We start from the raw sequence: 144,179 nt of genomic DNA, 5'->3' as shown, positions 1-144,179 counted from the left end.
AGGGGAACTGCACTTTGTGGAATTTTGCCCATCATTCCCAATCCTTATGTGAAACATGAACATATATTTCTTTCCCTTTTCTGTGCATTATAACACGAGAAAGCAAGTTAATATGAGCTAGCTAACAATGCTGTCATTGGGATACACCTATTTCTATTATGAAGCCCTATAAAAATAAACCTCTACCAAGGTTGCATGGTTTGATATCCATGCTGTGATCATGCATTAACACGTACATTGATGATAACATGGAATAGTTACAGTATCTTGCCCTGATGATGATTTAAAACACTACCCAGCTTCTTTCCGGAGTGCATTGATACTAGCTAACTAACGCGAGAACTCGCTAGCTGCTCATCTCAAAGACTCAACAAGATGCTGGTTTGACATCAGTGTTTTTTACCTGAGGACTGGAGCACACGTCTTGTGCTTTAAACACAGCCAACCCAAAGAGAGCGGACATCGGAAGTGTTGTCGCTGTTGTTGTGTAACCATGTGTATTGATCCGCTGAGGAAAGAAGTTTGGGTAGTGTTTTAAATCATGAAAATAGACCAAGGTATACAACTATTCCATGCTATTCCATGTCCAGCATTGATATCAAACCATGCAAGAGGTTTATTTTTAGAGGGCTTCATAATGGAAATAGGTGTGTCCCAATGACGGCATTGTTAGCTAGCTCATATTAACTCGTTTTCTAGTGCTAGAATGCACAGAAAAGAGAAATAAATGTGTGTTTATGTTTCACATAAGGATTGGGAATGATGGGCAAAATTCCACAAAAAATGCAGTTCCCCTTTTCATGCGTGGCCCGAAATACACAACATTGTCGACCTCTTTGATTACTTCGGCCGTCTAGCTGGATGGGATTACCCTCTTCTTATCCACTACTGCAATCCTAGTCTTGTCGACATTTAACAGGAGCCCCTTTGTTCCACTTTCCGTCTTAACTCTCTGTACCATGCTTTGCAGAGGGTCTCTTCTGCTGCAAATGAGAGTTGTGTCATCGTTGAAACACAAGTTCCTCAGCCACTTGTCTCTCTAATCTGCACCCCACTCTCAAAATCCTCAGTAAGAGCTCTCATGACAAATGTGGAAATTTGCAGCTTAGCCTGACATCCTGTGTCTCCTACTGATGTTCTCACTGATGATTGGTGTTACACCCGCAAATGTAATAACTGCCCACAAACGTAATAAACCACAAACGTAATACAAATCTGCAGCTTTGAATGTAATAATCCCGCAAATGTAATACATTTCCCAACGTAATAAAATAAAATAAAATAAAATTTTATATTAGTCATTACATTTGCAGAAAATTTTATTACGTTTGTGGGAAAGTGAAAACCTGTAAATGTAATAACTTCCCACAAATGTAATATGAGACAAAAAAATGATCTTTGTGGTCGTTATTGTTGTTGTTTGTTCTTTCTTCTTTTAATGAGGGAGAAGGTGTAGATGTCATTTTGGGGATTTGGGGATAATTCTTTTTTTTCTTTTTTTGTGGAAAAAATATTATTCAAAGAGTATCATTTGAATACATCAAATTATTAAATTATAATTTATTTTAAATTAAAAAGGATAACATAATTGTGATATTTGCAATTTTTTTATAAAATTATCATTATTATTATTATTATATTTTACTACTTCTTTTGATTATTTCTTGCCCATATACACACAAAATCACACATACAATAATATACTGTAACTAAAACGCACATGTACGCACACAAACAAAATGTAATAATTTGAATGTAATAGTTATTACATTTGCAGGAAATTCAGTATTACGTTTGCAGTGGGCAAATTTTATTACGTTCGTGGGAAATGTATTACATTTGCGGGATTATCACATTCAAAGCTGCAGATTTGTATTACATTTGTGGGCAGTTATTATGTTTGCGGGTGTAACAACTGGCATGGAAACTACTGATCGAGACGAAGTGATGCAGAGTTCTTCGTGGTGCTCCACATTCTGGGTGGTGCCAAGTGCTGAATGGTTTCTTCTTTCAAAGGTGGGTCAACAGCTTCATAGATGGAGGAACCAACAGTGTTCAAGGACCTGTCCCTGTGTGGAAAGCATAGTGCCAACCACAGCCTCATCCCAGCCGTTCACTTGAAGCACAGCATTTGGGTCTTGTTTGGGACACCTAGCAGGGATCAAACTTGGTAGCGACCGACTCTGGTACCAGGGTCATTGGGAGAAATTCCCCAAATGGGCGCTGAGACTTTCTAACAATATGCTCAAGTTACAGAATCTTTAAATAACGCCCTGCACCATGTTATTTCTTCAAACACACAAATATATTAAAAAAAAGGTTATTCTACTAATTTTTGTTCAAGAAATATAGCAACAAACTGGAGCCTGTGTCTTTTGGAACCCTCAAATTCTCATGGAGCAGCTGAGACATGCCAAAAAAAGGATTCATGTGCTTCTGTTCCGACACAAGACAATTCATTCAGACGTTGAGTCCAAGTTGGCACTAGGACGCCAAGAGGATCCAATAATCAGCAAACAACTTTCTATGTTTCTCATTCTACTTGAAGACTTTAGTTTCAGACCTTTTTGTATTGATTTTGTATTTTGTATTGATCAGAGATCAGGAGATGAGCCCACCTGGTCTTTGAAGTGCTTGGTTTCTACCATCAATTCCAGCGAAATGTAAGACGCACCAAACAAATTAAAAAAATAAAAAGATTTGTCCATACTGAATGTAGGGCACACCCGTTTATAAGATGCAGGTGTCCATGTTTAAGATAGGATTCATTCCTTCATTCATTTTCTACCGCTTATCCTCACAAGGGTCGCAAGGGTGCTGGAGCCTATCCCAGCTGTCTTAATGCGAGAGGCAGGCTACACCCTGGACTGGTGGCCAGCCAATCACAGGGCACATATAGACAAACAACCATTCACACTCACATTCATACCTATGGACAATTTGGAGTCACCAATTAACCTAGCATGTTTTGGGGTATTTAAGTATTTTTATTGGGGGGGTCAATGGATGAAAACATATTGGCTACACCGGCCACTTTTGTATCTCATAATGATTACTTTTTCTCTCATAAATATAACTTCGGTCTTATAATTATGATGTTTCATCTCATAAATTGGACTTTTTTATCTCATAATTGACTTTTGTATTTATAATTACGACCTTTTATCTCATAATTATGACTTTTATCTTGTTGTTGTGAATCTTTATTTCAAAATATGACTTTTCTTTCGCATAAGTATGAGTATAAGTATTTATGTATATGCATCAATTTTCTATGCTGGTTTTCCTCAACAGGGTTGCAGGGGTATGCTGGAGCCTATACCAGTTGTCTTAGGGGAGAGGCAGGGCACACCCTGTACTGGTGGCCAGCCAATCACAGGGCACATATAGACAAACAACCATTCCCACTCACATTCATACCTATGGACAATTTGGAGTCGCCAATTTAACCCAGCACGTTTTTGGAATGTGGGAAGAAACCGCAGTACCTGGAGAAAAACCCACACAGGCACGGGGAGAACATGCAAACACAGAGAGATGCACAATAGGAGATTCGAACCCACATCTTCCCGATTTCCTAATCTCCTAATGATGCCTTCCCATTGGGGTATGGCGTAATGACCCTTCGGAAGGCTTTCATCACTAAAGTCAGCTCCCTCTATATCATGTTTTAATGGACACCTCCTGGCTAGTGAGCGAAAACAGTTTGAATTAAATGTGATTTTACCAGCACAGTAAAATAATAGAATATAAGAATAGAAAATTACATATACTTCATAAGGAGTTGTATTTTTTTGTTAGCAGACCCCTTGGGTCACAGTGTTCCATTAGCACACAGTCACACAGTGCATAAAGCGAACAGCAGCGATGCCCCCTGCAGCATCTGAGGCCCAGTATGAGGTCTGCAGCAATTCCAACCTTACAGGGTTTGCATTCTGGTATTAAAAGATCTGCTAATATCTCTTGGAGGTTATTTTTCTGTCCAAATAGCATTATGTTTCAGCTAATTAGCGAAAGCGTGTGTAATCACATCAGCACATAAAATAAAGTTGGCCTCACGTCGACAAGTTGAGGAGCAGGAGCGTCAACTTTTATGAATTTGATGAAGTGTCAAAATAGCCATTAAAAGGAATTCATGAAAGCTGTCAGGTTATTTTTGCCAGAAAATGATGTCACGCTGTGCTGTGTACTACTCCTTTCAAAACAAAGTCAGCAGAAAGTGACAGCGACAACCAAATAGAAAAATATCGTGACGAGGACGGTGCCGGAAGTCAATATCCTTCAAGCTGAGAAAATGGAGAATCCTTTGATGACTGTGAAAAAAAATAATTGGATAAGAATTTACTTTCAACACCCAAACAAGGTATATACACAGATATGCAATGATTTATTATTTCATGGCTGGGGAGACCTTTCCTCCTGCACCATCTCTCCCGTCTTGCTGCAGGGACATTGTTGTCCTGCTGATAATGATCTGCACGCTTACGTTCCGTAGAAACAAAAAACACACACCAACTTTGTTAGAGAGCCCCGAAAGTTTGACAGGGAGGAAAGAGGAAGTGAGGGGGCAGTCGTGGGGGTGTTTTAGGACGACGTCTGAGCAGACGGAACAAAAGAGAGCAAGGGAAATGATAATGATGTGTGCGGATGGACAGCAGGAATCGAATCTTTTAATCTCTAAAAGTGGCAAAAAAGCAACCTGCGGCATTTTAGACCAGAAGTCCGCTCGTAGGTCAGTAATATATTTATAAAGGTATATAGTAGATTAGATAATATCGTGGCTCATTAGCAAGAATGGCAGTAAGGTGAGAAAAGTTTGGTGTGTCATTCATTTGTCCTTACTTCAGAGGAAGGAGTTTGAGCAGCTTACAGGAAGTTGCTGTGGCTTTGTTGATGGATATGTTGGAGCAGGTAGTGAATATACCGTGGTAGAAAAGCTCTGCAACAGAGCGCTGGGTAACAATGGTGTACCTCGCAGGGGTAGCCTTGTTAAGGCGAGTCGACATGATTGGGGTTCCGTCCGTCTCTCAGAACCTTGCATCGCCAGTGCAGCCATTTTGGCAGGAGACTCCTGCCGGCCCACGCAAAGCTCTCAACCTTTGAGACAAAGCAGACAAAGGTTGGTGCTGTGCTGCTTTATGTGACGGTGTAATGATGGTTTGTGCTGGTAATAATATCTCATCATAAATGGTCACAATTATTATTATAATTATAATATTATTATATATTATAAGATAATAAGTCATAAGTGTTATATTCATTCATTCATTTTCTACCGCTTTTCCTCACGAGGGTCGCGGGGGTGCTGGAGCCTATCCCAGCTGTCTTCGGGTGTAAGGCGGGGTATACCCTAGACTGGTCGCCAGCCAATCACAGGGCACATATAGACAAACAACCATTCACACTCACATTCATACCTATGGACAATTTGGAGTGGCCAATTAACCTAGCATGTTTTTGGAATGTGGGAGGAAACCGAAGTACCAGGAGAAAACCCACGCATGCACGGGGAGAACATGCAAACTCCACACAGAGATGCCCAAGGGTGGGATTGAACCCTGCTCTCCTAGCTGTGAGGTCTGCGCGCTAACCCCTAGATCACCGTGCCGCCCCAAGTGTTATATTATATAATATATTATATAACATATTATATTATATATTATTATATAATTATATTATATATTATATTAGGTCAAGTGGTTAGCACGCAGACCTCACAGCTAGGAGACCAAGGTTCAATTCCATCCTCGGTCATCTCTGTGTGGAGTTTGCGTGCATGCGTGGGTTTTCTCCGGGTACTCCAGTTTCCTCCCACATTCCAAAAACATGCTAGGTTAATTGGCGACTCCAAATTGTCCATAGGTATGAATGTGAGTGTGAATGGTTGTTTGTCTATATGTGCCCTGTGATTGGCTGGCCACCAGTCCAGGGTGTACCCCGCCTCCCGCCCAAAGACAGCTGGGATAGGCTCCAGTACCCCCGCGAGGAAAAGTGGTAGAAAATGAAGGAATTATTTATAATAATAATTAATAATTGTTATTATAATATCATATATTTTATTATTTAATTATTGTTATTATTATTATTTAATTGTATATTACTATTATTTAATTATTAAATTAAGTCAGAATTATGAATCTATATGTGCCCTGTGATTGGCTGGCCACTAGTCCAGCTGGGATAGGCTCCAGCATAGCCCCACCCTACTGAGGATATGCGACAAAAAGTTGACATTATGAGAGGTGTTTGTTTGTTTCTGCTCTTTCCTGATTATGGAGTCGCCACATCAGATAGTTTGACCACATATTATTTCAAACCGCATGATTTTGGCTTGAGCACTTTATATTCCGGATGCCCTTCCTGACCAATACCAATGATGGTTACTGGTGGAGGTTAGAACCACTACACCACGGCGGCTCTTGGCATTATGAGAGATTAAGTCCTAATGGTGCCATTAAAAGTAGAAATGATGAGATAAAAAGCCCTAAATATGAGATATGGCTGGGCTCGTTGCCTGCTTGTTGCTGGTTCGATCCTCATTTCAACATACCTTCAGAACTCATTCTATATTTCAGAATTCACGTGATTTCCACTGTAGTGCCTTCACCTACTGTAGTTGTCATACATACTTTGGGGTGCCTGGAAGGGATTCAGTGGCTTTGCATTATTTGCAATGGGAAATGCAAGTCAGTTTTCATCTGACCTTTTGAATGGAATAGTGAAAACCAAAAAGCTACCGCTGAGTGTCTGTTTTGGTGACCGCAAAGGAAAGTTGTATACAAAACAAGCACACATTTGCATGAATGAGCTGGTGCAGAAATATTCCTAAACATGTCTGCGTAATACACAGGAGAAGTTGCTGGCGGGGCAATTTCAGCTTCTGGACTGGAGACAGATGATGGATGGAAGAGAGTTGATGACTGTGTTGGGTGACTGCTCACCCTTTACCTTCTCATTTATCCCCGTCCTGCTCTCTTCCCATTCTTTCCCTTCATCCCTTTCCATGTTTGTGCAAATCTGGCTCCTTGTTTCAGCTGATGAATGATAGATGGAAGATCTGGCTCGACACATCTCTGTTCCTACCGCCTCCATTGTCGGCCTCGCTCTCATCTTTGTGGTTGTGGACTCGTACGTTTGTAGAGGAGCGCTGCGGGAAAGACGAGGATGAGGGAGCGGGTTATCATACTGTCAGAATCTATCATAGCTACTAATATTATTAATATATATAACATTCCGGAAGAACTATGCTAATGTTTTATGCCTAAAATGGCATATTTTCCCTTATTATGTCTTCTACGTCAGGTAATCCGTGTGACTGTAGGGGGGTTATTTCACAACCCCGGGGAGGTCTCACTTTAATACTGTAACTGGGACAACTGTAAACCAAAAAACACGCTAACCAACAGTGGTTCCACTGCACTGTAAAATCTAGTAAACTGCTGCTGGTTTTCTTGCAACAATATAAATATTTGTTAGGAACTTTATTTCCCATCAGTGGATTTATTACTCAATTTCATTTTATTAATATAAAGCGGTGTGAAAAAGTGTTTGACCCCTTCTGAGCGACACTCATCCAAGAGGTCACAAAAGGCCCCACACCAACATCCAAAGATCTGCAGACCTCACTTGCCTCAGTTCAGGTCAGTGACAGCATAAGAAAGACACTGGGCAAAAAAGTCCAAAACCACTATTGACCAAAAATAACACAAAGGCTAGTAAAGGCCAGAAAAAAAAAGGTTTTTACTGAACAATATGAAATAAATTATGGGGGGGAAAAAAGGCCAGAACATGAACAGACAAAAGTTGAACTTTTTGGAAGTTGTGTGTCATATTACATCTGGCAGTAAAAATAAGAACATCATAGCAACAGTAAAATATGGTGGTGGTAGTGTGACTGTGGTCTGGGACTGCTTCAGGACTGCTTCAGGAACCCGAAGACTTGCAGCCAAAAATCTGTTGGTGACCCCAAGCTGAAAGCCACTTGGCTTCCACAGCATGGACCATGATCCAAAACACGCCAGCAAGTCCACCAAAGCAAATGAAGACTTTGGAGTGGTCGAGTCAAAGTCCTGAGCCGAATCCTATTGAGGTGCTGTGGCACGACCTTCAATGACCTTGATGCTGCAAAACCAATGTGACTGAATGACAACAATTCCTCCACAGAGACTCATTGCAAGTTATCCCCAAGGTTTGATTGCAGTTGTTGCTGCTCAGCCACTTATTAGCTTAAGGCCAATCAACCACACAGGGACATGGAGCTTTGGACAGTTTTTTTTCTCCCTTCATAATAAAAGGTTTCATGTAAATGTAAATGATCTGAAATATCCCCCCACCACTGTATAAAAGTGCGAAAGCAATGAAAGAGAAAGACGAAGGCACTCCAAAGGGTCGGTGATATCCGGTAATGAGTAGCTGCAGTGATGAATGGCGGCCAACGTGTGACTATTTAACCAAACTACCATCCGTCCCCCGGGAGACACAGTAAAGTTGTGCTCCGACCAGAAAGTGACAAGCGATTAAACTGTGTGAGATAGCTATTAGGATTAGCAGAGAGCAATTAAATGCTAATGATATACTGAATAATGAGCCCCGGCTCACTCTCATTAGCAAACTGTTGTCATTGGTGTACGAGGCAGAGGCTGCAAGGAACAGGAAGGAAAGGAAGGATCAATCGGAGGACACAAAGGGGCGCGAGGGAGAGGAGAAGTTGTGAAACGTACATTTCCTAATGATCCTGTGCCGAGTGGTACAGTCAGATGGGCATGCCTTGGTATCCTCCTGTCCTGGAAGCGGCACAAAGTCTCTCATTTCCTGAAAGCAGATTTTCAGATTGCGCTGATGAGAAATGTATTCTTAAAAAAAGGATTTTAATAGCGTTAAGGCCTGTTTTGCAGATGTATGTACATTTCTTTATTTTTATGGATAACCTATTTCATGTCGCCAGCTTGCACGAAGCTTCCTTGGCTATGTCAAGAGCGCCTCCATGAGGCCGGGAGGCAAAAGGCCTCACTGTCCGAAGGGATGAGCATCACTTTGGAGACCTGCCGGTGCACCAGAGTAGATTAAGAGGAGAACATTATTTATACATTTCTCCTCAATTATTTATTCAGCAATCCCTTGCAGTGTTTACTCAGGGGTTCTTCATTTTATGCTGCTAAGCTCCTCAAAAGACACGGAGGGTATCCCTGGATACATTTCATTTCACATTCACACAGCTTCCAGCGGGATACAATTAATAAAATGCTGCTTCTGTCAATTTCCTGGATACTTTCATTCTTTGCATTTTTTGTCCGTCTCTATTTGAGGCTTATGGCTAATAGAATAAATGTGACTCAGCTAATCCTTCTTCTCTTTTTCCATCCCCAGCCTCCCTATCTTCTCTCTCTGTACATTGCAGGACGGCATCCTGTCTGCTCGCTCGGGGCCTGTCAGTAGTTTGTCCAGATAGGAATGGCAGGCTTAGCCTGGGAAAGGGAATGAAGCCGTGGATATGTTTTTTCCCCCTCCTTCTTAGCTTCCATGACAGCCACCTATAAGGGCTCCTGGACCTTTAATGGACAGAATATGAACATTACACGGCCACAGCCGCCTGGCCGCCTCTGATAACACACACACATGCATTTCTATTATTTATTAGTACTTGTCTAGCATGCATACACACCCAATGTTTACACCGGCAAACAAACAGAAACTAGGCAATCAAAGTGACTCAGCAAAATATATGTTGGTGTAAAGTCTACTTATAGGAGCCGAGGGTGTTGGGAAATAGGAAAAGGACTTGTTGCCCAAGGTGACTCATTTGGGGGGGGCACAAACCAGTGTGATCTTCCTATTCCAATCACAGGAATAATAAATAAATTATTATTATTATTATTATTATTATTATTATTATTATTATTATTATTATTATTATTATTATTATTATTATTATTATTATTAATAATAATAATAATAATAATAATAATAATAATAATAATAATAATAATAAACAGAAACAAGTGTGTCTTTGTGTCTTCAAAGTATGGTTAAATCATAAATATGAAAAAAATAACATGAAATAAATTATTACAATGTTTAAAATCTATAAGCAGATTGTAAAGACAAATTACCGTCTGTTAATTGGCTGCTGATTTCTGGGTGCTTATGGGTTTTGGATGTACTTTTGTGTACTTTGATTTGTGTGTGTTTACAATGTACGTTATGTTATAATGGCTCAATATGGTGCTGTTATTTCTGCGGTGCAACACTGACCCCTACTGAACGTTTCACTTATTGTTCTGAGTGAAAGTACATGTGTCCACATGTGATGTGTATTATGTGTATATTATGTGTATTATTAGAGTAGCATCCTTGACTGGTCTGCCATCATGAAGACAATAAAACTGATCAAATCAGTACCAAGATGTATGGCTGCTGCTGTTTTTAAAATTGATTAAAGAAAAGTTGTTGGTGTTCTATACTGTGATTGTAGGCAGTGTTATTGTAGACTGCAATTAGTGTTCTACAAGAAAGCGAGATGCATTCAGGGACACTCCAAACACCACAAAGCAGCTTTAAAATGTGTGTATGTGTGGTCATAACTAAAGAAAACCATGAAGTGCCTATTGTTCTCACTCACTTTTCATACAATGATGTAAAATATACTCAAAACATGTAAATGTACCTTAAATGAACATGTCAATTTAACAATCAACTTTTCTCTTCACATTATGACTTAACTCTGAATATTTTATGTTTACTGTTGGAAAATTTCCATTTTAACAGTTTTTTCTGAGGTGGGGGTTCTTCTTTATTTGTATTTTTACAATGTGGTGAGGGCCAGTAAAAGAAGACCCCCGGGTGTACTGTACATTATTGTGGAGTTACACAACATTACTTCTTGTCAAAGCATCTTCCTGCTGGAAAATATTGAGTGACTTGGCTTGTGCAACCACTTTCTATTTGACTTCCCATGTAAAAAATAATGACTTCCAATTTAAGACAGAGACAACAAATCCCAAGTGGGGTGGGTGCGTACATACCCGCAGCTAAATGACGGGAATGCCGAGGCGCCTTTCCATGTCCGAGGTCGTCACATCACTGCTGCTTTACCAGCTCAACATTTGCAATCCCATGCTTGGGTTAAAATGTCATGGTGCATTATGTGCAGCTTGTGTGTGGGACAATAAATGATCAGCACTGATCAACACTTTGAATTCATGGCCACTCAACCTGGCTTTGGCGATGATGGAGACAAGGTAGGCTTTCAGAGGAATGTAACCTTAAATGTTTATTTATCCCTTTCACTCATCATGTATGTATATGCATTTTGAATTTATTATGCATGTAGTGCAAAACTATAAAAACATGTTATTGACATTGATATTCCTATTGTTACGCCAAAGAACTATATTACTGGTGTAGTGACACCTCGCAGGACTCACGCTGTGTATTAATAACACTCCATATTGTACACTGACAAGAAAAAGTATGCAAATCAAGGCGAGTCAAAAAATGTGTCATAAATGTTTAACGTTATCCGGAAAACATGCAAACCGAAGATGTCCTGCATTCTGACTATGGCTGGATTGGACGTTCTATTCCAGGTTAAAGCATCCCTTAATGCCCATCTTGGGAAACAAGGAGGAATACAAATAGTGTTCACATTTAGCCAGACACTTGAGCCCGATATGGCATTGGCTTCTGGCTCAATGATTCATCACCGCCAGAGCGCCCGGATAGGAAGCAGTGGTGCTCAGACGATTTGCGTTTCACACTCGTTTCACACTGCACGAGAAAAGTGAGGGTGAGAGGGGGGTCATCTTCCCTGCTTGTCTGGACACATTGGCGTCGACCGTGATCAAAGGGTCACGTATGGTCCGTTTCTCCACCTGCTGGCCCCCGATGCTTCAACATGACATATTTCCAGGCTGGGAGTAGCTTCTCCTCAAAGTCCACCCCAGATGTCCCAGGCGGCGTGTGTGGCATGCATCTTCTCTGCACCAGTAAACATCTGTCTACCCTGACAGGAGATGCACCCGCAGGAGCCCCGTCACTCCTCACTCACCACTGGCTCATCTTTAGAGTTGCCTTGGAATATTTTAAAACCAGCTCTTGGTGTTTACTGTTGACTTTGGCCGAAATCTTTGACAGTCCACCAAATAGATCAGCCGTAAAATGTACCTTTGTCAAGTAATGCATGGGAGCAAGCGCCAGTGTTCGGCATATACAGTACTACGATTAATAAATCATAGCTTTATGGTTTATAATGGCCTGTTATTACTTAAATACTGTATGTATATTTCAACAAATATTAAAAAACAGCCAAAATACAGAAATAGAAGGCATCCAAAGACATGTGTTATGTAGTAGTCCACACTGGTCAGTAGGTGTCAGTCATGTTACAATAGCCAATCACGGGGCACACAGACAAACTTATGGACAATTTGGAGTCGCCAATTAACATAGCATGTTTTTGGAACGTGGGAGGAAACTGGAGACCCCACAAACCCGTGCATCCTCAAGTAAAAAAAAAAAAAAACAAGGGATGAGTCGATATGTCTTGCCTATATGCTTATAAAGGTGACTATAAGGGTGTCATTTCTAGTCGAGGGGACTCTGTTAAAAATCATTTACAAGGTTGGTATGCTCCAACTACATAAATATTCCATTTATAAGTAAGGAATCCAACTTTGTGGAAATAACTGGAACCAATTAACTACGATAAACAAGGGCTTGAGATTGGGTCCACAACGAGACAAGATGAGATTTTTCAGACAATGAAAAAATATCCAATATATATTGCCTTCTACTAATTACAGCTCTACTATATTACACTCTTCTGTACTCCGTGTGTATTCTACCGGCACCGCCTCCACCCACAGACAAAAAGACCATATGAATGACAAAAAAGGGCTCACTTCGTTCGTGCAGTTGTTCTATGGACCAAGGTGCTGAAATCAATGCAGAGTGAACCATATTCCTGTTTGTTTGGAAGCAGGAGACAAGGAAAACAGACATGCATGTACATAGCAGAATATATTGGGGTCTTTTCATATAGAGCTGTTTTTTAGTCAGGAACTGATATTTTCCGAAACGTACCTATAGCTACTGCTGATTACTAAAGAACAGAAAAAGGTAGAAACAAACTTTTTTCGTGTGAAAGCCGCAAGTCTAAACTTTATTTTGTTAGGTTCCATTTTTCTATAGCCGTAGAAGACAATATTCTGTGATCCGTGGAAGATCAACGTAAAATGGCCCAAACTGAAGGGGTTGTCTTTTGAAAAATGGCTGGGAGTGAATGAGTTAATGAATTCATTCATAATCGCCCCAGGCCATGTTCCCACGACATTTTCTTTTTTCAAAAGAGAAATCCTGTCACGTTTTAATCTTGCAAGATCCTGTGAAGCCCCAATTGCATACGCAGGGGCTACTAATACAACATGACGTACTTCATAGAAATGTGTACATAGAGTCAGTACTGGCTTGTGTTCAGTGACATGCCGCAGCTTTTATTCTTTCCATCTTGTCAGGCGTTTGAATCACACGGAAAGCTTTCCGGCTCTGAATTGAAAACGAGCAGCCAAAGCAAAGCCGAGAGAAGTCGTTTTAAACTTCACGGGCATTCTTCCAAAGACTGAGATGAAGGAGGTGGCGCTGAAGGACTTAATTAGAAATGTGCTTAGTGCTCCTACAACAAATGGGAATGAAAAAAGAACACATCAAAGTTCAAGTACTTCTGCCTGGGCTGCGTACAACAATACGAGTGGAGCATAAATAAAGCAGCGTGGCCTTCATCGCTTGGCCTGAATGTTTGGTGGTGCTTTTTGTTTCACTCCATTAAGTAAGGACTTTGTTTCTCAGGTCCTGTGATTGTCATGGTCATCTATTTGTTCCATAAAGCAACATCACATGTCTGAAAAGGAGAAGATGGGAAGGAGCACATCTCTCCATGTCTCAGCCCCACGTTACCGTCTCCTGCCGTCCCCTGTGCGGTACTGGTCCTGCCGGGGCAGAGCTACCTGTGCACACCTGAGAAAAAACTACTCAACTACTATAGCGTTTCATTTCCATTTGTGTGTTGAATTAAAAGGCACGCTTACAACGCAGAGTCACGCAGAACACGGGAATAGAGCAGCAGCGACATAATTTAACATTAATGAATCAGTGGTGCGGAAGTGGAGGAAACAAGAGGATGAGCTGCTCAAAGTAAAGAAGACTAAACAGAGTTTCCACGGGAACAAAGTGAGATGGCGACAGTTAAAGGACAAACTTGAACAGTGGTTTGTTGAACAGAGAGCAGCAAGTAGAAGTGTCAGTACAATCACTATTCGAATGAAGGCAACAGCGCTAGCACGTGAACTTAACATCAATGAATTTAGAGGCAGTCCTTCTTGGTGCTTTCGGTTTATGAAAAGACGTAATCACTCCTTCCGTACACAAACTACTATTTCACATTTCATTACGAGTGTTACTATATTGTGATTGTACAAACGTTTAATTTGCCGTAACAGCATCAGAATGTTTTTTACATGTTTACTGAATGGAGGAAAAGTTCCCCTTCACAATGTGATAAATGTTGCACTACATGTTATACCTTGCTGTTAAAAGATAAACTGTGTCACGAAAATACTAATACTTTAAATAAATAATAAAATAGTTGTCATTTTGGGACTATTCTATTAATAAATAAATAATCTATTAATAAAGTTTGACTGACCCGACTCTTTTGCTGACATTCCCTTTAGCACAGCACCATCTAATGGATGCATAACGTAACCCCAGCCTCTACTGCAGCGCCTTATAATGCAGTGTGTATTATATATAGAAAAGTAAAATATGTCATTCATTGAAGGTGCACCTTATAATGCCTTATATGCGGAAAATACAGAAATTAGTCATTTGGTATTATTCAATTGCGATCAATAAAAACTGTTGGAAAATACTGGACTACTAGGAACAGATTAGGTAAGAGAGAAGAAACAACCCAGATACACTGAGTTTTGCTAATGAGTGTATTCAATATTTACATAGATTCACAATGTTTTCCTTCAGCCGATAGCTAGTCCATCGAGTCCCGGTGATACGATGCCGTGATGACCTTGTGTGAGAGGTAGTGCCCAAAGGGGAAAACATGGACAACAATTCGGGTTGCTGTGCGGCAATCTCCTACCAGCCCTGAAGGAGCGATTGGGTAGTCCATTCACATGGAGTCCAAGCCAGTCCAGGATCTCTGCCTCCCTCGCTTAGCTCACCATCAATTTTTCTGTACCAAAAAAAATCCTGGCCTGTATAAACACAGGGCCACAATCAGTCCTTGCCAACTACAGGCAGTAGACGGTGTAAGTGTCAGTGTGCACACAATACTCAATATACTAATTGCATAAAGTATCTAGAGTATAACAATTAATATATTTCAATCTGTGACATAACATTGTTCGGTATTATTCATCCCATAATCCTACCTGAATGCTATACAATAGTAAAGTGCATTCATCCATAACTCATTCACAAGTAGTGATAAAGTACAACTGGGTAGCTAAGCTAAGTAAAGCCAGTATTAGCAACACTTACCAGTTCCGTTCGACATATACATGAAATGCTCCTAGGTAGTGCTCCCAGGTATTGCTCCCAGTCGCGACAGTGGTAGCGGGGGCCTACAATGTATTTAATACAGCAATGTTAAAACAAATTATTGCGCTGGAATAACTTTGCAAGCCTACCTGTGCAGCTAACGCTTCCCCATTTGTGTTTTGCTCAGCGTCTTCCGGTTATCTATTTATTGGTTCTTGGGCGTCATGTGATCGAGAGGTGACCCCTGATTGGGTGCAATGAATCACATGACTCAATCATATGACGCTGACTAACGCGCGTTATTCATTCATTCATTTTCTACCGCTTTTTCCTCACGAGGGTCGTAACGTGCGTTAGTTTAATAATAATAATAATAATAATAATAATAATAATAATAATAATAATAATAATAATAATAATAATAATAATAATAATAATAATAATAATAATAATAATAATAATAATAATAATAATAGTAGTCTTCCCCCCCCCACGCTCTGCTCTCCTCCCATGCCAAAGCCTTAAAAAAGCACGCACTTAAAACTGAGGGAGACACTGGAGGCTTGTATTCAAACACACAGCCTGTAAAAATATCAAATTTTTCAGTGTCTTTTATTTGTCACTGGAAAATGCCAGGGAACACATTTAGTCCAAAGTGGATTCCAAAGCGGACGTGCTAACCATGTCTGCTGAGGGGCTAAATAGATCTCCCTTAAGTTGTGATAGCATCTACAACAGAGGAGCCGCTTATAATCCACATTCCTCATCCTATCACTTTCACACACACCTTATTTCCACCTTTTGAAAATAAGATTAAAACCTTATCACCTCCAACACCCGCTAGCTCAAACTTTAACTACATTTTACCCACTTTAATCCTGCACAACCATGTAATGCACTTGTGATACACACTTAAACATACGCTGCTTTTTAACAATTTGTCTTTTGACATTTTAGTTTTTAAATGAGCATGTCCGCATCATAGTCTAGTTCGGGGGGGCCAAAACTCAAGGCCTACTTCAGGTTGTGGCTCGAACTGAAACTCGAACATGACCCCCCCTACCACGTTGACATCTTTTTACATTGGAGTGGGGGAAATGTGCATTTTTTGGTGTCCATTCGTGCTTGCTTGTAATGTAGTCAACACTAAAACATCATAACCTGTGAGATATTTAACCCGGACAAGTTAGCAGATGCATGATGTGCATTTCCCAGCAACCTTTGCTTTAGTTAAAATGATCACTCTTGTGCCTTTTTAACGTGTTATTTTGATTCATTTTTAATAAACTAAACAGAAGTTTTACCTCTCTTTTACGTATCAAAAGTTCATTCTTCTACCTTTTTTCTGCTACTCTTTTTTTGTGGATGTGGCTCCCCCAGCAGAAAGTACAGGGTGATGGTGAGATAGTGGTGGGAGTTGATGACCCTCTGTTGTTTTGTGCTGTGTGGGTGTTGGCTGACATGCCATTAGAAAATACAATCCTGAGTGAAAGTTGAAGTTTGCCTCCGATCATTTCTTGTACGACTCCAGCATACAGTAAGTTGTAATGTAATGCAATTATGTAAGATTATATTTTTGCTTTATTATCACATTTGTGTGTTTCTACTGACTTAGGATGAATGAGACGTGCTTTTTACAGAACCCCGAGTGCAGAGCTCGGCAACCATTTCCATCCAAAAGCCATTTTGCCTCCTCGGGAGGTGCAAAACATCACACAGCTTATAAAAGTTGTTTAAAATTTCTAATCTTTTCCAATTTTCCCTGTTGTAACAACATAATTTAACTCAGGCAGGGGTCGGCAACCCGCAGCTTCAAACTCCAATCCGTAGAACATTATAGATTAACCTGAGCATTGCTTTTATATATATATATATATATTTTTTTTTTATATTTTTACCATTCAGCTGTACTATTTATAATTAAGGGCATGTGTGTGTATAATTTTGTGTTTTGGCCACTGTGCAGCACTTTGGGCAGTTAACAGTTGGAAATGTGCTATATGAATATAGATTGGAACCCCCTTCTTAACTGTGGAGCCCAGGAATATGTATTGACCAAACATCTTCCACTGTATATACAGTGTAGACAAATTGCAGAATGGGTACATGAATGAAACCAATACTTGGCCTACATTTAATAAATGACAGCAAAAACAACACCCTCTATGTAAATGATATTTGAAGAATACAGTGGCACCTCGGTTAGCATACTTGCTAGCGTATTTTTCCGTTTCGGTTTGCATACATTTTCCGGTGAGCTTACAATATGGCAGGCGTGTGTTCTTAATGTACTTTTTATCATCCTTGACAGTAGCCTTGCTACTGCACAGGAAGCGGAAGTCAGCGATGTCATCAGCCATTAACTGTAGTTGTTTGCTACCAACACTGTCTCTGCTCTTCTTTTCATCACGACAGCAACATAAGATATGGATAGCTTACCACTGGGGTAGAACACCCCAAGCACATATTTGCGACAAAACGTATCCAAAGAAAGTTGCAAATGTCAGCATTTTGATAAAGAAGGTGACAAAGACTGTCACATTATTTTCAGAATTCCAGAAATGACTCAAGAGCAAAACATGAAGGTACCTTCCAGTCCGGCTCTTGCTGCCCGGTTGTCGTCTTTGGTAGCAATGATGCTAACAATGAAGGTGTGAGTGTTGGTTTATCCCTTTCATTCATCATCCATATGCATTTCAACAATAATTGTAAAAATATGAAAACATGTTTGGCTTTCTGGGACGGATTCACTGGGTTGACATGGATTCAGAGTACGTTTCGGTTAGAGTCGGACCTTCTGGAATGGGTGAATGATACTAACCAAGGTTCCACCGTACATGGAACAGACTTCAAGAGTCAAATACAAAGTATTACAGGGACCGCAAAACGTGACAAAAGACACAAACTCAGACATTTACACACACACACACACAAAAAGCTGCGGTCACGACCGCCGTCAGTCGTCCATATGTATCCTCTGATGGCGTTTCAGGTTGCATTTCTGTGTGAAGCGTTTTCCGCAGGCTAAGCAGCAGTATGGTCTCTCCCCAGTGTGGACTCTCCGGTGGGCTTTGAGGTTGCTCAACTTGGTGAAGCTGCGACCACACAGAGAGCAGCAGAAAGGCCTCTCGCCGGTGTGAGTCTGCAGGTGGGTCTTCAGGTTGCTGAGATGGGGGAAACATTTGTCACAATGGCCGCAGCGCAGGGGGTGCCTGAGGACGCCCTCTGAGTGGGACGAAGAGTGTGCGTGGTGGGAGGTGGCACATGGGGGGGCGGTTCGACTAAAGGTTAGTTTATTTGCAGGCTGATTCCGCGGAATGGCAGCAGGGGGCATGGCTTTAGATGTGGTGGGAATTCTGTTCAGGGGATCCAAGTTTAAGGCCTGAGAGTAAGATTGAGATGCTGCTGCCGTGTTGTTGGACAGTGCGGGCGTGGGCTTTTTCACGGACCGAATGAGATGCTTCATAGCAGCCTGCAGCCTGTCACATGTAGCGTCTTTAGAATTCACCTTGATCCCCTCCTGTGCCGTGGGTTTATGGGAATTTGTATTGCGCTTTGGTGCTAAAGAACTCAACCTGTTCCTCTTTATTGCACATGAGGCGGATGTAATCCCGGACTTTGTCGTCGCTTCCTTCTTCACATGCCGGATACCCTCAGCCTCATGTGAATCCACGATAATCTCCTGCTTGATTGGCACAGCGAGGCAGGCAAGGTTCTGTAGTCTTCCCCTGGAGGAGGAGCTACAAAGCTGATGTCGAGTAGCAGGACTCATATTCCCGTCTGGAAAACAGTCTTCCTGGTCTGCTCGCTGTGGAGATAATTGGGCTGTGTTTAGATCGCCCTCTCTGTCACCTCCAAGTCTCTGATGATGCAGTGTTTGGCCAGTCCAAGCAACGTCCATCTCCAGGGACAGATGCTTGGGAGATGTCCTCCCGTACTCTGGGCCTTCAGGAAAGTGGAATGTGTTAGACATCGCATGTATGTGTTTCCATCCTCATCATTACCCTGCGCTTCTTCATCAAGAGGATTTGACTACGGCCTAGTGTCAAAAATATGGGTACTGAAACAAATTGTAGATACTCTTGGCCTAAATGAAGCATGAGTGGATCAGACGCAAGCAAACAAGTCATGTATATTACTTTACACTGGGTTCAATGGTTTCACTAATGTTACATTGATAGACAATAGCCACTGCAGAAAAACAAAGGAACTCTCCAAATGCGGTCTGATTGGTCTTATTTCTTATAATGTCGACTATATCGGGTAATAGGAGTGACTATAGGGGTTATTTCATGTCTAGAGGGTTCTAATGTAAAAAAAAACATAGATAGAAGGTTGTAAACAGTATTAGTATGCTCTGCATATGAAAATATTCTATTTAGAAATGGAATGACTGATCGTGGTCGGGTCTGGAAGGGGTTAACCGCACCAAAAGAGGAATTACTGTATGTAATGCCCCTGGCGTCTCATCTATATAAAAGCATGTGGAATACTTAACCACCCTCATTTGCATTATTCTGTCATTCGGAGTCACGGCGACTGAGACGCCAATGATTAATTACAATACTTGCAGATGGCTCAGAAATATTTACCGTTAAGCTGACATGAACAAAATATTAGGAGTATTGTTGTTATTAACTAATTTTGTGGATGGACTATACATGCAAGTGCTGTTTTAATGTATCTTAGTCAGGCAATCAATCTTTTTGGAATCACCACTAAAACTGTATGTTGCCAAGCAAATACAATACAGTAGGTAGGCTTTTTGTCCATTAAGTCAATAATAGCATGTGGTTACACCTTTATTTATTCCATTCCATTCCAACATAGGATTTCACTTTACCACTTCCAATGTATGTTCACCTCTTTGCCATGTCTCCACAAGGTGGCGTACTGGCACTCAAGTCATGTTTTTTTTTTAAAGATCACATACTGTGCCTACAAAACTGCGTACGCCATCTTTATTTGTGAGACTGCAGGTCTGCCAGAGAATAAGAAGATGTTGCAAAATGACAACTTACCGACTTCTTTCTTCACCACTGGTATCACGTCATCTTCTGTTGTCTATTAAAAAAAAGAACATGGTCGCATTTTACTCGCTCACCTTCATACTTGCATCCACAAGGATCCTTAGCAGACCAAATGATTTGCTATTTGTTAACCGGCAGTGCACGCTAGTGATGGATCGTTCAAAACCATTCGGTTCTTTGAAGTGAACGAGCAGTCGTTTGTGTCTTGTCTATTTGTTCTGTCAAAGCCGCACGTGACTGGTGGTGACTTTGCTTTCGACATCGGGCTGGAGGAGCGAACACGAGTGGACACACTGCACAGCCTGAGCATGCCCAGAGGAGGAGGGAGATGAATTCAACGTTCATTTACGTACGTTTTGGTTTTAGTCTGACCTTTTGAAACAGACTAATGGTGAAAACCAAGGTTCCACATCGATTTAAGCAAGGAGATTCAGAAAAGCTTTTCGGAGCCGAAAGAAAAGGGCTCCAATTCCCATTACTGGTGCACTCTTATTATTGTTTTTATTAGGGGTGTCACGAGACAAGCCCAGACTAGAAGAAAAATAAAATTCAACTTCTACTACTTGCGAACTATGGAATGGATGAATGCCGTTAACCACTGTATTTATGATTATTATCATGGCATCTGCCTTTTTTTCCTGAATGAGACATCTTATCATGTCTTATGACACCCCGCCTCTTTATAGTTGTGAGATATTTACATGCGTGTCCTCCTCAGGGCTGAGGACTGATGGAGCCTCGTCCGATTGCATTTCACATCTTTGGGTCCCTAGTGACCTTTCAGCGCCGTCTCTCTCTCTTTTCACACTGCAGTCCATCAAAACATCTGAAAATGAATGCAGGTGGTTATTTCCAAATGATTACATGCCTTCATGCATGTTCTTACCATCTTGCAAGTCTTCAAGCCGATCTGCTGAAGCGTCGCCAGTGTCATTGCTAGCAATATCAACACACACGCCTCCTTCTTTCACACTTAATTTCCTCTCAGCAAACTGCAGCTTGATCCTCAGGGTTTCCACCTCCTGGTTCTTGCGCTTCACCTCCTCCAAGAAGCTGTCCTCCACCAACTGCGTGACCTTATACATGGCGGTCTTCACCACAGTCTCCATCACGTCCAGGAGCTGCGTGTGGAAGGTGACAACGAGGGTGTCCAGATCCGACATGATGGCGCCTCCGCTGCTACACCGATAATATATGTTTTAAAACAAACCAAAGGAAAGTTTTGTCTTGTCCGTGCCACCGCTGCTAGATTACGAGCTTAGCATCGTTATGCTAACTCCCGATAACACATTCCATGAAAGTCAACAAGAGCGCCATCCGTGCCAATTATGTCGTCCTGGTACCACCCGCTTTCATATTTGCCCCCAACAAGAGCGGCACGGCACAGCTGCAGCACGCACACCAACACGCCTGGTAAAGCCGTTAGACTGGGTTGTCACCAGGTCGGCGGCCGACATCTTGTTTGTGGTGGTGACGCCATAACACGCAGTACGGTGGCCGCAAGAAGGACAAAACGTGGACCCAAAACGCGTTTGATTAAAGTGAAACCCATATGCTGCACTACATTGTTGCTTGTGGATGAGGTTTTAACTTTATGGTTAAATTTCCACGACGTTATACGTACGCATTCGCCAAATCTGACACTCCGCGTTTATTTGAGCAAAAACAGCATAAAAAATGTGTCATTTTCGGCGCTGTAATGAAGACAGTGACACAATCTCCTACTTACAAAGTCTTAACGCGTGTTACACTCACAAGTTGTTGAAAAACATGTTCTGCCCCTTGGTATCGAAAAACAAAACACAATTTAACACAGTTTAAAAATGCAATTGAAATAAAAAAGGTAAGGTTCTTGATCGCAATTTTAAATATACATGTATTTTAATAAACTACTACTGGAACCTCAGTTTGTTCCAGAGGGTTCCTACTCTAAACGAAACTGACTTTAACCCAATTATTTTTTCCTATAAGAAATTACATAAATCCATATGAATCCGTGCCAGAAGACCCAAAATGTTAACACAAAACACATTTTCATAGTTTTACGTGAAAAATAATGTAACTGAATGAAATACATAGAAATGATGACAGAAATGGATGAATGAACAATGAAGATTACTTTCACCTTCATATAAAATGTCAAGTGTACTCTACTAAGTTAATTGGACTTAAATCGTTACAACATTGTTACAACATGCAAACTCCACACATTTCCCACATTCCAAAAACATGCTAGGTTAATTGGCCACTCCAAATATCCATAGGTATGAATGTGGGTGGGAATGGTTGTTTGTCTATATGTGCCCTGTGATTGGCTGGCCACCAGTCCAGGGTGTACCACGCCTTTTGCCCGAACACAGCTGGGATAGGCTCCAGCACCCTGTGCGACCCTTGTGAGGATAAGCGGTAGAAAATGAATGAATGAATGAATAATTATATTCAATGTTTGTCTGCGGATTTTCATTCTAACCATCAGGTGGTACCTTGTTAGTAAGTAGTTGGCGCGGCAGTGTTCTCACTTGTAAATCTGTTACTTTCTCGTCAGAATGCAACTGGCAATGAATCCTACAGTTTCCAGTGGTAAGTTCCAGCTGAACCCATCCAGAGTGGCTATCGTCTTGGAAGGGACTGTGGTGATGGACTACCCTGGACTACCCTGGAAGTTTAGAACATTGTGATTAGTAGTGGTAGTTTTGCCATGTACAGACAGCTGGGATAGGCTCCAGCACCCCGTGCGACCCTTGTGAGGATAAGCAGTAGAAAATGAATGAATGAATGAATGAAGGTATCAGGTGCATGTTTTTTCTGTCAGTGTCGAATAATACATGTTTGGTGTATTTGCATATTTTGCACTAGCCCATGGCATTTTACTTGTGGTGTAATGTCCTTGTGATGTGAACTTGGGATATGATGGTGAGATTTAGTTTTTTCTACAAGAACTTTAAAAAACTTTTAAAGTGGTTTTATGAATGTGTATTGCTTAAAATGTTTTAAATGTGTATTGCTTAAAATGAGAGTGGATTCATCCATCTCATTGTATGTGATTTGTTATAATGTAACTTACGTAAGTACATAAGTAACGGTGTTGCAAGACATTTTTTCACTTCTATATGAAATGTTTAGGAACCCGTTTCCTACATGTAAGAGCTAGCCATTATGCTGCCTGCCTGACGTGGGGAGAAGTAAAACAAAAAAAATTCCAACAAATTTTTGTCATTTGCTTTTCTTTTTTATTATAAAGTCACTACTAATTATGAGTTGAATGAACTTGAAATGTATTGAAATATTAAGTAAAATAATTATACAAACAATTGTAAGTTAAATCAACTTGATGTTGATTCTAATGAACTTAACATATTAAGTTTAATGGTGGTGAAAAGCAATTTATGTTTGTGAATTATTTTAAGTTAAATTAACTTAAGATATTAAGTTTAATGGTGGTGCAAAGCAATTTATGTTTGTGAATTATTTTAAGTTAAATGAACTTGGCTTTTAGTGCGTTGTACATAAAGTATCTTTAGAGTCTTTAATTTGAACTCACTCAAGTTTCATTCATCTCATTACTTACTCATTGCAACCGGTTTCCTCTAATCTTTTAAGTAAATTGAACTTATCCAGTTTTACAGTGTACACTAAGGAAGGAATCCAAGTAAAACAAAAACACAGTAGTGAAAAGGCTACTGGAAAAACAGTAAGACTCGGGAACAAAAAACACAGCTGACAGAAGGTCAGCACGCAGAAAACAGCGAAGCAACAAAAAACACAGAGGCGGAAACCAGCGGGCAGATACTAGAGATAAAAGCCAGAGAGTGAGGGAACAAAGGGTGCTGCACCTAGCCGAGAGCGGAGGACATGCAACAGGCACACAGGGAACATCAAGGTTGCCAGGGAGCTTATATAATCCCATCCCAAGCTAATTGGGTTCAGGTGTGCAGGAGACCGCCGAGCGACACAGATCATGACGCAATGTGGCTTTCCCGAGCCATTGCTAGCAAGTAAACAGGGAACCAGAGCTTGGGGGAGACCTTAACTGGCTTACAGAGACGCCCATATAAGGAATTCAGTTCCTCTGTGACATCACAAAGGGGTTGTTTTCCCACACCCTCAGAAACCTAGCATTTTGAACCATCCCAAAATTCTTTCAGGGCTCACTTTCGAATGCACAAACGTCATTATATGAAACTTTGGCATGGTTTAACACCAGAATACAACATTCTAACTACATTTATTGGTCAGAAAAGTAAAAAAAAACATCATAGGTCCCTTTAAATCATCTTTTGGAATGCAGCGAATACCAATTCACTGTACGGTATGCGTGCATCATAAACAGCCGGATACCACATTGGAATCACAGAGATAATGACAGTTTATTAAACCTTCTGTTATATTTTCAAACAAACATCATCATCGGAATGTCATGAAATAGAAATAGCAAAGAAATGAAGTGACCGGGCAACACCTTTTAGATTTTCACACATGAAAAAGCTGCTGAAGTATTTTGTTGTATTATCAGATCATTTCATTCTATGTGTATACCTCTACAGATGTGTCAAATGTTTGCGTTGGTGCGTTTTCAGATGATCCAGACGTTTAAAAGTGAGGCCACACGCGGTGCAGCAGTATGGTCTTTCTCCCGTGTGGGTGCGCTGGTGCACCTTTAATATGTCTGCTCGTGTGAAGCTCTTATAACATGTGGCGCACTGATGGGGTTTCTCCTGGGTGTGGATTCTCTGGTGCAGCTTCAGATTCCAAAGACGGCTGAATTTGTTTCCGCATGTGGTACAGCAGTAAGGCTTGTTGCCGGCCTGGCCGCATCGGTGAGTCTTCAGGTCGTAGAATGTGGGGAAGCCTTTGCCGCAACGGCTGCAGACATGAAGCCCCTGCCCTGAGTGGGTCTTCTGGTGGACGTTGAGTTGACCGACTTGAGTCGATGTTTGCCCCGTGGTTCCCCTGTTTGCTTGCTTTTGTGCCTTCAGAGGGGCAGAAGGAGGAAGGGGCTGGTTACAAATATGCCCCCTCGCTCCTCTCCCTACTCTCTGATGTGCATTATCACAAGCGTGGAACGCCTTTGGGTGTCCATACAGATCTCCTCCACCAGCCAAACCTGAGTGAATGTCAACATTTTGGTCCTGGTAGCTCAATCTCTCACTTGAAGCGTGTGCAGAGTGCAAGAGGCTCTGATTCTGAATGTATCCTTCCTCAGTGATCAGCAAACAAGAGAATTGTCTTGAATCAGCATTAGTCCTGAGCCCCGTCCCGCCTCTATATATAGCTTCCCCTGTTTGGAACGTTTGCCGCTCAGCCTCCTCCGGTGCGTCAACATCCCCTTCATAGTGACCAGTGTACGAAATGCTTGGTTGTGATGATCCTTGCACTTCCAAGTTGTCGATGTCTATCATGCTCTCGTCTCCATAGCCACTGTTTTTAATGTCGTCCATGACGTACCTGCCCTGGAGAGGTGTTTGCAACTGGCCGCCCGAATCAACTGTTGGAGACGATTCTAGCCTCTGGTTGAATGCTTCCCAGTTGATGTCCGACTTTCTCTGTAATCTGGAGTGTTTACTTGGCCCTGGCAGAGATGCTGTCTGCGTTTCTAATTAACACAAACAGGAGACAAGAAGCAACATCAATAATTCATTCACTTCCTGTGCCGCTCAAACCTCATTGGGGTTGCAGGGCAATATAAATGAGATAAAAATGAGGTATGCTATGATGAGAGTTTTATGCCGATTACGAGACACTGATGACATGGATTTATGATACATTTATGATACTACCCTAAGCCGCTACCATTGTCTCTCCAGACAAAGGATGCCTGCTGTATAAATATTCATTCATTCATTCATTTTCTCCCGCTTATTCTCACGAGGGTCGCGGAGGTTGCTGGAGCTTATCCCAGCTGTCTTCGGGCGAGAGGCGGGGTACACCCTGGACTGATGGCCAGCCAATCACAGGGCACATATAGACAAACAACCATTCACACTCACATTCATACCTATGGACAATTTGGAGTCGCCAATTAACCTAGCATGTTTTTGGAATGTGGGAGGAAACCGGAGTACCCAGAGAGAACCCACGCATGCACGGGGAGAACATGCAAACTCCACACAGAGATGACCTAGGGTGGGATTGAACTCGGGTCTTCTCGCTGTGAGGTTTGCGCGCTAACCACTCGACCGCCATGCAGCCCTGCTATATAAATATAAATAACATAAATCTAAAAATAGGTATCTTAATAAAACTTGTAATTAGCTATTAAAAATGGGTGGAGAGTGTGTGATTTTTTTTTTCATGTGGCCCAGATTTGAAAAAATTAACCAGAAAATCACATTAATGTCGACAAAAACATTTGATTTACTTTTACAAGGGAACATACAATATACCTAGGTCCCTGCTGCTTCGCCTTCTGACTGTGTTGTCCAGCCGTTTGACTGATGACCACACCGTGAGTCTCGCAAACTCCCCATCTCAGTCGAGTGTCTGTTCTTCAAATCCCGCATTCACTTAAAGATTCTTAACGAGCTACCCCGCAAGAAAGTTTTTGTGACATGTGTTGGTAGTTAAGTTCCACACGGCATACGATCAATCGGAGCATGCCGGATAAAGATAAGATACTCACCATCCAAATCCTCCGAATCATTTGCTTCGGGTGTGATGCGAAGGGCTTCCTCCTTGAGCAGCCGGTCCAAATTCTGAACATTTGAAGACTGCCGGCAAGAAAAACCAAACCAACTTTGTCATCCGACCATGTTTGTTCAATACAAAGAGTCATAGACAGCAAATACCTGTGATGCTTTCATGTCAGTGCTGGCCTCCTCCTCTGAACGACATGTTTGTCTATCAGCTCCCTCTTGGCTTTGCAGAGCTTCTTGCATCCCAAACTCTTGCTTAAGATTATGCTCTGCAGGGAGGAAAAGTGAAAATATTTGGGATTTGTGTTGTGCAAAACCCTTTTGTACAAACACATTGGACTATTACTGTAACAGTCTTCTTGCCGGACCCACTAAACCAGCTGTAAAACAGCTGCAATACATCCAGAATGCTGCTGCTCGAGTTTTGGCTAGAACCAGGAAATATGCCAATTTTAGTCCAGTGCTTAAATCACTGCAATGGCTTCCAGTCGGTCGGAGAATGGTCTTTAAAACAGCTTAGATTGTGTGCATGAGTTTTCATGGTGTAGAACCAAAATACATTTCTGACATCTTCAAGCCATATGAGCCACCACGGGCTCCAAGAAGCTCAGGGAGTGGTCTCCTGGAGGTGCCCAGACTAAACACGATGAGGCTGTGTTTCACATTCTTGCTGCCAAAATCTGGAACAGTCTTCCAGAAGATGTGCAACTACTCTTAACTTTGGCAAAGTTCAAATCCAGGCTAAAAGCGCTTCCATTCAACAGCGCATTTGACAACTGAAAGTATTGTATCTGCACATCATGAAATAACTTTATGATGTGACTGTCCCCTTCTTTCCTGTAAAGCACCTTGAATTACCTTGTGTAGAAATGGTCTCAAAAATAAACTTGCCGAAACTAAGCATATACAGTAATCACTAATATAATGTGATTAATTGGTACTAGGGCTGCAGCTATTGAATATTTTAGCCATCGAGTATTCTCCCAAAATCTTTGTCGATTAAGTTAAGTTTATGGCTATATATACTATATGTCTTAAATGGACATAGTACATAGTGTAAATGGTGCTTATGTATATATACTATATGTCTTAAATGGACATAGTACATAGTGTAAGTGGTGCTTATGTATATATACTATTTATGTTTAGGGCTATATATACTATATGTCTTAAATGGTAAAAGATCATTCATTAGTTGAGTTCAGGCTTAGCAACCATTAAAAATGCAACAAACAGAGACAACTATTTTTTTTTAAAAAACATAACCGAAACATAGCCCAAATGAAGGTAAGACAACAAACACCTAAGCCAATGACACCTCTAGTCAATTAGTCGGGCAATAATAAATCAACTAACTAGTTAACTACGTCCATGATCAAATGATCACAATGACGTTCACGGCATGAACGACGCAACCAACCAACGACCCTCGTGAGGATAAGCGGTATAGAAAATGCATGGATGGATGTCTGAAACATTTTAGTCACAGACTGGAGCTCTGCCTCGTGACCAGGGTAGAATGCTACAAACGTGTTTACTTGGTCCTGGAACGTCACACCTACTTCTTGATACAGAAGTCACTTTTTTTTCACCAAGTTGACTACTGGAGTTGATGAACAACTCTGCCATGTTGTAATTTCGTTTTCACGTTAGACTGAAGAGACACAAGGCAAGAAGATAAACCGCTTAACATGGGATATCACCTGGCTGGATCATTTCCGGCTTCTCTTCGTTAAGCATCTCCAATCCGCCGTAGTCAGCACATTTCGGGCCCCCATCGCCCAACTGCATCTCTTTGCGTCGGCTCTCCGACCACTTCAGCTTCCTCTTCAAGCGCTCCACCTGCTCCCTGCACCGTGCAACCTCCTCCATGAAACTGTCTTCCACAAGCCTGGTGATCTCGTACATGGCAGCTTTGAAGACAGTCTCCATCACACCAGACAGTTGCGACTGAAAGGCCACGAGTGGGTCGGCCATGACGGTGGCCGTTACAGTCCTGAAAATAGCTTAACAAGTATTTATCGAGCTAACTTTCAGTTGAATTAACTCCATGAATTGTCCCATTTGCGGGTGATGGTTTCGTTACAATCGCAATGGAGATGTAATGTGGCATCTGATGAATACCCCTGGCACTGACCCTCTATTTTAGTTGGCTAACGTGAGCCCAGCAGAGAGGCTTCCATTACCAAGATTAACTGTAATTTTCTTCTTACGATGCATATGGCATTAATATTCAAAGGTAGCCACGAAAAATAACCTATCAACTATCATGAAAAAGCAATTATACTTAATTTTGTGCGGCAAGTGAATTTCATCTTGGTTCCGTCAACAATCACCCGTCCGCCATTTCGACTACGGCGAGGAATTAGGGACAAAATACGAAAAAACAACCGCCATTAAATTAATATGACAATTAATATTGCACAAACAATTTAAAAATATAGCTTATTAAATATAGAACTTGTTCTTAATTATGTACAGACAATCAAATTATTTTCTGTTCCGTAAATATTTGCCCTGCCGACATTTTGACTACGGCGAGTACTTAGGGTCAAAACTTATCAACTCGATAAAACTATTGTTTGCGTTTATCGTTTTAGACATCTAACTCTATAAACACTGAAGCTTTGATAGGCTTAGACACAGAAACCTTGTTCGTAATTAGAATTAGCTATTCTTTTTCTCTTTGTTGAAAGTCCGCGCGTGCGCACTTGTCGTCTGTTACTGACAGAGACGACCGCAGCAGATGTGCGTCACGATGCACGTACACACAAAGCCAGGACGGTTCCAGGAAGCCATGTTGACGGCGGTAGTCACTCCACATTTCGACTAACGTGGAAATACTGCTAAAACGCAGGAACCTTATAACTAACTCGGAGGAAAGACCACCATACTAGGATGTCTGCGGATGCTTTTCAGACACAGTACGCCTCCTTTATGGAGAGTATAGTGAAGAGTACCATCGCGGAAACTACGAAACTTTTCGAAACTATGGTCGACGAATTAAAGTCGGAATTATCCAAGGTCAAGAAGGAGAACGAGGCCCTCAGAACAACATCCAGAGAAAAGGAGAACGCCAAAACCGTGTCGACCACCGAGTCCTGTAAATGGGACGGCCCTGACATGCGTGATTCCGCTGTTCAATGTGGTGAGTTTTGTTTGGGAGTCGTCAGATACTATCGGGGCTCGTTTAATTGTCAAAGTTAGTATTTCTAAAGATATATGTTGCAGTATATATGATTATATTAAGTTCATCTAGTCAAATGGGGGGAAACAAGAAAGGATACACACAAAAACCCCTTGCGTAATGTTACAGCAATGCTAATGTCCACCTCAACATGTTAATACCGTCTAACATCAGTCGGCAGAAAACACAAAAGTTGACTATATTAGAAGAGAAATGATGGCATTTCACTTCCGGTAGCAAGCTTTGTGTCATCGCACAGGCTGCACCTTTTCCGGTGACACTCGCGGTGCATGACTTGAAGGCAACACAGTCGGTCACAGGAAAACGGTCGGCGACCAGCAGCGTCTGGATCAAAGTCCAGCCTGCCAAGCACGTAACTGATGAACACTTGAAAGGCCGAGCATCCGGGACTGATGACACAAGAAGACGTTTGAGAATAGACAAGAAGGTGGTCTGCTAAGTGGAGCTACAGGGAGACTCCCTTAGAAGATGTATGGGTTGAAATGTGGTGTTAGGTGTCAAATATAACTATATAGTTGCTGTAAGGTATGTGAAAGGTACTGTTGGGATATTTGACAAGATATATGGAATTGTGTGTGTGTGTGTGTGCCAGAGAGAGACAGAGAATGAAAAAGTATTAATGTGGTCTTAGTTAGACTATGATGCAAGATGAGTTTGGTATAAGACAAATCATATTCCTAAATAAATTCTGAAATAGATTCCAAAATGAACACCTAAGTCACACTGTACACGGAACCCATGAAGGACATGTATAATTCAGTAATCAAATAAGGAATTACAATAATTAAATGAATAGTAAGTGGGAATAGACCACAGGATAACATTGTTTGATACTTCTCCTGAACCGACATAAGGCTAACTCGGGATATTGACTCTTCCAGCACTAACAACCTTTCCATCTCAATAGTAAGACCACTATGCTGCTTAGTTATTACTGTCCCTTTCATAGGAGCAGAAGCTTCATCATGCTCAATGATAACATCTTGATCCTGAATGAAGGTCGTGATCATCACACGTTTAACCCTTGAGGTGCCAGAGGTTTTTTCAACAAAATATTCAGATTTGCTGCTACTATTTTTAAAGGTTGTGGCTTGAAAATGGTTAGTGATAAAGGCATACTGGAAATGAGAACAAAGTATCACCCAAAGTCATATCCTGATATATTTAGGTAGAACATCCATATACAAGATACATATATCCCCATATTTTTTCCACGTAGTGAGTTTAAACAAAAGGCAAAGCCAAATGTGCATGCAAAGTTTTATAAAAATGTAAACAATCTTATGGAACAATTGCCGCTGAAATAAAATAGTGCATTATCTTTGAATAAATATAGAAAATTCACCTGCCGGCTGCCTTGAAAACTGTGTCCTACAGGACTACAAATGGAGCAGGTGAGTAGCTTCCATGTCACACAGAGCTCATTCAAAAGAGAAGAGAAAAAAATAACAACCAAACAAAACACATTCAAAACGTTGTGAGAGAAATTATAAATATACCCAGAACTAATTCCATATCATTATTATTATTAGTAGTAGTATTGATTTCAAACAAACATACACAAATGTTATCTAGCCTATAAGGTCCTTTACAAAATCTAATGTTGAACCTTCAGTGCAATCATGCCGCAGTCACAGTAGTCTCTGTAGCCGGGTTAGCGCTTCCATCTCACGTTCCCATGACAACTGACGGTAAACATGGTTGATACCGTCTTTATAAAATAACCTTTATACTGTCTTTTTGCTGTTCAATCCTGCAACGCAGCCTCTCCTCCATATCTCTGCGGGGATCTACGATCACTCGCTGTAGCGAAGAGACGCTCAACGCTAATAGCTGATCCCGAGTGTCAAGAATGGAGGAAACGGCAAACTACAAACGTAACAACATGAACATCCATAGCTGCACACTTGCTTAAGAGGCCGCTATGGCACAAGAACAATAAGGAAGTAATAAGTAAAGCACTATTAAAGACTAAAAACGCAGCAGAAGATACAGAGCTGCCTTAACTAGCTTGCACTTTGGTGGCGCCATCTTGGCGGAGGCATCAAATCCAGTCTATATCCATATGAACATATGCTTGTTTTTCATATGGTGCTTACTAGAAATATTGATATTTTACAAAATGTGGATAGCCATCTCCTGGTGAAAAGTAGTAACTACACGACCCATCATATTTGTCTTTGTGGAGTGTTAAATTCAACAACGTTGCTTGACACAATTTTGCGATTATGGCGCTTCAAAGGTTGATACCAAACATGTGTCCAGTATGGGTGGGCGTTTCTCCTTCCTCCTTCCTTTTTAATTCACCCTGGAGCCTTGGCAAGCACGAAACGAATGGAGCACCACCTGTATTATGTTGCTGTCCGTGAAAAGTGATTTATGTCATTGTTGAACTTGAATTGGAAACAACCTGCAAAAAGAGGTATTTTAGCTGCAAATGTGTGCATTGATTCCGGGATTTATTTTGCTTTTCCATGTTGGCTTCATCACGTTCGACTTGAACTGAACCCACTGCTTTTGAAGCCGGTCTGACTGCTTCTGTTCACTCTTCCGTTTCGCTTTCTTTCGAGTCCTGGATGAGTCAACTTTGTCAGCTTGCTTGTTTGTGGAAGTCAGACAGAAAGGTATTTAACTAGATGCTTTAAAGGAACGAAATCCGTGACACATTTGTGACTGGGACCGGAGAAACTGCTACACTGCTCACCTCTTATTTCGAATACAACATGAGGAACCTCACTTAAAAGTTAAACATGTCATCCTATTTGCTGCTCTGTCTGCTGTGGGGGTGCTGTGTGAGTTTGCGTATGGACCAAAATGACTATGTCATTCTTTAATTTTTAATTTTTTCCTCAGATCCTAAACAGATAAATACCGACGAGGCCTGAACATATGGAGCATTGTTTATGGGTTCTGCTTGGCGTGACAAAGGCATGGTACCATTAATTTCTGGTTTGACTTGTATTCATGTTTGCAGACCTTCTTCCCGGTCACCCTTTGCTCGGTATGCAGTGTCAACCAATGGAACAAAACACTGATCATCAAAACCATCGGTTTGATCAAGAGGAGCTGGTATACAACCTGCTGAAGGACCACGACTATGATGCTACAAAAGGAGGACATTATCAGCTGGCAAAACCTGAGGTGTGTGTGTAGAATTTGCTTGCAAAACATTAAGACAAAACACAACCTGTCTGAGATTTAACATGTTGACCATTGTCACACACTTGGGAGTTTGTACAGGTGATATCTGGTGGTGTGGAAGTGGTAAGTTGTTAAAAGGAATACGTTTGGTTCACTGGCTATCTTGCCAGATAGAACGACGAGTCAGCAGCCTTGAAATATGGCGTGAAATATACTATATCATTCTCAAAACTGTAGAATACATCTAGGAGAAAAAATGTGGATCTGTTCACTGCCACTTTGGCACACTTGTGGGTTTTTGACTTTCTTCTACCTGCATCAGTGCTTGTGTTTTCCTTGGCCCGTTCGAACAAAGATATACGGGAGTGGTGACCCTCTGGTAATACACATTCAGTCTCAAACTTGACTTTGTCTGAGGACCGGTATCAGAAAATGGTCCTGGAGACATGCCAAAGAACTTACTCTGGTTCCCCCAGTATTTCAGCAAAGGCTTTGCACACAACGAACATGATATCAAAAAAGACTATCGAGCAACAGAAATTCAACCAAAACCACACCACAACAATTTGGAAGCTAATAGTCCATGGGCAGTTCTGTGTGGGAGGGTCCTCGACGAAGCGTCCTTTTTTTCCCTTGCTGGTGTCAGTGATGAAAGGTCCAAGAACCAGTACGTATTTCAACATTTGAGCGCGAATCTAACTCATTCTTCACGGCGAAAGTAGCAAGATTAACATATCTTGGCGACACCAGCATGAGTCCACTAGTTGTATCCCATCCTTCCACTCACAAGAGGTCATGTGCATGCATGTTGTGGTTGAAGTTGGTTGCTGTGAAATTTCACCATTTTTTTTCTCCACTGGGTATTTTGAAGGTCTCTGAAGCCACTGTCTGCAGCAAGGAAATCTGTACTGTTCCAGGTAAGTCATTCTTGCCATTCTATGGAACTGATTATGCAGTCAAGCCATCTATTTGACAATTATTTCTTGCTTTCCACCCACAGATTCAACACCAAGCTCTCCCGGTGGAACTGAAACAGAAGGCCCCCGGATTGACCAGCTATGTTTGTACGGACGTGACGAGGGTCTAGTTCAAGCCAGTCTGGAACACGATTGCAATTTACTTGAGTCACAGAATCAGTCAATGAACTCACATTCTACAATAAGTAATAACATGGCATCCAGTGCTGACCAAATGTCATCAGAATTCAGGATGAAAGGCTGCACCGGTCCTACAACCTTCAAAGAACCGCCAGCAGCATCACAGGTAAAAATTCAACAACGATCATTAAGTGAAACCACTGGAAAGGAGCATGCCCATGTCGCTGTGGTGCAGCACAGTGTTGTTCCCCTTGCAGAAGAACAGCAAGTGGAGCAAACACTGCTGAAGGAACAACCAGACGGGGTACAAATTATATGTGGCTTGACTAAAGATAAGACCAACATTGAAATTGATGTGGCAGTAAAGACAAACAGAAGAGAAAGGAAACAGCCCTCAAATAAAGTGAAACACCTGCAAAAGACTCCATCAAATGGCCATGCAGACAAGAGTTGTCCTTCATCGTCGTGTGGGCTTCCAGAAGTCTCTCCGAGTCAGTCAGAAGTTAACATTGTTACAACATCAGCGCAAAACAGAGACGTATTGGAAGACGTGGAAAACCCTAACGCTGCGCCTCTCTCAGAAACAGGTGTATCCCCTCAATCCCCACACCTCTGCACGGACAAAGTGTCCACTCGAGCAACAAGCGGTGGGCTCCCATTACACAGACTGACTGCAGCATCACTGCCAGAACCATCGTGTAAGCTCAGGGAACGAAGCACATCCGTAACGCTTCAGGATGCCATGCTGCTAGTTGAAGCGATGGATCAGTCAACGAAGAGTCGTGCCTCCGCACAAGAAGAGACAACCCAATCCATATGTAGCTTACCATCTGAGGTCCACTCTCCATCACCTACTCAAGCGCTATCATCACAGCCACAACCAACGCCACAACCTGGAGAAGAGACACCAACAGCAGAGCAGTCGACAGACACATTCAGTGATTCCCAGTCTCGCACTGGAGTAGTGCAGCAACAGCACCGCCTGTCAAACATGATTACATCTGTGTCATCTACAGAAGCAGAGTCATTGGAGCAGCGCTCACCTTCTCCGGTTATATGGCCAGCAACTTCACAAACAGCGGGAGACCCAGTCCAGAATAAAATCATCGTTAACCCTAAATCTTCATCCTCCAGTCATCCACCACGTACCATCGCCCCGCTGTCCGCAACTCAGATTTCAGCTGTGGTGTCAACTGTTGCTGCTGCACAGAATAAATATTCCTCATTTTCGGGACTCTCTGAGAAGAAGAACGCCACCTACACAACGGCCATTGAGACGACCATCAGCTCAATAGAGCAGAAGTCACACACTCACACACAAATAAAAATAATCATTCCTAGACCTACATCAACTGTTATGGCAAGTCCGACACAACCGTTGGAGGCAGCAATCCTAATTGCACAGCAGAATTCTGTAGAAATGTCGAAATCGCAGTCAAGTCCTCAAATTACTTCAGACGGAAAGGAAAACTCATCGGCGACTGTGCAAATACCATGTATTTTATCACCGGATTATGATGGTCTAGGAATGACCGAAGAAGCAGAGGCATCATTGACCGAGAGTGTACCAATGGACTCTTTTCCAGTGTCCCCAGCGATGGCCAGATCACAAACACCGCCATTGGCCACTATGCTGGCTGTTGTTCCAGAACTGCAGTCTCATGAAAGGGAGGTGTCGGAAGTCGCCAAACCGGACAGCACACCCCCTGCTGTACACGTCCAGGCAACAGCCCCAGCCCCAGAAGTTTCTGGGTTATCAACCAGCCTTTCTCCCACTTCAAAAGAAACCTCTGCTGATGGAGCTCTCAGTGACTCTTCTGTGTCAGAGAATATATCGTCAGCCGCCATTTTGGAAGAGGAACCAGCCGCTTGTGTGCCACCTCGTTCGCCTTCCGGTGTGCACAAATGTGTCTCTGTGAAATCAACAATCGATATCGACAAGGCTGAGTTATCGACTCTACCCCGTCAACCGACGGAGCCTTCTTCCACCACGAATGAAGCCATCATAAGCAAAGTGATACAGTTAACCCCCATCATACCCAAGGACCTATCTGACCCCCGTTCACAGTGGACTAAAACACAGTTCCTTGCACAGTTGGCAGTGATACCTATAAACCAGGATCCCCAAAAGGTAATGTGAATGTAGCGTGTTTGCTACCGTGATGGTACAGTAACTATGACTTTCTTTGTTTATGACTAGGGCTAGGAATTGTTGAATATAAATGTCACTATGTTTCTTTTGACAGGAGGGCACTTTCACACATATTACACTCACTGTTGGTGGAAGCTATATTTTAATGACACTCTTATTTTGATAACACAAACAGGATATAGCCCTCTTATTTTGAAAAGTGTTGTGCCAGTTTAGAAAATCCCTTGTCAGTTGGGAAGAGAGACATACCGTGCAGGTAAAGTAACTTGCTTAGCTTTAGCTCCTGTCCTAGGTCTTCTTCGAGGCCTTCTACTGGTTGGACGCGCCCTGAACACCTGGCATCTGGGGGGGGGGGCATCCTTGCCCAAGCCACATCATCTGGCTCCTCTCAATGCAGAGGGGCAGCGGTTCTACTCCAAGCTTCTCTGGGATGACGGTGCTTGTCACCGTCTCTCTAAGGCAGAGCCCAGCCTCCCTACAGAGAAAACTCATTTCATCCGCTGGTAGCAGCGATCTTGTCCTTTCGCTCACTACCCAAAGCTCATGACCATAAGTGAGGGTAGGAACCTGGATCCACTGGTATAAAGTCATTGAGAGCTTTGCCTTTCGGCTCAGGTCTCTTCACCACAACAGACCAATGTGGAGTTCGCATCACTGCATACTGCACCAGTTTGGTGCGGTTTCTCGCGTTTCGGTCGGCAAAGTGAGCATCACAAATAGGAATTGAAATAATGTGGAATGTTAGTCCCGGTACCCAGTGATGCTGTAGACTCGATGCCTAACCCCGGCTAATCCAATGCGAAATACTACATGTGCTGCAAAACCAGTAAATGCATGTATTTATATGTTCTAGGTATCAACAAATGGGTTTGCAGAAGGCCGCGCCACTGAAGATGGGACAAAAGCAGATCACAGCAGAAAGCCGCCGAAAAAATCAATTGTCGCCCGTCTTCGATCGCACCTCAAAATGCACTCCCTAGCTAAAAGAAGAGACACACACCCTGAGCCACTTGAAGGAAAACAGCATCGCCTCGTGAGCGCCAAGAAACCTTCATTGGAGAACGTCGGCACTACTGACCAAGAGTCCGCCGAGTCCATTCCTGTCAGCACAAAAGCTCCCCCAGAGCTACAAACCGAAACCAGCTTTTGCCAAACAACGCTCAAGACACAAAGGACTACAGATATCAGTCTACCTGAAAGAACTACTTTACCGACAGTTCTTGTTTGCCCCAAAGACCCAGTTGTCAGCAAAGACGCATTGTCTCTTCAAAGCAGGACAAACAGCACTTTCATTATTTCCTCACTGCCAGACACTGGGGAAAGCATCACCCAGGGAAACCCAACACAGCGTACATTAGATGACGACAGTTTCAAAACAGTAGCACCAACAGAACCCTTGCCAAGAAACCCAAAAGAACCAATTATTGCTCAAGAATGTGAAAGCAAAAAGCTAGAATGCTCTGTCTACCTCAGTTCATTTCTAGATAGCAATGGCAGCATCAGGACGAGCGAAGATGAGGTTAGCTCAACCAAGTCAAAAGCTACTACTGTGTGTCTGAGGTCAAGTACGACTAAAGACACCGCCCGTCCTCAAAAGATTACGTTCCCATCTGGGTATCGTAAAAGGTGTATCACCGCTCAGGAAAATGCTGTCCCCAAAAAGACCCAAACAAATTACCCACACCAGGACAGGTCGGCCCTTAAAAAGACTGAGACTTTAAGGCCAAGGTCAAGCAGGGATGATGCTGCTTCAAGCAAACCCCATTTTCCTGCTGTCACTCCAAAGGAGTCCAATTTAATGAAAAGTTGTTCTAGGTCTAAAAAGTCCTGCAGTGAATTACTCGATAGTCCTAATTTAGCCGAAGAAGAGCACACAGCGAAACAGTTGAAGATTTTGGGGAATACTCCACCCGCAACAGACGGTACCAGTCCAAGTGAAGCTATTGCCAAGAAGCCCAGATTCAGTCAAAATTGTAGTATTTCAGAAAATGTCAAATTACGTAATGCCCAGAAATTGGCTACAGCGGCAAAAGCAAAGACTGAAAACATCAAATTACGTAATGCCCAGAAATTGGCAAAAGCGGCAAAAGCTACAACTATAGCAAAAATGAACAAATCAAAACAACCCAAATTAATCAAAACAAACCAAGTGGCCCACAGTTGTGTCGGCGAAGAGACTGGGAGCAGGGAAGGAAGCATGGAAACTACCTCCTTCAGGGGAAAAGCCTCTTCAATGTCACCCATCCAGAAAGAGGCACGGCCCCCAAGAGCTCAAACTCACACTGTCGTTTCTCACCTGAGTCTTTCACCCCAGCCGCTACCTGTCAAAGCGGCGCCTGTTGCATCACCACTGCAGCCCTTAAACCTCGCCGGTTCTCGACTGCTCAAGAACCAGTGTGGCGAATGCGGTCGTGTTCTCAGCAGCGGGGCTGCCCTCGAGAGCCACATCAGTCTCCACACAGGCCACAGACCGTTCTGCTGTGCCCTGTGCGGGAAGAGCTTTCCTGACGCCAAGGGTCTGAGACGGCACGGCAGAGTGCACCGCAACGGTAGGATCCATATCTGCCAGCAGTGCGGGAAGGGTTTCGTCTACGGATTTGGACTTGCCAAACACATCCAGATGGTGCATGGGAAAATTAAACCATTTGTCTGCCAGATCTGCAACAAGGCCTTCTTCACAAAGCGAGACGTGGAGGACCACATACGGATCCACACGGGGGAGAAACCATTCCACTGCCACTTGTGTGAAAAAAAGTTTGTAAGGAAAGTGGAACTAAAGGTGCATCTCAGGTGGCATAACGGAGAGAAAAGACACTGGTGCCCATACTGTGGGAAAGGATTTTTAGACTACAATAACTTGAAAAGACACAAGTTAATCCACACTGGGGAGAAACCGCATTCTTGTCCTCACTGCCCGAAACACTTTACACAGTCAGGCCACTTGAAGAAGCACGTTAGAAATGTACATAAAATCCAATGAGAAGAGTTAGTCTACAAGTTGTTTTCTTTACAAATGTCTCATGTGACACGTTTATGTTGTCACAATTGATAGAGGAGGTGAATTCAATAAAAAAGAAGAAAAGCCATCACATAGACTTGTGTTGAATTATTTATTTTCATTGCAATATAATGAAAACGATATAATATATAATATAAAAACGAATTGTATTACGACTGTTGCGTGTTGCAGTTTTATTAGTCAGATATAAGTATGCTTTACAGGTCTACCTTCTAAATCAGCCAACCCTTTAGTCGTGAAAAACATTACAAAACTCGTTGTACTCTGAGTAACTTTGGTCCAACTATTATGACAAGCTCAGAGAAACCAGGTTTATGCTCCTTGTGTTTTTTTGCAATGAAAGCAGCCACTTAAAAGGACAAAAAGCAGCAAGGCCAGCAGATCTTACACTGCAGTGATAAATACTTCCCCACATTGCCAAAGTAAATCAACACTATTGCTGTAAACGCAGCAGTTTGAGACCAGTAGGAGGCGCTCTAGCACTCCTGTCAGCCCATCAGTAAAGCAGTCTGACTGCTCCCACCCATCTTTTTTTTTCATTTCGATTTAAATGTTGGAATTTGGCACCAGCCATCAGCAGTATGTTATCAGGTGGCATAACGCATGTGAGTGTTTTCATGAGGATACAGCAGGCCTGGAGATGAGGTGTGTCGCAGGAAATGATCCAAATTCAACTGATTTGGTTCAAAAATGATTTATTTGCTAGAAGTAATGTATCTCTGTTCATCTATGCCACTGATGGATCCGGCTGTTGTAGTTCATGCAAAAGAATATAAATCATAGAATAAATATCCTTGCTGGTGTGTCGTACAGAAGCTTCTTACGTCCAAACGATTCGATATTGACACCACAAGATGACCGTGAGTGGCTCCGGGGTTGAGGCTTCGCATAGATCTGCTCGTTTTGTAAAAATCGGTTGAAAAATGACCGCAATAGACGAGTCAAAAACATAGAAAGTTGAAGAGCTGGAGAAAAAAAGACAGCATCTTTAACATGGGAGTCAATGGGAGAAATTTGGGGCTTTTGTCGCTTCTAGGGGCCACAGAAGGCGATCCGTACATCTCTCAGACATAAGAGTTACATTTTTGGAAGGTGGGCAATGATTTCCAAGTTCTCACCAAAAGAAATCAAGCTAGCTAAAACGGTGTGGCCAGGAGGAGGAGTTGTTTGCAAAAAAAAAGTTATTTTTCGGCCTCCGATGTTCTAGTGTCAGAGTGGTGGATTTTGGCCCTGCGCACACCTCCTTCTGACGAAGATAGAGCCCAAACTAAACATCCAACAAAAAATTTGCCACAGAGAGAGTTGAGAAGTTTGTCTAAAAATGAGCCATTAATCAGGTGTCTTTGTGACCGTATGGCTAAGCTACAAAGCTGTGAAAAGTCTGTCTGAAAAAGTCTGAAAATTCTTGTTTTTCTCTGGCATATGATGTTTCTAAAAATAGATTTGGGTGTACCTAATCTAGAGGCCTGTTTTTTAACATTTTTGTTAATAGCATTGCCATGCTAACACTAATTTGTCCGAAGAATAAATAGCGACCTAGTTCCATGTGTGTGTCATGTTTCCGGCGGTGTAACATGTGGGGGTCCTTCTTGCGGTTTTGGCCGCATTAAGTGTGAAAAAATTGGAAGATTAAGATATAATAACGGCTGAATGTCGGCCGAGTGGTTAGCACGCAGACCACACAGCTAGGAGACCCGAGTTTGAATCCACCCTCGGCCATCTCTGTGTGGAGTTTGCATGTTTTCCCCGTGCATGTGTGACTTTTCTCCGGGTACTCCGGCTTCCTCCCACATTCCAAAAACATTGTCTACATGTGCCCTGTGATTGGCTGGTGACCAGTCCAGGGTGTACCCCGCCTCTTGCCCAAAGACAGCTGGGATAGGCTCCAGCACCCCCGCGACCCTCGTGAGGATAAGCGGAGAACATGCAAACTCCACACAGAGATGGCTAAAGGTGAGTTCTGAATTTTTCACTTTTAATTTCCAGCTGAATTTCTTCCAGCCTGCATGGCGAACGAGTGGTTTGATCGCAGGCCACACATCTAGGAGACCCGAGTTTGATTTCACCCTCGGCCCGCTCTGTGTGGAGATTGCATGTTCTCCCTGTGCATGTGTGGGTTTCCTCCCCCATTCCAAAAACATGCTAGGTTAATTGGCCACTCCAAATTGTCCATTAGGTATGAATGTGTGTACTTGTATGTATATAGATAGTGTACTTATACAGTACGTGTACTTATACAGACTTACTGTGTTCTGTGGCATGTGGCGTCTTTATAACTAAAATATGGTAATCCTACAAACAGCTGTCAAAAAATATATACTTTATATTTTTTGTTTTTAGATTACGCAATGATAAAACAGAATAGCAATGGCACCACTGTTTTTTTTAAATCCAAAACAAATCCAAATCAGAAAGTTTCTGACTATCTAACTACCTTGCTGCACATGTTTGTGGCTGATTTCAAATCAAAATTGAGCCCACACTGGCTGGGGTCAGTGGGTCAATGTTAACAATGTCAACATTGTGATTTCCTATCCTATTTGAACACATCCAGATCCTGAGAAATTTCAATCTAGATTAGGTTGATGCAATCTGATGTTTCTTTGAAAAAACAGCTCATAAGTAAGATGGATCATGGCTAGCATGATAAAAGCATTAAACCTTTTTAAAAGGGAAGTCCAAGGTGTGAACAGTTTCACACCTCTGCCAGTCCCAAAGATGGTATGTATACGGTGGTATACGATGGTATGCATTACTGCAGAAGTATGTTTAAATACCCCCGCTTATGTCCAAATATATCAAATATTCACAGCAATATGGCAGTTCAGTTGTGGACTGAAAAGTATTTTACATTAAAACATTTTAAAATGTTACATTCAACCACTGCGAGCATGCATTCAAAGTGTGTTTTTGGTGTAGGTTCACACCCCCATGCATGGTGTGTGCAATTTGGTGCAACTGGGGTGCATTGCTGGGCAGTAATGAGAGTGAGAAAAGTACCAAATTCGGTGTGAGTAGGCGTTTTAAGACGGTTTTATGTGGTTTATGGCATGTTATAAATAAGCTGATGATCAGTAAAAGTCAGACAGGAAGTAGTTTTATTCCAGGACTGTCCAAAAGTCTTGTCAGTGCTTGAGAGCAAACCCTGCTGTGTGGTTGTACATTTCATCATCAACAATGTCAGCTTTTGCTGTAAAGCCTCCTGTGGTTACCACAAACATCAGCATCATCACTTCCTCACATCAGTGGCGCTAGTTCGAAAAATCAATCACTCTACATTTCACAACCTGAGTAAGCCCTTCTGCACCCTCTTTCTCACCCAATCATGTCCTCCTGGAAGGCTTGAAACACACAAAAAACAGATCAAAAGAGAGCATCATTCCACCTCCGAACAGCAGGGGGCAGTGCAACACTTGCTGTTTTTGTCATCTACGTCTACCCTGAGAATACAAAGACAAGAGGAAGGAGGCTTGGAGAAGAGGAAAGAAAGAGGTAGAGAGGGCACTAAAGGAGAGGTCACACTACTTAAACGTTCGTGAAAAGTAGTGCAGCAAGCTTCAAAAATCAACTGGACCGAGGTGGTAGCTTGATAAAAATAAATAATGCTGATAATATTATTACTGTGGATGTAGTTTGCATTCAAGTAGAAAAGCATTCAATCTTACTGAGAGCTGTTTCTAATTTGAATGGTCATAACATGTTTTATTCTATTTAAATGTGTTGTGTTTGATTTATTTTCATTGTATTTAAAATGGGTGCCTCAAAATAATTCAGTTTCAGAACTCTTTCCACCAGCAAACCCAAATCCTAACCGAATCCTGACCCTCGCCCTGACCCGAATGCCCAGACGCTAACCCAACCCTTGAAAACCGGCTTAACCAAACCCCAGCCAAAGTTAGCCCTCACCACAACCACAAACCATAAGACTGGGCTCACAATCTGGTCCTGATCGGCGAGCGTCCGGTTGCGGAAACCGCACTCGCGAGAGCAGATGTCCACACGATAAATAGCTTTCTATACAAGTTCTTGTAAACAATCACCGTATTTGTCTGCACAACCGAGGTGTTGACTTCTCCAATGAGTTATTACAATACCATATCTTTTTTCATTATTTTTATTAAGTAGTGTTTAATCACTTCATATTGCTTTTTGTTCTTGGAGTGTACAACGTTGATCGATATCCCGTTCACTTGACCAGAGAGTGCTCCGGCGTCTGCAGCGTCCCCCCAAAAAAGATTCTTGCCGGAGATGGCTCGTGTGAGCATGGAAAGGGGATTTCAATCTTGCAGAATGCTTCGGGGGGCCGTAATGGCACCGCAACAGATTCAATGTGAGGTAACCGAACAAAACCCCACTGCCAAACCCCAACGGACCTACAGAATCCAAACTAACCAAGTGCTTTTCAAATAGTGGGGCAGTTTGTACAGTACAGATAATATAGATAATATATGATCAGACCCAAAATCGGGGGTACATGACGGAAAAATAATTGACAATCACTAACCTAGTCCGATACAAACCATAACCTCAAACCCTCACCCCAACCACAAACCCTAACCTCGACCAACCCCACTGCCAAACGCTAACACCTACAAACCCGAACCAAACACAAACCCTAACCAAACCTCAAACCCTCACCCTAACCACAAACCCTAACGGAATCGAACCAACTGCCAAACCCTGACCAAAAACTCACCCCAACCACAAACCTAAACCCCACCGCCAAACCCTAACACACCTGCAAACCCTAATCAAACCTCAAACCTCACCCCGACCTCAGACCCTAACCTCACCCAACCCACCACCAAACTCCAACGCACTAACCACAAACCCTGACCATAACCCAAACAACTTAAAAACCCAACTGTAAGCCAACCCCAAACCTGAACACAAACCCTGCAGTGGTTAACTTCTTTTTACACTTGCATGAAAACTAAGAACGACAACTCTCAGAATGGTGCAGCGGGAAAACAACGAAGGCTGTGGCGAGCAAATCTAGCAAGAAGTACTAGTGACTTTGTCGTAACTTTGAAGTAACTTTGTCTCTAAACTCAGACTGGGGAAGTTTATTTGTGCATCCGGTGTGCAAAAACCTGCACTGGGAGAAAAGAGTTTACCCTCAACCAAGAATGGTCTTGGTCTTGAAGTGGTTTCAACATATTCAAGTCATACACACGGCCTGTGACAGGACAGGACAAGGTAGGTGGGTGTGGCCTGAAACAGGAACAATTCAGGCCCTTCAAGTGTTCTTGACTCAGAATGTCTTCAGTCGTCCACAGAGCCCGACTCAGTCTGATTGGGAGGAAGAGTCGTGGCATCAAACGACAAAGTTCGCCTCCTGAGTTCGACGCTGCTGTCCATGAGCTGGGTCACCATGGTTAGGGGCTCCTCACCCGGTGGTGGGCTCATTCTCTCCTTCCTGTTCCTGCCCGACACAGGGGACACGGATTGGCTGAGGTGTCTGCTTTTGTGTGAGGAGGGGGAAAGTTGCGTGTGAGCGGACGTGTTAATGCTGCGGACCTCCTCGTCCATGTCGTCCAACTGGGGACCCACGTCTGACCTGGGGGCAGGGCAGAGCCCAGCCGGCGAGGGGGGGGCCCCACTGATGCCCTGTGGGCTGACGGGCCGCTTCTCCACAACATTCGCTTCTGAGTCTGGTCCCGTTCGGGTGTCACCATGACCCTGACTGTGGCTCTTGCAGGAGATGACCCTCTGGGGTTGAGTGAATTTCAACGTGTGTACGCTGGACGACCGCTGACGCGGTGGGGAGTCGGAGGGGGCGGGCGTGGGTAGGTGGCCATCCGTCATGTTGTCAGCTGAGCCGCTCTGGTCCAAAGAATCACAGCGCACGGCTTCCTGCACATGCACAAAGCCCAAATCATGAATTTATTACAAGGACACTGACGTTTGTACAGTATAAAACTTTGATGGGGCACCAACCACTTAGGAAGGCTACAAGGCAAGCTTGTCAAGCTGGAAGTGCCTTGTTTCCTTGCAATTTCTCCTCTAACAATAACGTACTAAACCTAGGGATAGGTACTTTCACATTTGTACCGATACTCGGTTCACCCGTACCGATTTTCTATACTTTTATGTGTGTTTATGTGGTAATAAATATAAACATTATAAACCATTCATTCATTCATTTTCTACCGCTTTTTCCTCCCGAGGGTCGCAGGGGTTGCTGGAGCCTATTCCAGCTGTCATTCGGGCGAGAGGCGGGGTACACCCTGGACTGGTGGCCAGCCAATCACAGGGCACATATAGACAAACAACCATTCACACTCACATTCATACCTATGGACAATTTGGAGTGGCCAATTAACCTAGCATGTTTTTGGAATGTGGGAGGAAGCCGGAGTACCCGGAGAAAACCCACGCATGCACGGGGAGAACATGCAAACTCCACACAGAGATGGCCGAGGGTCGAATTAAACCCTGGTCTCCTAGCTGTGAGGTCTGCACGCTAACCACTAGACCGCCGTGCAGCTAAATAATAACCATTTTAATTAAAAAATGTTTTCAAGATAAAATATTTACCTTGCGATATATGAAGTTTAACCAATATACCAAAACATGCCAACTCTTTGTACTGTGACATTGCAGTAATTTCACACAATTACTGCAATGTTGACATTTAAGTAATCGGTAAAATCAGGGTATACCGTGATTTTAATAAAACAAAAATAAAATAGAAATAGTGATTTTATTATAATAATAATAAAATAAAATTTAGCTCTCTACTCTTTCTCATCTCACCCATCATCATCATCATCATCATCATCAACGTGGGTCTTGAACACCACTCGTTAATGAATCTCATTAAACTGCTTAAGAGTTAGGAAGTGAGTGATAAGAATATCCAATTCATGTTTTCTTGATCTTCCTGTTTATTTACACACACACGCGCGTTATTAAGCCGTTTTTGTGATGTTCGGAGTGCGTTTGAATGCATCCCGCATTCTTGTACTGAGAATGTGAAAGAAAGGAAGAAGGAAGTGGAGACGTGTGGGATGGACATACATACAGTATATAGTGTTGGAATTGTACTGCAGTGTGTGTTCAGGTCAGAATGAAGTTATAAAACAGTGTCAGGCTCTGTGGGACAGAGAAGAAGAACGCACCCTGACAACTTTCCGTTTCAGAGGTACAAGATACCTCAATTGGATTGGGGAAAGGAATATTCCATCCCTGTTAATCCGATTATATATTCATTCGAATTGGCGCTTTTCCTTCGGAATGAGATGTATGCAAAGGTTCCATTCTTTCCGTTTGAGCAAATAAACCGAATGCAATTGGAATACAGTAAAGTCTCGTTATATCGATATCGGTTATAACGAATTACTGCTTATTACGATATTATTTTCATTTCCCGGCAAATTTCTAGTCTTTTATGATATAATTAGTTCAGTTAGTACGATACCCGGTTATTATGATAATCCGGTTACTACGATGCCCTTTTCATCTCCCGCCAGCCAATTTGGTCTGCTTATATCGATACAAAAGCAGCTTAAATCAATCTTTGCTTAAGGATTTCAATACCAAAAAAGAACACGGCGAACGGCTGCTTCCAGTCAACTTTATTTTTCACACTTCCACCACCAGAGCGCAGCACACACACCGATTCCCGCACTTCCTGGTTCACAGGTCATGCCAACCTGCCCCACATAGCTGGCCAAACACATGCCTGCAACAGAAGAACCAACTGACATAGCATACACACCTATTCCAACGAAGACACAAGCGTACAAATACATGTATTTAATTGGGTTGTATTCAGATATCTTTTTATCGCTTGCAATAATCACTGTTTTTCATATGTACATGCTGGCGTTCATGGTTTCTCTTGTGTGTATAGATTCTATACACACGAGAGAAACCACAAACGCAGTTGGTTCTTCTGTTGCAGGCATGTGTTTGGCCAGCTATGTGGGGCGGGTTGAGCATGACCTGTGAACCAGGAAGTGCGGGAATCGGTGTGTGTGCTGTGCTCTGGTGGTGGAAGTGTGAAAAATAAAGTTGACTGGAAGCAGCCGTTCGCCGTGTTCTTTTTTGGTATTGAAATCCTTAAGCAAAGATTGATTTAAGCTGCTCGACATTGTTCTATACTATAGAATAATGTCGAGTGCATTATTGCCCACTTTTAATGCAGTTCGGCGCAGGATCGGATATATCGACAGTCCGGGTATATCGATATTTTTTCTGACTCCCGACAATATCGATATAACGAGACTTTACTGTATTTGGGTCCATGTATACGTGGCTATTGAAAGTTGTCATATTTGTCGGCATGAAGACTCACATAGTGACGACCAAGGTTCGATTCTTTCAGCACTGCAACATGCTGTGAACACATAGCATGTGTTACATGTGGAGCCATAATATATGACGAAAGGTACACAAGGTGGCTAGCCGCACCTTTATTTGCTCTGCGCCGGTATGAAGAGTTTGCTTGCAATTACTACAGCGCCATCCAGCGGTCGTAATCAGAACAGTAGGTAATTTTATTGCAAAATGCAGCTAGTTTTATACTATAAAATCGTCTCACGGGCCAGATTAAACCCATCTGTGGGCCTGATCTGGCCCACGGGCTGTATGTTTGACACCCCTGGCCTAAAGCAAAACAAGTCACAGTTATAAATTTAGACACACTTTCCCATAAGTGTCCCCTAACTTTGATGAATCCAAATAAAAGACACACCTGTCTCCGCAGCTGTCTGCTAGCAGTGCGGAATGATGCTGGCCTCTTGAGGACAGAACTCTCTGGGACATAGGAGGGACTCAGCTTGTTCCGGTCCAGACTCTCCTCTGGGCTGAGCCAGTGAGAGGGCCCCCTGCTGGCTCTGTGCAGAGGACTCAGCCTGAGGGACGGATGTCTGTCTATGCTGTAGCTGGACACCAGCTTGGATCTCTCAGCGCCGTGCTCCACATCTGCATTGTACCCGTCCATGCTGTGGGCCGAGCTCAGCCTGTGTCTGTCCATGGCTCGGGCAGGGTTGAACTTGCATCCGTCGATGCTGTGAGCCGAATTGAGTCTTTGTCTGTTTGCGCCGTGAGCCGGGCTCAGCCTGCACGCGTCCCCACTGTCTGATGGACCGGCTCGGTAGGGGGCGTACCTGTCCATGCTCTGGGAGCTGCTGAGGCGGATCATCGGCCGGGTGCTGCGTCCCGATCCCAAGGAGGCGTGGCTGATGGCAGGCAGAGCTCCTGGTACCTGGAGGAGGGAGCCGCCCCCGCTGGAACCCAGTGACGACATGGAGCCTAGAAAGGAAGTTTTTGAGCAGATGATGACTTTTCTGCAAATTCATACTTTTCTGCAGTCGTTTCAGGTCCTCTATTATGTATTAGGCTCTATTATGTATTAGCCACCCAGAAAATCAGGATGCTGGAGCCTGTCTCAGCTGTCTTTGGGCGAGAGGCGGGGTACACCCTGGACTGATGGCCAGCCAATCACAGGGCACATATAGACAAACAACCATTCACACTCACATTCATACCTATGGACATTTTGGAGTGGCCAATTAAGCTGACATGCATGTTTTTTAAATGGGGGAGGAAAGCAATACTCAAAATACGATAGCCAGGGGCAAAAATACCTGATCGAGACACCCTTAGCTGTAACCAATTCCTCTTCCTGCTTTTTTGGAGGCGAGATACGTGGAAATCAGACATGTATGCACATGGCAATACCAATTCATGTTCATTTATTCTGTGATTAATTAATCAATTAGGTCCTAGTGCCCCCGAGATATTATTTTTCTGAATGAGAAATCTTCCATCCATTCTCCTCCGCTTATCCGGGTCGCGCGGGAAGCCCAGACTTCCCGGTCCCTGGTCACCTCCTCCAGCTCCACCGGGAGGACCCCAAGGCGTTCCCAGGCCAGCTGTGAGACATAATCCCTCCAATGTGTCCAAGGTCTGTCCGGAGCCTTCTCACGGTTGGGCATGCCCGTAACACCTCACCAGGGAGGCGTCTGGGAGGCATCCGGACTAAATGCCGGAGCCACCTCAAATGGGTCTTATCCATGTGAAGGAGAAGCGGCTCTACACTGAGCTCCTTTAAAATAGCTGAAAAATACCATAATGTGCGACCTTTAACAAAAACGGACCTGAGTAGCTGTAGACTGTGTATCCCTCCATGCCAACCAGAGGATACGGAGGACATCTGGGGGGCTGACCGTAGCTTTCGCTGGGAAGAGACAGCATGCGTCCAAAGCTCAGCAAGTTTCCACGGCAATGGTCCTCACCCTCAACCTGCACCTGCCGTGTGAGATCAGCCATCATTATCATCATCGCCTGCATCAAGATGGACATTCACACTAAATTTCATACTTGTTTGTGATGTTGACATTTTTTTCCTTACATGGGCAGGTGCATCCCCGTTGTTTGCGGCATCTCCGCTCGCCGACACCGTGCTGTTCCTCCTGTTGGCCTCCTCACGCTCCCTTCTCTCCTCCATCTCCTCCAGCTGCGCCTCCTTGTTGCTCTCCTCCAGGTGCTTCATGAGGACGGCCACCACCACGTTGACCAGGACGAACTGAGCCGTCAGAACGAAGGTGACAAAATAGACGGGTGAGATCAGCGGCAGGTAGGTGAGGCAGTGGCGGTCCTTGGGGCGGCACTCCCGCAGCGTGTCCTTGAAGTTTAAAACACTTGTTAATACATATACAGTATCATTCCCATTGCACAATACTATGAAAATACACCCGTGATGAAACATTTTTAATGTCTACATTTTTAATTTCTATGCCACCGATTCTATGCAAGGCTGTGCTGGAGCCTATCCCAGCTGAGTTTGGGCAAGAGGCGGGTGTACACCCTGGTGGCCAGCCAATGGCAGGGCACATACAGACACACAACCTATGGACAATTTGGAGTGGCCACTGAAGCTTACATGTTTTTGGAATGGGGGAGGAAAGCGGAGTACCCGGGTGAACATGCATACTCCACACAGAGAATTGAACCCAGGTCTTCCCAATCTCCTGACTGTATGGCTAACATGCTAACCACGTGGACACTGTGCGGCCATTAAACAGTCTAGGCAAATAGATGGCTTCGAGGGCTGAGTCTGGGAGTCCGGTCTTGGTTTTGCCCGCGGTGGCTCTCTGGTCTAAGGGTCTCAGCCTGGCTGTGTGAGGCAGGGTTTACTGGGTGGTAGGAGGCAGTCCCTCTCCATCCATGCATTGTTGGCTGTTGAATAATACACTGTATTATGTACCTCTTGCTTTTCCTCACAACGAAGGAGGTCACATCTTTCGCCTCTCATCTTATCTCCCTTCTCTTCCCTGCTTTGCTTGTTTCTTATGTCTCCTTTAGTCCCGTCTTATTCTTTTTTCAGAGCCTCTCTCTGCACTGTTCTCCAAAAACCTAAATCATGGAATTGAACAACTGGTCTCTCCACACAATTGACACGATCTTCTCGACGTGAAGTTCAAGTTCGGAGGAACCCATCTGCCCTGACGGAACGTTCACCGCTGGGTACGTGGTATTAAGGGGAGTGGAAGGTCATGTGCCTGGCGATTCTTTCTGTGGAGGACATGGAAGAGGTCTACCTATTCGGAACCATGACAACAGGTCTGTTGCTGATTGGATTGGACACTTTCCTGGTGTATTACAGAATTGGTAATGGAGGCAGCGGATGGAGTTGCCCACAGCTGCCCATCGTGAATGATTTGGTGGGCAAAGCCGTTCACACTCCGACTGTGTCTGCCACACTCACAACAAGGATGCCATCTTGGAGAAGATATCGGCCTTGCAAAGGCAGTTGGTTCAATTGGGAGACCAGAATGGACACTAGGGTGGTCCAGTCTATTGGAATGTGGCTGCCCGAACTAACCCAAACAATATTCTTAATCCGGATTTTAGCGTCCCGACCACGGCTAACCGTTGTGAAAACAACTTCTCCCAAGAGATTGCGGCAGCGGGACGCTCTGACCCTCCATTATTTGTTCACGGACACCTGTTTGTTTCTCTTCTCACAGATGTCTCCATGGCAACTGCTGTTTATCGCAATGACACACTGCGAACTGAGCTCCAAGACTGGGCACCTGACAGGGGGAAGGTCGCAGGCCATACACTCATGCATCCAAAGACACACATACGCATTGCACTCACAGCCCCCTCTTCATCCAACGCCTTCGCCACGATATCCCCCCCAGTGCGGGCATGACGGGGACCAGGGCTTGGCGGTAATTGGCTGCAGGTAGCTGTGGCTGGCTGGGTCCTACACTGTGCTCCTTCTTCCCCACACCCTTTCATCAGCCAATCATCCTGTCCTGTCACCCCTTGTCTCACCGCATAGTATGTTGTATATGTATGCACAATTTCGGTTGTACTTATGGCTAAAACACTATCTTACAGTATGTATTTCCCACTTAACTCCACAACTTTTCCATGATGTATTTAGGCTATTGGTATGCTATTATCACAGTAATTATGATTGTAGTTATTACAATTGTGTGTTATTGTCCTTCTATTTACTATCATGATTCATATCTTCATTACTACTATTACACTAACATGTTTGACTGTTTCAAGTCACCGTGGTTATTTAATACTTTGTCCTCTCCATTGTGGTCATTTAGAACCATCATATGAACACTGCAGAAAAAGACGTCAACACTCATACATTCATTCATTTTCTACCGCTTATCCTCACAAGGTTCGCAGGGGGTGCTGGAGCCTATCCCAGCTGTCTTTGAATGAGAGGCGGGGTACACCCTGGACTGATGGCCAGCCAATCACAGGGCACATATAGACAAACAACCATTCCCACTCACATTCATACCTATGGACAATTTGGAGTGGCCAATTAACCTAGCATGTTTTTGGAATGTGGGAGGAAGCCGGAGTACCCGGAGAAAACCCACGCATGCACGGGGAGAACATGCAAACTCCAGGGTGGAATTGAACTCGGGTCTCCTAACTGTGAGGCCTGCGTGCAGCCCAAGCGTCAACATATTAAATAATAAAGGTGTTGACTATACTTTAAATTTGTAGTCAGAACTGTTGTATTATGTTAGTTAAACAAACTTATGCATGGAACACATTTTTTGAATTACATAAATGAATTAAATTAAATTTTTGAGCATATATTGAAAATGTGTTGAAATGTAAATAAATGCAGCACATTGTACTTCATGCCATTCCCAACAGGGGGAGACATGGGTGGATCAAAGACCTTGAGCATAATTGTGTCTTTTCGCCTTTCTATCGTTCACCAGCAGCTCTTATTCTGCTCGGAGAGACAAAAGTGATGTGCCCGCTGCTTAATGCACCACCCGTCTCATAAAGTACGCTTAGTGTAAGACGCAAACACCCCTTCACATCCATCCATCATCACCAAAGCTGAGGAATAACCTTCATGATCCCGTTCCAGTTATCCCCTGTCGACACACGGAAGAGCGTGAGGAACGCCATGCCAAAGTTGTCGAAGGTGGCGTGCCGGCTGAGGCCCTCACATGGGTTCTCCTCAGAACACTCTGGAAAGGATGGGAACGGCGTTAGACGAAAGAGGATGGAAGTGAAAATACAACTGATTTTCGTATGGACATCATTAATGCATAAAAATGTATGCAAGACAGCTAGATTGTCTCTTTCACAAACACACGCACACACACACACACACACACATTTGAAATACATGGATGTGCACACACACTAACCCAGTTTTCCAAAGAGCTCAACTCCCAGAGCTGCATAGATGAAGAACAGCAACATGAAGAGCAGACCCAGATTCCCCACCTAGACAGACATACATACATATACAGTACATGTATACATATATACAGTATGATACACACATAAAGAGACAGGTATACACAGAAAGAGAGAGGGACAAACAAAAGGAGGTTGCATAGACATGCTAAGCTTGATTGTGCCTTTATCATGCCTTCAGAATCCCAGATATCTCAGGCTCATTTATTCTGATAACAAAGAAAGCGCAAGCGGCGGTGTGACGCCACATCCATTCTTTGCTAGGAGGCGCCCAGATGCCTCGAAAGATGATTTACAAGCACTCTGATGAGACCCCTTTTTGCTTGTTGTTCCTGCTGAAAGCATGCCTATAGATGTACCATGGATTATCTACCATATAAACATATTTGTGTTGTATACATGTTTCTGTATTTCCTAGGCCATCGAGGGAATTAACCTACCTAACCCTAACCGTTCCTCATTAGTTCGTCCTCAGTAACTACTCTACTCATTATTTCCTCATTAGTTCGTCCTCAGTAACTACTGTACACATTATTTCCTCATTAGTTCGTCCTCAGTAACTACTCTACTCATTATTTCCTCATTAGTTCGTCTCAGTAACTACTGTACACATTATTTCCTCATTAGTTTGTCCTCAGTAACTACTCTACTCATTAGTTCCTCATTCATTCATCCTCAGTAACTACTCTACTCATTAATTCCTCATTAGTTCCTCAGTAACTACTCTACTCATGATTTCCTCATTAGTTCCTCAGTAACCACTCTACTAATTAGTTCCTCAGTATTTACTCTACTAATTAGTTCATTAGTTCCTTTGTAACTAATCTACTAATTATTTCATTAGTTCCTCTGTAACTAATCTACTAATTATTTCTTCATTAGTTCCTCAGTAACGACTCTACTCATGACTTCCTCATTTGTTCTTCAATAGTTCCTCGATAACCACTCTACTCATTAGTTTTGCATTAGTTCTTCATTAGTTCCTTATCAGTTCCTCAGTAATTACTCTACTCATTAGTTCCTCCGTAACTACTCTACTCATGATTTCCTTATTGGTTCCTCAGTAACTACTCTACTAATTAGTTCCTCAGTAACTACTCTACTAATTAGTTCCTCAGTAACTACTCTACTAATTATTTCATTAGTACCTCAGTAACTACTCTACTCATGATTTCCTCAGTAACTACTCTACTAATTAGTTCCTCAGTAACTACTCTACTCATGATTTCATTAGTTCCTCAGTAAATACTCTACTCGTGATTTCATTAGTTCCTCAGTAACTACTCTACTCATGATTTCCTCATTAGTTCCTCAGTAACTACTCTACTCATGACTTTGTCACTAGTTCCTCTGTAACCACTCTACTCATTAGTTCCACAGTAGTTCTTCATTAGTTCCTATGTAACTACTGTGTTTGTATGCACCTTATTGTACATTAACCATAAAGCGTGGGCATTGCAAGTTTGTTGAGGACTTTGTAGTTTGCAGAGGCTGACATCCCATTAGAAAAGCTAGCCAGGCTACAACCACGTCGGAAATTACTGAGCAAAATTGTTCCATTGATGTATTGCATCAATAAATGTAAGTTGGTTTTTTTATTTTATTTCTTAAACATCACACACTTTATGCTTGTAAAATAAGTGTAAAATGAGCAGGAGTGGAGAAAGAGAAAGGTAGTGTGTTTACACAGCTAAACACGGATGCTAACTAACCAAGTGCCTCATCCGTTGCTAGGAGGGCCAGGCAGACAACCCTGTGTTGCTCTGTCCACGCCCCCAACTGTTGAACACCAGTCATCCTTCCATTGGCTGATCCGGGCATGCACTGCGGCCTCACCAAGAAACACAGCTTTCTGATGGGATGTTTTAATTGCTCGCCAATACTAATTTTAAAAAGTACTTGTTCCAATTCTTTATTCCTAAAAAAGTAATTATTGGTGCCATGCCAAATACCGTATTGGGGTTCGGCCTCACCCCTAGTGTTAACGTAAGATGGCAATTAAGTGTGAAAATGTCTTCCTGCTCACACACGCTTAAAGAAATGACTCATGTGGGAAAATAAACTGCCAGGCCTCATAAATCACTAACCAAAAGTGGCATTTACACTTGCGCGCACTTTGTCCCCCCCAAAGGTCAATGAGTAAATTGGTGGTTAACAGGTGAGAAATAGGTGTAAAGTGTGTGGGGCTGCATTCCAGTGTGCACAGAAAATGTTTAAATGTTAAATTTGTGGCATACATAGTTTTTATGAATGCACAACAACCTATGTGCAAGCAATGCAGTGCATATCAAAGCGTATCTTTTCCATCACATAAATTTTCTGTAGCCTCTTGGCTCTTTGGTCAGCAATTCCATGTTGTTGTTTTGTTCTATTTCATTGCCTCCTCCCTGCTCTTTGCACATTCTCTGCCCTTCTCACAGCATAGAGGCATGGAGAAAAGTGTCGGGCATGATGTGTGATAGAAGAGTTTCAGCTAAAATGAAAGGAAAGGTATACAAAACTGTGGTGAGACCAGCCAGGAAGCAGAGCTGGAGGTAGCAGAGATGAGGATGCTGATGTTCTCATTGGGAGTGACCAGGGTGAATAGGATCAGGAAGGAGTACATCAGAGGGACATTACATGTTAGAGGCCTTGGAGATAAAGTCCTTTAGGCCAGACTGAGATGGTTGGGACATGTCCAGAGGAGAGATTGTGAATATATTGGAAGAATAATGCTGCCAAGTAGGAGACATCGAGAAAGACCAAAGAGGAGGTTTATGGATGTAGTGAGGCAGGACATGAGGGTAGTTGGTGTGAGAGAGACAGATGCAGAAGACAGGGTTGGATGGAGGAAATTGATTTGCTGTGGCGACCCCTGAAGGGAAAAGCCCAAAGAGAAAGAAGAAGAAGAAGATATCCACATGCTGGAAATGACAGGAGACATTCTTTTAATCAGTGGAAAACGCCCATCATGTAGAAGATCTTTGACTTTTGTGGTAGTATCCTACAAACCCTAAAAAGCTCCTGTCATGCAGAGAAACTGTGACTTGAAAATATCAGAGTGGACCTGTCACATAGAGGATCTTCGGCTAGTGTTTTTTCAGCAGATCCTAAAAAACAGCAAAATTCTGCCATCCTTTGGCATTTTTGCAGCCAATTCCGACAAATAGCAACGCGCTTCTGTCACATAGAGAATCTTCGACTAGCATTCTTTTCAGCAGGTTCCTGATATTATATTATTTAAAAGTGGTCCTATCATATAGAGGATATTTGACTACTGTTTTTTTAAAGCAGACTGCTAAAAACAGCAGAAGAAATCCTCCGTCACCTAGAGAATCTTTGACGAGTGTTTTGGCAGTAGGTCATTCAAAACAGCAGAGCACTGCTGTCACATAGAGGATCTTTGGATCTTTCATTGAAATAATACAAAATAAGAATGATAAAGCGGATAAAATGGGAACAGGGTAGTCACCCTGCCTGACAGTGAAGACTTACAGAGCCACGTTGTGCTTTGGCGTATTGTTTTTCAAGGTTTCGTTAAAAAAGCTGGTAAAAGTGACATATCACATGATGATATGCAATGAGGCGTACCTGAGGCAACGCTTGCATGACGGTGTCCAGCAGTGCTCTCATCCCCGTGGCCATCTTCAGCAGCTTCAGCACTGAAACACATGACGAGCATTGACACGCTTCCATGTTTGCCTGCGTCCTCGCTGCCGTACCTCGCGTAATCCTCAGCACTCTCATGATGCGGATGATGGTGGGGTTGATGGGCAGCGAGGCGTTTAGGTCGATTTCCTCCAGCGTGATCCCCATGATGGACAGCAGCACGATGGCAAGGTCCAACTGGTTCCACCTGGACACCACAGCAGTCAGCGTCACATGTGTTCGCATGGAGATCATGTGACTACCTCTCTTTGAAAAAGCGGCGAAGGCCGAAGGCGATCAGCTTCAGGATGGCCTCGATGACAAAAACCACAGTGAAGACGTAATTGCAGTACTTGAGGATATCCACCAGGTACTGCAGAGGACAGACACGGCAAATTCATGATGTGCATCTGGTTGATGGGCAGCTGGTTGCCATGGTTACCTGAGGCTGGTTGTAGTGCTCCATGCTCATGGTGAGGAGGTTGGTGAAGATGATAATGGTGATGAAGAGGTCCAGGTAATGGCTGGTGCACACGTTGTGGATAGATCGGCGCAGCGGCGAGTAGTCGGCATAGTACGGTTTCTCCAGGGCCTCTGTAGAACAATGAAGAACTTTGGTCACGCTAGAAATAGGACCACTAATGTTCAGGAGCGCTGTGTTTACGTACCATATATAACTACAGAGTAAAGTCTACCTCTTAAACTAGGCATCCCCTCAGAGTAATGCGTACTTGCAAAGTTATCTGTCCCCTCACATTACTATTTACTAGAAAACTAGGTGTCACAGCGATGGAGAAGGGACCTCTAAAACAAGGAGCCCCCACAGAGTAATGTGTACAGTACCTACAAGTTTATGTGTCATGTGTTATGTGTGTATCAGAGTTACAGCATACAGTATGTCCCTACAGAATGTGTACCTGCAAAACTAAATGTCTCCACACAGTTGCATCCCAGAGTTATGTGCAGCTAAACAAAAGCCTGTCTCCTCAAAGTTGTGTATTTTTTGTGTATTTTTAGCTACAAAACCAGGTATACCAAAAAGTAACAAGTACCCGCCCCCACAGGTCACCTAGTATTACATATGCACTAGAGGTGTGAATCTCAGCACTGAGGACGATTCGATACACATCTCTGTGTACACATGCACTGCCATATTTTAGCGATACATGGAATTTTCTGGCGATACGATGCGATGCAATACGATGCGATACGATGCAATAATTATTTAGTTCAAACTAATGCAGTCCGATATGATATGGTGCAATTTCTTGTGATATGATACAATTCAACATGATGCAAATAAGCAAAGGGAAAAATGGAATTCAGTATGGCCCTACAAAAAGGATTTGGTTTTATTCCTTCTAGGCACTTGGCAGTATTCTACTAAAGTGCTGTTTGTCTTTTTTACTATGCATCACTTCTTGATCATTCTTTTTGACATCTTAAAACAGCAACAACTTTTCAAAAACAACTTTCCTCACACTTTCACATCGGCTATGCAATTACAATAGCAGTGGTTCAGTGGTAGAGTAAAACAATTAAACAATGTATACACATATATATACAATATATATACAATACAGCAACAGCAAAGTTAAAGTGACACTTTCAACAGTGCAATCAATGTTTGTTTATATTCCTGTCTGCAAAACATACTGCTAATATGAATGAGCTAGCAGTTAGGCTAATACAGTAGTGGGGACCAGAAATTGTAAAACAACTTCTACCCTTTTAAAATTGTTTCCAACTTCAGGAAGAAGCCTATGGAGGACCAAAACTGCCAAAATAATAAATAAATAAATAAATAAATAAAAGTGGAACTAAAAACAAAAATGAAAAAAAAATCAAAAAATTAAATCCAAAAAAATAAATATAAATGGAAATAAAAACAAAAATATATTTTTTTAATTTTTGAATCTTGTTTTTTATTTTTGTATTTATTTATTTATTTATTTATGTATATATTTTTTATTTTTGTTTTTATTTCCATTTATATTTATTTTTTTGTATTTAATTTTTTGATTTTTTTTTCATTTTTGTTTTTATTTTCACTTTTATTTATTTATTATTGTGGCAGTTTTGGTCCTCATAGAAATGTAGGAGGAAAAACTATTCAAATGAGGGGGCGGTCCTAAGTGTGTCTTGGGTTGAACTGTTCGCCTATTCGTTGATCGACATGTGAGTGCGAAAATCGACTAGGTATGCCTGCAAACGGCCACAGCAAGAGGAAGTATACAGGGAGAAAAGTATACATTTACCGGGACAATAATGGCGGGGTCCACCAGGAAGTCGGTGTCCGAGCTTCTCAGGGACGCTGCCAATCGTCTGGATGATTTGGAACGTGGTAAGTATGAAACAGCTGATGTGTTACGCTTTTACTTAATTCCAGATCAGGTGTGTTGACTCTTTCTTTACTTTCTGCTTTCACAAGCTTCAACTTCGGACGAATCGGACGAGAGTGGTGTGGTGACTTCCTCTTGCTGTGGCTGTTTGCAGGCATACCTAGTCGATTTTGGCACTCACATATCGATCAACCAATAGGCGAACAGTTCAACCCAAGACACACTTAGGACCGCCCCCTCATTTGAATAGTTTTTTCTGAGGACCAAAACTGCCAAAATAATAAATAAATAAATACATAAAAGTGAAAATAAACACAAAAATGAAAAAAAAATCAAAAAATTAAATACAAAAAATAAATATAAATGGAAATAAAAACAAAAATATATATATACATAAATATTTTTGTTTTTATTTCCATTTATATTTATTTTTTTGTATGTAATTTTTTCTTTTTTTTCTTTTTTGTTTTCAGGAAATAAATAAAGTTTGCGATCCGTTAAAGCGAAGTTTCCCTATTTTGGTTCCTAGCCAAACGCTAAAAAACAAAAATGAAAAAAAAATCAAAAAATTAAATAAAAAAAATAAATATAAATGGAAATAAAAACAAAAATATATATATACATAAATATTTTTGTTTTTATTTCCATTTATATTTATTTTTTTGTATTTAATTTTTTTCTTTTTTTTCATTTTTGTTTTTATTTCCACTTTTATTTATTTATTATTTTGGCAGTTTTGGTCCTCCATAGAAGCCAGCTGCTCTGCTTTTCTAACGTCACCTGCTGTGCTGAACACTCCTTCGGGGACGGGGGGACACTTGTTGGGGACGGACAAATAGAAGATCCACTTGTTCTGACCTGATTTGCTTGGTTTTTCCCCAGTGTCCGACGAGGAACTAGACGGGGGAGGGCAGTAGACTTGTCCGTGTTGTGGTGTCTCCTTTTTAGGGGGAGTCTGCATGTGACCCCCCATGTCGTGCTGCCGTTGTACGGCTTCTTAACGCGGCATTCTTTGCAAATGACGGACGTTTTGTCGAGCTTTCCGCCATTCTTTGAGAATCCGTAGTGTTTCCAAGCATACCATTTAAACGTTGCGGGGGGGTTAAATATAGAAACTTCCTCCCTGCTGCTTGTGTGCGAACGTCCATGATGTTTTACTAGTAGTTGTATGTGCCTCACGGCTGCCGTCCGTATTCAATACAAAACACCAAATAATGATGGTGCATTCATGGTGCATATGGGGTGAAGTTGAACATTAATAAAATGGCGCTTGCATTGGATTTTTACCGATACCCACAAACGCATCGCAATGAATCTAGATTTCACTCGTCAATTGTATCCATTCCCAGTGAACGAGCCGATGCACTCGCATCGATGTATCGATTAATATCGATTATTTTCCACACCCTTAGTGTGCACATGTCACATCACAAAGTTGCGTGTACCCACAGACTAATGCATCTCTACAAAACAATAACACTCACACACACACACACACACACACACACACACACACACAGAACGGTAATAAAAGTCTTGGATGGAAAAAAGATGGTACAGTAAAGCAAAGTCACTGATGAGAACTGAGTGTGTGTGTGTGTGATAAAAAGTGCCACCTCATGAGTCCATCCCTATCCATCACAAAGACACACACTGCATGTCCCCTCAAGGTGTCTTTGGGCCAAACTCTCCTGCTGCTGCAGACATTTATGAGGGCATGGAGGACAGCAGGAGACAGATACGAGGCGGGAAGACAAAAGCGTGCCTTCACTGCAGTGCCGGGTGTTTATCTGTGTATAATACGGTCAGGAATTATGCATGTTCTCATACAGTATGCATAAAGAGAATAAGGGGGATGCTACATCAGTACCATGGGGGTTAAAGTCTTTGCTAAAACTGTTGACAATTCTTTTTATTTACTTTTCTAGCATGTTGTTTGATGCCAATTATCAAAGACAGCCCGAGTCAGGAGTAGGCAGTCATGTTGAATATAGAATTAAAACTAACAAACATGACAACAACAAACCTAAACATACGACAACCAACCGCTTTATCAAGGCCTGTTTTTGAAAAAGTAAAACAAAAAAAAAGTAACATTTCTGGTTAATTTCAATACAAATATTTCATGTTTTGCTGACCCAGCTTTATTATCATACACTTAGCATCATAACTCCAATCTTTTGTCCTAGCAGGTTGTCTCTGTGGCACAGGGTTGCCAGTTTACTATATACCCTAACATACCCCAGTATAAGATGAGCCATCTTTTTCAGACTTTTTTCTGGGGAAGGAAGCATCCATTCATCCATTTTCTATACCGCTTATCCTTGATAGGGTTGCGGGTATGCTGGAGCCTATCCCAGCTGTCTTCGAGCGAGAGGCGGGGTACAACCTGGACTGGTGCCAGTCTAGGGAAGCAGTATTTTCTTCATTTTCATCATACATTCATATAGATATATTCACTACCGCTGAAAAGTTTGGGATCACTTGGAATTTTTTTTGCCAGTCTGAGATATGGCTTTTTCTTGGCAATTCTGCCATGAAGTCCAGCATCCTGAAGTCGCCGCTTCACTGTTGATACTGACACTGGTGTTTGACGGCTACTATTTAGTGTAGCTGCCAGGACCTGTGAGGTGTCTTTGTCTTGAACTACACACTCTCAGGTATATTTGCACAGTTGTGCATAGTTTTTCTGTCCTTGTTAGACCCAGTTTGTGCTGCTCTCTAGTAGTTAACAGCATGGTAAGATATTTTAGTTTTAGTTTGTATTTTTAGATGGGGTTTCTAATAATCTATTATCCTTATAAAATGATGAACTTGGATTAGCAGCCGTACCAGGAGATTGATGCAGAGGACTGACAGTTGTTGATAGTAGGCCTCTATGCCTTCTTTGAAAATCATCTGATTCATTTTAATTGTGTGTGAAATGGATCAAAATGTTTGTGAAATGCATGAAAATGTGTTTTTCTTTGGAAAACAAAGAAATTTGCAAGTGATCCCAAACTTTTGAGTGATAGTGTAAATTATTTGTGCAGGTTGTATTTTTACATAAAAACCCATTTCACTCACCCTGAGTCAATATAACTTGTCAATAATGAATTGTGTATGACAGTCTACATGTATGTAATTCATTTCCATGTTTGTAATAGCATACCTGTAGATGTTTGTGGAGTTACTGTATGTTCTGGGACCACCAAACAATGGCGAGTAATTGATATGCCGGTATAAATGTCCATGTTCATGTTACCTGTATTATGTATTCACAAATGATCATCGAATTATAATGAATGAGAAGTATATTCTGTGGAAAAAGCGGCTTAAAAACAAGTGAATTGGTGTGGCCGTGAAAGTGTGGGGATCCAATGCGGTGGTTGCACTTTGCTTTGGTGTTTCTTTTTTCATTATGATCGGCGGTACCTGGAGAAATCAAACACAAGCATAAATGTTGCACTTACTCCTCCTCCTCTTCTCCAGCCGCCTCTGCCGCTTCTCCTCCCTCAGCCGAGCCTCCTCCTCCTCCTGCTGCTGGCGACACTTGTGGAAGTTCTCCACCACCACGCCCACAAACATGTTCAGCACAAAGAAGCTGACAATGAGGAGGAAAGAGATGAAGAAGAGCAGCATCCAGGGGTTGTTGTTTCTGATTGGCTGCGGCAGGCAGGAGAGAGAACGATGGGGGAAAGAAAGAAAGAGAATGATGACAAAGAGGAGGAAAAACAGGAAGATGTTAGTCCTGAGTCAGCAGCACTGTCACCTCACATCATTTATCTTCTCCCCACTTCTCCTAAAATATCACCCTTTCTTCTCTTGGAAACATCCAAGATCACACACACAGCATCTGACTGAACATCGAACATCTCATACATCTGACTAAATATGTCATTGCAGAGTGACCTGTTGGTCCACGCCCACTGCATCCAGGCCGTCATACATGATGCTGACCCAGCCGTCTTTACACGACAGCACAAAGAGAGACATCAGCGCCTGCAAGGGAAACATTCTGTCATTCAAGGAGGCTTTTTGTTGCTTGGAGAGTGTCAGTACATGAGTGTGTGTGTGTGTGTGTGTGTGACATAGACAAACCTGTCCCAGGTTGTCAAAGTTGTACTTCCGTCGAAGCCAGCGGTATCCCGCATCCCGACACTGAGTTTTGTTGGTGATGTTTGTCACGTTGAAGCCTTCGCAGTAGAAAAACTTCCCTTTGAATAGCTACACAAGAACACACACTTCAAGTACACATCAATTACTGTATCTGACAAAAGTGAGGACAGTTCACGTTTCAGCATTTCACGCAGTGTATCTTATCAAGGGACAATACGGTACTGCAGAAATTCAGCTGCTCCATTTTGGCTTTCCTAATGATACTGATATACCGATTAATTCATTCATTTTCTACCGCTTTTCCTCACAAGGGTGGCGGCTTTGCTGGAGCCTATCGCAGCTGTCTTCGGGCGTGAGGCGGGGTACACCCCGGACTGGTCGCCAGCCAATCACAGGGCACATATAGACAAACAACCATTCCCACTCACATTCATACCTATGGACAATTTGAAGTAGCAATACCAATATAAACTACACTGATAGTTATTGTTCAGCATTTCCTTTCAAATATCGATAGCAATTGTTTCAATACAGCGATATTGTCCACTTACAGCGATATCAACCATTATCACATACTACAGTATTAATTGGCCCTGTACCCTAGAAACCGCCAATGAAATATGAAAAGCCAAAATGATACTGTGTCAAAGCCCAGGGCAGTGATACTGATAAAATATAGAATTTAACCATGTCCAGTATCAGCCCCCGTAGCTGTCCACTCAGAGCGCACTGCTCTGGTATCGTGCCTGTGAAACAACCAATCAGAGAACGAGCGTGAACACACACTATCAATATTCCTAGTGATTCTCCAATCACCAAAAAACCCAAACTTTCATTCATTCATTTTCTACCGCTTTTTCCTCACGAGGGTCGCGGGGGGTGCTGGAGCCTATCCCAGCTGTATTCGGGCTCACCCTGGACTGGTCGCCAGCCAATCACAGGGCACATATAGACAAACAACCATTCACACTCACATTCATACCTATGGACAATTAACCTAGCATGTTTTTGGAATGTGGGAGGAAACCGGAGAACCCGGAGAAAACCCACACATGCACGGGGAGAACATGCAAACTCCACACAGAGATGCCCGAGGGTGGAATTGAACCCCGGTCTCCTAGCTGTGAGGTCTGCGCGCTAACCACTAGACCGCCGTGCCGCCCAAAAACCCAAACTTGATTCATGGAACTTTAAATGTCAGACATTGTTAAGATAAGACTGTTGATAAAATATGATTGTTGAAATATTTTTGCAATTATTGTGTTTACACTGTTTAGATATAATACATGTAATAAACTGAACATTTTCTGGAAACAAAATGGTCTTTTGATTAAATAGTATGTGATAATAAGCTCATGATTAAATAGTATGTGATAATAAGATCATCACATGGTTTGTCTGGTATCAGGCCCAGTATCATGCCCCTGCGTTCCAGTATCAGTAACTGACACTTGGGGGCATGATACCTGGCCTGATACCAGACAAACCATGTGATAACCTATAAATACATACCAATATCAACCAATACTGATACTGATTTTGTCCTGCACTTTATTTCTGATTCCCTTATCCATGATATCGATAATGCCATATTGGCCAGCATTTCATTACCGATACCAAAATCGACAATACAGTCAATATGGTGATATTGTTCCGCATATTATTACTAATACTGTAACAGCGATGTTGTTTGGCACTTCATAACCAGCACCGATAACAATTGGCACTGTTATTGTTAGGTTCTGTTGTGTTGCCTCTGTTTTGTGTTACTTCTTTCCTTTCTATTTCCCCTTAGGACCTGTGACTTTGCCGTTTGGGATGTTTTGCCCCTCTAAGAAGCGAAATTGGCACGCAAGTGGTGGTCAGGTGATGTTGGACTGAACAAAATAGCAAACAGGGTGCTGCACCCCTGTTGTTGAGTGGATGTGCCCAAGGGAGGGGAGCGAGCATTTAAAGGGAAGGTCTCTCTCCAGGCGGGGGAGAGAGTAGATTAAGAAACCATTGTGTGAGAGTAGATGGTGATAGTAGAAGTGGTACATCGTTACATTGTTGGTAATGTGGGCTTGCATTTTTGACTTGTTTTCTTCTATATTCTTGTATTTCTTTTGTTCTTCTGAGCCATCATATTTTGTTCGTTTTGTTTAGTTCTTCTCACATCGCCCCACCCAAGCTGAGGGTAATTGTGATGTGGGGAATAGGGAGCTGCTGGTCATCGTTTTTGATGCTACGGGAGTGGAGGCATTGTTATGACCGACCATCAGAATCTGTAGTACATCAGGACTGCACAGAGACTGAATCCCTGGCAAGCCAGATGGGCACTGTTCTTGGCTCGCTTTAACATGGTCATAACCTACAGGCCCGGGTCCCGTAATGACGCCCTGTCCAGGATCTTCTGCCGCACGGAGTTGGAGGCGGTGCCAGAGAATTTCGTGCCTGTAACCCAGGTGCTAGGAGCTCTCAACTGGGAGGTGGAGAGAGGGATGTCCAACGCCATGCAGGACCAAGAACCACCTGAAGGGTGTCCCCCAGACAAGCTGTTCGTCCGACCGAACTAAGATCGGGGGGGACACTCTAACCACACTCACCACTCCACCGCCGTGCAGCCCCTTATCAGTAATTTGTATTTTTATTTTATTTAATCATTATTTTTTACCGGGGGGGAACTTGTGCAGCCGCAGGCAAGATAACAATGATCTTGCTATTTCGATAATAATAACTGTGTGTTCACTCACTGCCAGTGAATTTATACTGGTATACAAGCTGTACACTGACTACTCTAAAGTTGTGGTCCTCAACTAGTTTTGCTGCGGGAACCACCATCACCCCTTGATGACAAGCGATGACTCAACTATTACTAAAATATCTTGAATATCTTATATTTAATAGCAGATTGTAGATGCGAGTATCTGTATGTTAGTGTGTAATTGTTATTTTGATGCTTTGATGCTTTGATGCACTGCAGAATGCACAATGCAGTTGCATTGTGTGTTCCATTCGTGTTATCCCCTTCAGAATAAAAGCACAAACTTTGTATAATATTGTCCATTGACAGGATATATCCTCATAACAGTAATTACTGAAATGTGCGGGTTGTTACCTGGACTCCCAGAATTCCAAAGACAATAAAAAAAGCGCAGCAGATGAGGACAATGTTCCCAATGGGCCTGAGGGATGTAATCAAAGTCTCCACCACCAGCTTCAGACCTGGGGCACGACTTATCACCCTGCAACACACGCACACACACACACGGCAGGTCATGCAAGCACATGCAAAGAAAGGAAGTGGCATGAACTCGTACACACACCTGAGCGGTCGCAGGGTGCGTAGTAGACGCAGCACGCGCAGGATGCCCAGGATGCGATTTCCACCCGCCGACGCCACTGAGACCAGGATGTCCACCAGCGACACAAACACCAGAAGCCCATCCAGGATGTTCCAGCTACTCTGCAGGTACACGCCCTTTCCAAAGTAGAAGCCCATTGCTACCACCTTCATGCACGCACACACACACACACACACAAGCCTGAGACAAGGAAGGGGATGACAATGTGAGGGAGACTTTTGTTGCAGTTACCTTGATCATCATTTCTCCCACAAAGATCACAGTGAAGATGTAATTGGATACGCTGAGGAACACTCGCTCCTGTAACACACACACATTTATCACATTATGTTTTAGTTTCCCTTTTATTTTGCCATCATTTGAAAAGAAGAAAATAATGTTGATGATGAAAGATAATGCAAGCCAAGTCGGAAGTGGAGATCAATCCATGAAATCCTCAGGGAGGAAAAGAGATGAGAAACTACAAATTTACTTGACATATTGTGGCACTTTTAATGTGGAAAACATGATGGACAGCAAGAGTAATATTGGTAGGTTCTTTTAACGATACACCATCATTGCAAGATGATGGTGAAAAAACAAGTTATTACAGAGCACATAATGAGCGATGGAATCTCGTCCTGCTCTTTAAAAGCTCAACTGTTATTCATGCAGCCCCCCCCCCCAGGGTTATTGCTGTACAAGCACCCCCACCACTGCCGTGCAAAAATGAGATGACATTCATTTCTTCAATCCACCAAACCACTTGGAAAAACACTCAGACATGTGAGGTACATTTGTGTTTGAGGTGACCCATATGGGCTTTTTTTTTTTTTTTTACTAATATCCAATATGGGCGGGCTGCATGGCGGTCGAGTGGTTAGCGCGCAGACCTCACAACTAGGAGGCCAGGGTTCGATTCCACCCTCTGCCATCTCTGTGTGGAGTGTGCATGTTCTCCCCGTGCATGCGTGGGTTTTCTCCGGGTACTCCAGTTTCCTCCCACATTCCAAAAACATGCTAGGTTAATTGACCACTCCAAATTATCCATAGGTATGAATGTGGGTGGGAATGGTTGTTTGTCTATGTTCCCTGTGATTGGTTGGCTCGCCCGAAGAATGGTTGTTTGTCTATATGTGACCTGTGATTGGCTGGCCACCAGTCCTCTCGCCCAAAGACAGCTGGGATAGGCTCCAGCACCAGACCCTCGTGAGGAAAAGTGGTAGAAAATGAATGAATGAATGAATGAATGCATATCCAATATTGTCGTGCAGCCATACACCCTCAAGCGATTTGATACAATCTCTCATTTTTATGCCAATATTGGACGATAACATCGATGTTGTTGGACATTCTTGGTTTGTATTCATCAGCTGATTCATGTTGACGTATACTAATCAGTCTTTTTGGGAGAATGGAATTGACAATGTAATGTCATGACATGTAATGAATGCATCCAACAATAACAATACCTTTCATTCACACTGTCAGAGAGCTATGAGTTCTTATGTTTATTATTATTATACCCCCTTTTTACTATTGGCTGACAGTAAGGATGCTAGAAAATGTATGACTTCATGTCTTCACCGCTGTATAGACTGGGTATTTTATTTGTGTCCGGCCTTAATCATAAAAGTACTTGACTTCTTTTTACACTTGAAAAATACTTAAGAACATTAACACATTACCATAACAGTGGTGAACTTTTTACACTTGTATGGTAGCAAGCAATGATAAAATATTTCTACATTCAAATATTTATAATATGCCGTGCTTAAATTGATTTGGCACTTTTGGACTTTGGTAATGGTAATGGTTTTATTTCATTTGAACATGCATCAGGTTGCAATTGAGTGCATCACATAATCAGTTCACAGTTCCACATGTCCAAAAGGAGTAGGAAGAAGCAAAGCTTATTAAATCCTACCCCTCCATCTGGTACTTTTACAATCAGTAACTGTTACATTTGTTCACTTCCTGCTTTCTTCATATAATTTTAGTTTTTTTCTCTTCTATATTTAATTTAATTTTTTAATGTTTAATTTTTATTTTTTTAATGGTTTTTATTTTTGTCCCATACTGAAGTACGAGGTGATGACCATACAATGACATAATGGGTCAATATAGTGATATACTGTGAAGAAAATAAGTATTTGAACACCCTGCTATTTTGCTATTTCTCCCACTTAGAAATCATGGAGGGGTCTGAAATTTTCATCGTAGGTGCATGTCCACTGTGAGAGAGATAAACTAAAAAGAAAAATCCAGAAATCACAATGCATGATTTTTTAACAATTTATTTGTGTGATACAGCTGCAAATAAGTATTTGAACACCTGTGTATCATCTAGAATTCTGACCCTGAAAGACCTGTTAGTCTGCCCATTAGAAGTCCACCTGCACTCCATGTATCATCCTGAATCAGATGCACCTGTTTGAGGTCGTTAGCTGCATAAAGACACCTGTCCACCCCATACAATCAGTAAGACTTTAACTTGTAACATGGCGAAGACCAAAGAGCTGTCCAAAGACACCAGAGACAAAATTGTACACCTCCACAAGGCTGGAAAGGGCTACGGAGCAATTACCAAGCAGCTTGGTGAAAAAAGGTCCACTGTTGGAGCTATCATTAGAAAATGGAAGAAGCTAAACATGACGGTCAATCTCAATCGGAGTGGAGCCCCATGCAAGATATCACCTCGTGGGGTCTCAATGATTCTAAGAAAGGTGAGGAATCAGCCCAGAACTACACGACAGGACTTGGTCAATGACCTGAAAAGAGCTGGGACCACCGTTTCCAAGGTTACTGTAGGTAATACACTAAGACGTCATGATGTGAAATCATGCATGGCACGAAAGGTTCCCCTGCTTAAACCAGCACATGTCAAGGCCCGTCTTAAGTTTGCATATGACCATTTGGATGATACAGAGGAGTCATGGGAGAAAGTTTTATGGTCAGATGAGACCAAAATAGAACTTTTTGGTCATAATTCCAATAAGCGTGTTTGGAGGAAGAAGAATGAAGAGTACAATCCGAAGAACACCATCCCTACTGTGAAGCATGGGGGTGGTAGCATCATGCTTTGGGGGTGTTTTTCTGCACATGGGACAGGACGAGTGCACTGCATTAAAGAGAGGATGACTGGGGCCGTGTATTGTGAGATTTTGGGGAACAACCTCCTTCCCTCTGTCAGAGCATTGAAGATGGGTCGTGGCTGGGTCTTCCAACACGACAACGACCCGAAGCACACAGCCAGGAAAACCAAGGAGTGGCTCCGTAAGAAGCATATCAAGGTTCTAGCATGGCCCAGCCAGTCTCCAGACCTGAACCCAATCGAAAATCTTTGGAGGGAGCTCAAACTCCGTGTTTCTCAGCGACAGCCCAGAAACCTGACTGATCTAGAGAAGATCTGTGTGGAGGAGTGGGCCAAGATCCCTCCTGCAGTGTGTGCAAACCTGGTGAAAAACTACAGGAAACGTTTGACCTCTGTAATAGCAAACAAAGGCTACTGTACCAAATATTAACATTCATTTTCTCAGGTGTTCAAATACTTATTTGCAGCTGTATCACACAAATAAATTGTTAAAAAATCATGCATTGTGATTTCTGGATTTTTCTTTTTAGTTTATCTCTCTCACAGTGGACATGCACCTACGATGAAAATTTCAGACCCCTCCATGATTTCTAAGTGGGAGAAATAGCAAAATAGCAGGGTGTTCAAATACTTATTTTCTTCACTGTATATATATATAGCACATGCATATATATATATATGCATGACTGGTTTAAGACTCCTCATCCTTGTATTTAGCAAACATCAACTGCTTGTATTGTTGCTTCAATTGGCTCATCGTTGTGCATTGTTTGAGGTCCTTACTCAATCCATTCCATAGTTTGATTCCACATACTGAAATGCTATGGCTTTTTAACATAGTCCTAGCATACATATAAGTGACGTTTAAAGTAAGATGAGCTGTCAGAAGGTGACGTTGCATTTTGCCTTCATTCTGTCATTAAAATGAAGGTGGACTAGTTTTATTTAATGACAGAGATATTCATTTCGGGATTGTATCTTTGTTTACTTGCAAAGAACATCAAGTGACTAATGAGTTCAACCCTGTGCAAGTGTGTGTGTGTGTGTGTGTGTGTGTGCGTGCGTGCGCACCATGCTGTGCGGCTGGATGTCAGGCCTCTCCAGGGCGATGGTGATGCAGTTGAGGAAGATGAAGAGGAGGATGATGTGGTCAAACATCTTGTGGCTGATGGTCTTCTGACACCACAGCCTGAAGCTAAGAAGAAACAACACGGGCGTGACGGCGTGTGTGTTGTGACGCGTGAACGTCACTCAGCCGCACATGAGAGCGGGAAGGGGAGGATTTACCGGTTGTGTGGAGAGAACACATAAAGGGACCACTCTTCGTGTTCCAGGCACCACTGAGGCTCGTAGGGCTCTAGCATCTTGTGCAGCTTTTGATACAAACTCTGCAAAAAAAGGGAACACACACACATGAAGACAAGGCACACAACAACGCTGCGTTTTTACATCCCGAGTTTAAATGAATTAATCATGATTAATCATGATTAGTCACAACATCCTTTGTCATGGGAGCTTGTGAGATTAAAACATGACAGGATTTTGGTCTCACAATAATAAATAAAGAATTACAGTAAAGTCTCGTTATATCGATATTCTCGGGAGTTGGAAAAAATACCGATATAACCGGACTATCCACACTTCCACCTCCAGAGCGCAGCACACACACAACTTTAGAATGGTGAAAGACGACAATGAAATATTGCATTATTCCAATACTTTATAGTAATTATTTTACTTTGTCATGACCATAAGGTGGACAAGTGGTTAGCATGTAGGCCACACAGTCAGAAGATGGGGATACCTTGGTTGGATTCTCCACTTGAGCATCTCTGTGTGGAGTTTGCATGTTCTCTGCATGTGTGGGTTTTCTCCAGGTACTCCGCTTTCCTCCCACATTCACTTTATAGGCCAGTGTGGCCATTTTATGTACAAATCTTTAACTTTAATGGGTGCCAGTCGCTCAACAGTCAGGAAATGACGGTAATCCTTCCAAAAAGCCCCAAATGTAAACACAAAAGACATATTTTACAATTATAGTTTTGACAAGGAGAAAAAAATTTAAATGCATTAAAAAAAATAGGGCTATCAATCGATTAAAATATTTGATCATGATTAATCACATTTTAATGCCCATGGTTAACTCAGAATTAATCAAATTTAATCTCAGTAGGTGAAAGTAAGTAGGTCTCTTTGTGATAAACGATTCGATGTGCAACTACAATGATAATTACATAAAATTTTAAGTAAAAGGATATCAATTTGGGAACTTTGGGCCATATTTTTTATGTTACTATCTTTCAATCTCATTACATCTGGTTCCAACAATCCTAAATCCCTTTTTTCAACAATCAACACACTGCTAAAGCCAAATGACAACTCCTCCTCATCCTTCACCACCACCAAATGCAACAACTTCTTAACTTACTTCCAGTCCAAAATTACCAAAATATACAGCTCCCTAAATCACCCCTCGGCTCACTCGCTGCCCCCTGACCCTCTGCTATCTGGCTCCACCCAACAACTCTCCAAATTCACACCTATCTCACTTGTGCAACTCACTGAAATACTAACCGATATAAAGACTCCAACATGCTCCCTGGATCCTATCCCTTCTTCATTCATTAAACCCTGCCTCCACATCATCTCCCCGCTGATCAAAAGTATCATTAGCTCCTCCCTTATCACTGGATCCGTCCCACAGTCTCTCAAGCTGGCGGCAAACACCCCCACACTCAAAAAGTCTGGTCACACAGGGTAAGTCACATTACCCCGGTCCTTAAAAACCTCCACTGGCTTCCCGTCTCCCAACGCATTTACGTCAAAGTTCTTCTCATCACCTACAAAGCCCTCCACGATCTGCCCCCCCCCCCATATCTCACAGACCTCCTCCATCTACACAATCCCCCGCGTCCCCTTCGCTCCTCAGACTCCAACCTCCTGGCACTCCCCTGTAAGACCAAGCTCCGAACCTGGGGTGACAGAGCCTTCTCCATCGCTGCCCCCACCCTCTGGAACTCTTTGCCCCATTCACTCTTTCAATCTGTTTTTAATGTCTAACTTTTTATATCTGACTGCTGTGCCCCGCCCCGCTTTTACTCATGTTTTAACTGTGTATTAACGAATGAATGTTGATTTTAACGTATCTTTTACTCTGTTTACTTGTTTTTATTCAACTCCATTTTCTAAAGTGTCTGAGTATTTTGAAAAGCGCTATACAAATAAAATGTATTATTATTATTTATTATTTTTAGCATATTAACACCCATTCGTTCATTTTCTGTACCGCTTATCCTCACTCGGGTCACGGACATGCTAGAGCCTATCCCAGCTGTCTCGCCCAGCTGGGCGAGAGGCGGGGTACACCCTGGACTGGTTGAGCATATTAACATGTTTTTGTTTGTGTCAGCTCAAAATAAGATTAGTTTATTTATGATACTGGTTTTAAATTCTTAATGTTTGTGAGTAAAGAGTGGAGTGTTAGTTGCATTATTTGAGGGTAATTTTACAAACTACTTGACCAAAACAGACATTACGTCCTCTTGGAAGGCAAGTTCTAACAATGTAAGATATGCTAACACAATGGTTATTCAGCTACACAAAAAACAGAACAGAACAGAAAAAGTGTCCAGTGTTTATGTAACATAAACATTTTTTTCATTGATTAGTCGCTCTGGAGTATAAGTCGCAGGAACAGCCGACCTATGAAAAAAAATGCAACTTATAGTCCAGAAAATACGATACAGAGAAATTCATCACGATATTACAGTAAATATTATTGTATTTCAATACTGTAACTACAGTCCCACAGTTTTAAAATGTTTAATGTGAGCTTCAATTTGTCCTACTTTTTTGATGGTCATTGAACACATCATCCTACCGTTCTCCGATGCCCAGAGGGATGTATGGATGTATTTGGATGTATTTTCCCCCTTTTTCTTTCACCTCATACTTGCTCCCAAATGCTAATACTACGTGTGAATGCATCAAGGTAAAATTTGATGACTTTGAGTGGTAATGTGCATCATTGTGGTAGTTCCATGCTAAATGGCTAATGCTAGCACAACACTGGACTTCAGCCACGGTCATCACATTGACAGCCTGTCAATAGCAGCTGGAGGTCCAATTTAGCTGGCAGTTCAATGTAAACATCATCAGAGAGAAAAAAAACTGCTTAGTTGACCAACGTTAAAACTCCAGTTAACGCGTCATTAACATGACAGTTCTAATATAATTATACGTATATACATTCTGTAGAAGTACAGTCAAGATGTAACTGTTGATATGAAGACAAAATGGGGCAGCAAAATCAACCATCATCACATTTCTGATTTGACATGAGTTCAAAGATTCCTCACGAGGGTCGGGGGTGCATGAGCCTATCCCAGCTGTCTTGGGGCGAGAGGCGGGGTACACCCTGGACTGGCCGCCAGCCAATCACAGGGCACATATAGACAAACAACCATTCACACTCACATTCATACCTATGGACAATTTGGAGTGGCCAATTAATCTAGCATGGTTTTGGAATGTGGGAGGAAACTGGAGTACCCGGAGAAAACCCTCGCATGCACGGGGAGAACATGCAAACTCCACACAGAGATGGGTGATGGTGGAATCAAACTCGGGTATCCTAGCTGTCTGGCTAACCACTCGACCACCGGGCAGACGTTCATTCATCATTTACCGTATTTTCCGTACTATAAGTCGCCCTTTTTTTCATTGGTTGGCTGTTCCTGCGACTTGTACTCCATAGCGACTTATAAATGAAAATATATATAATAAATATAACTTCACAGACAAGCCACAAGAGGGCATTCTAGACTTTTGCAGCGATATCTCCTACTCCTTAACATTCAATATTTAAACATTAGACATTAGCTTACAAAGACAACTGAGAACGACAGAACACAAATCCCCCCAAAAGAAAATAATATTCCGCAGACTACAAGCTGCTAATGGAGCAGCAGAGACAAAGTAAGTGAGAAACTTGTTAGGGACTGGCGTAAAAGTGGAGGCTACTCTTACTATGATGAAGAAAACAAAACAGTTACTGTACTTAAAACTGGACACCTTTTCTGTTCATGTTTATTTTCTGTGTAGCTGAATAACCATTGTGTTAGCATGTTCTCTATTCTGTTATTAATGTTACAACTTGACTTACTGACGTAATGTCTGTTTTGGTCAAGTAGTTTGTAAAAGAAATTACCTACATAAAATATGACTTGTACTCCAGTGTGACTCATGTATGTTTTTTTCTACCTAATTTTTGTCCTTGTGCGACTTATACTCCGGAGCGACTTATAGTCCAGATAATACGATATATGCATTTATTGTTTTATGCATGTAAAACTATGATTGTAAAACTAAAAAACACAATTTGTGTTAAAGTTTTTGACGACATCTTGGACGGGCAACGTGACGTAGCTGACTTCTGGTTCGCCATTTTGTTTAGCTAGCTAAACAAGGAATGCTAACAAAGAAGTGCATTTCGTCATGAAATATTCTCAAAACATTAAAAAAAAAAAATCAGTTTTCAAATTAATGAAATATGCTTAAGCGCTGTACTTTATGAACAAAAAGATGAATAGATGATAGGATTCCGTAATCAGGAAAAAGACAAAAGTAAAAGACAGGATTAATGATATTTGTATGTACTAACAGCTCCAAATAAAACTTTGAAACACACTTTAACCGTTTTATCATGAGCCAGAAAGAGTTCAAAGACATCACGTAACTTAAGTCGATTTGACATGTTTCGTCAATACTCAGCAAAAGTTACATTAGTAAGTGATAGGAATTTCCACTTATTGTTTTTCTGTGTCTTTTATTTACACTCATACACGCACCATAAAAATGTTGGGATTTTCGGAGTGTCTATTGACATTGAGGAAGGATGTGTTTGTGAGTTGGAATCGCACTGCTTTGATGTGTTCAACTCAGAATACAGCTATAAAAGAGCATAAGACTGGCTGTGTGGGGACGCTACTGTATTCTTCCATCTGCCGTCTGAGAGGCGTGGCTTCACATGATGCGCTAAAAATGTTCCCGTATTTAATGGCTTCAAATAGTTACCAACATTAACGCGCTAAAGTGGATTGGATTTTTGACAGGCCCTAAAAATATACCTTAAGAGCACAGTTGTACTCATGCAGTGTATTAATAACACAAGACGCACTGCATATCGTACACTCACTTGAGGCAAAATGGTTCTAAATTTTGGCATTGCTAACTGAGGTGCCACTGTATCGGGCAGTACAGTGAATAGTGCAAAAGTTCTAAAGCAAACCTCTTCAAGTTCCTCCTCCTCCTGGTGACTGTGGTGTGACGTGTGGGGAGCATCGTAGTTGTCATGGTCAGGCAGGTGGTAGGTGGTACCGTTGCAGTCAGGTGTGTGCAGCATGGGGACCTGCAGGTAGTCCTGTTGGTCCATAGACTGTTCCCTGGAACCTGTGTGGGTGTCGGACAGCAGGGACTCCATCTCTCCCGACTGGCTCTTCCTGTGCAGACTGGGGGCTCGGCTGATGCTGGCCCAGCTGGAGCGGCGGCTCTCTGGCCTGCTGTCCAGTGGGGGCTTTTTGGGGGTCAGACACATACAGTAAGACAAGCCTCCTCAAAGCACTGAATTGCATCACTATTTTCCATTTCTTGCTACGGTCTTGAAGGATCCACATTCATTGAGCATCCAACAGAAGATTTTGTGAGATGCAATACATTTTTCTTATATTCCAGCCTCTATCTATGACTTGTACCTTGTGAAATTGTGTTTCATGAAGCCATGAAGGAAAAAAACCTTTCTGCAGTCCAGCCAAAGGGATCCCGAAACCGACAAGCTTCAAGCTTGGAAATACTCATCCAAGCAATGTACCAACAAAAACAGAACACAGGACAGTGCAAAACACGCAGCAATAGAAAATAAGAGCGTCAAACAGGAACTAATGCATATAAAGGGAACATAAACTGTCACACTACCACCCTTCAAATGTGAACCCCAGACTTCTTTAAGAGTCAAAAACAGAGTGGGTGGCGGTGGGTGGGACTTGGGACGCCATGCCTGGCGGAGCGAGCAAGACCATCTAGGGAACGACCGGGATGGCAGGCCCCACGAAGCCAGCAGGACTCCATTGGGGAACGACCAATGGTGAGCCCAGCAAAGTCAGCATGACCCCCCCCCCCCAGGAGACGGACAGTACAATGAGCCAGGCGGAACCAGCAGGACCCCTAGGGGGATGGCCGGGTCAATGAGCCAAGTGAAACCGATGCCTAAGCCGAGCGAGCCGAACTCCAGGCAGAGCAGGCTGTACGTTCTCGGTCACACAGCTAGTAGTACTAGCTCAGACCTCGTCCAGTGCCACCGTCGGAACTGAAGGGAGGAGGTGCAGTGTCACCAGTATGGTCACCGCTCTGACCCCTGGACAGGAACCATAGTGGACCTTTGAAAAGCTGTGGAGCGGGCACCGGGAGGGTCTGAGAGGGTCTGAAGGCATCAAGTGCTGACGTAGTGCAGGCTCCAGAAGTGTCTCCAGAAGTGTCTGAAAACGATGCAGCGCGGGCTCCCGGTGATACCGTAGAGGGGGCACGTGGCATGTGAACCATGTGACCTGTAATGCGGTAGTGGGGAGTGCAGTGACCTCCTCACCCAATTGCACTGGAGGCCACGCGGGAAGGGACGAGGAGGAAAGAGCAGTGCTGGTCCTCGGGCTAACATTGAGCGGTCGACATGGTGAACTGAACCATGGGCCGGCACTCAGGAACAGCGTATGGGGATTGCTGCACCTCGGCATGTGACTCCAACTGTGGACGTCGTAGAGCATTCGCTGATGTTGGCCGAGACATGCGTCTGCACTGGGGTTGGTCCGGTGTGTGAGTGGCGCGTCCTGAATAAACCCACGCCATGGCAATTACACACCATCGTCTCCAGCTCTTTTGGAGTGAATTACATTCTCTCCTATTACATCGCATTGAGAACCTGCCAGGTCCACAAGTACATCTCGGCGAGGTCATCTTGTGGTCAGCTCTTTCTGTCACGAGACGGCATAATGGCGATACTTTTTTTGATACGACCCCATGATGCGAGATGAGACCCAATGCGGGTAAAAGCATATATACAGTATCAAAATCATAATCATAGTTGCAGACAAAGGGATCCATCAACTGCTCATTCAAGCAACACAGAAGCTCCTGACTGAATGCAACATAAGGCAAACTAAAATTAGCACCAGGTGCAAGTGACAGCAGAAGAGAAAAGCAGACAAAACATAGGACAGGGAAAAACAGGAAGCTCTACAAATAAGAGCACAGAACAGGAACTCATACATAATGAGGGGACATTCAGTTCCTGGCGTTCTCAGTCTGGATTAATAAAAGCACTCTGTTTGATTTCATTTATGTATTATCTAGGTATATACTGTATGTATTTTAAATTGCCGCTAAATATGAAACATAAAATTTTACAGTTAGTCACTATTTCAGTCATTGAAAGACACGATTTATTTACTACAGAAGGATAGCTATAGGTTGAAAATAGGTGTTCAGAACATTCATTCATTCATTTTCTACCGCTTTTCCTCACGAGGGTGCTGGAGCCTATCCCAGCTGTCTTCAGACGAGAGGTGGGGTACACCCTGGACTGGTGGCCAGCCAATCACAGGGCACATATAGACAAACAACCATTCACACTCACATTCATACCTATGGACAATTTGGAGTGGCCAATTAACCTAGCATGTTTTTGGAATGTGGGAGGAAACCGGAGTACCCGGAGAAAACCCACGCATGCATGGGGAGAACATGCAAACTCCACACAGAGATGGCCGAGGGTGGAATTGAACCCTGGTCTCCTAGCTGTGAGGTCTGTACGCTAACCACTCACAGCACTAGCAGCCCTGCTGCTAAATATGAAACATAAAATTTTACAGTTAGTCACTATTTCAGTTATTGAAAGATGCAATTTATTTACTACAAAAGGACAGCTATAGGTTGAAAATAGGTGTTCAGAACATTCAAATTGAAATTTCCCTTTTCTGTGCATTATAACACGAGAAAACAAGTTAATATGAGCTAGCTAACAATGCTGTCATTGGGATACACCTATTTCGAATATGAAGCCCTATAAAAATAAACCTCTACCAAGGTTGCATGGTTTGATATCCATGCTGTGATCATGCATTAACATGTACACTGATGATAACATGGAATAGTTACAGTATCTTGCCCTATTTGGATGATTTAAAACACCACCCAGAATGTTTTGCAAGGCGCATTGATACACATGCTAGTGCCTTCAATAACAGCATAGATACAGCGACAACACTTCTGATGTTGGCGCTCGTTGGGATGTCTGTGTCTTCCAGCACAAGATGTGTGGCTCCAGTCCTCAGGTAAAAAAATGCTGACAAGTCAGATATGTAATGGACATTGTTGGCATTCTTTTAAGTTTTTTTTCAAGGGCCTTAGAGTCAAAATAGGTATTTCCTATGATGCATGTTGCTGGCTAGCTCATAACTTGTTTTCTCACATTACATTAATGCATCACATTAAAGCTTAATGTTATGACAATGATTTTGTAACAATATCGAAAGTAAAAAAAATGCATGATGCTGTAGATGACCACCCCATGCTTCCCTGAGTGACATCAGTTGGTATATTGATTCCATTGATTTTGGACATGGTCTGGCCCACTCCTTTCCAAAATGTTTGTAATTTAGGAAACTATGCCTTGTTCTACACATTTAGTACGAGTGTCAAATATAAGGAGACCAGCTGTTCCACTTCACAGATAAGTTCTCATCCACCACTGGTATTGTAGTTCAGGGTATGCTGGAGCCTGTCCCAGCTGACGAGAGGCGGCGTACACCCTGGACTGGTTGCCAGGTAATTGCAGATTTTAAATTTATAAACAGGATATTTTGTGTAACAGTACAATTGGATTTGTATTTTCTGTCATCCAAAATTATAGTAATATTATGTCAATATTCAGGGCAGACTGACACCGGTGTAATCCGTTTACTAACAAATAAACAAACGGTACAAAGCTCACCGGCGACCTCTGTTGCTCCAGGCTGTTTACATCCATCGAGGCAGCACCGACACGTTGCGATTGACTGGACATCATGGTGGGCGTGGCTGCAGTGTGCGTGATGACGGGGAGGGACAGGGGAGGAGGCATGGAGGCTTTCGGGTTGAGGAGACCATTGGGGCTCCGGATCATGGCCTGGATCTTCAGCTCTTGTGGTCACACACACACACGCACAAAAAAACACAGCAGTTGTAGTGACAACACGGTTTTGTCGAGCCGTGGGTTTGTACCTGCGGTGTACATCTCCCTCAGCTTCTCCTCATCCTCGTAAGACAGCGACTGCCTTTCGTCGTCTGTTTCTGATCTGTTGGCGTCACCCTAAACACAACACAGCAATGACGATCACAAAACCGGAAGTAAGTGGACTTTTGGCAGTTGAAGACCGATTGGAGTTGTCAGGGAACTTATCATTCATATATTTTGTTACATCAAATACATATCACACATATCACACATATCTGTAAAATGTGAAATGCTACATATATGCTTCTATAGGCTTCTGTCAGAAGTGAGACCAGGCACATTGTAGTAAATGCTCACAAGGAAATTATCAGCATTATTATTCATTAGTGATTAGCGTTTTTGCTTGACCTGCTTGAACTGCAAAATAAAAGTTGCATTGTGAGGATCGGCAGCATAGAAACGGATGGGTGGATGTTGATGGAGCCAAGGTGTCATACTCCCATGTAGTTTCAGTGACAAGACTAAAAACTAGTAATAAAGTGTGTGGAAAATCCTATCCAGGATCAGTAGATCCTCATTGGAGCGCAGTAAGGCTGCATTGGCGTGCAGGAGTCGCCGTACTTGTGCTTATTGCCACCGAAATTTAAAACAGATGAGGTTGTGTCCAATCCCGCTGATGATGACAATCATTATGTCACTTTTTTACATCCGAGTTATATTTTCAGGGTATCTAGAACAGCTTTGCTGAAGTGCTGGACAACAACAATGCCCTCCTCGCAGTTGTCCAAAATCCAAGCTCAGATGGCTGAGAGATGCAAGTCAGAGGGACAGAGTAAGAACTTCTGACATCGGAGTGAAGCTAAACTGCTCCTGCAACATCAAAACCTGCTGATGTGCCCAGCACCTCTGCCAGCCAGGGTGAGATGGACTTTTTCAGTTATGAGGCCGAGCCTGAGGAGATGTATTGAGCAGAAAATGTGTTTTATCCGATTACTTGATTAATCGACAAAAATTTCAGTAGAATACTTAATTCATTCATTTTCTACTGCTTATCCTCACAAGGGGCGCGGGGGGTGCTGGAGGCTATCCCAGCTGTCTTTGGGCGAGAGGCGGGGTACACCCTGGACCGGTGGCCAGCCAATCACAGGGCACATATAGACAAACTTAATGATTAATGATGAGAGTTAATCTTCAATTCAGCGAATGTGCAACTTCACATACCCACCAAAGACACTTTGGACTTTAAACGTAAGTCTAATCGGAAGAACCGAGCCTAACGTATGTGTTTTTTTGTAAACTTCAGACCCTTTAGTGTCAGCACAGATCCCAGCATGGATTGTCATAAAGACTGAAGACTGTTTTGCATCTTCAACAAAAAGCACAGCGTGTCAGCTGGCTTTCCTGACAATCACAAAAGGATGAGTAAGATGGGGACAGCAAGCGACAAACAGCGATGAGGCAGACGGGCCGCAGGCTGACGATTTTGGGCAGCAATCTCCTGTCGTCACAGCAATAAAGCTTTGCTAAATTTAATTAGCATTCACACTAGAAAGATGGAGACGGACGGCTTAGGTAGTGTGTGTGTGTGTATTCTCCAATGGTGGAGATAAAACAAACAAAACAACAAAAGCTCGCCAGCTGTGAATGGCAGGCGATAACAAACACGCCGCTGCCCTGGAGAGCATTGTGGAGATGCGTGTATCAGACAACACAACCACAGCGATGCAATCCACGCAAGAAGCAGGATTGTGGAGATTATTCAGCTTTGGTATCATCAGCACAACACAGCCAACTGAGCCACCGTCGCCACCTCCTCCCACCACCCCTTTAAGTGGTTTAAACACAAAATCCTTACTTCCGCCTGAAAGCCCTCGACCAAAATGGCCACCAGCAGGTTGAAGAGGACGTAGTTTCCGAAGGTCATGAGGGCCACAAAGTAGAGTGCAGCCAACGGCGTGGTGGACGCCATGCCGTTGTACAGGACGGCGTTCCAGTCCTCCTGGGTGAGGATCTGCAGATGGGGAGGTGGAGACATATTTAATGGACACAGAAATGGAAATAGTCTTATTGGAAATGTTGAACTGGAGGATAAGTCCCTCCAGAGTTTATTTATCTTTTTGTTCATAAAATACAGCGCTTGAGCATGTTTCATTCATTTGAAAATTGTGATTATTTTTTTTTATGTTTTGAGAATATTTCATGACAAAATGCACTTCTTTGTTAGCATTCCTTGTTTAGCTAGCTAAACAAAATGGCGAACCAGAAGTCAGCTACGTCACGTTGCCCGTCCAAGATGTCGTCAAAACTTTAACACAAATCATGTTTTTTAGTTTTACAATCATAGTTTTACATGCATAAAACAATAAATGCATATATCGTATTTTCTGGACTATAAGTCGCTCCGGAGTATAAGTCGCACATGGCCAAAAAAGCATAATTAGCTCGAAAAAAAACATTAATAAGTCTCACTGGAGTATAAGTCGCATGTTTGCGGATAATTTATTTTACAAACTACTTGACCAAAACAGACATTACGTCCTCTTGGAAGGCAACTTCTAACAATAAATAATAGAGAACAGGATGAATAGGTGTAATATATGCTAACACAATGGTTATTCAGCTACACAAAAAATAAACATGAACAGAAAAGGTGTCCAGTGTTTATGTAACATAAACAGTTTTAAGTACAGTAAGTGTTTTGTTTTCTTCATCGTAGTAAGAGTAGCCTCCACTTTACGCCAGTCCCTAACAAGTTTCTCACTTACTCCAAACTTTCCCTCTGCTGCTCCATTACTGTTTTCCGCTGCAAATTTCACAACTTGGAGCTTGTAGTCTGTAGAATACTTATCTGTGTGAACTGTGTTTTGACGTTATAATTATTTTTCTGGGTGTAAAATGACAAGTAAGAAAATGAATGAAAATGATTTCAGCCCAGCACAAAAAACGTGGAATACCTCCTGTCCATGTAATGAGGCCGGTATTAGCAACAAACTTAATATATATTTGCCAGATGAACAGGAATGATGCTTGTTCTTGCTGCTGAAGTGTGTCTTTATTGCTCTGCCGTTGGGAGGGGTTGTGTCCTCATTTGTGGAGGGAAAAATAGCAGGATTGCATTAAAACAATAAAGTAGATTGTTTGGGCTGTTGCCAAAAACACAAACCGTCACTGTTTTAAATATTTCAAATGAAAATACAGGCCACAGCCACTTTGTTTATGAATAGAACTGTGTGTGTGCATAACCTGGAAGACGGTGACTGTAGCCCAAAGCAGGGAGTCAAAGTTCTTTCTGTCCGGGAAGGTGTCGCCGCTGTCTTGACGGAGACCAAATTTACATCCAAACAGATGCATCCCCAAGATACTGTACAAAAAAGATGATTTTTCATCATATGGTAATCTTGTGTTTACTGTAAATGCTGTATTTTCTTAAGTTAAGGGTGGAAGGATGGATTCATTGGAAGCAGTTGGAGAGAGGATGTTATTTTCTAAATGAAATGAAGTTATACATATATAAAATTATTTAAAACATTTTTTACTTGAGCCTCGGACAGGGGTCGGCAACCCTTACTGTGCAAAGAGCCATTTTACCCCCTTGTCCAGTAAAGAAAAATATCCTGGAGACGCAAAACATTGGTTTAAAAGAAGGTCTTCTAAAGTCTAAGAAGAGAATAGAAGAATAAAAGTGCAGTGGGCGTGCATGTGTAGGGGAAGCCAACATGACATGCTGAGCCAATTAGGAGTCTCCCACCATTTTGGCTGTCAAATTTCAAGGGAATTTTGGGGTATCAAAGTAGTTCAGATAAGAAAAGACCAGTTGATGGAGTACTCTTGCTAGTATTGGTATGTGTCAATGACTGTAAACTTACTTGATTTGTTTACTCTGTGGCAAACAAGTTCCCATGCTGCTGTTTTTCAAATTATTTCTAAATTATTTTTTAGAAATGCCAAATAGCTCTGGGAAAATATTAGTTTTTCCCTCCATGTTTACCAACACTTCATAGCATCCTGTCTGCTCATCCAATCACCAGCAGGAACCCAGGATGCATTAATGGTCTCACACAAAGTTGGCTTTTTTTAAGTGTTTACAAAGATGTGCATTTTCAACACTGTGGGTGTTTAAGAAATATTTGAGTAAAACAAAGGGAGCCACAACAAAGAGGCTGAAGAGCCACATGGGTTGCTGACCCCTGGCCTAGGTCCTAACCGGTCGTCTGAGCTTGGGGTTTTTTCAGGTTGCAAAACAAACTTGTGCTGTTCATCTTTGCTGCCTTTGTGTGTCTTTGGTACATTTTGCTTGTGTCAGGTTTGGGCAAAATTTCCTGTGTCATGCGCCACATGTGCACCCACATACGTAATTGGTACAACCAGTGCTTCTTCTTTCTCTTTGGGCTTTTCCCTTCAGGGGTCGCCACAGCAAACCAATCTCCTCCATCCAACCCTGTCTTCTGGATCTGTCTCTCTCACACCAACTACCCTCATGTCCTCCTTCACTACATCCATAAACCTTTTCTTTGGTCTTCCTCTACGCCTCCTACCTGGCAGCATCCTTCTACCAATATATTCACTATCTCTCCTCTGGACATGTCCCAACCATCTCAGTCTGGCCTCTCTGACTTCTCCAAGGCCTCTAACATGTAATGTCCCTCTGATGTATTCCTTCCTGATCCTATCCATCCTGGTCACTCCCAATGAGAACCTCAGCATCCTCAACTCTGCTACCTCCAGTTCTGCGTCCTGTCTTTTCCTCAGTGGCACTGTCTCTAGACCAGGGATGGGCAAACTTTTTGACTCAGGGGCCGCGTTGAGTTGTCCAGGGGACCAGAAAATATCTTCAACACACTAACACACACACACACACTATTTTACGCTTCTAATTCTAACATTCTGCATTGAATTATTTTCTACATATGTTCTCATGTCCTTTTTTCAGGAGCACTTTAAAAGGACCATATCAAAATTTCATTTTACTTTTTTTTTTTAACTGAATAAGACATCCGACTTGCAAGTCATGTATGTATGTATGTATGTATGTATGTATGTATGTATGTATGTACAGTGCATCCGGAAAGTATTCACAGCGCTTCACTTTTTCTACATTTTGTCATGTTACAGCCTCATTCCAAACTGAATTAAATGAATCTCTTACCTCAAAATTCTACACAAAATACTCCATTATGACAATGTGAAAAAAGTTTTTTTTGACATGTTTTGAATTTATTAAAAACAGAAAACAAAAAAATCACATTTACATAAGTATTCACAGCCTTTGCCATGAAGCTCAAAATTGAGCTCAGGTGCATCTTTTTTCCACTGATCATCCTTGAGATCTTTCTACAGCTTAATTGGAGTCCACCTGCAGTAAATTCAGTTGATTGGACATGATTTGGAAATATAATAACTGTCTATATAAGGTCCCACAGTTGACTGTGCATGTCAGAGCACAAACACCAAGCATGAAGTCAAAAGAACTGTCTGTAGACCTGCGAGACAGGATTGTCTTGAGGCACAAATCTGGGGAAGGATACAGAAAAATTTCTGCTGCTTTGAAGGTCCCAATGAGCACAGTGGCCTCCATTATTCGTAAATGGAAGACGTTTGGAACCACCAGGACTCTTCCTAGAGCTGGCCGGCCTTCTAAACGGAGCGATTGGGGAGAAGAGCCTTAGTCAGGGAGGTGACCAAGGCCCCAATGGTCACTCTGTCAGAGCTCCAGCGTTCCTCTGTGGAGAGAGGAGAGCCTTCCAGAAGGACAACCATCTCTGCAGCAATCCACCAATCAGGCCTGTATGGTAGAGTGGCCAGACGAAAGCCACTCCTTAGTAAAAGGAACATGGCAGCCCGTCTGGAATTTGCCAAAAAGCACCTGAATGACTCTAAGACCATGAGAAACAAAATTCACTGGTCTGATGGCTTTCGTCTGGCCACTCTACCATACAGGCCTGATTGGTGGATTGCTGCAGAGATGGTTGTCCTTCTGGAAGGCTCTCCTCTCTCCACAGAGGAACGCTGGAGCTCTGACAGAGTGACCATCGGGGCCTTGGTCACCTCCCTGACTAAGGCCCTTCTTCCCCGATCGCTCAGTTTAGAAGGCCGGCCAGCTCTAGGAAGAGTCCTGGTGGTTCCAAACGTCTTCCATTTACGAATAATGGAGGCCACTGTGCTCATTGGGACCTTCAAAGCAGCAGAAATTTTTCTGTATCCTTCCCCAGATTTGTGCCTCAAGACAATCCTGTCTCGCAGGTCTACAGACAGTTCTTTTGACTTCATGCTTGGTGTTTGTGCTCTGACATGCACAGTCAAATGTGGGACCTTATATAGACAGGTGTGTGCCTTTCCAAATCATGTCCAATCAACTGAATTTACTGCAGGTGGACTCCAATTAAGCTGTAGAAAGATCTCAAGGATGATCAGTGGAAAAAAGATGCACCTGAGCTCAATTTTGAGCTTCATGGCAAAGGCTGTGAATACTTATGTAAATGTGATTTTTTTGTTTTCTATTTTTAATAAATTCAAAACATGTCAAAAAAACCTTTTTTCACATTGTCATAATGGAGTATTTTGTGTAGAATTTTGAGGTAAGAGATTAATTTAATTCAGTTTGGAATGAGGCTGTAACATGACAAAATGTAGAAAAAGTGAAGCGCTGTGAATACTTTCCGGATGCACTGTATGTATGTATGCATGTATGTATTAACTTGTATGTTAAAAGTTGAAATACTTACAAAGCAACTGGCGGGCCAGATTCAAAAGCTTGGTGGGCCGCATATGGCCCCCGGGTCGTAGTTTGCCCACCCCTGCTCTAGACCAAACAACATGGCTGGTCTCACCACAGTTTTGTACACCTTTCCTTTCATTTTAGCTGAAACTCTTCTATCACACATCACGCCTGAGACTTTTCTCCACCCGTTCCATCCTGCACACAATGTTCGCCTTGGTACCCTGGCTTTAAATAATGATTTGGAGTGCATGTGAAAGTGAAACATGTAGCTTTGTTTCACCACGTGGCCATTCATGAAGAAGTATATTGTACAACACAGCAGCGACAGAACAAATGTTGTAGTAGCGGTAAAGAGCAAACTGCTCAGTCAGCAATAATAGCGCTGACGAGCACACCCGGCGGCGATAGTCGACTACGGTTATGCAAGCAAAAGTGTTAAATGCAGCATTTACCGTCGGGCCACTAATTTGATAATTGAATGACATTGCACCTGAAAATAAAAATAAAGAGCATGAGCAGCATGCAGAACGTGGCCACGTTGTCCATGGTCTTCATCAGCACCACCAGCTGTCTCCTCAGGGCCGGCAGGAAGCGAACCAGCTTCAAAACCCTCAGCAGACGGAAGGTCCGCAGCACGGATAGGCCGCCCTCTGCCTCGCCCACAATTTCCCACACACTGGCACACACAAACAAGGGGTTTGTAAAACAGACACTGAATGCACCATTCATTCAGACCAATGCACACCCCTACCTGATGATGACAATGATGCTATCAAATCCGTTGTAAGGGTTTTTGATGTACCCAAAGAGCCCGAGGGCGAGGACTTTAAGGAGCATCTCCAGACTGAAGAGGCTGGTGAAAACCATGTTGCTGATCTCCAAAATATCAGTCAGCTCCTGCGGCTAAAGACACATGAAGACAGCGGTGTGTTTATGGACAATGAACAGGACACCAAGCACTTTGGTCACAAAACGACAACACTAACTACCAGGTGATGCATTTTCTTGTCTTAGCTCTCTCGCTAAATTGCATTCTCTTAGCATCGACCGTTCGTATTTTCATTTTAGAGTGGTGCCTTGGTTAACGCCATGAATCCGATCCAAAAGGTCAGAATCAAAGCAAAATGTACACTAACCAAAGCAAATGTTCTCATAGAAAATAATGCATAAAAATGAGAATATCATGAAAAAGTTCTATAATGTTTATCACTCATTTCAGAATGTAAAACTCATATATTATACAGTGAAACATTTATTTTCACAGATAATGAAAACCCAAAATCCAAGGTCTCAGAAAATTTGAATATTGTGAATATTGTGTGTCCACACAACCTTGTATTTAAAAAGAAATGCATTGGGAACCACTGGTGCGGCCAACCGCCTCAAAGCTGTTGCCGCAGCACCACAAGAAGAAAAGGCAACAGCCCCATGCCGACATATGGTGAAGTTAGTTTCACTTTGGACATTAGATATGAGGCTTCGCAGCTACAGCGGTAGTTCCCCCTCACTGTGCTTGGACTGCTGTGTCATGGTACAGTGAGCTTGCACAGGAAGTGCCGCTCTGACTGCTGACTGCCGACCTCCAACAAATGATGATTGCGTTGAAGAGGGTGTAATGGAGCGGGTGAGGATTCCCATAATGCTAAGGGAGGTCAGAGTGAACAAAAGGAGCTGCAGGGGGCATGTTTATTCTTAGCCCCCTCTTTTCTCCACTGACTCCTGTCAAGTACATTCAGCAACACTTTGGTTGCAATATTTCTAATGCTTTCAAGAGCTATTTTCATAACCATACTCAATTCCGTAAATTCATGTTTGTGACAAAAGCTTATAAGCAAGATGTTCTTATTCGCATAGCTTGATTGAAGTCAGTTTTCCTAACAAATATTCATCTTTAGGAGGTTGACGTGGTTCAGAGTCTCCATTTGGCCAGCGTGCGAGTCCCGCACGTGGACGTTGTGAGGGAGATTTGATTGTGGGGCCAACATACTACCCACTCAACCACCGTCAACATCTCAGCATGTTAGTTGTGTTAGTGACGTCTTCACTGGTTAAAGCTTTTCAACAAGCATGAAGCATATGAAATGGATGGAACTTTTGTATTTAAAAAGAAAAAAGTGGGCTTGTATTGCAAATTGACTTAATTTCGAAAAACTTTTACCTTTAATGCAGACGGCAAGCAGATGGAAATAGATGTGGAACGTTACAGTACATCGCAAAACGACTGCTTTCACAATATTGCTTGATAATCGAGACAGGATACAAAAACCAAGGCAAAATTTTGGTTGGAAATGAAATCATACCAAAACTGCAGCAATGGAAACTGCCTGAACAAAGGAGGAATTTTGTATCGGCCTCTTACAACAAAGTCCGAACATCTCTCCCCCAAGCATCATCTCATTCCACGGGAAGATGTTGTTTTGTTCGCCCGGCCACGCCTGAGAACAATAACAACAACCAATACATGCAAATATAAAGCGAGAATTACATTGCATTGCTGTTTAAAGAAACGCCCACCACAAACAAACAGCGAAACGCAAGCCTTTTAGCGACGCGTTACATTGAAAAGAAATTTGAGTACGAATGAAAATTGAGGACTCTGAGAAAAGTCGGAAAACTGCAAAGAAAAGGAAATGCAGTTCCAACAAGTTACCTCAAGATATGATGAGACTGACTAATTACAGCCTTTATTATGAAATCCTATTGGTAATTCAGACTGACCTCTTTGCTAGCAGTTTATGTTGTGTTTTTTTAATGCAGATAATTCAATTACTGCAATTATATGTTCTTATTAGTAGATCTATAGTAGTTATTTTGTTGCACTCGTATATGTTATATGTTACTGAACAGTTAGCATGGTGCATGGTGGACCTAATATATAGATATGTGCAGTAGTTCTCTGACTGGTTTATCGCTCTAAAGCGGAGCACTTCCCCAAGTAGAACAACATAGGTACAGATTTTGGAACATTAAAAGGTGCATCATCGATTTTTGAGAAAATGTAAAAAAAAAAGTGCGCCTTATTGTGCAGAATATTTCAGGGGAGGAAATTGTGAATGCGTTGCCTGTCGCTTCCCTCGTGCATGGTCATAAAGCGCATAGCCCGAAAAGTGGTTGGATCGTTGTACTGCAGGGGTGGGCAAACTATAGCCCGGGGGGCACATCCGGCCTGCCAAGTGTTTGAATATGGCCCGTCTGTTCTTTCCAAAGTATTTCATTTCATTAACATACAACCTGGCATCGTGGATTGAGCCAACCTTTTGATTGTTTAAGTAGCTGTTTTATCAATTTCGTGATTTGCCCGAAAAGTTTGCCCACCCCTGTCGTACTGCATGCGGGCCCAAGCTAATCTTGCATCTTCTCGTTAAAGAAGGCGCCTCGTGAAAGAAGAAAGTTTCAGCTGTAATTTTGCTAAAGTTAAATATGTTTTTGTGTCAATGTTATGGTTCCCTTTCATATCATATATCCCAGGGGTCATCAACACGCTTAATGCCCACGGGCCCCTGGGAGCCCCCCACAACACATGAGGTGCCTGCAAGCCTGCTTTTCATTCAGGTTTCCAGTGAATAAAGTGAGAAGACGAGAAATAAATGCATTGTGAAATGGAAAAGGTGAGTTGTGGATACCAGCATGTTGTTCATGGTCTGGTAAAACCAGCATATTGGATTAGTGTGGCTTGAAGTAAGCTTTGAAAATAAATGTTACAAAAATGTGTAGCTTTTGACCATTTTCCTTTTGTAAAGGGGCTAAACAGGTTTATACTCTACCAAAAAATAAAATTCTGGGAATCATATTGGATGAAAAATTAGCTGAAATATTAAAAATATACAACATAAGCCACCTTGAGAAAACATACTAATCCTTTATTTCTAAAATCAAAAATATTAAAACTAACTCATAAAGTTATTTTTTTCCTCCACAGCTAAAATAATGCACAAAGCTAAAAATTATCTATTGACTGGAGAAGTATGATCTCAGGGAAAACTACAATTGAAACGCTTATACTACCGCTCAAACTCACTTGCAAATTTCTTTGTTTTCAAAAAATAACACATTTTCATGCATTTGACAAACAATTTTTATCCATTTCATAAACAACTAAAATGAATCAGATGATTTTCAAAGATTTTTTGCAGAGAGGCCTACTATCAATGACTGTCTGTCCTCTGCATCAATCTCCTGGTATGGCTGCTAATCCAAGTTCATCATTTTATAAGGCTAATAGATTATTAGAAAACCCATCTAAAAATCTAAACTAACACTAAGAGAGCAATAAACTGTGTCTAACAAGGACAGAAAAACGATGCACAACTGTGCAAGAAGACAAATATCTGAGAGTGTGTAGTTTAAGACAAAGATGCCTCACAGGTCGTCACCTGGCAGCTGCACTAAATAGTAGCCGTCAAACACCAGTGTCAGTATCAACAGTGAAGCGTCGACTTCAGGCAGGAAGAAAAAGCCATATCTCAGACTGGCCAAAAAATGTCCAAGTGATCCCAAACTTTTTAGCGGTAGTGTATATGCAAACACAAGGTTCAAGGTAATTAACTTAAACAATGGATGAGGATGAGCCAATTCAAGAAACAATACTAGCACTTGATGTTTGCTAAATACAAGGAAGAGTCTCTCTCTCTTTATCTCTGTTATTATTTGTCAGCATTCTGATTGTAATCATTATTTATTATGGTTGTGAAAAGTCACTGTTACATCACTACATGGCTACACTACCTTACACTTCCTCATGTTATTACTTCTTCCTACTCCTTCCTGCGGAACTGTGGATTGATGATGTGATGTATTCCATTGTAACCTGATGCATGTTCAAATAAAATGAAACCATTTCCATATTCAGTGATTAAATCAGGAATCCTACTGTGTGAAAATGCACTCATCATGATCAAGTCTGGAACCAATTAACCACCATAAACGAGGGTTGACTTTAGGGAGACTTCATTCAACAGTACCGCATTCATCCTTTGAGAACTTTTTTTCTTACATGTTCATTCAAGCGGACTACTGCAATATTTCTCTTTTAGTATGTGTGTGTGTTTGTCACCAAGATGTGAGCATGCCCAGTGGCATCTGGCGGAACCACGGATTTCTCTCAGGGGAGTGAGTCTCCAAGGTGTTTCAGACTAAACATAACGGTGTCGGAGTGGTCACGTTTGTTCAAACGAGGGAATATGTGGCTGCAGTTTTACAGATTTTTACTGATTTTTATGCTGTGCTGCAGTGATTCAAACATACATCGGCAGAAATAAAGGTCCCTCGTTGATGGCAGTTCATTGGTTCCAGACCAATTTCCACTAAGCAGGATTCAACTTTACCAAATGCATAGAAAACCAGTTTACTACCTTGTAAACACAATTGTTACCATTATTAGAGCCCTCTAGACATGAAATAACATCCCAATCAGAACCACTTTAAAACTCCTATTACCCATTATAGTCGACATAATAAGATAAAATTAGCCATCTGAGACATAAATAAGATAAGACAGACTCAAACATTGGCATTGACAATGCCTACTCCTGGTGGCTATTGCCTCATCAATGTAATGTTACAGACACTTAAGAGACCTACTAGTCTACTGCTGCTGTTTAAAAGGGACCTATGATGCCTTGTCCACTTTTCTGACCTATAAATGTAGTTAGAAAGTTGTATTCTGGTGTTAAACCATGCCAAAGTTTCAGATAATGAGGTTAGTGTATTTGGAAGTGAACCCTAAAATAAGTTTGGGATGGCTCCAAATGCTCGGTTTGAAAAGGCGTGGTAAAACCGTTCCTTTGTGACATCACACAGGGGTGGACTTCCTTGTATGGTTCATAGTTAGGAAGCACTTGGGCGTGTGACCAATCACAGCAGAGTGGGTATGTGGGTGGACTAAATTAAAACAGGACGCACAAATCAAAGGAAATACAGCTGGAATAGGTGCAGATTCTGGAAGATCTAAAAGGTTTGAATTTGAGGGAAACCGGTTTCGATTTCGATTCCTCGTTTCGATTCCAGTTCCTAATGATTCTTGATTTCGATTCTTTTCAGAGGGTCATATAACGTTTGCATAGTTGAAATGAGGGCGCGAACCACAGTTCTTGGATTAAAAGTCTGTCTCCATGGGTTGTTTTTTTAATAATTTGATCTTTTTACAAATCTGTGATAGGCTGGCCACCAGTCCAGGGTGTACCCCGCCTCTCGCCCGAAGACAGCTGGGATAGACTCCAGCATGCTTGCGACCCTACTGAGGATAAGCGGTAGAAAATGGATGGATGGACCTTTTTATGAATGACTTATTAATTACCATGAATTCCTCCCAAGGCTATTAATAACCAGTATATAAGTACCAACCAATTTCAGCCAAACTAGCAAGTGCCGTGGCACACTGTCCATGGTTGAAATGGATGAACGCTCACGCCAATCACCAAACGTAGGCACCGTAAGTTAAAAAAAATGAACTGTTCCAGGAGAATCGGAATGTCAGAACCGGTTCCAATTGCTGCTCAATGCCCAACCAATCTATAGGAGACCACAACTCAATGCAAAGGGTAAACGAGCATAATAGGTCCCCTTTTAGGAGAGACTTGTGGCTTTATGAAAAGGCAGCAAACACATGCAGTGAACATTCACACAGGAGCTGCTGTGGGCCACTCTCTACTCTGCTACTAAGTAAAAGGCAACTCTAGCCAGCTGATGTCTCACATGTCATTCCTCGGCCAGAATTGCGAGTTTTGCCTTTCTGCTCATCTCTCTTTTCACCACGACAATCCGGTACAGCGACAGCATTACTGCAGACAAAGCAACCTCACGCTGTAACCTTTCCTCACCTCAGACCCCAAGATACTCCTTCACTTGGGGCAGGACCTCATTCCCAACTCGGAGGGGGCACTCCCCCCTTTTCCGACTGAGGACCATGGCTTCTGATTCAAATGCAAAGCCTCCCAGTAAACGCTGAGGGTCACAGCCCGAAGAGGCCATCAGGATCACATCATCTGCAAATAGCAGAGATGAGATCCTCAGGCCCCCGAATTGGACTTCCTTGATGCTTTGGCTGAGCCTAGAAATTCTGTCCATGAAAATAATGAACAGAATGCATGACAAAGGACAGCCTTGGTGGAGACCATCGTTTGCCAGAAACAGACTGGACTTACTGCTGGCAATGCGGACCAAGCCCCTGCTCCGGTTGTACAAGGACCGAATGGCACGTACTAGTGTACCACCAATCCCGTATTACCAGAACACCCCTCAAAGAGACCATGAGGGACACGGTCGAATGCTTTTTCCAAGTCCACAAAGCACATGTAGACCAGTTGGGCAAACTCCCATGTACTACCGGAGTCTTGTTCTCTTTAAAAGGGGCAAACTCCAATACCCTTTGGGGTAGAGCTGGTCCAGTGTTCTGCGACTGGGACAAAAACCACACTGGGAGGAGTTCAGTGAGGCCATAGGTTCTTTGGTTAAGGAGATCCATCCATCCATATTCCTCCGCTTATCCGGGTCTCAGTAGGGAAGCCCAGACTTCCCGGTCCCCGGCCACCTCCTCCAGCTCCACCGGGAGGACACCAAGGCGTTCCCAGGCCAGCTGTGAGACATAATCCCTCCAGCGTGTCCTCGGTCTGCCACAGGGCCTTTTCCCGACTGAGCATGCCTAGAACACCTCACCAGGGAGGCGTCCAGGAAGCATCCGGACTAGATGCCCAAGCCACCTCAACTGACTCCAGTCGATGTGAAGGAGAAGCGGCTCTACTCTGAGCCCCTCCCGGATGACTGAGTTCCTCAGCCTATCTCTTAGGGTGAGTCCAGCTACCCTACGGAGAAGGAGTTAAGGAGAAGATAAATTCTATTATTATTGGATTCCAGTCTTTGCACGTCAGCTTGTTATTTCACACCAAACTCCCCCAAGCACGACTTTATTGGGTGCGCACTGAGAACTGCAAAGCAGGCCTTCCTGAAAAGTATTCCCACAATATCTTCCCTACAATGAAGAATTAAGAATTAAACCTTCCCATCCAACCTCTGATTGATTTGTTTGTTTCTTTCAGCTTTTTCCTGAGTCACCACAGCGGATCTTTTTGATCTGCGTACTGATTTTTGGCTTGAGCCCTTTAAATTCCAGATGCCCTTCCTGATGAATACCAGCGATGCTTACTAGTGCAGATTCGAACCTGAGGCGTCCAGAATGCTACCCACTGCACCACAGCGGGTTCCGACCTCTGATTGATTCATTCATTGATTCAAAGCTGCATCTCGATACTCTATGTTTATGTCACTCATTTATAAATCATACAGAAAATATGAAGGAAAATACATTTCTGGGGATCACAATAGATGAAAATATGAGCTGGAAGCCTCATATTACAAATAAGGTGGTGAGAAACATTTAAATATTGAACAAAGCAAAATTTGTTCTCAATCAGAAATCACTCCACACTCTTTATTGCTCTCTGGTTCTACCATATCTTACTTATTGTGTGGAAATATGGGCTATTAACTATAAAAGCAATCTTTACTCGCTAAATGTACCAAAAAAGGTCAGTAAGGATAATTCATAATGCCGCCTATAGAGAACATACTAACTCCTTATTTCTAAAACCACAAATACTTAAACTTGCTGATATAGTTCATCTTCAGCTAAAATAATGCTAACAATAACAAATTACATAAAAATGTCATCCAATACTTCTCTACAAGAGAGGAGAAATATGATCTCAGGGAAGAACAAAATTTGAAACACTTATATGCTAGGACTACGTTAAAAAGCCATAGCATTTCAGTATGTGGAATCAAACTATGGAATGGATTGAGTAAGGACCTCAAACAATGCACAACGATGAGCCAATTCAAGAAACAATACAAGCAGTTGATGTTTGCTAAATACAAGGATGAAGAGTCTTGAACCAGTCATGATGTGCTATATATATCACTATATTGACACTTACTATGGTACCCATTATGTCATTGTATGGTCATATCACCTCGTACTTCGGTATGTGAAAAATTAAAATTAAAATTAAAATTAAAATTAAAATTAAAATTAAAATTAAAATTAAAATTAAAATTAAAATTAAAATTAAAATTAAAATTAAAATTAAAATTAAAAAAAGTTTTTTAAAAAACTTTAATTATATTAGGAAAGCAGGAAGTGAACAAATGTAACAGTTACTGATTGTAAAAGTACCAAATGGAGGGGTAGGATTTAATAAGCTTTGCTTCTTCCTACGCCTTTTGGACATATGGAACTTTGAACTGATTATGGGATGCACTCAATTGCAACCTGATGCATGTTCAAATAAAATAAAACCATTACCATTACCATTACCAAATATGAGAAAAAGGCAATCTTCCTTCCCTCAACAAGTCATCAAGCGCCGTTCATCTATTTCTACTCCAATTTTACTCTCCCGCATGTCCCAGGGTCACACTTTAATTAACACTTCAGGTCTTATGAGTTCCTCCATCATCAGACACACAAAGGCAAACACGCACACACACGCAGGTGATCCCAAGTGACTCGTGCAGCAAATGTCTATTTTCCATCAAACTGCAGTCACGGATGACCGCCACACACACCCATATGTAACACACAGCTCCAATGAAAGCATACCTGTTCATGATACTCAATGCCCATGGACAGCGTGTTGATAAGAATAGCAATCATGATCCCCCGGTTGAAGTATCGGCTGCCCACAATCAGCTTGAGTTTGGTCCTGAGTTCGATCCAGCAACGCTCACACAGCCGCCTTCTCCCCCCGGTGGGAGCCACGAGCCTCTCGCCGAGGTGGGGGCTGCTACTGCCGCAAGACTCCGAGCTCTTGCAGGCCAGTGGGCTGCTGTGACCGTGCTGACGATCATCGGGCCCCTCATTGACAATTTCGGGGTCACACCGTTGGTTGTAGTAGCTGCAGTATGGACACGCTGCCGAGGACTCCATGGGCACCTCGCCTGGCAATGGTAGCGCCGGATGGGCGACACATCCACCTGGGCACAAACAGACATGAAGGATATACTTGTGACTCCTGTACTCGCTGCAGTCTACACTAATGCATGTCATAGGGATGACTATTGGACTACATGGTAACAGTTTTCAAAAACTCATATGCTAGGTTGATTGACGACGAAGAGGCAAAGCAAATTTAATGGGTTGTGGGTTAATGTATCGCCATGGTAACAGGTCAGGACCAGGTTATGTTTAGGCTTTCAGCTTAAAATCAGCGATGAAAGTGCCACTGTTTCACTCATTCAGAGATGGTGTTGAATTTATTGAATTATTTAACCATTTATTGAAAAAAAATATTGCAAAAGACATAGTTGTGGAGTGTTGAGCATTGATGAATGAAAAGACTAGTAGGCTGTAGTAGTAAAGTATTAATATTAAATAATCTTCCACGTATACTCGTTCATGAAAAAATAGTATTCGCTGATACATAGACCCGTTCATGAAGGAATCTAAATAGTATAATACTATTCGATGTTTGCGAATGTTCAATTCATTTAAAACTTAAATCTTTGATGTTTACAAAAACATGCATGCGAGGGTCGCTGAAAACGCCTTCAGCCTTCCGAAAATAGGTACAAGCGAGGTACTTCATGTTCAATGAAAATATTTAATGAATATAAAAGCATTTCGTTAGTGAACTAAAATGGTGGGTTTACATAGAATTGGAATAAATAACGCTAATTTAGAATACTTTTAAAATAATATTTAAAATACGTATTTACCCGCAACCCTAGTGAGGATAAGTGGTATGGAAAATATAGATGTCCGTAGGTATGAATGTGGGTGGGAATGGTTGTTTGTCTATATGTGCCTTGAGATTGACTGGCTCGCCCAAAGAATGGTTGTTTGTCTATACGTGCCCTGTGATTGGCTGGCCACCAGACCAGGGTGTACCTCGCCTCTCGCCGGAAGACAGCTGGGATAGGCTCCAGCACCCTCACGACCCTCATGAGGATAAGCAGTAGAAAATGAATAAAGTAATGAATTACTGATACCATGATAACCCTACTAGTTGGCATCCCTTTGTATGTTTTGCAGATCCAGGCTATTTTTGTTTTGTGGATAAGGGGGTAAAATGGCTCTTTTCATTGTAAAGGTTGCTGACCCGTGGTCTAGAGACAGTGCCACTGAGGAAAAGACAGGAAGCAGAACTGGAGGTAGCAAAGATGAGGGTTCTGAGGTTCTCATTGGGAGTGACCAGGATGGATAGGATCAGGAAGGAGTACATCAGAGGGACATTACATGTGAGAGGCCTTGGAGATAAAGTCAGAGAGGTCAGACTGAGATGGTTGCGACATGTCCAGAGGAGAGATAGTGAATATATTGGTAGAAGGATGGTGCCAGGTAGGAGGCGTAGAGGAAGACCAAAGAGGAGGTTTATGGATGTAGTGGAGGAGGACATGAGGGTAGTTGGTGTGAGAGAGACAGATGTAGAAGACAGGGTTGGATGGAGGAGATTGGTTTCCTGTGGCAACCCCTGAAGGGAAAATCCCAAAGAGACAGAAGAAGAAGACGCCTAACTGTAGTTCACTGACTGCACTTTTTTATGAGTTGCGGTGACCTTTTTCCAATCTTTGTTCACACACTTTAATTTCATTTCTGGTGGAATAAAAAAGTCAATAACGCTGAAGCTGCTGTTGGGATGCTTTGTGCAAGAGGGGGCGGGGTTCCACTTTATTACTGGAGGATCTGTGCGTGTGTGTGTTGTGGAGGAGTGGGATGAAGATCATTAGGAAGCAGCTTGGGGAAAAGAAGAAAACACGTCTATGACATAAAAACAGTAATCTGACGCGAGTGCTTCCCTCGTCGTCGTCACGACCACTGAGGAGTGAGGCGGTAAATCCAATCAAGTCGCTCTGTGATGTGTAACTCCGTACGTGATGTGGGCTGCCAGGAAACGTCCTGCCTGCAGACATCAATTATAATGAACACGTGCGCCGCACATGGAAACACTTCTACTGGCTTGTTAGTGCTACAATTAGAATTGGATACATTTTATGTCACGACACGCCAATCAGGGTTTTACGCTGCCAATTCCAATACCAATCATCCATGAGTCAAATTCATTAATTATAATTATTTTAATTGATTTATGATGAGTGCCATTGGCCAGGGGTGCCGTAGAAATGGGAAAGTCAGGACAATTCCGAGGAGGCAATTTGGATTTTTTTTCATGGGGCCCCAAATTCCTGGTTGCACCCCTGCTATTTGTTCACGTGCTTCACATGCTACCCTTGCCAGATATTTTTTTCATGGCACGTGTTGGCACGCCTGCATGGTGTGAAGGAAAGTGGGAAGAGGATGCTAGCCGAGATGCTACACCGCCACCGGGATTGGCCAGAGAGCACTTTAATATCCTGACCGAGCACACAGATGCTTGGACTACTAGAGAGATTGACGCCAGCAGAAATAAAGGAATTCATGTTCAGGCAGCAAAATGAAACAAAATGATGGAAACCCATCAAATGGCCATGACAGAAGTACTCAAGGAACTAAAGGCTGCATGTTGTGTGCGGATACTGTTAGAATAAAATGTAGATAGAATGAATCTTATGTTAGTTATCACCCTTATATCCATTTGCTTAGACAATAGAAAGTGTTTGAATGTGCTGAAGAAGAAATGTTCCCGTGACCCTGATCAGAGACCCCCAGTGACCCCCAGGTCCTGGAGGTGCCTGAATGCGCCAACAGCGACTCTGCAGATGTTCATGTTAATCCTGCAAGAATGTGTCAAGATAAGAACTCATAAAACAATAAAAGTAATCACTCTCACATACATATACACACACACATAGACAAACAAATACAGCTTGTGCAACTGCCCCCCCCTTTAGAGTTGCACGACCATGTAGTAGGGACCCCCGAAAAGAGAATAAAAAGAGAGGAGTGTGAACTGCATATTCAGAGTGGAGCAGCATGTCATTGGGTATGTGGTTTCACTCTCCTCGCTGCGAGTAACTTTGAATATTGTTGTCTGTCTCTTCTGTATTTTAGTGTTTTTACAAGTGTCATAGGAGTTTGAACCTGACAGATACGTACATAAAACAGGAGGTCCAAGATGTAAAGGATGAAGCTGAACGCCTGAGAGGGGAGAACAAGGTGTTACAGGATAGTAATGCTGCATTGAGTGCCACCCTCAAAGGATAAATTGAAGAAAAACACAATCGTTGAGCATCTGAAGATGACCAGAGATGGCATGGATCAGAACATACGGATGAAGGATGTGAGAGTGACAAGGCTAGGAATTAGACCCAGGTCTTATGCCAGGAAAGTCAGGAATAAAAATGAATCAGATCAAATGGATGTCACTTTTCTACAATCGAGGTGGATGTTGACATCCAATCCATCAACACTGTACGGCAGGAGCCACACTCATCATCAAGTTCACTATCAGGAAATTCAAAACGGCACTGTTGAAGCAGGGGAAGAAGCTGAATGAGCATGAATGAGCACCTGACAAAACACAGCGGCGAAATGGTCAAGAAAGTATGTGATCTGAGGAAGCATGGTAGGAACCAAGGTACTTGGAGTGCCAAATGCAAAATCTTAGAGGCCTGAGTACTTGTTGTCAAAGACATCAAGGATCTGGATGAATACTAAATATCAAAACACTACGATATGGAAGAGGAAAACATGCAGACGGAAGGATCACACGCATCAGCATATGGCATCATTGGTATGATACAGTAGTATGATATCAGTATGATATCTTTGGTTGGACACATTTTGTTTCACAGACATTAGACAAATAGATTTGGAAGAAGACATCAATCTGGACACAAATTATTTGTCATAGAAATGACTTCCGTGACTACACGGAGGGTCAACACAACATTAATAATATCGACAATATGTACATGCAGAAGCATGTACGCAAATCATACCAATATCAGACAATACCTCAATCAATTCAAGGAACCCTACAAAGTAATCACAATCAGGGAAACTGACAACACCGACAAAGCCTTGGACTTTGAGCTGGAAGGTTATGAAATGATCTGCATCCATAGGAATAACAAAAGTGGAGGAGGAATGGTGATGTATGTGGACAAACACTTGAAATATAAAACGGTAAAGAATATGACATTTGCTATTGATAACATTTTGGAATGTATATGTAACCTAGTGAAAAAAATGGTTCATGTCAGCATAGTAAATAGTTTGTAGTGAAATGGTAGTAGTCAGTCCGTGCAGTGTGTGGGTATTTTTTTTTACGCTTAGGTGATCTTTTGGTCGCTGCTAGCAAAATAAATGGCTGGCCAGGTTGATGGTGTGCTACGGGAATGTCTTGGTGTTTCGCCGGGGTGCCCGATGTTCCTGCTTTTCTTTGTGTTTCTTTGTGTTTATTAAGATTCTGTGATTACTGTATTTTCTGGACTATAAGTCCCTCCGGAGTATAAGTCGCACAAGGCCAAAAATGCATTATTAGGTAGAAAAAAAACATACAAAGTTGTCCAGTGTTTATGTAACATAAACAGTTTTTTCATTTTTAAGTCGCATTTTTTGCCTTTGCGGGTAATTAATTTTACAAACTACATGACCAAAACAGACATTACGTCATCTTGGAAGGGAAGTTCTAACAATAAAAGAATAGAGAACAGGCTGAATAGGTGTAAGATATGCTAACACAATGGTTATTCAGCTACACAAAAAACATGAACAGAAAAGGTGTCCAGTGTTTACGTAACATAAACATTTTTTTATTCATAAGTCGCTCTGGAGTATAAGTTGCAGGAACAGCCAACCTATGAAAAACAGTGTGACTTATAGCCCGGAAAATACACTTTGTATACTCAACAGTATATACAAATGTATGATTTCTAAGCAGAGAATTTAAATCTACATTAACTTCTTATTGTGTGTTTAACAAGTCAAAATCTAGATGGAGAAATCTTATAAATATTACGACTATGAATTCTCTGGGGTGAATAGCCTCATCCAGCCCTCTTTAATGAAAATCGTCCTTATGAATATTAAGATCAGTCTCCTTAAAGGCTGTGCACATGTTCGATCTCAAAAGAGACCACAATCTTAACATAATCAGAGACCTGGTTGAAACCAAACGACTTTATATAACTTAATGAAGCATCTCCCCCTAATTTTATGAGTTCTTAGGTTGCGTGTCCAAATAGGAAAGGCAGAGGCATTGCCCTCATCCATGAATCTGCTCTTAACATTAGTACTTGCTCAAAATCTTTGAGGTCCTTTTTTTGCGATCGCCAGCATCAATGCCATTTAATCTGGCCCCTCTCTATTGTCCCCTCGGTCCCTCCTCTGGCTTCTTGGATAATCCTTGGAATTTACTGCAGACCTGGTAACCCACAAAGACAATATTGTACTCATGGGTGACTTTAATAGTTACGTACATTTTCCTGAGGAGTCCCTTCATGTGGCTTTTCAGACCATAATTGATACTTTTGTTTTTGTTCAATTAACAAATTATTTATTATCATTACTTATTATTTTGAGATAATAATTGTTGTAATCCATGCCTTTGTTACCTCTCGGCTAGATTACTGCAATACCTTATATGTGGGGGTCAGTGCGTCGGCCATCTCTCACCTCCAGTTGCTGCAGAATGCCTCAGCACGTCTTTTAACTGGCACAAGAAAATATGAGCACATTTCCCCGATTTTATCTTCACTCCACTGACTGCCTATACATTTTAGCGTTCATTTCAAAATTCTTTTATTAGGGCTGCCCTTCGGGGCGTCTGTTCGTTGTCCCGGGACTTTGACCTCCACTGGGCACATGAGTCCAAGATTGTGTGCCACCCTGGAGTATCTCACACTGTCTTCCTCCTGGCACAACGGTTTTAGTGGCCATCCTTTCGAACCGATGTACGGGAGTTTGTGGCTGCCTGCCCTGTCTGTCTGTGCTCTGAACAAGTCCACCGGCCTCCGATGGGATTCCTGCACCCGCTCCCCATTCCCTCCCGCCCGTGCTCCCATGTGGCTCTGAACTTTGTGACAGGCCTCCCCCCCTCCAATGACAATACTGTCATACTCACGCTGGTTGACCGGTACTTTAAAATGGCTCACTTTGTGGCTCTTCCCAAACTCCCATCAGCCCTCGAGACGGCCGACCTCCACGTTTTCAGACTGCATGACGTCACCCTGGACGTCATCTTGGACAGGGGCCCCCAATTCACATCGGCAGTCTGGAAGGCATTCTGCAAGTCCCTTGAAGCCTCCCCCCGGCTGTCCTCAGGCTACCACCCCCAGACCAACGTCTAAACTGAGAGAGCCAACCAGGATCTGGAAGCCGCCATTCGCTGCGTCTTCCACCAACAACCTGCCTCCTGGTCCTTCAATCTGCCCTGGATCGAATACGTACGCAACTCTCTGGTCAGTTTTGCCAGAGGCTTCTCCCCATTCCATGTGGCATATGGATACCAACCCCAGGCCTTCCCCTCACTGGAGTCTGAGTCCTTTGTCCCCTCTGTGGCTGCCCACTTTTGACGTCTTCGCGAGGCATGGCACAGCACCCGGGCCGCACTGAGCGTAACCACCGCTCGGCCAACCGCCACTGCTCAGCTGCCCCCAATTACAAGAGTGGACAGAGGCACACCCTCGTCTCGCGACCTACCCCTCTACACAGACTCCAAAAAGCTCCAACCCAGGTACATCGGCCCATACCCCATGGTACGTGTCCAATGCTGGGCGGATACACCCATTCCACATCTCCCTCCTCAAGCCGGTTGCCTACAGTATCCTCAGCCCCCCCAGAGGTGCCTCCTCCTCCTGCCAGACTCCAGGTTGGTTGAAGGCCACCCCACATTTACGGTTAAGGCCATTTTAGATATGAGACGAAGGGGCAGGGGTTTCCAGAAGACCGTTTATGGATTTCCCACTCCCTCATTGTAGACCCCATTCCCCTTTCTGAGTTCTATAATAATTTTCCCAAGGAGCCAGGTAAGCCGCCAAGTGGCAACCTTTGGGGGGGGCTTTCAAAGTTCTACTATACTGCCTCCTTGTTGGGAGTCCCTGCCTTCTCCTGGCCTGTGTTTTTTTCCTTGTTTTCCAGATGTCCTTGAGCGGGCTGGAGGCGGGAAGACCTGAAGCATATTACACTTCTCCCTATCCTACCTGCTAGCCCACCGGCGCTTGGGTCACCCCAGCACTTTCCATAACCCTTTTGCTAAGCGTACTCTTGTGTGCCTCCTGCTAGGTTAGCCCAGCTCTCCCGAGCCATCCAGCCAGCTTTTTGCCAAGTGCTATTTGTTTCCCTGATCTGGCTTTCGTGGTGAGATTTTCTGTTCTTACCCTTTTTTTCACCACCACCTTGTGTTGCGCTTTTGGATTTTACTTTGGACTCTTTATTAAAGACTCTAAACTGCTCCTCGTTTTGCCCGTCTCTGCATCTGGGGTCCCAAACCTCAACAGGCCGTCACAAAAGAAAGTACTTGATAAAAATATTTAATTCATTCAGAATTTAAACTAAGTAAAACATAACATAACATAACATAACATAACATAACATAACATAACATAACATAACATAACATAACATAACATAACATAACATAACATAACATAACATAACATAACATAACATAACATAACATAACATAACATAACATAACATAACATAACATATACACTATTTGGTAATAGTAGAAATGATATGAAAGCAAAAAAACAAATGAATGAAAATACATTTTGGGGCATCATAATAGATTAAAAGAAATCTCAAAAAACTCTGCAACAAAAGGTGGTGAGGAATAGGTCAATATAAACCATCATTTTTCCTGCTCCCTGGTTTTACCATATGTAACTTAGTGAGTGGCAATATGGGCTAATAACTATAAGAGCAATCTTCAAATCAGGAAAATCCATGTTTGTACACTTGAAGTAATTAGATTAATGTTGCACCTAGACAATAATATTTATTAGCCTCACACAAAGCCTCTTGGGGTAAGGTGACGATGTCCCTCCGCATGCTGTCGTGCAATGTTTGTTCACTGGTACTTAGCTTCAGAGCCTATTATAGTGACTGACAAGGTGTTACACCTGCTCTCTTATTAGCTTTTAACACCTGACTAACATTGAGGAGAACTGCTTTATTGTGTCGTAAAACATGACAGAACACAAGACAGGGGTACTTCTTTTTTCCCATGAAATCTTGCCAAAAGGTGAGATGAAAACCGAAACATACAAACGAAGAGGTAATTTTTTCCATAGCAAATCATGTAAATCCAGTTTATGCATTCCATGTTATAGACAAAAATTATAGTTTTAGATGGAGAAATAAAATGCAATGATGCATTTTGTCTAGAAATTTGATGAGTTTGGCCGTGCTTTTTAGTTAATTTGAGGGCGTGAGTTTTTTTGCCCTAACAAGTCTTGTGTTTTTATTGTTGCAAAAAGACAAAACAAGGTACTAAGGATGGATATGGCATAAATTAAGCGCAGAGGAACAAATAAAAATACTTAGAACATAATTTTATAGCAACAGTTTTCCTTTAGCATCCAAAGATTCCAGCAGTAGTTTGCTATCATGCTGACATTCCACCTTCCCTGATCATTTGTTCCACTGCTGTCATGTCTTGGTGAATTCTTGCTTCATGACAACTGCACTAAGACCGGCAAAAAGAGGTAAGGGGAACGAGATAGAATACAACTCTTGTAGTAGTGAACTGTAGTGAACTGAACCAATGCAAAAGTTTCAGCAAGAATCTGCCCTTCACTGCTGCAAATTTAGCCTACAGAAGGCGGATTGGAAATGACTTTGCTTTTTGTGTATGCCATATGGCATTTTTAAGCTTTTTAGGGGGAGTGAGCATAAAATGATCCAAAATGAAGGCTCATACCAACAAATGGACATCACATTCGAAATAGCCTCCTTTGTTTCAAATATTGTGTAGACCGGTTCTATAACTGAGGAATGGCAGGACCGTATTGTTGGAGCCTGAACATTCAAGCAAGACTGAATTCACTTTTTCAAGCATATTGCAGCCACTTTTGTCCCCATGGCGAGTTATTTAGCAGCATTGGGTGCTTTCTTTTGACACCCCACTTCATAGAGCGATATTGTGCATTAAAATCAAGACACAATCTGGACAAAAACTGGCGCGTATGAAAACAGAGGTTTGACTGTATTAGCGTTTTAACATTTTGACTTCATTATTTCGACACATTGATTTGAATAGTGCCTAATTTATTTTTACACTTGTTAACAAAGCAAACATATGTTTACACTTGTTGCGCTATGCCAGTTCCTCCTTAAAACGGTTTTATTGTTTGACAAAACAGCGGTTAACTTTTTTTACAAAAACTTTAACATGTGACCTAAAACGTTGCCTGGGGAGTTAATAAATGTTCTATGACGGCCACACTTTGACCCTGGCACAGATGAATCATTTTGGAATGAGAACAGCTTGAAAGTCAACCAGCTTCAAGCGTACGTATGTATTTCTATGTGCATGCCATGGAAATAATTGATATCTTTCGGTGCATTAAAATACGTACATTTAGACATCTCACCGTGTTCCAGCACCAGCTGTGGTAGCCTGTTGATGGCGTCCATGGCAACCGGCCTCTTATGATCCTGACTCTTTGCATCCAGGTGACTGAGGAGGGGCGAGATGACTGGGTAATTAAATCCATTCCCTCCGCTACTGAGCCCACGATCCGGTGGTAGCGGGAGGCGCTGGCGGTAAAGCTGATGAAGGTTTGACATGTCGCCAGGGGTGTGACCCGAATGCCGATGGGCCAGCCCGTTCATCTCCCCAACTGCGCCCCCTCTGGGGCTGATGCCCCGGTCCTGTCGGAGCATACCCGTGCAGCGCAGGCATACGGTGGCGCGGGCCAGGAAGCGGGACAGGCGTCGCCATGCCTTGCGGCCCAAATGCGCCATGTAGCGGATCATTTCCTCGTAGCAGCTGCCCGGTTGGCTGTCACTGGCCAGCGTGGAAGCTGATTGGTGGAGCTGGCGGGCGCGCTGCTCTGATTTCATTAAGGCATGCTCCCGTTGTTTGGTCTCGGAAAACTGGGTTGCTATGACAACCAGGCACAGGTTGATCATGAAGAAGGATCCCACCTGGATGTGACAAGACGTGCGGTCACACCTGGATGCTTTCACAGCATATGATGTCTCTATCATGATCTTTCGTCGCCTAACATTCAGTGTCAGGAGTAAGGTTACGCCACATAAAATAGACCCGCTTTGATTCCAGCCTGCCAGATATAGCACTTGATGCGCATTAATAAGACATTTCTGATCCGAGTCTCAAGTATCAAGATGTGATGGGGGGAGGGTACTTACTATAATGAGGAAGATGAAGTAGATAAAGTTGTAGAAAGAGTGGGCATCCATTACGTAATACATGATGTCTACCCAGCCTTCCAGAGTAATTACCTGCAAGAACACACGCAGCAATGTTAGTACAAAGCGTCAAAAGTTTTTGTCAAGACAGACATTTGTTATTGCAAAATATATATATATCTGGAACCAAAGACACACATTTCAACGAGACATTCAAAGAGTTACGTAAATGAAAAGCTTAGCGCACAGTACAGTACAAAATATTCTGGTGCTACCGTCACCATGAAAAGCATCAGTATAGGGGAAACGTATTTCTGGTCTCAATGCTGGACTGGTGCCACATCACCATGGAAGTGAAAAAGAACATCATAAAAACCGTTGAGAGAGAAGAAAAGGCCACTAATATTGGCAACATTTCTGCTCTCAACGCTCGACTGTTGCGACCATCGCCGATCTCAACACTAACAACTGCCAGGTCGCTATAGTAACTTTGACCATGTTAAAGGATCAGAGAAATGTCATCAAAAATGAATGATTGACCTGAAAAATGGCAATCCATGCATATCCAATGTTATCAAAGTTAATGGCTCCTTTGTGAGGGTTGGTCTCCCCAGCACGACACTCGTTGTAGTACTGGTACCAGTTTACACACGACACCCCGTTTTCTGCCCCCGGCGCCCTCTCCTGCCGCCCCTCCTCGGCACCCAGGAAGCAGGAAGTCCCGCCAACCCGCCGGCGGGGCACGTCGGAGCAGCGGAGCATGCCGTTGTCTCTCTCGGTAGAGCAGATGAAAGGGTGGTCGTCTGTGCCGCCCGGGCGGTAGTAAACACTCAGGAAGGAGACGTTGTATCTCCTGGAAGACAAGGTCATCGACTTTCATCAACAACCTTGCATCTCATTCCAAAGAGAAATGGTGGATGCTACTCAGAGATAGCAGCACTTTTCCCCCGTGTGGCGCAGATTAAAAATAGACAATGTTCATGGAGGACAAACAACACAGCGAGAAACATCCCACATCAGCAAAACTTAGCCAGATTAATGATCTGCCCTGTTTCTGGTTGCCGGTGAAGAAACATGCAAAATACTCGCTCAGTGCCAGTGGCTTTTAGCGTGGCAGATCAGTTGAGAAGTGGTTTGGGGCAAAAAGAAGGCAATATGGTATAGAGCAGGGGTTGGCAAATATTTTGACTTGCAGGCCGCATTGCTTCAACAAAATTGACGGGGGGCCAGACTATATATTGTACACGTAACAGTCCACCTAGAATTATTGTATCTGTAAAAGTGTCATGCAATCTGCTATTTGTGCTTGTGTCCCTTTTATCAGGAGCACTTTGTAAACAGCAGACCACATCAAATGACCAAATTGATAAAAAAAAAAGCTAGCGCGCAGACCTCACAGCTAGGAGACCCGAGTTCAATCCCACCCTCACCATCTCTGTGTGGAGTTTGCATGTTCTCCCCGTGCATGCGTGGGTTTTCTCTGGGGACTCCGGTTTCCTCCCACATTCCAAAAACATGCTAGGTTAATTGGCCACTCCAAATTGTCCATAGGTATGAATGTGAGTGTGAATGGTTGTTTGTCTATATGTGCCCTGTGATTGGCTGGCTCGCCCGAAGAATGATTGTTTGTCTATATGTGCCCTGTGATTGGCTGGCCACCAGTCCAGGGTGTACCCCGCCTCTCGCCCGAAGACAGCTGGGATAGGTTCCAGCAACCCCCCCTCCCGCGACCCTCGTGTGGATAAGCGGTTGAAAATGAATGAATGAATGAATAAAAAAGCTACCTAAACCATCAAAAGGCACCAGGTTGTATGTTAAGTTTCAATGAAATACTTTGGAAAGAGTGGGCGGGCCGGATGTGGCCCCTGGGCCGTAGTTTGCCACCCCTGGTTTAGAGGCATGTGCACACGTTGTGAAGAAAAGCTGTTGGACGGCTCAGAGAGATGATGCGTAATCACCATTTCAATAGTAAAATATATATTTTTTAAGTGGTTGTTTTCATACAACTTACAAATGACATGACCGAAGATAGCAGCTTATTTAATCACTGATTATTACCCAATTACATACCATTAAGGGCCATAGTGACAAGGAAAATGTAACAAGTTGTCAGCACTTAAAAGAATAAAGTTGTCAGGACTTAATATGGCACTTTTTCTCTAACTTGTATTGCATATTGCAGTACTTGTCTTATTCTGCACAAAGATTGTTGATGTGTGAAACTCGCATGTGTTGCAGTGAAACAGGAAAAGCAACAAGAGAGACTGGTGCGCCACAGAATTTAAGACAAATAGAAGGATGGCTGTTTTACATACATACAAATAAAGTTATATAAGCAATAAACATTTGATTTCATTCTATTTTTATATTACAAATTCACTATACCCGAGAAAATAACCATTTGGGAGCTGAAAGGGCCAAAATCACAACATGTGAGTAACAGGACATGCTAGCTAACAAGCGACTCACGTCTTGACGTCCTCCCCCATGAAGCAGCGGTTCCTCAACAGCCCCGCCCACAGCTGCACGCCAACGATGCCAAAGATGAAGAAGACGAAGAAGCAGAGCGCCAGCACGTTCCCCAACATGGGGAGGGTGTCCAGGAGGAGGGTCACCAGGATGCGCATGCCTGCATGCACATGAAACATGAGCTGATATGATTTCCTGTGAAGACTATTGTTTTGGAAAATGGAACACCTTGGAAGTCGACTAGTGTCCAAGAATGGATTAATTCACTTCCACGATACTCACTGGGAACTCTGTTGATGGCCCTCAGCGGGCGGAGAACTCGAACAGTGCGAATGGCAGACAGGCTAATGTTGTGTCCGTCCAAAGAGTACTCCAACATCCTAAAGGAAGAGGAAGCGGTGGGCGGGTCACTGCGGCCGCTCGGGCTGACCTTGGCAAAGCCCGGCTCGTTTGTCCAGAGGGGATGGGACAGAATCCCTGGGATACCCTGTAGCCTTTTAATAGCCAATCACAGAGGCCCGCGTCTCCCAGGACTTCATGATGACATTGTCATTCTGCAACGCTTTCTCTCTCTCTCATACACACACACGAACGTGTGCATGCTTGACATTTAACTGGCATTAAACAAGTGTCTATGCCGCACACAAAAGCCACACACACACACACACAATTCTGGCTGGTATTTAATGTCACCATGTCAGAAACTCACCCCACGATAACAATGAAAAAGTCCAGTCGGTTCCACGTGTCTCCTAAGTAACCTTTCTGACCTATGACCCCCAGAGCCACCATCTTGACCAGCATTTCCCCGGCGAAGAAAACAAAGATGCCATCGTCCAGCGCCTACACACACACACACATGCACGCACACAGAGGAAACACAGTGTAAACTGATTGAGAGGAAAAATAAATGAAGCCAGAACCTCTTGGCCCCTTGATAATAATCCTAGTCTCACAGAGGAACATAATTAGTCATTTCCCATTGTGTGTGTGTGTGTGTGTGTTTTACCTGCAGCAAGAAGTGTGTGTCGTCACAGGGTTGGAACATTCCCAGAGTCACACAGTTGAGGAGGATGGCCAGGATGCTCACACGCTCAAACCATGTGGTGTAAAGTCAAGGCTCATTCCATGTTCCATATCAGCAACAACAGACTGCAATTCTTCATCATATTCTCAAAAATATTATCTGATGATGTTTTCAAGGGATCTTTTGCATAGGAAAAGATGTAAAAGACACTTTTTAAATAGGTTTTAACAGTGATATGTAGGGGTGACTACGGGTGGGGGGAAACGCTCTTGCTGGCGATAATAAATACATCAATCAATCACACAATAAATGAAAATGAACATCATTTTATGATACATATCTCGATACAGAACTGATGAAAATGTTCAAACTAGCTAGAATGGACCTTTTACACATTTTAATGAGGTTTTAAGTAGAGCTACAATGCTAAAGCAAGAAGGGGAGTGTGACTGAAAAAGTCATTTATCAAAAAAAAAGGGGGACTTATCAAAAAAAATTTCTACGGCTTATCCTCACAAGGGTCGCAGGGGTGCTGGAGCCTATCCCAGCTGTCTTTGGGCTGGTGGCCAATCACAGGGCACATATAGACAAACAACCATTCTTCGGGCGAGCCAGACAATCACAGGGCACATATAGACAAACAACCATTCACACTCACATTCATACCTATGGACAATTTGGAGTGGCCAATTAACCTAGCATGTTTTTGGAATGTGGGAGGAAACCGGAGTACCCGGAGAAAACCCACACATGCACGGGGAGAACATGCAAACTCCACACAGAGTTTTTGTCACAGTCCCCCTTCTTGCTTTTGTATATTTAAGTATTGCCATACTTAAAACCTTGTTAAGGTCCAAATATGCAAAATGCATATTCGAGCAATGTTTCAACTAGTTTTAAGATTATGATCATCTGTGTATATTACCATGTGCATGCGTGTCTGTTTTCCTCATTCCCGCCTCCCAACAGGCAGGAAGAGGTTTCACTCTGTGCATGGCTTTCAGGACCTTGTTCCACAGAACAACAGCATGAACGGAGTCAGTCAGTCATACAGTCTCTTTGTCTTAGTGGGAGGAGGCGGGGCTGCCAGCACATACATTGAGTGCAGAAGAGTGTGATTAAATTAGTCACAATAATTACAATATTTTGTCTATTTTTTTATTATAAGTTTGATAAAAGTAATGATGAATCTTGTCTCATTGCTTTCTTGTCAACCCAACCTCATGTATCATCTCATCTCGTCTCGTGACACCCGCAGTAAAATATGTAAGTACCCCCTTCCTCAAGGACATGACACACACTCTGAGCCGCAGAGTATACACCATATACACTAAAGAAAACAAAAGGGGGGATTTCACATCCTAAAAACATTTTTAAAACCAAACCGCAAGCTTAATTTTTTGTTACTGCTTTTTACATCCAATGATCCCCTCTATTGTAAGGTGTACATACAATACATACATACATAACAGACTCTACAGTTTTTGCCCTCTGGACCAGTTTGGTCTGATTTGACTCCCCATAAGAACCACGTGCTTCTGATGTGAAATAATTATAAATGAGGAATGGATGGAACTTGTTGATTCTCGTACATCCTGGAGAGATGGACTTTAACAGTGTTGGCTACCAGCTTTTCTAATTAGTTTATTTAGCAGTCCCACCCAATAAAAAATGTGCAGCAAAAGCTGTGTGTAGGGTGCTGTGTTTGGGCACTGCATTTCATGGAAACACACCATCAAAGACAAAGGGACTAGCTTGTTACATGTAATATCGTACCAAAACTGAGACTGACCACAGACTGAGGTTTGGCTCTCCTGTATTTTAATAATCCTGATATATTATAGCTTTACTCATGAATACCTCAAGAATCCCTAATATATCTAAGCCTACTTCACCAACTTCTAGATGATAACTTCTAGTTAAAACGTAATGTTCTGACTCCAATAGCGGTAGTAGTGTTGCTAATAATGTTTGTGCCCTCCTGTCCCACTCCTTCATGCTATGTTATTGTCTGCGATATATGGCCTGTACAGTGGACAAGAGTTACAGTTGTGCCCAGAAGTTTACACCCCCCTGCAAAATTAAAAATTTGTTGGCCTTTTCTCTGAAAATATGAATGATAACACAAAAAACATTCTGTCATTGAAGGTTAGTGGTTGTGTGAAGACATTTATTGGAGAAAATTTATTTTTTATGCTTTTTAATTCATGCTAAGAGAAACTTCAAAAATGACCCTGTCCAAAAGTTTACACACTCTGGTGGTTTTGGCCTGATTACATGAACACAAGTTGACACAAATGGGTTTGAATGGTCCCAAAAGGTAACCATCCTCAGCTGTGATGTATGAGCTTGGAATCAATGTGTGTGTAGAAAAGCTTCGAGCTGCGTGGAAGTTTCTGGTTTCTGTGTCATGAGGAAAGCAAAAGAATTGTCAAAGGACCTGCGAAACAAGGTAACCCAACCGTATAAAACAGGAAAAGGATATAAAAAGACATCAAGGAATTGAAGATGCCAGTAAGCAGTGTTAAAACTCCAATCAAGAAGTGGCGAGACAGGGATTCTGTTGAAACCAAACCACGGTCAGGCAGACCAAAAAAAAAATTCTGCACCAACTGCAAGGAAAATTGTTTGAGACGCAAAGAAAAACCCTCCGATAACTTCAGCTGAAATACGTGACTCTCAGAAAATGGATGTTTCCAGATCCACAATAAGGAGACACTTGAAGAAACACAGGCTGAATGGGCGGGTCACCAGAAGAAAGCCATTTCTGCACCCCCACGACCCTCGTGAGGAAAAAGCGGTAGAAAATGGATGAATGATTCATTTTAATTGTTTGTGGAATGGATAAAAATGTTTGTGAAATGGAAAAAAATTGAAAAACATGAAAATGTGTTTTTCTTTGGAAAACCAAGACATTTGCAAGTAATCCCAAACTTTTGAGTGGTAGCGTATATTTTTTCAATAAATGTCTTCACACAACCACTAACCATGAGTGACAGAAAGGTTTTTGTTTTATCATTCATACTTTCTGAGAAAAGGACAAAAAATCTTAAATTCTGCTGGGGGGTGTAAACGTTTGGCCACAAAGATGGATAAAGTACCTAATAGCACAAGGAAAAATATGCTACTACCTCCAAAATAGACAAGAATTAAGACTTTATCAATGATTGAGGTACAGTACAATTCAATACAACCGCAACAGACGATGATCTGATTATTTATGAGAACGAAACCACATAGGTGAGGGGAGGAGCGATATCCTCCTCTTGTGAGGGACAGAGACAATGAAAGGTTGGCAGACTGGCATGCCAAGACACCCAAGGCTGTTTGAATCAGGTGATAAGCATGGGGAGAACATCAGATCATCATAGATATGATGTCAAATCAAATGGAACAATGGACACAAAACATTTTACAAGTGCAATAACAAACCCTATTTTCCTGAAAGCTACACACACAAAATTGTGTGTTGACAAAAAAGGGCAAAATTTTTGTACTAGTCTACACTTCTAATAGACTGTTGTGGGAGATGAAAAATATTATAATATTGCAGGTTTAAGGAAAACAAAAGAAAAAGATGGCACTCGGTAGAACACAGACCTCCTCCAGAAGCCTTATTTGGATCAGCAGCAAACTGCGGCTGAATGTCTTCATTAAGATTCATGCATTATTTAAGCAGAAATGAAGGAACAGGTTTCTGAAAAATATTAAATGTTAACAAAGATGGTGCCTCCTGCACCAGAACGTCATCTAAAAATCTAAAAAGCTCATCCTGTGCCCTGGCTGTACCCCCCCATAAAGGTTTTGTAGAAATTGTTTGGCTTGTTTTATAACAAATAGCAAACGTGCCTCGGAGAAGACAATTCATCATGGAGTCCACAGAGCTATAAAACTGCAGGATGGTTTTCAGTGAAGCGCTGGTGGCCAAATGTAGAAAATGTAACGGAAATTATTCACAACATTTCCATGCTGCTCAAAGCCTTCCCTGACCCGCTTTGACCTTCTTGGGACGTGTCTGCATTCATTAAGCCTCATCAGAGTTGTTGGGTTTTTTTCTTTTGATTGGTTACCAATCCATACCCAGACCATGACGGCCCAAAAGTCAAAGGTCAAGCCGCATCTCTCCAGCCAGGGACAACAAAAAGAACTTGCAAAAAATTCCTTTTCTACTGCTTATCTTCACGAGGGTCGCGGAGCCTATCCCAGCTGTCTTCAGGCAGAGGTGGGGTACACTGGTGGCCAGCCAATCACAGGGCACATATAGACAAACAACCATTCACACTCACATTCATACCTATGGACAATTTGGAGTCTCCAATTAACCTAGCATGTTTTTGGAATGTGGGAGGAAACTGGAGTACCCGGAGAAAACCCACACATGCACGGGGAGAACGTGCAAACTGCACACAGAGATGGCCGAGGGTGGAATCGAACTTGGATCTCATAGCTGTGTGGCCTGCGTGCTAACCACTCGTCCACTGTGCAGCCTTGAATTAATGAAAGGTTTTTACCAAATACTTTTTTTCCATAGTTGAATTTGTTGACAACAAAATCACCCAAAAATGATGAATGAAAATCAAATGTATGAACCCATGGAGGTCTGGATTAGGAGAAAGTGGGAAACCACTACAGGCTGATCCAACTATGATGCTTCCCTCTCACATTTGGAGTCGCCAATTAACCGAACATAACTTTTTGGAATGTGGGAGGAGTCCCCAGAGAAAACCCACGCATGCACGGGGAGAACATGCAAACTCCACACAGAGATGTCCGAGGGTGGAATTAAATTCGGGTCGCCTGAGCGCAAACCACCGTGCAGCGACATTTTAGACTTAACTCATAAATTTATCTGGCCTCATTTACAGTGGCAACTTCTGACGAGACCTTTTGACACGTTTAATATTCACGACTACCAGAGTAGCCGGCATCAAACATGCGGGTGTTAGCGAGTGAGCAGGGCGGGAGGGCATTTGTGTCAGCGTTTGTGTCGCATGCTGGCTGTCAAAACCGATTTTTATGCTCACGTGTCGTAAACAGACAAAATAAAGAGCCAAAAGTGACATGAAGGATAAGTACACAGCAGAGCCTGGAATGCACACACACACACACACTCGGACGATCCCCTGTGTGGACACTTTGCTCTCAAGGGGCAGAAAAATTAATGAGAGCAAAATCCTTTATCACCCTTGAGACACACACAGAGAGAGAAAGAGGGAGGGGGGGGGGTGGGGTAATCCAGTGTCATCCCTGTGCTCAGGTTGCCATGGGAACCGCCCATCTCACCGTGGGAACTGACTTTCACAATCCACATGTTTGGGCTGCAACACAACACAACTGATGCATGTCAACACACACACACACACACACACACACAATCACAAAGGTGAGGACGCCCCTCACATTCAAGCCAGCATTTTCTTCCACGGACAATTCTAGAAAGCAAACCGAAGTTCAGTAAGTGGACAGCTTGGAGCTGCATGGATGTATGATCAGCACACAGCCATGACTGTGCAAATATTGCCAGATAACTGTCTTGCTTAGAGCCATGCATGGTGGTGGTGGCGTGTATGAGTGCTGCCGACACCGGGAGAGTCATTTAGGGGGTATGTTTTAGCTTATTTTGGTTATTATTTGGCTTATTAAGTTCAATTCCAACATGTACTGTGACACTGTGAAGGAGAAAGTAATTTTTCCGGCTTGGTAAGGAATCCAAACTTCATTTCCGAGGTGACGGTGACGGTGATGGTGCAGACTAAGCCAGTGATGTCATCATTAAGGACTGGAGGTGAATTCCATGCCCAAGAGAATTAAGGCAGCGCATGAGAACTATGGTGCTCACACAAAATATTCACACCAACCACACAACACGTTCACTGTTAGGTGGGTTCACTTAAATGCTTTCTCCTCAGTGAACCGCAGCTCCTCGGCGGCGCTCGTGCACCCCCAGATTGTGAAGCTACCACCACTATGGCTGACGACTCTGAAGTATATCCAAGTTGACTTTTTACTGGGGTTGTCTGATATTGTTGCTTGACTGATATTATCAACCAATATTTGGCATAAAAATGTTTTCCACTCTAAATTTAAATATAAATCAATGCAACTGAACACGAAATGTAAATTGTACATAAAACTTTTAAAAAATGGCCCTGTGTGAAAAAAAAACCCACCTCCCGTTAAAACATAACAAAACTCCAGGAGGTCACAAAAGGCCCCACAACAGCACCCAAAAAAGTGCAGGCCTCACTTGCCTCAGTTAAGGTCGGTGTTCATGATGCCACCAAAACGACCAAGACCACTGCTGAACAAAAACAACATTAAGGCTCATCATCATACCAACTGTCAAATGTGGCGGTGGTAGTGTGGTGGTCTGGGGCTGTTTTGCTGCTTCGAGGCCTCGTATACTTGTTGTGATCAATGGAAGCATGAATTCTATTGTCTAGCAATAAACTTGGACCTCAAGCGCCGTGGGACTGCGTAGTAGGTTATCAACTAGAGACACCAGAGCTAGGCTAGCCGCTATGCTACTGTAGTATGTTATGCATAAGACGCTCAGTTACAGTGCAGCTTACTACCAGATGGTGGCGGTAATGTGTTTAACAACTACAATTAGCAATGGAGAAGTTTTAAAATGAAAAAATTAAGACAAAAGTGGTGCCAGTCCCCCCAAAAGACTACATTTTTACATAAGTACAATCCTTACTTCATCAACTCTAGCTTTGTAAATGGGGGAAGAGCAACATTTGGTTCATGCAAAAATGAAGACGGCTGAAGCAATTGTTAAATTCATTTGCTGATTATAAGGCTATTGTGTTCATTCATTCATTCATTTTCTACTGCTTATCCTCACAAGGGTTGCAGGGGTGCTGGAGCCTATCCCAGCTGTCTTCAGGCGAGAGGCGGGGTACACCCTGGACTGGTGGCCAGCCAATCACAGGGCACATATAGACAAACAACCATTCACACTCACATTCATACCTATGGACAATTTGGAGTGGCCAATTAACCTAGCATGTTTTTGGAATGTGGGAGGAAACCGGAGTACCCGGAGAAAACCCACGCATGCATGGGGAGAACATGCAAACTCCACACAGAGATGGCTGAGGGTGGGATTGAACTCGTCCGCCGTGCATTTATTGTGTTATTTCCACTTAATTCAAATTTTAAGTGTTTAATTTAAAATTATTATTTTGAATGTATATCACTACATTTTTATTGATTGATTGATTTTATTGATTTTTATTCTGACTCCCTTTTGTTAAAAGTAAAATCTAAATATTGGTCTTTTTTATTAATAAGCCTGACTTAAGCCTTCACATTTTTTCATTGCTTGATTTGTTCCATGAATTATTAGCAAAAGTTAAGATAGGGTTAATAAAAATCTTTGTGATGATCACCTTTTATCATGTCATGTTATTATTCATTAAAATTTATTCAGGTTTTAGCTTGTTAAACTGTGAGTGGATTTGATTTATTATTGAAAACAAATGAATGAGATAAATTAAATGTATACAGTGTTAATATTTAATGGGCCCCGGGCCACTCTACACTGAAAGAAATCGGGCCTCAACGTCAAAAAGGTTATGAACCCCTGACCTAGTCAAAGTCCTGACCTTCAAATGGCCTTGATTCTGGAAAAGCCTCCACAGCGCTGGAAGAGACTCATTGCAAGTTATCACCAAGGGTTGATTGCAGTTGTTGCTGTCAGGGTGGCCCAACCACTTATTAACTTATGGCCGATCACTTTTTCACACAGGGACAAGGAGCTTTGCTTTTGTTCCCCCATTAATAATAAAAAGTTTCATTTCAAAAGTGCATAAAGTGTTGAGTTGTGTTGTCACTGACGAATATTCATTCATTCATTTTCTACCACTTATCCTCACAAAGGTCGCGGGGGTGTTGGAGCCTATCCCAGCTCTCTTCCGGCAAGAGGCGGGGTACACCCTGGACTGATGGCCAGCCAATCACAGGGCACATATAGACAAACAACCATTCACACTCACATTCATACCTGTGGACAATTTGGAGTCGCCAAAAGGCAGAAAAAAGGAGGAAACCGGAGTACCCGGGGAAAACCCACACATGCACGGGGAGAAGATGCAAACTCCACACAGAGATGGCCGAGGGTGGAATTGAACCCTGGTCTCCAAGCTGTGAGGTCTGTGCGCTAACCACTCGACCACTGACCAATATGAAACATTAAAATCTAACAAACATGCAAAAGAAATAACAAATCAGGAAGGGGGAATAACTGTACGTGCCCTGTAATTGGTGGGCGGACAGTCCAGGCTGTAGCCCGCCTCTCACACAAGGTCAGCTGGGATAGGCTCCCGCATACCCATGCAACCTTAGTGAAGACAAGCAGCATTTAAATGAATGAATATATATACGTTATGCACAGACAAAATAGAAAGTGATGCCCTTCATTGAGTGAGGGTCCTTGTTTATATGGCGGGGGGGGATACAAGACGTTAAATAAAGCAGAGTGTGCACAGAGCTAAACAAGCGAGGACAGGGTCAAGGTGCGAGTGATGGATGAGGTACAGGAGTCATTTCCTCAGCGGGACCATCATTCAACAACACAAGAAGAAACATCCTCGCTTCCCTTTCATCGCCACACTTCCTCCTTCCTCTCTCTTGGCCCAATTAGTTCCCTTCCTCCCCATTCTTTCCGTCCTGACTCCATGCAGTGAGCACCATTTCCTCGTTGGCATTTCTTCAACTCCTGGAAACCTCTCACTTAAGTCTTTTGTCAATCTCGCTCTTCCTTGTCTTTTGCCTCTCATCCACCTCTATCGCCGTGGGTTAGAGAGCGCTTTCAGAAACCCGAGTCTCTCTCTGAGCCGACAGATAAACTGCAAGTACACTCAATAATTAACATCGCCACAGAGATGGAGAGAGCTGCAGGGCAGAAGGACGGAGGTATAGTAGGTGAAGTAAGGAGCAAGTGAGGTTGAATCATTCATGGCAACTCCAATGTGTAGTTTGGGGGTAATACAGAACAACAATTGTAAAGTGAATGTGTATAAATAAAGGTTTCATCCACAAATTTCGAAACTTCGAATTTCTTCACACAATCACAGTTTTGCAAAAATATATTTGATAAACTATGCTGTTTTGAAAAGTCATGAGAGAGTTAAGCCGCTAAATTTGGATTACAACTGTAGTGCTGCTCTTGGATCCAATGTATACATCATTTCATCAAATTCTAACTTCCTGTTTTTTTTTTCTTTTGATCATGGGGCAGCTACATATAATTAGCCCCACTGTATGAAATCTGCCAATGAGTGACTAAACCCTATAAATAAATAAAAATGTTTTGCAACTTACATTCTAACAGTGATTAAGAAATAAAAATGTTTATTGGCCAATAGAACGGGAATTTACTGTTAAACATGGAATCTTGCGGAAATTGACGTATAGTATGTGAATGAAATGCTGTCATCGTGAGAAGTGTGGGGAAGTATTTCCCTGGTGGACAGCTCAATAGTGGCGGAATCTTATAACAAAAACTAAAACTCCCCGTCCCAACAATTTTGCCCATCTTTCCCAATCCTGAAACATGAACATATACAGTGCATCCGGAAAGTATTCACAGCGCTTCACTTTTTCTACATTTTGTCATGTTACAGCCTCATTCCAAACTGTATTAAATTAATCTCTTACCTCAAAATTCTACACAAAATACTCCATTATGACAATGTGACAAAAAAATCACATTTACATAAGTATTCACAGCCTTTGCCATGAAGCTCAGGTGCATCTTTTTTCCACTGATCATCCTTGAGATCTTTCTACAGCTTAATTGGAGTCCACCTGCAGTAAATTCAGTTGATTGGACATGATTTGGAAAGGCACACACCTGTCTATATAAGGTCCCACAGTTGACTGTGCATGTCAGAGCACAAACACCAAGCATGAAGTCAAAAGAACTGTCTGTAGACCTGCGAGACAGGATTGTCTTGAGGCACAAATCTGGGGAAGGATACAGAAAAATTTCTGCTGCTTTGAAGGTCCCAATGAGCACAGTGGCCTCCATTATTCGTAAATGGAAGACGTTTGGAACCACCAGGACTCTTCCTAGAGCTGGCCGGCCTTCTAAACTGAGCGATCGGGGAAGAAGGGCCTTAGTCAGGGAGGTGACCAATCCACCAATCAGGCCTGTATGGTAGAGTGGCCAGACGAAAGCCACTCCTTAGTAAAAGGAACATGGCAGCCCATCTGGAATTTGCCAAAAAGCACCTGAATGACTCTCAGACCATGAGAAACAAAATTCTCTGGTCTGATGAGACAAAGATTGAACTCTTTGGTGTGAATGCCAGGCGCCATGTTTGGAGGAAACCAGGCACTGGTGCTCATCACCAGGCCAATACCATCCCTGCAGTGAAGCATGGTGGTGGCAGCATCATGCTGTGGGGATGTTTTTCAGCAGCAGGAACTGGCAAACTAGTCAGGATAGAAGGAAAATGAATGCAGCAATATATAGAGATATCCTGGATGAAAACCTGCTCCAGAGCGCTCTTGACCTCAGTAGACTGGTCATGTACCTTGACCATATAGACAGTAGACATTAGCACACAGCCAAGATCTCAAAAGATTGGCTTCAGAACCACTCCGTGAATGTCCTGGAGTGGCCCAGCCAGAGTCCAGACTTGAATCCGATCGAACTTCTCTGGAGAGATCTGAAAATGGCTGTGCACAGACGTCTCCCATCCAACCTGATGGAGCTTGAGACTTATTGCAAAGAAGAATGGGCAAAACTGCCTAAAGATAGGTGTGCTAAACTTGTCGGATCATATTCAAAAAGACTTTTTGTTTTCTATTTTTAATAAATTCAAAACATATTTTTTCACATTGTCATAATGGAGTATTTTGTGTAGAATTTTGAGGTAAGAGATTAATTTAATTCAGTTTGGAATGAGGCTGTAACATGACAAAATGTAGAAAAAGTGAAGCGCTGTGAATACTTTCCGGATGCACTGTATTTCTTTCCCATTTCTGTGCATTACAACATGAGAAAATGAGTTAATATCAGCTAGCTTACAATGCTTACAATGCTGGGATACACCTATTTCTACTACGAAGCCCTCTAAAAATAAACCTCTACCAAGTTTGCATGGCTTGATATCCATGTTGTGATCAAGCATGAACACGTACACTGATGACAACATGGAATAGTTACAGTATTTGGATGATTTAAAACACCAAACTTCTTTTCTCGGGGTTGGCTTAGTTTAGTTAGTTTAGCTGCGTCCATAATAAAAGGCCACCCTAAAATGTGCATTTTTTTTGCTTTATTGATGGTCTCAATCAATAAACTCAATGCGAAGAAGATGTTTTGCACTGCATGAGGCAAATAGTGGTCACACATGTCCACAATTGTCCAAAATGGTCTTTTGTACCATGTACTGATGCATACATGCATCATGAAAATGAATGACATCAGTTTGACTAAATTATTTATTTGAACCGTTCTTTGTGCAGAGTGAAATTATTCCTTTACTTTGGGTTTTTTCTTGTTTGTACTGTACAATTATACTGTATGTACATCATATAAAAATGCTTTTATTCCAGAAGTGCTGCATATAAAAGGGAGAAAATCAATGAAAACAGCGTTGTCTGTGCTATTATTTTTCTTGACAAAAAGTGGTATGGGAATGAAAATTGAGAATTTTGGTATATGCCCAGTAGACTGACAAGCACGTGTGTGTAAAATCTGAGCAGAATAGGTGAAAGAACTTACTCGCACGAGTGCTCCCTTATGCAAGTGAAATGCTGCACTGTTACACAGACACCATACAGACAGGCGCTGCAGCCTGCGAGTCTGTCGAGGGAGGAGTGGTTGCAGTGTGTGACATGCCAATCACACTTTCCGTCACCACAATTATGGATACTGACGAGCTATGCCCATTTCATGCAAAATTAATTACATTAATTCATTGTAACACAGAGGTGGGCAAACTACGGCCCGGGGGCCCTATGTTGCTTCCTCAGTATTTCAACTTTTAACATACAAACTGGCAACATGACTTGCAAGTCAGATGTCTTATTTAATAAGCTGATAGTATAACACATAACATAATGGATCCCCCTCTGCTGGATCCCACTGCAAGTGGACAGTAACAGCGGGTGTCAATGTAAGTTCTTCACAGCGCACTTTGAACGACTTTTCATTGTGCAATCTGCAACATTTGGTAGAAACTGCTACTGTTGTTTTCTTCGAGGAATCATGATAACAGCTAAAAGCAAACAAATGTAATCATCGCATCACACAGAGGAAAAGAAAAAAAAACGGAACATCCTGCTGAATAAATGGACGATAAGCCGAGTAAACAGATGTTAAAGGTCTTCTTTCCCTAATTAACTCATCCTCAAGTCTTCTGGGTCTTCCATACTCAGTCCAAACTAGTCCCTCCTCCTTGTTCCATGGTGCCTGCACAGGTGGTAAAGGTCAGGCAGACATCATAAATCAAACCCAATCACATCAGCACCAATCTATGTGCATGCATGCTTTTCTCGGTCCTCACGCTAAAGGGCTAAAACCTTGTGGTCTGAAGCCTTCATTAAGTTAAAAGCAGGGACGTGCACGAGGATGGTCATTGTATGGATTGTGGGCCGTTGTAATCATCTTTATGAAGGCTTTAAAGACCGCCACCTATGGATTGATGTCGCCATGACGACCACCAGCTTTACAAACTATGACTGCCACATCAACTCATTCGGAGCCGATCCTGGGGTGAAAGGGCCTTTGCTGTCACTGCCCACTCCTTGACTGCACCTTCTCATTTTAACTTTATGATTGATACTGTATTTGGAGTATTTTATTACATTATTACTTCTGCCAAGCACAGTGCAGAAGATATTTTTGCCAGCGTTTATCTGTTTGTGTTCAAAATAACATGAAAAGGTTTTAATGGATTTCGAGAGTATAAAACTGATTCCATTTTTGACCTATGATGCTTTTTCCCACTTTGTGACCTATAAATGTAGTTAGAATGTTGTATTCTGGTGTTAAACTATGCCAAAGTTTCAGATAACTGCGCATTTGGAAGTGAGCCCTGAAAGAAGTTTGGGATGGCTCAAAACGCTCGGTTTCATTGGATGGTGTAAAAATGTTCCTTTGCAATGTCACTGAGGAACAAACTTCCTTATGGGGGTTCCCTCCGGTGGCCCATGTTGAGTGTGAAATGCCGTTGACAGATTAAAATGCATTTCTTTTGCAGGTAAGGATTCAGGAAGTCCAACCACTTTTCCCTGATGATGGCGTCTTTGGGAATTGGAAACAAATGTGGCATTCCCTTTCCAGGCATTGCTAGTAAGTAAACAGCGGAGCAAAGCTTGGGGGAGGGCTTAATATATAAGGAAGTCCGCCCCTCTGTGACGTTACAAACTACACCTTTTCAAACCGGGCGTTTTGAGCCAACCCAAACTTCTTTCAGGGATCACTTCCAAAAGCGGAAACCTCATTATATGAAACTTTGGCATGGTTTAACACCAGAATACAACATTCTAATTACATTCATAGGCCAGAAAAGTGGAAAAAGCATCATAGGTCCCCTTTAATATACATACCAGGGGTCAGCAACCCACGGCTCCAGAGCCGCATGTGGCTTGTCAGCCTCTTTGTAGTGGTTGTATTTTTTTAACACCCAAATGAAGGAAATACACATCTTTGTAATGACTTCTTAAAAAAATCCAACTTTCTGTGAGACCCTAGATGAATTGTGTCAAATCATCTAATCATTAAAAAATCATACAATGTGATTTTTTGTTGTTTTTTTTAGATTATGTCTATTAAGAATAGAAATGCATCTATGATGAAAATTTCAGATCCCTCCCTATTTTCTAAGTGGGAGAACTTAGTAAAGACTTGTGACCCTCACTGTATGTACATTTGTCTTCAATATTAGCAAAACCGATGCCAGCAAGAGTATTCGATCAACTCCAATTTTCTCCTCTGAACTACTCTGATACCCCACAATTCCCTCCAAATCTGAAAGCAGTCAATCAAAATCTTGCAATTCGCTCTGGATGTGAGCACGATGCTGCATATTTCTTCAGGCGTCAGGTATTGAGGTTTAACTAAGATGATACTGTCATTAGCCTATGAGTAGGCATCCATTACACACTGCACTTCTATTTGTTGTATTCTGCTGTTAAAACTGGTCAAATTAAGAAAGATTCAAACTGTTTTGAAATGTTTTACTGCTCCGGTCTATGTTTCTATTTTCGAGGAGGTAAAATGGCTCTTTTCATAGTAAAGGTTGCCGACCCCTGTGCTAGACATTATGGTTTGATACCGGTATCAGCTATGAAATAATAGACAGTATGGGTATATTGGTATGACTTAATGTGGGTGATTCAGATTCAGAAAACTTGATTCATCCCCAAGGGGGCAAATCATTTGTTGCTCACCAGCCATACATCCATCAATCAACAATCACAACAAATCGACAACAACAATAAAGCAATAATAAATGAAAAATTAATAAATACATAATATGTGTTGGACAACATGGGTATATCAGATATCAGTAAGAAAGCCAATATGGAGCATCCATAAAGAAAATGAGTTGTTGACCCGGTCAAAGCTATAATAACCATACATCCCACACATTCCACTTTACCTCCTTTTGGGAAAAAGATGCATATTTTCAGTATGTTTCATGTTGCATTGAAAAAAGCAGGATACAAAAGTCTTAAATGACTGATATTTCCCACTGTTTAGCGCAAGAAAGGATAAAATGGTGGATGTTACTCCACCATCTCCAGCGGCTTCAGCCGAATGTGCACTGATAATGAAAGAGAATACATCTGTCTCTCCCACTGCATGAATATTAGAAAATGAGTGTTTTTATGTGATGGAATAGAATAAACACTCAGATCACATCATTGGTCAATTATTCATGGCTATTCATGGATTCATATCTTCCCAACAAGGACAGAGAAGCTTATAATAAAAATAATAATGGAAGTTTGACACAGTAGGGACAAGAACTAGGACACATTCCACGCGAGATGATATTTCAGAGGGGTGAGAACTAGGATTTAAAGCAGCGTAACAGGCAAGCCTAAGATGTCGGCGTATAGCTGCACACATGCATCATGGTAATGAAGTTTGGCTTTCCAAATGATTTATTTGAAAGGTTCTTTGTGCACGGTGAAATTATTCATTTACTTTGGATTTGGTCTTGTTTGCACTGGGTTGGAATTATACTCTACGACACCTAACTCGTTGTCCATAATAAATAAATGTCTGTTACTTGCTTGCTTTTCCTTTTATTTTGTCCCTGCCTTTTCCTCCTTTTCCTCGATATGTAGCCCCCGCCCACCATTTAATCCTGCTGCCTTTTTTTCTTGTAGTTGAGCCCTACACTGTTTTTGGCCACCACAACTGCCCAGTGGACGGCAGCCTCCACCAGCCGTGTTTGGGAGTCTCCGGACTGCTCCATGGTACGCCTTCTGACCCCATAGCCTTGTTTGTACCATTTTTGGACTGCATTAAAGAATACATATACATATTCTTGCTGCCACCTTTTGTCTCTCGTCTCTGCATCTGGGTTCCCCCATAAACCAAAACCTGACAGAACAATCAAGCCACTTATGGACCGTGCAGAGACACACGAGAAGGAGCTACACCTCCAGACCCAACGCGCTGAGGAACAATTTGAGGCCCTTGGTGTCTGTGTCAAAGGCAGCAAGATGCAAGATGCTCGCCTGGAGGCCCTTGAGACACAGCTTGGGAACCTACTTGAACTGCTGCTGGTACAGATGCACAGTCACCTGAGCTGCCGTCCCCAGCTTCCTGCCCACCACTCTCCAGACCCGGGCGATTCGCGGGTGAGTCAGGGGATGTGCGGATGTTCCTCACACAGTGTGAGATCCATTTTGAACTGATACCCACTGCCTTCTGTCCCACTTGACTGGTCGCACAGCGGCCTGGGCTACAGCTGAATAGATCTGCCAATCTGCCACTGTCTCCTCTTACGCCACTTTTGGCAAGGCTATGGAGCTGATTTTTCTAAACCAACCACAGGGACGAGAGGAAGCATGCTCACTGCTGCAGCTGCGACAGGGGCAGCGCAGTGTTCCTGAGTTTGTCCTCAACTTCCGCCGGCTTGCAGCAGAAAGCACCTGGAACGCCTCAGCTTTGGTGGACGTGTTCGCCCTTGGCCTCACTGACCGTATCCAGAAACGGATGATTCCGCTGGAGCTCCCCAACAACCTCAATGACCTGGTTGCCTTTGCTTACTTCTGCTCCTGTTTTTGTGCATCCTAACCTGTCTTCTCAATTTTTTGTTGAGGTTGACGCGTCAGACTCCAGAGTCGGGGCTGTCCTTTTCCAGCGTTCTACCTCTGACCAGAAACTGTCTTCTTCTACCGCCGACTGTCACCGGCGGAGCGCAACTACGACATTGGCAATAGAGAATTTCTTGCTGTGGTTTTGGCACTGCAGGAGTGGAGGCACTGGCTGGAAGGCTCAGAGGTGCCTTTTGTTGTTTACGCCGACCATAAGAACTTGGCTTACATCCGCACAGCCCAACATCTCAACCCCAGACAAGTACGATGGGCCCTCTACTTCACACGATTCAATTTCACCTTGACCTTTCACTCGGGTTCTCAGAATGGCAAGTCCGAATCCAAAATTTTTTCCCTTCCCTCAGAGGATGCTAAGAAGGAGACAATTATCCCTCAGTCCCAGATTTTGGGGAGGTTACAGTGATGGAGGCCCTAAAGGATTTCTCTCCCCGTGAAGGTTGCCCTTCCGGGCACCTTTTTGTTGTTCGAGAGCTGTGCCCTGAGGTCCTGCACTGGGCCTCCAGCTCCAAACTCGCCTGCCATCCAGACGTCACTCGCACTACCTTCCCCCTGTCCCAACGCTTCTGGTGGCCCACCCTGAGAGCGGATGCCAGGGAGTTTGTGGTGGCATGCACAGTGTGCTCCCGGAAAAAGCCCCCCCACCAGGCGCCAGCAGGTTTTCTGTATCCGCTTCCCATTCTGTCCCGCCCGTGGTCCCACAAGGCCTTGGACTTTGTTACCGGACTCAAACCATCCAATGGCAACATGGTCATCCTGACCCTTGTCGATCGATTATCGCCCTCACCAAATTGCCTTCGGAACTTGAAACGGCTCAGCTTTTGGTGTGTCATGTGTTCCGACTGCTTGGGATCCATTATGCTCGTCATTGACGGGTGATGGTGGGTCCCGAAGTCGAACCAGTTGAAGCACTGGTTTTGACAGTTGCAAAGTGCTTTTAGTAGGCCCAACTGGAAATAGAGCGCTTTGTGTGTGCGTAGCTTTTGTCAAGATCTGTGTGTCTCTCTGCTGCCGCCTGCTGCTTCTTCTCTTTCACTGCACTTTGAGTGGCAGTAGGCGGTCTCCTCCTGCACACCTGAATTCAATTAGCTTGGGACTATATAAGATCCCTTGGTTCCACCTGCAAACCGCCAGATTGTCCATCAAGCAACCTCTATGTCCCTTGCTCGCCTGTTGCATGTCCTTCGCACTCGGCGAGGTGCAGCACCCTTTGTTCCCTCGCTCTTTGGCTTTTATCTGTATTTTTGTGAGTATTCGGCCGCTGGTTTCTGCCTCTGTGTTTTTTTTTGCTTCGCTGTTTTCTTCCCACTGACCTTCTGTCAGTCGTGTTTTTGTTCCTGAGTCTTACGCCCTGTTTTTCCAGTAGAATTCACTACTGTGTTTTTGTTTTCCTTGGACTGCGTCCTTAGTTTTACTTTTGTGTTTTCTTGTACTTTACTCTACGGGGACTCTGTGTTTAATAAACATCTTTTGTATGAAGTTTGACAGAGTTTGACAGCTTTAATGCTAATAAGCTATGTAAAGTCGCTTTTGATTAACAGAGGTATTTTTGCCAAATTTGCATTTTGGTTTGATTTCTAGAGACAAGTGCACTTTATTTGGATTTTTGCCCATCATCCACATTCTTATGTGAGACATGAAAACTATTTTCTGTACAGTAGCTAAAAAAGAGGCAGCCAATGATGCATGTAATGGGACACACGTATTCTCCCTACACATGAAGAGTGAGTCGCAGCAGTAGTCTGAGTGTTTCTGTCAATTTGAAGAAACTCCGTCCCCCCACTTCCACTTTGCCCTCAAGCTCCCATGATGAAGTGTGGCAGCCGGTAACCACGGCAACACATGCTGCAAACATGTTAATTGGCTGAAAAAACTCAAAAAGGGAGCAAAAAAATGTGACAGCTCAGCCTACTTTGAGCTGAACCACGTGCATCAGCTGACCCCCCCACCCCTCGCCATCCTCTTCCCCACATTACACAGCTCTTCCAGCCCAATTAAGATGGACAGAGAGAGAAAGGTAAATAAGATGAAAGGCAAGGAAGGACTGACACAATGAAGCTTTTCTCATCTTTAAACAAAAGGAAACACCCTGAATGATTTATGTACTGCTGAATAACTCATGTCTGTTCCTGTGTGTGTGTGTGTGTGTGTGTGTGTGTGTGTGTACGCATGTCCATCTTCATGTGTAACATTGAAGAAACAATATGATAAAGCAGTGGCCCCCTATGATTAGGAAGCAGCGATACAATTTAAAATGTAGAAATAAGAGAATGTTCTAAAATAAGAACGAGCCTCTTTTCCATGAAGATGAAAAACAGGGAGGACCACTTTGTGTCTTCCTGTCAGGGAGGAAATGAGGATGAGAGGGGATCGTGAAGTAAAAATACAACAACAAAAAAGGACAATGGGGGCAGGGTTCTACTCAACTCCGCACTCCTCCTAGCTGGCTCCATGTCGAGCAACCACCCTGAAGATCACTTACACTGTGCTGTGTGTGTGTGTGTGTGTGTGTGCACGCGTGTGTATATCGTGTGAGAGTGTGTAAGCCTCACACTAAACACGCAAAAGAGCTCGACACAGCGAGCGGAAGTAAGGCCGTCACACCAGAGTTGCCTAGCAACCAGGTGATTCCTCCAAAGAGAGTCTCTCTATGGGAGATTCCTTGTGAGGACATTCACTAACTGTGTGTGTAGGTTTGTGTGGAGGTTTGTGTGTGAGAGACATATTTTGTCTTTCCGGGGACATTGTCAGAAGAAAATGTACACGTTTTGGACAAGAAGACCAAAGGTTTGAAAGAGTGGTGAGAGAAGCCATCTCTGTAGAGAGAGAGGTCTGCGACACCACCTTTCTATAATTTTGATCCTGTGTAAATGTGAAAACGCAAGTGTAATTATTAGGCGTGCTCCAATCGATCAGTCGATATCAGCGAAAAAGCACAGCGATACTTGCCCGTGCCCTCTACAACCACTTCAGACTCTGTGAGCACAGTCGTGGTGGGTGCACGTCAGTTTCGGCACTTCCCCAGTTCCACTGTCCAATGGGCGTGCACAGCTCGCGTGGACTGTGACAATTGAGCGCAATCGAACTGGGCATTGCGCCTTGCCATGATTTCAGCAGTGCTGCCAAGCTGACGGACGAGTGGCGGCATTTTGTGTCCCCCCCCAGGATGCTGAGGACACAGAAGACGGGGTCGGCTGCATCTGCGGTTCAGAAGGCAGCGGATGCAGCTGGAGAGGCCTGGCAGAGGTGGATAAACCTGCTTTTCAATCAGGTTTCCAGTGAATAATGTGAGAAGACTAGAAATAAATGCATGGTGAAATAGAAAAGGTAAGTTGTGGATACGAGCATGTTGTTCATGTTCTGGTAAAATAAGGATGTTGGCTTTTTTGGCTTGAAATAAGCTATGGAAATAAATGACCAAGATGAGTAGCTCATTTCCATTTTGTAAAAGTAGTAGGAAAAACCTTGGTGAGACCTAATATATAGCCAGTAGTACATTTCGACTGCATCAATCGGTATTGGCCAATTCCACTCATGGATGATTGGGATCTGCATCATAAAACCTTCCTAGTAATTATATATATTCAATTAATATGTGACTACACCTTGCAAAAACAAATAATATTGGAAAAATCATATTATTGAATATGTTATTAACATAATAATAACAATTATTATTATTGTTATTAATAATAATAATAACAACAATTATTATTATTATTATTATTATTATTAATGGCTGCACGGCAGTCGTGTGGTTAGCGTGCAGACCTCACGGCTAGGAGACCCAGGTTCAATTCCACCCTCGGCCATCTCTGTGCGGAGTTTGCATGTTAATTGGCCACTCCAAATTGTCCATAGGTATGAATGGTTGTCTATATTTGCCCTGGCTCGCCCGAAGAATAATAATTAATTCATTCATTCATTGATTCGTTCATTTTCTACCGCTTATCCTCACGAGAGAGTGCTGGAGCCTATCCCAGCTGTCGGGGTATACCCTGGACTGGTGGCCAGCCAATCACAGGGCACATATAGACAACCATTTACACTCACATTCATACCTATGGACAATTTGGATTGCCCAATTAACCTAGCATGTTTTTGGAATGTGGGAGGAAACCGGAGTACCCGGAGAAAACCCATGCAAAAAAAAAAACACATGCAAACGCCACACAGAGTTGGAATTGAACTCAGGTCTCCTAGCTGTGAGGCCTGCATGCTAACCACTCACACACTGTGCAGCCCACTTTTATATCACTTACGCTTAATTTACAATGTTCGATTCTTGTCTAAATCAACAAATGGAACCATGGAATCGTATCAAATTGTGTGTTTTGTACACTGCGTCAAATGGTATCCAATGATTCTGTGTTTAAATGGTATCTTAACCGGTGTATCTAGATGCCTATCAAATCATTTACCACAAACTACATCCATGCATATTATTGAGAACAACTTCTATCTGTAATTAATTGTGATTCATTATGAGTTAATTATGGAAAAAATGTGATGAATTGCCGTGAGGTATTGTACACAGTATGGTTGTTCAAAGTGAAAAGACATATGTTGTATTATCATGACATCCTGGAAAAAGAGCCATAAGAAGCATGCCACCATGACGACTCCGCTGAGGCTGCCTTGCGCTGCGTACTTTTCCTTTTTCTACTGTAATTCTCTTTTATTTATTTATCCAGCAATTATGTATGCATGTTTCATGGAGCGCTGACGACAGCAAACACCCTCCTCAGACTGGAGAGGAAGAATGTAGAGTGCAAAGGGGGTGAGAAATATTCCTTTTTTGTGGGGTGGGGGGGTGACAATAAATCCCTGCGGTGTTGTTGCTGACGTTGATGCTTTGGAGTATTCATAGCTACACGATCGCACCTTCTCCAGCAGCAACGGTGGTGGATAAGAGTGAAAGACAAGGAGGAGGTGAGGTGGGGGGTTCGGGTGGTGGTGAGGAGTGAAGACTGCGAGGTTGAAAGGGTGACGTTTTGTTTTTTTTTGCTACATAACAATGGCATAGACAGGCAACTGTAACCTTGGAGATTCATTAGGGGCTCATCACTATGGAAACATCCAATCAGGGAGGACAAGAAAAAAACATCCAGGAAAAAGCATCCAGGACATACCTGAACACACACACACATTCCATGTCCCTTGTGTTTACAAAGAAAGTCAACACTTTAGTACGTGGGGGGCACCAAACAAGCAAAAAGCCGTTTATACAGCGAATTACATACATGGTAGAACCCGCGTAAGTCTGTCCTGCTTATGTCGACCGGCCGTCTATGCGGACCAAGTCATCAAGTCCTGGTGTATTGATTTGACTAATATTAGCACACATCATCGTCACACTAACTTGCTTTAATTATCTGCCTGAGGCTCAGAGGCCTCTTGTGTCCAAAACAAGTCCTCCACATGCTTATCACCTTATACAAACAGCTTTGGGTGTCCAGGCATGTGCATCTGTCCGTCTGTCTGTCTGTCTAGAGTACCCCTTGCCTCGCATTCGTGCTCTCCTATCGTAACAATTTTTGCATGGATAGTCTTAAATTTTCTGTAGAAGTCATCTGTTGTACTGATTTGATTCCTATTGAATTCAATCCCTCCAGGATGTACGGGAAGTCCACATCAACAATAAGTGCCATCCATGCGTCATTTGTAATTATTTCACATTGTTTTGTGCATGTAAAACTAGAATTATTCTCGATATAATCTAGATTTCTTCATATTTTTGTTTGGGATTGATGAATTCCATGATCTCTTAAATGCTTTTACTCTTTTCTGACCTAGTCAATGCTCTTACTGTGTTACTGTATTCTCATGTTAAACCATGCCAATGTGTCAGATAATGAGGTTAACACCGAGTTCCACTGATGTCATGCAACCCATAATTCCTTATATGGACATGTCCAGGTACACACTGTAGGCCTGCCCTCCTCCAGCTATGCTTCGCTTTGTTCGCCGTGTTAGCACTTTGAGCTAAGGCTCCAAGGAAATCTTTGTTTGGGTGTGAGGGAAAACTAATTTTGTTTAGCTGTCCTAAAGAGGCAAGCAAGCATCAGGCAAAAGTGGTTGGAGTTTCTTATTCCAGGCCAGCAAGGGAAAATATGCTCATCTGTCACACGAGACTGTTTGGTGAACATGGACAAAGCAGATTATATAAAACTGGACTTTCCGCCAAATTGTTGCTGAAGTCCGACGCCTTTCCAGCATTACTTGGTGATGTTCCAATTTTTAAAAAGGGAGACATTATCAATTCACACTACCGACCAGTGTTCTTATTACCACTATTCTCTAAAATTATTGAAAAAGCTATTCAACAACAGTTTTTGACATATTCATTAATAAAAATGTATTATTTGCGGCTAGCCCTGTTACACGTACAGAACTAACATTTCAACTTCCATGGCACTAATTGAAAGTACAGAGGAAATGACCAATGCCATAGACCACAGAAAGTGTGCAGCTGTTGTATTCTTGGTTCTAACAAAAGCCTTTGACACAATTAATCACAATATCCTGATTACAAAACTAGAAAGGTGTGAAATCAGAGTGTTAAAAGCTACTTGGCAAAGAGGAGGCAATATGTGAAGCTAGGACAACACACATCCGCGAGCTTAGATACACAGTATCATGCGGCACGCCCCAGGGGTCAATGCCTGAACCAAAACTGTTCAGTCTATACATAAACAACATCTGTTACAAAAGACTGAAAGCTAATATTATAATGCTAATATTATTTCCAGATGATACATCTGCATTCCATTCTGGAGACAGTACACAATAACTACTTTTACTTTTTACTTTTACAATAACTTTTTAAATCATAGAGTAATTAACAATACCCAAAAGATGGTTTGTTAAAAACATACTATCCCTGAACTTGAGTAAAACTAAAATAATGCTGTTTAGTAAGTACAAAAAGGATATGTGTGTTCAAATACAAATTGAAGGCATAGCTACTGACAGGGTGAATAAAAATAAATTTCTGGGGTTAAAATACCGTATTTTCTGGACTATAAGTCGCTCCGGAGTATAAGTCGCAAAAGGCCAAAAATGCATATTTAGGTAGAAAAAAACATACATAAGTCGCACTGGAGTATAAGTCGCATTTTTGGCTGGTAATTTATTTTACAAACTTGGCCAAAACAGACATTACGTCCTCTTGGAAGGCAAGTTCTAACAATAAAAGAATAGAGAACAGGCTGAATAGGTGTAAGATATGCTAACACAATGGTTATTCAGCTACACAAAAATAAACATAAACAAGATGAATAGGTGTAAGATATGCTAACACAATGGTTATTCAGCTACACAAAAAATAAACATGAACAGAAAAGGTGTCCAATGTAACATAGACAGTTTTTTCATTTATAAGTCGCTCTGGAGTATAAGTCGCAGGAACAGCCCCCCTATGAAAAAAAGTGCGACCTATAGTCCGGAAAATACGGTAGTTATCTATTTTTATCATCACTAAGTCTGTAGATGCCTTACATTAAGCATCAATTGTGACTATCACTACACTGTATTGTTGCACTGCTTTAACTCTGTTCTAAGTATTTATGTGTGTGATGTACTCCGGTGTAAATTGTGTGCATGTTGAAGATGAATGAAACCATTACCATTACCATGTTGAAGTGTCAGAAGAGGAGCTGTTATTAACAATTCATCAGTGTTCTACCTTTGTATATTTTGTGTATGTCATCGGACAAAAGGAATGGTCTGTGTGGCATTATAGAGTGTGTTCACAGGGAGTGGAGTAAGTGTTGCCTGCATGCATGCATGCAAATTACAAGCATTTCCACTACCGATATTGTGGCAAGGTTGCCTGCATTCAATGCGGACCTACGCTGCCATGTTAAAAGAGGTCAATTTAAAAAGAGAAATTGCGGTATGCTATCAGCTCCTGTACTGGCAAAATTAGGACGTGGGCTTCGGCAGCTGTCCGGAAGCCCTCGGGAGCCCTTCAGTGTGTGACTGATCACAGTGGGGTGGGCTCTGCAGGAAGCATATCCGCCATAGTGGTAAAAGATGTTATGCAATCATTAGCTTGAGTAGCACTGTCGCCCTGTGTCGCCCTGTGAAAACCAAACCAACAGTGCTGTGAGGCAGGACTCTGGGACCCATTTGAACACAAAATGGTGTGGACAGTATTTCAGTGGATTCATGCGGACAACGCTGGTGGAAGGATATGGGTGGCAGACGACTCGTAGGCACCAGGATCTGGGCGGGCTGGTTTGGGTGAGCGCTAAAAGAACCACAGGAGCAAGAGACGGATACGGCAGCTCCTCCTCCTCGTCCTTGCCATTTTCCTCTTCCTCCTCCCTCCCCTCCTCTCCGTCCATGGACACATGCACCCTGTCCCCACCCTCCTCGTCCTCATCCCCATCCTCCAGCGCGCCTCCTCCGTGATGCTCATGCAGGTCTGCCTCCTGGGGGCCCATCATAGCCGTGCTGGGAACAGCCTGGACCACCTGGAAGGAGGGTGTACTGGTGAGGCCACCACCACTTTTACTCGGTGAGGCCTCTTATGGCTCCTATTTCGGGAATGAAAGTGCAGCGAGTCCGTCCAGGAAACATAAATCTCCATAAATCCTAAGTAGGTGCAGCTTGCAGAAAGCACTTAATGTGCTTTATTGTTACAAACAAACACACAATAACAACAAAACGTAGCCCAGTAGGCACTTTAGCATGAGAGTTGACATAAATAAATGGCTTTAATTATTATTTTCACATTGAATCAATTGTGTGGAATTGATTGTTGATTAATCGTGTCTTTAAGCAAGAAACAGGAGTGCAGTATGTGCCTGCAACCAGCAGACGTCGTGTTTTCTCCCAAAAAATCTGTCAAAATCTGTCATGAATCTAACATGACATATACAATAAAGCCATATGAAGCTAAATATAATGTTATATATTTATTTATTTATACTTATGTTTGCTTACAACAAATCCATACATTTTTGAACTTGCTTAATGGCCGCTAAATCTGGTAATCTATGATACACTTTTGTTGATGTATGATAAACCAAGAATAATATCATATTAGCTTACAACCAATTATTGTTAAATGATTGTTAACTTACAATTTCAATGGAGTCTACCCACATTAAATCACCATTCATTTACGCCAAAGCCATGCCAAGGCACGATACATCCATGTAAACTTTTGATGAAGCCATGTCAACTCATGACATTGATTCATCCACGTAAACTTACTGTATGTTGACGTGCGCTGAAGCTGTGTTAATGTACAATAAAGAAGCGTTAACATCCATTAGGTTCATGTTAACTTGGTAACCTATGATATTGACACGCAACATATCCATGTAAAAACCCAAGATAATTTATTTTAGCTTACAACAAATCCATGCTAAATGACAATGAAAGTACATTTGTCATCTTGCGCTATCAACGTTAACTTATGCTAAATCCACATCAGTGTTCCACATGGCCATAGAAAGTGATTGTGATAAATGTGGTAACATATGATAACGTACCATACAACCACGTAAACCTATGACAAGCCTGTGTTACCTTTCAATAATAATAATAATAATAATAATAATACCTTTTATTTGTATAGCGCTTTTCAGAGGACTCAAAAACGCTTTAAAGTAAAGAAAAAAAAAGTTGAGTAAGAACAGAGTAAACGATGCATTAAAATACAATATCTAAACATTCATTCAGAGCTAAAACAAGGCTAAAGGTGGGAAGGACAAGCACGGAATGAATGGGGTGAATGGCTCTGTATCCCCAGGTTCGGAGCGTGGTCTTACAGGGGAATGCCAGGAGGTTGGAGTATGAGGAGCGAAGGGGACGCGGGGGATTGTGTGGATGAAGGAGGTCTGTGAGGTATGGAGGGGTCAGATTGTGGAGGGATTTGTAGGTGATGAGAAGGACTTTGAAATAATTGCATTGGGGGACGGGAAGCCAGTGGAGATTTTTAAGGACCGGGGAGCGGGTGGAGCTGAGTTCTGAATGTATTGTAGTTTGTTGAGGGTTTTGGATGTTGTACCGTAAAGAATACTGTTGCAGTAGTTGATTCTGGATGTGATAGATCAGGGATTCAGCGGCAGAGAGTGAAAGTGATGGACGGAGTCGGGCTATGTTCTTAGGATGGAAAAAATGCTGTCCGGGTTAATTGTTTGATGTGGGGTTCAAAAGAAAGGGGAATGAGGGTGGCACTGTCAAGTTTGAGACAGAAGTTATGGGTTGATATTGTGATGTTTTTGGGATCAATGATGATGGTAATGTTAATGGTTTTATTTCATTAGAACATGCACCAGATTACAATTGAGTGCATCACATAATCACACCCAGTTCCACATGTCCAAAAGGAGTAGGAAGAAGCAAAGCTTATTAAATCCTACCCCTCCATCTGGTTCTTTTACAATCAATAACTGTTACATTTGTTCACTTCCTGCCTTTCTAATATAATTTAAGTTTTTTTATTTTTCATTTATTTTATTTGTTTTTTTTTATTATGATAATATCTGTTTTGTCACTGTTAAGTTTGAGGAAATTGTGTTTCCATCCAGGTTTTGATGTCAGTTAAGCAGTTGGTGAGGGTGGAGTAGAGGTTGGAGTTGATGGAGGTGGTGGAGATGTAAAGCTGAATATCATCAGCGTAGCTGTGGAAATTGAGGCCGTGAAGACGGATGATATTGCCAAGCGGGAGGATGTAGAGGATGAAGTGGAGAGGACCAAGCACCGAACCTTGGGGAACACCTTGGGGAGCAATGTTATAATTAGAGCAAACTATAATAAAGCAATGATTTGTTTTCTGATAAAGCAGTGTTCACGTACAATAAAGTCATGCTAACATATAATAAACCATGTTAACTTAAAATACCTTCATGAATGATACATAAATGTACAATAAATAAACGCTAGCTACATCTCCCATCTCATTCAAAACAACTGTGCGTAACTGTTCAGTGCTTTGGTGGTGGTCTTTCAAAAGGACACTTTTAAAGATCAGAAGTCGGGTTTGGCATGGCGAGATAAAATCGGAGATCTGGGAGCATGACTAAGTACACAGTAAATATTTCGGTGTGTGTGTGTGTGCACGTGTGTACGCCAAACATATTATTTTAACAACCAACACAAGGCCCAATCAAGAAAAATCAAGTACGAGGCCAATTATGAAGTTAACCATAGGAGAGCTGGCACTTTAAGCGACATCATGAAATACAGTACACTGCCAGTGTGTGTGTGTCCATGTGTGTGTCTGTGTGTGTGTAGACGGGCATGAAGCCTGGAAATATGCGAGGCTTGCATCCACTTTGAGGCTTTTTTTTGGAGTTTCCACACTAGCTGTTGGGTGGACATCAGTCAATCGTCCAACGCCAACAAAATAAACAAAAACACAGCAGAATGCGATCCTTCTGCGCTGTTAAAAACCTGCTGATGAGTCCTGCCATCACTTTAAACGCAGTGCAAGAGAAACTAGCCTTTTTAATAAGCACAATGGACTCTTCCAGGCTGGAGAAGCAATAGATGAACAATGAATTTAAGGTCATTTATGATGGATCTATTTCCCCATCAATTCTGTGTTAACAGAATCGCAGATGGAATCATGCAATTGGCTAATAACTGAATCTACTTTGGAATTTGGGGAAATTGACAGTGTGAATGAAATGCTGTAACGGCGAGAAGGAAGTATGTCCCCACCGGACCGCTCGTTCAGAGTGGAATGTCCTGACAAACGCTAATGAGCCCCCTCCTGAGGTAAACATGTCCAGGCGGAAACCGGACACATCAGCTGACTTCAGCATTGGTGCAACAGCCACGTCTCCAGAGGCACTCAGAGAGCTAACTCACTTAGCCACTGGGCAACAGTCGATACGCAACACACATCATGCTGCTGGCCTTCAAAATAAAAGCGGCACATATCCTGGTAATAAAATAAGATTAAAACATCAAATGATGAATGAACCAAATTAATGATAAAAAATAAAAATGTTGAATTTTTTTTTATTAAAAAATGCTTACATTAATAAAGATAACACAACGCATCTGCAGCTACGCCATCTTTACCCACAAGCACGGATATAATTGTTGGTTGGAGATTTTGTAACAATGAAGTAAGAAAAGTTAGTGGACAAAAATTGCCCAATGATGTACTGCATCAATAAATTAAAAAAATAAAATGGATTTCATCGGACCCAAAATAAATAATGATAAATTATGACAATTATGACATATGACAGTATGCTCATTTACCAACAACTCTGTCAACAAACGATAAGTCCATGTTACAATAACTTTACAATAACTATGCTTAACTTTAACTCCCAGCAATAAAAGAAAAAAGAATATATCTCTCAATATAGCATTTGAAATCTGTGAAATCTCGCCATAAAACCAAATGAGGAATGTTTTTGTCGAGCAGCGACAATGTGAAAACGTAAATCTGCATTAGTTTACGACACGATAAATGTGGTAAAAATCTACTTTAACACATAAGAAATCTGCGTTGGTTAGCCCATGTTAACCTAGGATAAGCCATAACATTGCTTTCCCATACAAAGCATTATCTGTGTCTGAAAAACAACTAAGGAATGGATATGGAGGTACAGTACATGTTTTTCTGGATAAACGTTGCCAGCCAACAACATCCCATAATCAATGCATTAAATAATAATGACGATATTGTCAATGTGTAAAAAAAAGAGAGAATCTGAATGAAATATGTTGTATTTTGATATTGATGCCATAAAAGGGCTATTGTGTCTGTGAGGTGGTCACTTGATGTAGTGTCAGGGGAGCACAGTGGAAGTGGATGATTCTTACACAGTGGAAGTAATAATGCTGCGTTACTTCCAATAAGGCATACAATACACAGATGTGCTTGTAAAGAGTGGCATCCCATAATGCACGCAGATATTGTAAAAGTAGATTTTTCCAGAGCTAATGAACAGTAAAAAAGTTGTCGCTGCTTACCGGGGAGCACCGTCGGTCACTGCGGGTCCACCGTGCGCCCTGAGCTCCACCGGGAGCCTCGCTGCTCCATCTGACAGCAGCCCGGTGGTCCTCCTTCTCCTCCTCCTCTTCTTTTTCTTCTTCTTCTCTTTAGTCCTCCTTTAGCCCAACTTGACCAGTCCAGAGGATGGATGGATGGGTGGATGGATACGTAAAAAAAGAAAATAAAAATTATAAGTCCCGAATGAGGTGGAGGGAGTTGTTTAAATAAAGTTAAGAACAGGGCGACCCCCGACTGCTTGCGCAACCCCCTCTGCCGCCGGACGCGTTGTGGTGTCAGGTAGAGGAGTTCATCGGCACCCGGGAGAGGAAGAGGTAGAGAGAGAGAGAGAGAGAGAGAGAGAGAGAGAGAGAGAGAAAGAGAGAGAGAGAAAGCGACAGAAGAAGCGTCAAGACAGCAGAATAAAAGATGAGCCTGACCGGAAACACTTGCTTGGCTACTTTCAAAATAAAGACAATCTCCGGAAAAAAATTACGACACTTATTTTATTTTCATCCTACCTCGTATGTGTATGTATGTACGTATGTATGTATGTCAGAAATGGTTGGACCATTACCACAAAACTAAATCCTGCATTAATGCTCAAACACAGCTAGGCTAGCTTTACGTAAGCATGTTAGCTAGTGGACATTTTGAGTCTTGGACAAGAGCCCATTTCCATCTTAATTCTTCACCGTCAAACATTGTGGATGTCTTAGAAGATTCTAACTCTTCCCGGGTGAGTGGAAGTGTCTACAGCAGCTGGATTATAATCAAGGACACTAAATGTATACAGGACCCAGGGTTTAACCGCAAATGAATGGAACAGAGAGTAGAACCCTATGTACCAGAAGTCCCATCATGATGACCATGAGAAGTGGGCGGGGCTTGACACATGCTCTGGGTAAAGTATAAAATAGTACACTTTAATAAAATGGATGAATTTGAGTCCCGCTAGTGGCAGGGGAGTTGCTCGCTCTGGCGGCGGCCCATCCGGCGGCGATAGTGGTTCGGTGCCCCCGGCCTGCTCTGGCCTCTCTCAGGTGATGCCTGGGGCTGGTAAGGTGCAAGCCAATCTCTGCGGAGGACTACCACCCGGTTCCTCCTTTGCAGACGCACCCGGGTACACCACATCTGATAGTCGCTCCAGGATGGTGCACGGTCCCTCCCAGTGGCTCGTCAGCTTGGAAGACAAACCCTTCCCTGTCTCCGGGTGGTAGACCCAAACCTGTTCACCAAGGACAAAATCCACTGCAGCGGACGTCATATGCCCTCTCCTGGCGACAGCCGGTTTAGTGCAGGCTCTGCCGGGCCACCTTGTGCACCTCTCGGAGTCGGCCCCGCAGCTGGCCATAGTAGTCCATGCAGGCCACACTTTCCACCTCTGGCTCGTGAGGAGGTCCAAACACCAGACCAATAGGGGTGTGACGCTTCTGCCCTAACATGAAAGCTACCAGGGTGCACCTTGTCACCACTTGGACCACCATCCTGTATGCCCACAGGACCAAGGGCAGATGCAGGTCCCAGTCGTGTTGCTAGAGGCTGGTCAAGATGTCCAGCTGAATGGCCAGGGTACGGTTCAAAAGTTCCACCAAACCATCGTTCTGGGGGTGCAGTGGTGTTGTGCGGGTCTGATCCTGAGCCGCCTGCAGACCTTACTGAAGACCCGGGCCTCAAAATTCCGCCCATCTGTGCCGTGCAGGTGTCACAGCAGTGCACATGGAGCTCTACATCCTGGGGAGAGTAGAACCCGGGAGCAGAGGCGTTGCAGGGTCTTGGTGATGCCAAAGTGACCAGCACTATGGATGAGCCGGAGTACTTGCATCCTCATGTTATGGGGCACCAGGAGTTGGAGAACTTCACGGGTGCCAGCGGTGGTAGAGAAGCTGGTCTTAGCTGGCAAGGCTGGGCCACTGCCACTGAGTGAAGTGCCTTAGTCTCCTGGTCAAACATGGAGATGGCTGCCCATGCCGGTCTTAGGCCGGCCTCCAACCATCCTTGGACATGACCGAGGACACTGTCCTCTTTCTGGGTACGTTGTAGTTGGGCCAGGTCGACTTCTGACATGTCTGGAGCCGTTGATGAGACTTGCAGGCGAAAGAGTTCTCTTCGCCTGCAAGCGCCTCTTGGAGGCCGTTGGAGCCAAGGGTTCTCTTTCTTCCAGAAGCTGGCAGTGTTGACAGGGCTGTTGGGTCAGGGTATCGGCGTTGGTGCGTTGGCGTCCTGCTGGATTTCAAAGTAATAGTGCTGCAGTGTCTCCATCCCCCGAGCTAGCTGCCCTTACGGATCCCGGAAGTTAAGGAGCCAGGTGAGCAATGCGTGGTCTCTGCGCAGGAGGGGCTTCTGCCCGTACAGGTATGGTCGGAACTGGTCGGAACTGCCAGAACAACAGCCAGCAATTCTTGTCGCGTGACACAGTCACAGTTCAGGGCACGGCTATGGGAGGCAATGACTTGCTCCCCTTTTTCCCCTTCCTGGGATAGAACAGCTCCCAATCTCACATTGCTGGCATCAGTGTCCACTATAAACGGCCGCTGGAGGTCAGGGTAGGCCAAACACCAGGGCTTCACTCAATGCTGACTTGAATTGAGCAAAGACACAACCACAGTCCTCGTTCCACTGAAACACTTGTCCTTTCTGTGTCAGTCAGTCACTGATCAGTGCCAACTCCTGCTGCAATGATGACGTTCCCCAACAATGATGTCTCTCGCTGGAACAAGTGGAACTTCTTGGGATTGAGACGCATCCCAGGTCAGCGGACGGCACAGAATAATTCCTGCAGGTATTCCCCCAGCACATTCTGGAAGCTTGCCGCATAAACCAAGAGGTCGTCCAGGTAGATGCGCAGCGGCTACGTGGGAGGTCATCAAGAACTCTCTCCATTAAGCGTTCAAAGGTGGCTGGGGCATTGAAAAGTCAGAATGGCATCACTCGAAACTGCCAAATCCCTTGGCCTAGGGAAAATACGGTCTTTGGCCGCGCCTTTGGGGCCAACTCCATCTGCCAATATCTGCTCCGCAGGTCGAGGGAGCTGAATCAGATGTAGTAGTCAAGGGCGTCATCGATACGCGGTAGGGGGTAAGAGTCCTTGCGAGTGACCTTGTTGAGCAGACGGTAGTCCACACAGAACCGCCAAGTACCATCCTTTTTCTTGATCAGGCCCACCGGAGCTTCCCAGGGGCTGGACAATGGCTCTATCACTCCTGCTTCCAGCATCTCTTGGATTTGCCTCTCCGTCATGGCACTCTTGGCAACGGGAAGTCGTGTTCCCAGTGTCAATCTCATGCTGTACCAGACTGGCAGAGCTTACAGACTGTCCGGCTTACACAGACACCCATATAAGGAAGTCCACCCCTCAATGACATCACAAGGGGCAGTTTTACAACCATGGGTTTTGACCCATCCCAAACTTCTTTCTGGGCTCACTTCCAAATCACAAACCTCATTATCTGAAACTTTGGCATGGTTTGGCACCAGAATACAACATTCTAACTACATTTAGAGGTCAGAAAAGTGGGAGAAGCATCATAGGTCCACTTTTAAAAATATCGTCCATATGCAGTTGGAATTGCATGGGTGACTACGTACATCTTCCTTAATGACAAGCACAGGCATTACAGTTTGTTGAAGATTTAGTATAAATGTGTGTCGAGGCTGGCATCCCATTAGAAAAGTTAGCCACTTTCTTACCAATAAATACATGCTTTACAACTTGTGTATTTCATGATATGGCTTAAGGGTTATAGATTTTCTGCTGAACTTCAATATGATATTGTTTTATATCATGATACTGTATATGCTAAGGTCCATACTCCTACTCTCAATATTTGCGACTATGTCAACAACCGTAAAAAACCAAAACGCTTAGCGCCTATCTTAGCACAAATATCCTAGACCAGTGGACATCTGGTCATCCGGCAAGCGCGAGCAGATGTGTGAGGGTCAAGGTTCAAATGTTGCACTACAATCCCTCCATGTTAGCCTTGGTTTGCCTTTGACTTCCAGCTGTAAAAGGACACAAAAATGAGGTTGAAAATGAGCGGTGGTGTCGGGTCAGTACACAAGCACCGGTGTTGCCTCAGGCTGGAAGCAAACACTATCGGGGTCGTCATGGAATTTGCCATTTACA

The 144,179-nt window shown here is 42.8% G+C and overlaps 4 protein-coding genes and 1 long non-coding RNA gene across 7 annotated transcripts; 1 reads left to right on the top strand and 4 right to left on the bottom strand.

Moving 5' to 3' along the window:
• Window positions 1-4,337: 4,337 nt before the first annotated feature.
• On the bottom strand, window positions 4,338-15,741 carry LOC131141595 (uncharacterized). 2 transcript variants are annotated; one of them, XR_013628115.1, is made up of 7 exons: window positions 15,702-15,741; window positions 15,553-15,635; window positions 15,152-15,266; window positions 8,905-9,041; window positions 8,721-8,811; window positions 6,949-7,147; window positions 4,338-5,097 (listed from the first exon to the last, which is right to left on the bottom strand). It is a non-coding gene; the product is annotated as an uncharacterized LOC131141595 (long non-coding RNA). The 2 variants fall into 2 exon arrangements; XR_013628114.1 differs by lacking the exons at window positions 4,338-5,097; window positions 6,949-7,147; window positions 8,721-8,811; window positions 8,905-9,041 and having other exon boundaries at window positions 15,035-15,266.
• Window positions 15,742-16,198: 457 nt separating this feature from the next.
• Window positions 16,199-22,108, bottom strand: LOC131142384 (uncharacterized). Its single transcript, XM_058091669.2, has 4 exons — window positions 21,469-22,108; window positions 21,284-21,408; window positions 20,574-20,616; window positions 16,199-19,497 (listed from the first exon to the last, which is right to left on the bottom strand). Exons 1-4 carry the CDS (start codon window positions 21,743-21,745, stop codon window positions 18,509-18,511), a joined length of 1,434 nt encoding a protein of 477 aa, XP_057947652.2. The 5' UTR covers window positions 21,746-22,108; the 3' UTR covers window positions 16,199-18,508.
• A 1,849-nt stretch (window positions 22,109-23,957) lies between these two features.
• On the bottom strand, window positions 23,958-29,700 carry LOC131135833 (uncharacterized). Its single transcript, XM_058082183.2, has 4 exons — window positions 28,918-29,700; window positions 27,368-27,483; window positions 27,202-27,289; window positions 23,958-26,175 (listed from the first exon to the last, which is right to left on the bottom strand). Exons 1-4 carry the CDS (start codon window positions 29,189-29,191, stop codon window positions 25,121-25,123), a joined length of 1,533 nt encoding a protein of 510 aa, XP_057938166.2. The 5' UTR covers window positions 29,192-29,700; the 3' UTR covers window positions 23,958-25,120.
• Window positions 29,701-29,769: 69 nt separating this feature from the next.
• Window positions 29,770-39,895, top strand: LOC131135832 (uncharacterized). The gene is made up of 5 exons (XM_058082168.2): window positions 29,770-30,362; window positions 33,397-33,563; window positions 34,435-34,480; window positions 34,564-36,791; window positions 37,666-39,895. Exons 1-5 carry the CDS (start codon window positions 30,113-30,115, stop codon window positions 39,790-39,792), a joined length of 4,818 nt encoding a protein of 1,605 aa, XP_057938151.2. The 5' UTR covers window positions 29,770-30,112; the 3' UTR covers window positions 39,793-39,895.
• A 3,011-nt stretch (window positions 39,896-42,906) lies between these two features.
• Window positions 42,907-111,169, bottom strand: LOC131135817 (voltage-dependent T-type calcium channel subunit alpha-1H-like). 2 transcript variants are annotated; one of them, XM_078793405.1, is made up of 34 exons: window positions 110,743-111,169; window positions 110,443-110,576; window positions 110,016-110,113; window positions 109,734-109,893; window positions 107,805-108,117; window positions 107,265-107,357; window positions 106,484-107,039; window positions 96,606-96,979; window positions 87,762-87,913; window positions 87,501-87,686; window positions 83,536-83,653; window positions 82,148-82,303; window positions 80,340-80,427; window positions 80,071-80,258; window positions 76,321-76,605; window positions 71,319-71,419; window positions 71,103-71,226; window positions 67,190-67,258; window positions 66,920-67,104; window positions 66,712-66,838; window positions 63,597-63,722; window positions 63,408-63,497; window positions 62,969-63,161; window positions 57,617-57,768; window positions 57,438-57,547; window positions 57,249-57,382; window positions 57,118-57,188; window positions 53,496-53,574; window positions 53,191-53,312; window positions 50,195-50,467; window positions 49,941-50,091; window positions 48,533-49,092; window positions 45,352-45,687; window positions 45,083-45,256 (listed from the first exon to the last, which is right to left on the bottom strand). In XM_078793405.1, the coding sequence occupies exons 1-34, from the start codon at window positions 110,779-110,781 to the stop codon at window positions 45,221-45,223; spliced, it is 5,979 nt and encodes a 1,992-aa protein (XP_078649531.1). In that variant the 5' UTR covers window positions 110,782-111,169; the 3' UTR covers window positions 45,083-45,220. The 2 variants fall into 2 exon arrangements, with proteins under 2 accessions (XP_078649530.1, XP_078649531.1); XM_078793404.1 differs by having other exon boundaries at window positions 42,907-45,687.
• Between the last annotated feature and the right edge of the window lie 33,010 nt (window positions 111,170-144,179).

This window comes from Doryrhamphus excisus, linkage group LG9, assembly GCF_037039965.1.
Source record: "Doryrhamphus excisus strain RoL-2023G ecotype Guam linkage group LG9, RoL_Dexc_Guam_v1.1, whole genome shotgun sequence".
Lineage (NCBI taxonomy): Eukaryota > Metazoa > Chordata > Actinopteri > Syngnathiformes > Syngnathidae > Doryrhamphus > Doryrhamphus excisus.
The sequence above is the reverse complement of the archived record's forward strand: the minus strand, read 5'-3'. Positions and strand labels throughout refer to the sequence as shown.

Coding starts and splice junctions, on each gene's coding strand:
- LOC131142384 (XM_058091669.2), bottom strand. CDS start 21,745: ATGTCGGATCTGGACACCCTCGTTGTCACCTTCCACACGCAGCTCCTG. Junction 21,409..21,468: donor GCTTGAAGACTTGCAAGATG/GTAAGAACATGC, acceptor ATTCATTTTCAG/ATGTTTTGATGGACTGCAGT. Junction 19,498..20,573: donor AGTGGTGAAGAAAGAAGTCG/GTAAGTTGTCAT, acceptor ACTTTCCTGAAG/GCCCAGAGTACGGGAGGACA.
- LOC131135833 (XM_058082183.2), bottom strand. CDS start 29,191: ATGGCCGACCCACTCGTGGCCTTTCAGTCGCAACTGTCTGGTGTGATG. Junction 27,484..28,917: donor GCCGGAAATGATCCAGCCAG/GTGATATCCCAT, acceptor TCCTCCCTGCAG/AGCATAATCTTAAGCAAGAG. Junction 27,290..27,367: donor CTGACATGAAAGCATCACAG/GTATTTGCTGTC, acceptor TCTTGCCGGCAG/TCTTCAAATGTTCAGAATTT.
- LOC131135832 (XM_058082168.2), top strand. CDS start 30,113: ATGTCTGCGGATGCTTTTCAGACACAGTACGCCTCCTTTATGGAGAGT. Junction 33,564..34,434: donor ATCAGCTGGCAAAACCTGAG/GTGTGTGTGTAG, acceptor GGTATTTTGAAG/GTCTCTGAAGCCACTGTCTG. Junction 36,792..37,665: donor TAAACCAGGATCCCCAAAAG/GTAATGTGAATG, acceptor TATATGTTCTAG/GTATCAACAAATGGGTTTGC.
- LOC131135817 (XM_078793404.1), bottom strand. CDS start 110,781: ATGTTCCAACCCTGTGACGACACACACTTCTTGCTGCAG. Junction 76,606..80,070: donor TGGAGCAACAGAGGTCGCCG/GTGAGCTTTGTA, acceptor ACCCCCAAAAAG/CCCCCACTGGACAGCAGGCC. Junction 66,839..66,919: donor CGCACCCTGCGACCGCTCAG/GTGTGTGTACGA, acceptor CGTGTGTTGCAG/GGTGATAAGTCGTGCCCCAG.